This window comes from Oryzias latipes, chromosome 4 (genome assembly GCF_002234675.1).
Source record: "Oryzias latipes chromosome 4, ASM223467v1".
NCBI lineage: Eukaryota > Metazoa > Chordata > Actinopteri > Beloniformes > Adrianichthyidae > Oryzias > Oryzias latipes.
In genome coordinates, this window is record NC_019862.2 from 9607364 (window position 1) to 9751542 (window position 144179).

The 144179-nt window shown below is 38.3% G+C and overlaps 1 protein-coding gene across 27 annotated transcripts; it reads right to left on the reverse strand.

Moving 5' to 3' along the window:
• Positions 1-12051: 12051 nt before the first annotated feature.
• Positions 12052-118689, reverse strand: adgrl2 (adhesion G protein-coupled receptor L2). Of its 27 annotated transcripts, none has more exons than XM_023954167.1 (28): positions 118041-118686; positions 96664-96848; positions 74070-74283; positions 60734-60843; positions 59211-59270; positions 51833-51847; positions 49956-50756; positions 37378-37674; positions 36607-36710; positions 35643-35828; positions 34684-34722; positions 32747-32930; positions 32015-32137; positions 31727-31932; positions 30900-31073; positions 29684-29896; positions 28752-28972; positions 28072-28138; positions 24050-24141; positions 22503-22547; positions 22241-22267; positions 21403-21571; positions 21100-21231; positions 18621-18717; positions 17309-17437; positions 16304-16321; positions 15237-15275; positions 14487-14631 (listed from the first exon to the last, which is right to left on the reverse strand). In XM_023954167.1, exons 2-27 carry the CDS (start codon positions 96737-96739, stop codon positions 15238-15240), a joined length of 3837 nt encoding a protein of 1278 aa, XP_023809935.1. In that variant the 5' UTR covers positions 96740-96848; positions 118041-118686; the 3' UTR covers positions 14487-14631; position 15237. The 27 variants fall into 27 exon arrangements, with proteins under 27 accessions (XP_023809919.1, XP_023809923.1, XP_023809928.1 ...); XM_023954166.1 differs by having other exon boundaries at positions 14555-14631; positions 16270-16321; positions 118041-118687; XM_023954151.1 differs by lacking the exon at positions 15237-15275 and having other exon boundaries at positions 12052-14631; positions 118041-118645.
• Between the last annotated feature and the right edge of the window lie 25490 nt (positions 118690-144179).

Genomic DNA, 144179 nt, shown 5'->3' on the forward strand with positions numbered 1-144179 from the left:
TGTGTTTGACAATTGGTGTTGTTATATCATATGCAACCAACAAGTGGCTTGTAAACCAGTTCATGCCTGGTATCAAGAACAAGAGCAGTATTGTGTTGCTGTATAATCACCTCACTTATTATTCAGTGTGGTGTGCCTACTGTTGATTAATGCCTCTGGGCAAATATGTACAGAAGTCCTTCCTAATCCTTGGTGTTGTTTTAATCAAGTGGACTTTTTTTAGTCCAGGATGCATTTTTTCCATAACTACTGTCCTTTGCTTATTCTATGTTGAATCGAGACCAAAAAAAAAGTTCAGGAGTCACGAAATGTACCCAACTGCCATTTTGCTTTGCAGCATCACCTATTACTTTGCTTTTTTACCCATTTCTTAGTGTTTCTTCCTCCAGGAAAACTGTGTAACTGGGAATCCTGGGAGCATTCCATCACGGACTGGTGACAGTGGGCACCACTGTCTGCCGTGACCTCCTGCCACAATCGACCAAGTGACCCAGTGTACTGTTAAGGGGAAAACAACATTTCATGCTACTGCTGCGAGGTCCCTGAGCAACAAGAGGCGAACCAGCAGTGTGACTGATGCCGGGTGACAAACACTTTGAACTTAGACAACAGGAAATGACTGCAGATAGTGCAGCTCAAGGCGCTGCACATCACATGTGGCACACTAAAATTGACTCGTCTATCTGGATGACACGTGTTGATATCGAGGCTCTGACTTCTTTTTGTTAGGTTTTTTTTTTTTTTTCAGTGGCCCCGGAAATCACATCAATACATCACTTAATGCAAAAGCATGTTAAAGATCACAATTAAAAAAGCAAAACAAATAATGATAAAAAACACAATAAATAAATTTGAGAAATCATAACAAAATTCCAGAATTTCCAGAAAACAAAATGAAATGTAGAAAAAATGAAACAAAATAAGAAACCAGAGAACGGTATGTACTATGGGACACCACTGATTGGATGATGATGTTTAAGTTTGCAAGAAGAAGGAACGCAGAAGGATGTTTTGGTCAAACTGTTGTATGGAGTTGCTTGGGAAATCACCAAACTTTTGCAGAGGCTGTGGCTTACGATTGGCTACTCAGCTTTGCTTGAGTCACTAATTATCATGTTTTTGGATTAAGGCACTTCATGCCAAATAACTTCCAGTTGAAATGGTGAACAAATGTCATCATCCAACCAGTGATGTCCCGTAACACCCACTTTCCTGGTTTCTTGCTTTATTTCATTTTTCACAATTTCATTTACATTTCTCGAAATTAATTTTGATATGATTTCTGTAATGTAATAATTTTTATTGTTGCTTTTTTAATAGTAGTTGATTGTACTTTTGTATTCCCGAATTTGTTGATGTGATTTGCACTTCTGGGCCACTGTAGTTTTTGCACATTGTTGTCTTCAAAGGTTCCTGTACCAAATGATGTCTCATTTGGACATATTTTTATACATTGACCCTGCAGTCAATGTATCTTTGTATTTAATCAGAGATATCAAGTTGTAAACACAACCATAAACTTTATAATAAATTTTTTCTTGTAGGTTTTATGACAAAATTACCATCTTTCAATCAGAAATGCAAGGATTGCATTGAGTCTGTGTAGGGAGCAGGGCTATGCAAAGACCTCTTAAACAGCAGGTGCTACAAAAAAGGCACCTATCATGGTGATACCAGTGTTAGACTATTCACAGTACAAACCATTGCAGTTTCTGTGTGAACTGCAAACATGTAAAACAGTTTGACTTACTTTACTCTACTTAAAAATAAATAAATAAATAAATAAATAAATAAATAAATAAAAAACAAGAACAAAAAGCTCCAGCAACTAATTTTGCTACCTGGGTTCTATGGTTATCTATGCTCAAAGAGCAGGTCAAATAATTTCCTGGTCCATCCAGAACACCACAGAAGCAGCAAACACTGACATGCAATGCAGGAATTAAAACAGATACATAAAGTGGCGATTCTACCTTGGTGCTACGTATCCCCTTTTAAATTCTGATCTAAGTTTGATTTGAATTTCTTTTTTTGTTTAGTGAAACTATAGCAATGCATCTCACCCCAGTTCTTGTTTGTTATTCTGGTCCTCAGATTGTCCCGCCTGCTCCAATTCCCACCTGCTGCTCATCAGTCTGTGAGTAGTTCAAAGGTGCTCGGAATTCTCGGTTGTTACTTCATAGTTAAAAAGAGCTACAAAAAGCAACAAGGCACAAATCATTACATGCATGCATGGCAAGAATTAATATCTGTATTCTTGTTTTTTAATTGCAAAATGAGAAAGCTTTTATTTTCTGTTGTTTTAATCAGATTTAATTTAACAGAAAATTTCCTACTGTCAAACACCTGAAAAATATATCAAATGGACTCATGTCTTTATCCATGTGTCATTTCCCTGTGAATAACATCATCATGTGGTAAAAAATGAGGCATGGATTTTATGATACTATCTGACAAAATTAAGACAAGTGCAGGTTAATGAAGCTCACTATGTCATTAGTTCTGTTGACATTTAAAAGATGATTATAGAAAAGATTGGCTTGCATCACTGTTTTGGAAAAAAGCTCTTCTTCCACTGGAACACCAGTTTAGCCTTTAAAACTTTATTAGCTTGCTATTATGTGATCAGAAGGCCAAAAAAAGCGCAAAAAAACCCCAAACCATTTTTCCCCAGTGTGACTCCACTCTCTCCTTCTGGCAAATGTGTTTCTGGCTACCTCGATGTAACCTCTTTGAAATTGGTTAAACCATCGGCATAAACATTTGTTTTCAAACTAGCTTGCCTCCAAGCTGCACTGAAACCAACAAAATTTGAGGCATGAAAAAAACTGTTGCTTGTGCCAGTGTCAGCTGGAGATCTAATTTCGCTCATCTGCCACTCACAGCTGTAAGCGACAATATCCAAGTGAGCCATAATACGGTTGCAAGTTGATATCACCTTCAAGCTGAAAAGACCTGATGTGCTCGAAAACAAAACAACCATTCTGCATCTGTTAGAATCCCCCGGCTCTAACGATGTTTTAAGTCCCCACAAGACAGGCAGCAAGATGAACATTGGTTTTAATGATTGCTCCACACTGTAAGCTTCTGATTTGAGCAGCAAAGTCAAGGCACATAGCCTGTGATTAAATTGATATTCCTCTCAGGACACATGCATCTACAGCCAGACTTCCCAGAAAGGGTTAAATTAATCAATGAGGTGGCAGTGCCAGTGTGTTCTCATGCAATCAACGTTGCTGAAATAAATTTAAATTAAAAGCCCATTTCCACAGCTTCTGCTCGAACAGTAATAGGCGCCATTCACAGAGCTGAGTGAGGATTGTACGATCATCACAAATAAGCTTAAGGCAATCTATCTTTCTGTATTAACAGAGAAATTATTCAGAAGGTGGAAGCATGCCAGTACTGGATCATCTGATCATTGAAATCTATTTTTGATTGTTGGAGATTTGAAACCCTAGCTCGGATGTCATTAATTGCTTGTCTTCCCTTTTTCAGTCAACATAATGCTTTTTCCCTTTCCTGTCTGCAACGTGATCCATTGTATCTGAGACGTAATTTTCTTGATTGACAAGACATCTTATTGTCATTGGTAAACCATCAGAAGTCATGCAGAAGTTTAAATAGGGAGCTATAAAGGACAATCAGGTCATTTTAAGCTTTTAAGCTGGTTTTGTAGCTTAAGCTACCAAAACCATAAAGTGAAAAGTTTTCAAGCCTCGCTTTAGGCATAAAACAAAATGTCTGCTCAATCATTACATTTTCAACCAGGGAGAAAAAACCAAGCAGGATACAAATATATGGATCCTGCAAGTCTTTTTTTTTTCGTTTTGTTTTGTTTTTTTGATGCAGCATAACTTTTCTATGAGTTGTACCTGATAAAAACTTGAGCTAAAGACTCACTCCAATGACAACTGGAAATTTGGTGTTTTTGTCGAATTGTTCTCATGATGGAGGACACATATGACTAAATTAAGCTGGAGTTAATCAGGAGTAGACTACACAATTACACTTGAAAAAGCTAATAGTTGTAAAATTGCTTGTTTTTTACTTTACCTGTAATGTTAGATCTGAGTTGTTAGGGGCTGTAAGGTAGCAGGACAGCGAGCGTGTAAACCTACAACTAAATGGTAAATTCCTAATGAACTCCTGTCACTCTGCAGATATTTTCTCATAGAAAACATTTTTTGATTTAGATTATACAATTTGAATAAAAAAGAACTCAAAACATTATCTAAAAGGACTTAAAAGAAATGTATCATTTACAAAAAAAGGAAAGTTTCACAATATTTTGCTGAATTAAAAGTACAATAACTTATTCCTATGCTGTATATTAGTATATTGTTTCATATCAGATTGGTTATTCTAATAACTTTCATGTCTGTATTTGCAAATTAATAAAATATACAATGTTTATTGCAAAGTTTAACACATTGGAAAGTATTTTTTTTTACCGTTTTTGAACTGTTTAGTACTATTTTGAAGTGCACATGTGAGACATTTTACTGTTCCCCTTTAAAAGAGAGAAATAGAGCACGTTTTGCATTTCAGTGTCTTTTATTGGACAAAGACAAACTACTATACAAATAGGACAATGACAACACAAAGGCAACGGAGGGGATATGACAGAGATCAGACACAAAAAATGTTCTTGGAGATACACCGCATGCTCTCACACAGTTACCAGGACCCTGTGGGACCACTTGCCCAGGATTAGCATGACAAGGTTCATCTGCAAAAAGCCCTTCTGAATCTTAATGAGAAACTACAATCCAAAGGAGACATTCATAATATATTTTTTATCTTCTTTTTATGGTCCACCCGCACATTTGCCACTAGCAAGGAAACTCGGAATCAATATTCAGTTCCAATGCACACTGATATTCAAGGTTATTACTGCAGCCCCTCTATTTATCAATGATGAAGACAGCACCAGGCTCAGAAAATGCACAACATATTTTGAATATAGATTTCAAAGGCAACACCTGTTTACAAATTTTTTACTATGTTGCTTGTTTTCATCATCTTTTTGTCATAACACCATGCTTCTGCTAATAAGTAATTTATGGAAATGGGCTTTTGCTTGTATTTTTTTCACCAGGTCTGGCATTTTATTGACCATCTTTACATGTGTCTCAGTGAAAAACGAGGCGTTCTGCAGAGAATGGGGAAATACTGAGATGCCTTGTCTGATGCTTTGGACATAAAAAGTGACCTTTTAATGCAGACGTTTTCATTCAGAGACTGAAGGTGGGTTTTTGTGTTGGCAAGTGTTGCAGTGCGGTTGCTGTAGTCAAAAAGACTCTCTTATGATGTGAGTCATATTCATTTTTGATGAAGACTTCAGGCATTTCTTTTCTAAAGTGGAGGGGTCTTCCAGTATACCACTTCTCTGAATGGAGATGAAAGTCTTCAGATAAAAAAGTGATCCTACAGCTATCATAAAAACACCAAACGCACAAAACACAGAGAACAGCTGATTTAAATAAAATAAAATTAAATTAAAATAGGGACTTCAATGTTTTTTTTTAGCTTAGTGAACTCAGTAAGCCTTTAATATTTTTATGCACTTACTAATGTCCTTAAAATTGCTAGCATTAGCAGCACATAATATGTTACCAGGGGAAGTAGGATGATGATTTAGGTAAACAAGACCCTAACAGAGAACTTAGATCTGCCAAACTCCTTTTTTTTCCTTTGTCATATTTGGAGGTAAAATATCATAGTTTATTCAAAATATTATACATTTATTTGTGAAAAGACTAGATTTAAAAGAAAACATAAAAAGAAAAAAAAATCACAAAAAATGTGCCTGCTCGTTTTAATGGTTGGTGTAAAAAAGGGTTCATTTGAAAAACAATAATAGAAACTGACTTATGATCTGGGTTTTAAACGTTATGGCAAAAGGTTGCATGTCTATCGCCTCTGACCTCTGATACTGTGTACAAACTGGGCATTTGACATGCGTTCAAGAATTTCTTGCTCCAGAATTTTCTGTAATTGCGATGTATGAAAGACTTTGTGCCATATAATTTACGGTAGGGCACAAACTGCAATTATTAATTTATCCATCATGATGCATTTTCAAACGGCTGGCACTTCCAGGAATTAAAAAAAAAACAGTACCTATACATCACTACCAAATCAGGTCAAAGTTCAACTGGTTTAACTTTTAATGCACGTTCAATAATCTCACGTTATTTATGTATAGTCTGAAAAGAAACACAAAAACCTGCGTAGCGATGCGTGAACATAGGAACATAAGTCAAACATATATGAGCATTTACATAGACTTTTCAATGAAAGTGGTCGCTTGAATGGGTGTTGCCGGGGATGGTGTGAACTTAGAAGAAGTGAACGTTACATGAAAATGTTGCCCTTCTTGCAATTTATTGGCAAATGTAGTACAGTGTCAACCATTCAAAAAAACGTGGCACACTAACCTTTTCAACATTTTTAAAATTTTCTATTGTTTTTAATGAAAATGTATTTAAGAATGATATTAAGTAAACCATACATGTCTTGTTTTTTTAAATCATGACTAGAAATGTTGATGCTGACAGAATACAGAGTGCAGCAGATGGTTTTTACAAGAGACTCTGCCTGCATACGTAATGCAGGTACATATGTTGGCCTGTAAAAGCCTGTTCACAACAAGAGCTCCTGCCGTTGCTGCTGGAGGTGTCCCCTTCACCGAGCGTCGATAAGAATTGCTGATGAGATGGAGTCTGTAAAGGCCCTAAGTGAAAGAAGATGAGGATGGATGGTCACTAATCGCTAAAAAACAGTGCTGTAAGTCACACCATGATATAGGAAAGTGTTGTTATTTAACCATGGCAGCCAGATGATTTTATATTCCTAAGCATTATGCTTGACAATCTACGTTAATAATGAATGTGACATTGCGATTTTAGTATGATGCTAGCTAAATAAGTCAGTAAGTCAGACCTGTTCCCGGTCCACGTTGGACTCCGGCAGGGCTGCCCTTTATCACCGGTTCTGTTCATAGTTTTTATGGACAGAATTTCTAGGCGCAGCCAGGGGCCGGAGGGGATCTGGTTTGGGGACCACAGGATTTCCTCTCTGCTTTTTGCAGATGATGTTGTCCTGTTGGCTTCATCGAGCCAGGACCTCCAGTGTGCATTGGGGCGGTTTGCGGCCGAGTGTGAAGCGGCTGGGATGAGGGTCAGCGCCGCTAAATCCGAGGCCATGGTTCTTGACCGGAGAAATGTAGCTTGCCATCTCTCGGTGGGTGGAGTATCCTTACCACAGGTGGAGGACTTTAAATATCTGGGGGTCTTGTTCACGAGTGCGGGAAGACCGGAGCGTGAGATTGACAGGTGGATCGGAGCGGCGTCCGTAGTTATGCGGTCGCTGTATCGGTCCGTTGTGGTGAGCCAAAAAGCAAAGCTCTCAATTTACCGGTCGATCTTCGTTCCAATACTCACCTATGGTCATGAGCTATGGGTCATGACCGAAAGAACGAGGTCCCGAATACAAGCGGCTGAAATGAGCTTCCTCCGTAGGGTGGCGGGGCGCTCCCTTAGAGATAGGGTGAGAAGCTCAGCCACCTGCGGAGAGCTCGGAGTAGAACCGCTTCTCCCCCCACATTGAAAGGAGCCAGTTGAGGTGGCTCGGGCATCTAGTCCGGATGCTTCCTAGAAGCCTCCCTGGAGAGGTGTTTCGGGCATGTCCCACTGGGCGGAGGCCCCAGGGAAGACCCAGGACACGCTGGAGAGACTACGTCTCTCGGCTGGCCTGGGAACGCCTCGGGGTTCCCCCAGAGGAGCTAGAGGAAATGGCTGGGGCAAAGGAAGTCTGGGCATCTCTGCTTAGACTGCTGCCCCCGTGACCCGGTCCCGGATAAACGGAGGAAGATGGATGGATGGATGCTAGCTAAATATTTACAGGGGTAGTACTTGTTATAGTAATATTTTTTACATAATAATAAAGTAATTCATCTTTGTCATGTGCTTTATTGATACTTTACGATTCTTAATTCTGTCCGATAAAAGCTAGGAATCGGATATTGATAAATCATGTAATAAAATGGTTACAGTATAACGGGGTGGGATTATATAAGTTCGCTTCCTTCCACTCCCTTTCAAGCAATATTTATTAATATGTCTATTTATCCTAAGTTTGATTAGTTACTGTATGAATGTATAACTGATGATTGTATTGCTTTTTTGTATTATTTCTATTTCTATTTAATTGCTTGAAATAAACCATTTCAAATAAAAAAAATATAACTTTTGTCATCACTTGTTTCACCATTTCCTCGTGGTTTCTTTCCCTTTTTAGCCCTTTACTTTTCATTGTGGTGTTTTGTCTGATGTGCGATTTGGTCAAAGGGTGGTACATATAAAGTTGAATTCCTGCTTTTTTGACCTTTAGTTTCAAACTGTCTTTTTATTATGGCACTCATGCAAAACATTGCGATCACTCAGAACTTAAAGGTTATGGCACACTGCCGCTTCGCACACTTTGCGCATTTTCCAAAAGTGTTTCTTGCGTTCGTTATTTGTCAGTGTGCGCGGATGTCCGTCGAGGGTTTCGGCCGATGGGTCTTCTCATGAATTTGGTTTTTAGCTGTTCAAAATTTTCAGTCAGTTGAGAATTATGCAGTTTATGTTTATATTATGTAGTTTAAATGAAATTATTACATAAATCATATGCAATTGTACGTGATTTTTGCGAAATGCTTATGCAAATGTTTGGCTTTCCACGACCGCTTTATACATTTCTACCAGACTTGACACACAAATCACTGATAAATTGCATTTAAACAGCGCAAAAATCACACATGGTTCATGACCTACGTTGCTCTACATGTTCTTTGCGCGATGCATCTGTAAAGATTTCAGATAAAGACCACAACTCTTCTCACTTTTCCCACTTAAAACCCTTGTGCTATCTTAGATGACCCCACCCTTACATTGACGTGTTCTCCCTACCATGACAAAGGTGGATAAAGGTGGAAAGAATTCATGTAATCCATGGACACCAGTGAAGATCACAAATCATTGAAGAAAAAAGGTTCGTTGCACTGTCTAGTGGGTCTAGATGACCCAACTCCCAATGTTAAAGTGCCTAGGATAGCACAAGGGTTACACGTATAACCAATTTTCATCTATGCAATTTGCGCAAAATGTATGTTGTGGCTGTGTCACATTGTCCTAATGTGACGATTGTTCAGAAAAAGTAGGGATGTGCATGACACAAGTGCAGTTTTAACAGCTTAAAAACAAATTTTGTCCAAAAAATGATTTGATCTGTACTGTCAAAAGTGATATGAGTAGTGGATGTGAAACACCTTTTTCTTTTTTTTTTAAAAAAACCTCTCACAATAAAATAACTAACTTATAATTATTAAAGAAAAACATTAAATTTCCAGTTTTACTTGCAACTAAAGAGGAAAAAACATGTGATATATCATGGACGCCGTGTAGACCAAAAAACAATACTTTTTGATGCACCTTTATTCATAGGTGAAAGGACTACTAAGCATAATAAATGGCTTCAATAGCATAAATGCATGAAACATGAGCGTCCATATCGATTAACCTTGGTGGGTAGATTAAGATCCAGCCCCTCCCCACAAGTGTTTTTGGCTTGTTTTATCCTGATTACAAAGGTTTCTGATAGGCCTCAACTTCAAACTTCCCCATCTGAATTGGCTGTTCCTTCTGGAGGTGAATGGGAACTGTATCCTGGCAAGGACTGGTTTATTTCACCTTTTTTCTTCCTGCGCCAGTCACTCTCATCATTTTTTTAATTTAAAACCCTGCATCTAGTAATTTCATAATTATGGGAGGGGATTATAATGAAGGCAGCTGCGCTGCAGGTTAATTGGATTTTTCACCTCAACCGGACCAGATCTAAGTTTCCCATGGGCCACAAATTTGTATATTTGAAGTTGGGGACAGGACAAAAGAGGCAGGAGGAGGAGAAGAGTGAGCGGTAAAAAAGGTCCCCTTTAACTTCAAAAGCTGGAAAGTTACTTTTGTGCTGCCAGTTACTGTTTGTGGTCTTTGAGGGTTTTCTTTTGCCGGTGCAAAATCACTTTCATTCATGTTGAAGGATCTATAATTCTATGATCGCCAATGCTTTCTGCTCACGGTTTTCCTTCTGCAAAAGCTAATGATAAATGCAGCGAATTCTGAAAGATTGGAAAGGAAAATTCTTTAACTGAACATGAAAAAAAGATGAAAGTGGACCTAAAAAGACAGTTTTCTTGAAGAAATACGGAGGATTTTCTTTTCTTACTGATTTTTTTTTTCTTGTAGAGATGCATAATTAAATTTTTAGTGAAGCTGTGACTTTTGGGAAGGAAAAAGAAAGAGCACAATTATTGTTTAATTTGACAAGCATGAATAAATCAAACAAATCTTTTTGTGGCAAAACTACAATCAAATTAGCAAAAGTACTCTTTGTTGTAGACATTTAATAAATTTATCATTTAATTGTTCTGTTAATTAAAATTTCATAAATAGCAGGTTTTTCTCACTGTGTGGACAAAAAGAAATATTTCTAGAATTTCAGGAGTTTTTGTCTTTATCTCCCCATGTTTAGTCTGTAATTAGTCTCATACTTGTGTTTGGTCAGGAGTGCATCGGTCTTAATCAGTTTCCCCGTTCTGCTGACGGCGCTTTCTTCCTTGTTTTCAGGGCCGAGCAGCTCTGTGGGAAGAACCAAGCTCTCTGCCCCTCATCTACAATCCTACATCTTAATCAATGTTTAACGAGGGGCTATCCTCTCCCTCAGCAAAACACAGAGGATATAAGGGGAGCACGTGCTCGTGATGAGGCCACACGCAAAGTCTGAAGGTGCTGAGGCCGAACTCCGTCTCGCAGATGAATAGTCACAGATCATATTTCCCTGCCCCCAAAATGAAAATAAACCTGCTTACCCGCAAAGTTTACCAGTGTCTAAGGTCAGAGTGTGAAGATAAACAAAGACTGAGGAGGTGAGGTAAGAGGGGAAATTACTTTTTGGTTTTTTTGCAGATTGAAAACAAGAGTGTGCAACTCTAATTGTGGGCTTTCTTGTTTGCTGTTTTTGGAAATTTCTGTGCTGAAGAGCTTTTTTTTCACTTTCAGGAGAACCAAACAAGCTGCTTCTGAGTAAGTCATGCAAAAAAAACAAAGTTGTTGAAAGCAAGGCCACGTTTTTGTTATGTGCTAAAGAGAAACACCAAATCGATCTTTTTTTTTCCTGAGGAAAGCCTTTTTAACCGGAAAACTTGATTATGAAAAAATAAAGCAAAACAATCGAATACTTCTGTCTCAAATTCTTCATCACCTATTAGTATTTTTAATTTATATTGTAAATGTTAATCTTTATGTCTCAGGGAAAATAACTACTCTTTATAAAAATAGATCGTGGTTTACTTTGCAAGACGATTTTTTTTTCTCTTCTCATTGTCATGCACGTCCTTATCTGTGCCATTTCAACTGGCAAAAATAAAATAAAATAAACAAAAACCCAAATGCTCTAAACTGACATTCAAGGTCTCTGTATGGGAAAAAAAAGATCACAAAAATAGAAGTGATCCATTTGACAATTTGAAGATAATTGCACAAAATGCCACATAATTGTTGCAAAAGTTAAACAACACACTGCACTATGTGCTCTAACATAAAGTGCATTCCTGCCACATTCTGAGTCATTTCCTTCAATGCCAAATGATAAACAGTGCAATTTCTACTCACCCTGCTGTGAGCTGTCAGTCTGCCTCGACTGCCGTTATGTCAAAATGCTTTGTAAATTAGCATAACCTGAGGCGTAAAGCACACAGGAACTGAGTGTGGGCTTGAGCAGCAGCAGACATTAATTAGAGCAAATATGTGTCATAGCCAGGAATATTATGTATTATATCTTCCTACAACTGCAGCCATGTGTAACATTGACCACTTGTTAGGCCCCAGACTGTTCTCCACTCCCACGCAGCATTGCAGCCAATATCTCACTGCAGGATTTCCACTGTGTCAGGCCCTTTAATTGTTCCCAATCTAGTGCTCACTCAATAATGTACTAAGTGGACAATTCTTTCAACCAGTGTCATTTTTGAGCCTTTATTAGTGTAACAACCACACAGAGGAACATTTACAATGCAACTCTCCTACCTGAGTTTGTCATCTTTGAATCACATGGACATGATTTGGCTTCTCTAACACACGGTGGCATGAGCTCACTCTACTCTGCAGCGATTGAAGAAAACAAAAAATAAAGCAAATAAATCCTCCAGGAACATAATCAACTGACCTTTCAAGGTGCTCGGGGCGTACTTGTAACCTGAGTCGAAAGTGTCATTTTTTTGTCCATAGCAAAATAATCAAACCTCATTTTCTAAAATTGTAGCAAAAACACAAACCATTAAAAAGCAACTGGCATTTGACAAAAAATCTCACATTTATTGTATTTGTTAAACAAGTGTTGAACTTTACATCAGTCTTAAGTGATGAGCCCCTTATGTTTACATAGAAAACATGAGCTACAGTACAGCATGTTTACCAGTGCTGGAAAATATTCACACATTTCCCATTGATTTCTGGGAAAGATTTTTAATAAATAAAATATCCAAACCCGAGCGGAAGAACAACAGTTATGATAAAAACTTTATCCTCAAAACTCTCGCCCAACACTACGTATGACTTTTAAAAATATCTGTTTGGATTAGGATTACACAAAAAAACTGTGCAATGCATAAAATGATCTTAATTGGGTTTTGTTTTAATCCCACTCTACTAAAGTAATGCCACTTTGGCAAAGTAATACAAACATTACAATGAGCAATATCAACCAAACTCATGAAGCAAAAAACACTGTTCACAAGTGGAAAATGTGAAGATGATTCCTTGTTGTTGGCTGACTCCTCTCTTTTAAAAGCCTTTATGTTCAAACGTACAACCATGAATGAAGTGTTGGAATCATAAACACACTGTATAGCATATGTGCAACTTCTACACAATAGGCTCTGAAATGTTAAAATTTTGCAATTAAAAGGTTTCTTTATATTTATGGTTTGCCATGGATTTTTATTTTACACTAGCAATACAACAAAATATATATTTGAGCAGTTTTCCTTGACAACAGTTCAAGTTACAGCTGAGAAAATATAAGGCCAGGGGCTTGATTGCTAGTGGTTTTACAATCCAAACTTCATCGTAATGGGGAGTGGCCACAAACTCATACTCATTTTCCAACTGTTTGATCCGGAGCATTTCACAAACATGTCCGTGCTCTGGTCCAGGGATGGAGGTTCATCTACAGTAAAAAAAAACATGTTGGGGAATGTATGTACAACCTTTTGACAGGAAAACTGCTGATAGGATGTAGCTAGAAATGTTGCTCTTTTACTTCTCCTCTTTTTTTTATTCTTTTTTATTTTTTAGATATTTTTTGTTATTTTTTTCCATTTTCTTATCTTAAAAGTTTTCTCAATTCTTCAACAGCAGCAGCACATTTAAATACATTGTTGGCTTGTCTCTTAAAATTGAAATCTGACTCTGCATTTTATGTACAGTCTCTTTAAAACTTTGCACCGTCATTGCTGTGCTCCGAGTCTATGGGATTGTTGGGAAGAGAGAAAGACTGGAGTGATTTAGTGGAGAAAGAAGGTTGCGGATGGAAGGGTGGGGAGGGAGTTTGCCAATGGAGAGCGTGCGTGACGGGGCTTCTAAGTTCTCCTTAAAATAAAAACAAACACCTCCCCTTTTCCCTTCACAAGTTTCTCCTCCAGGATCCAGGTCTGTGTGAAGGGTGGGGTGGTTTGGGGATGATTACAATACGTTTAAAGGCTGGTCACTAATTGCATCTGTCCTTCCCGTACGTCACCTTCTGTGATGCAGTCTTCTTTTGTGACGGGGATAATGTAGCCATCATGGTTCTCCTGTCCTATTTGATAATAGGCTTGGAGTTGGTGGCCAGCCCCTAAGTTCGGCATGCTCTTATAATAAACGTCCTCACTCTCGCTCTCCTTTGTGGGGGACAAATCCTCCACAACATCGGGGCTGCTCTCTGGACACGGAGAGTCTCTCAGATTAGGCATACTAGTATACAAGGAGTCTCTGTTTGGGGACTCCAGATTATCATCAGGGTTGGTGGGCGTCAGCTGGCTGACGAAGGTGTCCACTTCCCCGTCGGTCTTCACTTTCTTCTGGGGTGCGTACAGAAGCGAGTGAGTCCGCTGGGGGATGAGAGGCGCCTCCAGGTCCTGCTGGTTGTGCAGCTCCAGGCCCACTGCGTCACTCACGTGCACCAAAGACGAAGCGTCAGCCACAATGGAGGGGCCTTCACTGCCGCGGCCACCTACCACCGTCACCTTGGGTGGAGCCCGCTCCGTGTGGTGGTGATGGTGGTACTGCGGAGGCTGCTGGTGGCGGAGGGGGTGACGTAAACTGGAGGGCTGTTGCTGACTTTTGTTACAGGCACGCAGGTTGTTGTGCACAAGCTCAGATATGATCATTTTCTCAAAGGCAGCATCATCCAGACTGAGGCCGCAGTCCACCACCTGCACACTCTCATCAAAGTCCCCATTACGAAGTGAGTAGCTATTGTTAAAGTTACCATTTAGCGGTAGTGTATCCATTGCACTTGTATCCCTCACTGCGTTGTTCATTGAGTGTCCTGGAGAGAAAAGGAAAATGTGAGGTGATTTTAGTCAACAAACTTAAAAAAAATAAAGAAAACACGATTTTAATGCTGTTTAGGATGCAGTTTCATATGGAAAACTAAAAAGTGAATAAAGCCATGCCACAAATCTGTTAGTTGGGCATAATCGTCAACATACACTGGCATATGCATGCATTATTAGCCAAAGGAAATCATTTTACTTTCTCAAATTTTAACCTTCTTGCTCATAAACTGTTGTGAAAAAAGCAAGACATTATGCAATTAGGTCTGCCACGAAAGTGACAAAGCACCTAAAAGGATCCCAAACAACATTAAGAAACAAATCAAAACAGTAATCACAACACACCGGGCAACGGGAGATGTCCACAATTACACAGCCACAACACTTACAGGTTTCTAGCTACTATTAAGTTGGATGTGCTGAAGTGTAGGAAGATGAGGAAATAAAAAAAAAAGTAGACAGAGAAGGGAAAGTAGATTTCTATTAGCACGGGTCAGCCATCTTTGTTTTTACTACAAGGGGAGCCCACAAGCAGCACTTCATCATCATCATCATCATCATACACAGCAGATGAAAAGAGTCACTTTAGACAACTCACATCATGTTTGTCTGCTCAGGCTATCTGGTCTAAGAGCAGCTGATGTACAAAAGAAAGTAAAATGATTTATTGTAACATGAAAAATCACTCCAAAACAAAGAAAAATGTAAAGAAAAAGTCGTCACTGCAACGTTTAAGAGCAAGGGTTCAGCAAATGAAACAAACAAGCATTAAACCGCTTTTACTTTCATGAATGAAATGTCAACAGTTATTTTTGTGGGTTCTCTCCTCTCTTTTTTTGCTTTTTCTTTTTGGAGTTGACTTTGTGTCAGTACACTTGCTGTCCATTAGTTGGCAGCTTGTGTACCCAAAGCTAGCAAAGGTCAGAGCTTGCCCACAGCCCGGCACTTGGCATCCATCACAGTAACAGTTCCCAGTGAGACTCCGGTCACTAGCAGAACAGCTCAAGAAAACACAGCCGCTGCAGAGGTCAGGTGCAGTCATGTTAGGAATTTCTCAAAGCATGGAGGTCATGGAAGGAAACAGCAAGATATACTTTCCTTTTTTTTTTTTTTCTAAAGCTAAGAGAAGAAATAAAAGCACAATAAATGAGCCATTTTACAGAACCTATAAGAAAAGAAGAAAAGTTTAGGGGAAAATAAGTGAGAAAAATTGAGCAGCTGCTGCCACGACTTCCATTTGTTAATGCTTCCCAAGAGCAATTGAGCGTTCAGACAAATGTTGTCTGGGAGGATGTGACAGAAATACCACTGGACACAGAGACTGCTGAGTGCCTAATGCGGACAGATGTTACGAGACAAGCACAAAAAAAAGATGAATGCTGCTTTCTAACAGATTCAGAGCCAATAAACAAATTAGAAAAAAAACAACAACAACAAAAAGCAGAGCAGAGGTCTTTTGTTATAATCAATTCACCAATCAAATATATTGTTTTGCTTCGGATTAAAGTTTCATTCTCGTGAATCAATTTGTGAACCACTTGCTCACTGAGTGTGTGTTAATGGCCTAAAGTAAACCAGGTGACAGTGCCAGGGATTGGGTTTTTTAAATAAGCATGCTGAAAAAAATTTACATTTGATAGGCAAAGTTAAGTTTTACTCCCATACTTGTCTCTCTGTAGGTCACTAGAGGAAAGCACAAGGGAAAAGCACAAAACACAGAAAAGATGCTAATTCAGTTTCAAACAACAGACAAATGCAACCACAGTGTGACCTCAACAAATGCTTAAATGTCATTTGTGAACACAATACTGTTATATAAAAGATAAAATATAATAGAAAATTATTTATCTGCATTTGAACAATTTAAATCAACTTAGAAATGTTTTTTTTAAAGACCCACTCTGATAATAATTGTGCTTTTGGGGCTTTTAACATTTTCTGGACATTTTTTGTGATGATTGAGGGTATAAATTATGAAGCTTAGGCTTAAAATCGCATTTCTGAGTTGAACTTTATTCAAATCGTTGTGAACACGGAGCGGACGATGAAATATGTTAAAAAAAAATCTGATTTATGACAAAGAAAATAAGCTGGGCGTATGTGGAGCCTCCTGCTCTGCCAACGGCCCCGCCCACAACTCAGAGGCGAACTTCTAATAAACTACTTTTTTTAAATTTATTTTTAAATTAGACCTAAGATGATCTGAGTGGGTCTTTCACACGTTAAAGAAAAATGCTTCCAATAAAAGCCAAAATATTTTTTATATTTTTTAATAAGTCTAAAAGAAATACATCTTCATGATTGTAGAGTTTATACTACAGCGTTGAGTCTCCACCACTCTTTACATTAGGACACTTTCTATCTCTTTGCCATCGTTAAAATAATGGTCCATCAAGACAAATATGTGAATACAGAGTCTGTTTTGAGGTGAACCACATAATCTCTCCTGAAAAATGTGTGTGAGAACACACACATTTTGCAGTGCACACGGTCTTTAAGGAGCACACGCTAAGTGCTGCAGCAGGGGGAGGGTAATTCAAATGGAAAGGTGACGGTGCAGATCTTCGTGCATTTCATTTGGCCTGCTGAAAACTTGAATGAAGAAGGGACAGGGAGAAACAAAAAGTGAAGAAAAGACATACAACAGGTGAAAGAAATAAACAAGCACACCTGGAGAGTTAAACACTGGAGCTGTGGGGGTGTTACACACGACTGTCTCAGCCAGTAAGGTGTTATAAGGGTTGTTAGTGCCTTGTGGTCGCAGAAGAGGATTTGTTAGTAGGTAATTCCCCGTCATTCCTGGAGTGGTAAGACAGAGGATAATCAGTTAATTTTGGCAGTTGACTAAAAATTGTATTAAGAAATTAAATAAAAGTATTTAGAAACTTTTAAGGTTTTAAGTATATAAAAAAAACAATAAAAAAGCAACTACAGAGAAGCAGGAGAGATTTTTTTGCACAAAGCCTGATCTGTATCATTTTTCTCTTTTTTCTCTCACAGTGTGTTTTAAGGATCTAAAGTATTTCCACTGCCATTTATCACCTGTGTTAAATGCCATCTGTCATATTGAGAAGTCTCCAGGGATGTTTTTAATGACATGGAAGTGCTTCAAGGAGATAGAGCCTTCCTTCAGTGCACTAACTCTCCAGGGTAACTACTGCACCCTGGAGTGATCAATATCCAACCTTTGCATTAACATCCCTAAGAGAAGGTGTTTCAGGATAAAAACCTAGGTCGTAGCTGATGTTCAAAAAGGAAAAATGTACTTCAAAAGGCCTTGATGTAAGGTTCTGTCAGTAAGAGGAGACACATCGCCGTGGAGACAAAAGTCAGAGGAGGCGAGGTTAAGCTACCTTGGTGGAAACCCACTTTCCCCTCTCATGCTTGGAAAGCCATTTCAGAAGCAACTGAGAGCCTAACATCTCACTAAGCACTCCGGGTCAGCCAGAGTTGAACATCATCTTCTCATCATCATATTTGTGCTCAAACTAAATAATAAATGACTCCCCCCCCCATCTATCCTGCAGAAATCCTCCTGAAGAGGTCAACAAATATGCCAACTAATAAATGGTCTTTTGCTGGATGATAGGAAATTACTTTCCTTGTTTTAGTTTTGTTTGGGTGTCCCCCCGAGTCTTGGTTTGGACTTTAGGTTGCTAGCACTTTCAAAAAAAGCGGGGAGGACACCAGACAGGGAACAACTTGGTTCCAATTTTAAACTGATGTTAGCAGCCAGACTGACTGCACCATGTCTGAGTAAGGACTTCTGCAACTCAGAGCAGACAGAACACACTAAAGGCCTCAGTCATCTCTGTTTATTTTTTTTATCAACCACTGTCTTCTGCCCTTCTGAGATGAAGGCATTTATTACTAGTGATCGGACCATGTATGGTGGTGAGATCATTCAAGCTTGAAGGTGGCATTTCTAGCTAGATGGTGACATGTGTGTACAGGTGTGCAGGATAATGAGGTGTGAACTGACCTTGGTTAAGGGTGGAGGTGCTGTTGATGTCACCTGAGATAAAGGAGGACTCAGACTGCTTTCTTACGGTGTCATTCCACATTCTCCTGATACGACTCTGTCAGGTCAACAAGGGACAGCCGTTAGGACTTTGAACAAGCCCGTGCACCTTACAGATCAACTTTCACTGAATTCATCTAAAAATCTGCCTCACCTAACTATAAATGTTTAGCAAGGATGGGGCAATCCTAATTTTAACATTCCCTGATTATATATACAGTATATATATATATATATATATATATATATACAGTATATATATATATATATATATATATATATATATATATATATATATCACTGGCCTTTACCTCCACCTTTTTGGACAAAGCTAAAGCTTAAAGGGATGTATTTCTAAAATCACTGCACATTCAATTAGAAATATTAGCCTATAATAAGAAAAGATTAATGCAAATGTACATTTTTGCAACTGAGGCTTTTTCTGCAGTAATCTCCTGCAATGCTCTTAAAATAGTCCAATACTGTGTCCTGTGCACATGGTGTTAGTGAAAAAAAAAGGATAAGAGGGAGTGCTAAAAAGGGTAGAACAGAAAAAAGGGATTCATGCAGCAGGAGCTGGTTGTTAAATATGGAACTATCTTGTTGGGTTTGTGATGCCTAATGCAGCTTTTTTTGTACAGTAATGTACAGTACATATTTAAAAAAATATCTTATATCATTAAAAAAAATCAGACGCTCCTAAGTTTTTCACTCTTTATAACAGAATCACCTCAAATGAACTGAAATGTTTTTTCCACTAAAGCAAAAAACAGGTATTGCAAATAAATATACTGTTGGACTTTTCATTCAATTTTCTGTCAAAGGCCTTTTGGCAACAATTGAAGCCTCGAATCCTCTCCAGAGATTCTTCCTCAAGCTTGGCTCACCTGTTCTTTGAAACTGTCACTCATTCTTCGCAGCAAACAGGGAAGCCAAAATTAGATGAGAAGCATCTAATCTGCCAGCTGCAGCTCTGCAGAGATCATTTATTGTTCCGGTTGAGTCATTTGAATTTATTAAGTTCTGCTGTGGACAATCCTAATTTTTCATTTACTCAGCATTTTCCAACATCTGCTTTTTTTTCGATCATCATAAGTCATCTCTTAGCCACTGTCAACTGAAATCATTCCCTTGACATGATCTCACTGTTACCGGGTTTGAACCGCTTTAACCAGTTAATGTTTACTGTCGGGTTTCCTCCTTTCCTCTCCTTGTTTCTGCGTGAAATTGCTGCACTGATTTTTGCACCTCTGTTATGTTCGTCCATCTGAAAAAACGCAGCCGTGGACCTCATTTATCATGGCCACTGGTCTGGTCACTTTTTTGACCGAGGTCTTTTGTCCAACATAACTCAATTTGGCTGAATGGCCAGATCCTGGAACTCTGACTTTTTGTTTAAGAATGATGTTGTGTTTTTGGTTTCTTTAATTGCTGAAAAAAACAGCTATCATTATTCTTTAAAGCCTTCCTTGAATCTGGACAAAGTTCCCTAAAATCCAATGTTACCTCTCCACCTTTGGCTGTTTATATACTGCAAACAGTCTTATTAGGCATATTTGTCAAATTTTAAGTCAAATTTTTAAAGTGATATAATTTGCATTAAATGCCACATTTTAATGACATTGAATGATATATTTTTAATTAATATTATTAAATTAATAAATAATCAATTTTTAACTTTATATCCAAATAAAACAAATGCTTATTTTTAATTATCGGTACAAATGAGGCTGCATTTAGATTTTTTTGTACTTTTGGATGGTATTTTCTGTTATATTTTTTATTTTCTGTTGTTTTGGGCTGTGTTTCTTTTTCTATGCCATTTTTTTCCAGATCTGTGCCTAATTGTCCGGAGCACCTGATTGGGCGAGAATCTCCAGGGCAGCATTTAAATACTGAGCATCTTCTGTTGGAACACCCTGACCCCAGCTGGCAGCAACAGAGCTGATGTTTTCTCTGTTTACACAAGCTTTGGGCCTAAAAAAATGTGGCTTTTTTGTGTAAATAGTTGCTTTTTTGCCCCTCTACATTCATTCCTGGGGTCTTTGTGAGAGTTTTTGAGTCGTTACAGCACTTAAATCGTTTTTCCTGCCTTTATGAGGCAAATCAAGACAAATCAACTTTCCTTAGAAACCAGTAGACATTTTGCCACATTTAGGATTTTACTAAGCATTGCCATTTATCCAAAACTTTAAAGTAGCACACTTTTAATAGTCAAGTTATAGATAAATCCTGTGTGACAAACTGAGAAAAATTACTTTTAATTTGGGAAATCTGTTGAAAGGTGTAAACTTGAGCGGGTCTGAACATTTTTCATCAATGGAGTTTATTTTTTACTATCCAAATCATCAAAATGTAGAGGGTCATAGAGGTTGAAATGATCTTCTTTCAACATATCTGTATTGTTTGAGCGAATGTAGGTCTGCAGCTGCTGTACTACCTGTGTACCAGAAGAGTAGCGTGCACTGGTCCGCGTGGCTGAAGTCTTAGCGGAGCCATGCGAGCTCTCTGTGGCAGTCAGCCCGCCACAGCAGTACGTGTGGCGGAAGCTCTTACTGTACTCTTTGCGAACCTGCAAGGACACAGACACAGGCTGTTTCATTCAAAAGCAGTAGTCTTTGATCATCCATATAGTGACGTGTGGAGAAAATCAGAAAGCCAGATTATTGAATTCCTTTAGTGTAATCATCAAGGGAACTCTGGGAAGGCCAAGTTTGACCAATGAAGACTAAAACATGCTTACTTTTTTCTGGAGAAGGCAGTGGAAAATAAAGATAAACATCCCTTGGAAGGTGTTGAATATGGTGAAGAGGTATGCCATGACTATGGAGGCCTCACTGATGAAGAAGAGACCAAAGGACCACGTGAGACCCAGCAGGCACAGCAGGGCAAAAGCCCCCATGACCCAGGACCTGCAAGAAAGAAAATACAAAGAAAAACAAAAGCTTCAGTAGACAATCTTTAACATTAAACTCAAATACGACTCCAATTTTAGTTCTAGGTGAACAAAAGTGAGAACTAAAATATGTTATCACACTAACAATCAGTTAAAAAATCCCCCTCATTTCTTGCACAGTTTAGGCCAACAAAGTGTTTGCCTTTGGACGGATAGGAAGAAAACAAAACTTAAATTGTTTTAATTTTCTTTGCAGTAATGTACACATTCCTATGTTAAAGTGTAGTGCGCAGAAAAATTAGCACAGAATAATAAAAGAATCCAACTTTAAAAGGAGTTCACATTGACCCCCATTGTGTGCCTTTGTGTCAAAACAAAAACAAAAAAATTGCAGATGTAAAAATGTGAAGGAAATACTGTCTAAAAGTCCCATGGAACCATAACAAACCAACAGCGGTCAAATCTCAGTGCACAAGTGCACAAAAACACAACTAGAACCACAACACAGCACTAATTACAATAGTGAAAGTGACCAGCCACAAGGACAGAGCACGAAAAGCTTTGAAGCAGCATTTTGTGAGAGGATGAACGAGCAAAAGAAAGAAAAGGACAGAAAGATTTCAAAAGAAAAAAAGGAGAGTGGGGAGAGTCAGCTGAAGAGAAACTCTAGGCGAAATGTTCTTACTTGATAAACCGTTTATTATCTTCATAACTAGAAAGCATGACAAGCAGGAAAAAGAAACACAATTAGATCAGAGGGAAGGACAGCGTGTGTTAGTTGGCACTTAAGACTGAATTGATTCAAGGGAAATGATGTGTTTCGCTGTTAATGATTCATAAACATGAAGCAAAACATTTAGTAAAAGAACCTCATCTGTGGTTGATCTAGCATTTTTTTGGTGCTGTTGTGTGGGTAAATTTATTTGAGGTGCATGATAAAAGCTTACCCAGGCAAATCTGTGTTATAGTAGCCATCACAAACGCGATAATTACTGGTGTGGATTGCAGAACAGAGAGAGACGGAGGACGAGGATGAGAGGAGAAAAGAGAGGAGAGGGTGCGCGTTAGCTTTGCCTTCACATGCAGCATGCAATGACCGTTGCGCTCCGCTGAGTGAACCCAGGCACAAAACCACACAAAGAAAATGAGCACAAAAAGACCTGCTTTTTATACACGGTGGGGTTTGTCAGTATAAACAAACTTAAATTAAACAATTTATAACACCCAAGTAGAAAATGTAAACCAATGCCAAAGCCACTTAATGTGGTCTGCTGTGGTTTCTGTAAAAGTGCTCCAACACAAACAAGGCATCTAAATAAGTCATTGATTCTTTTGCATGTTTCCTGTCTTACCATAGTGTATTATTGCACATTAAAAAAAAAATGATATAAACTAATGTTTGTGCAAAAAACAATGACCTTTATCCTCAAAAATATATTTAAAAATTCCTGCAGAAAATTAAATTGGGCATTTTTACAGAAAGACTGAAGAAAAAAACAGAAGAAGACTTTTTCTTATGATGAGTTAATTATAATAATGCCGTTTTTAGGCGAAATCATAAAACCTGTGTGGTTTTCTAGGGCATAATTTCTGCAGAGGGGCAGGATTTCATCAGATACTTGCCATTGAGTTGTGAGCGGGACTGTTGGAGGGAGTAAGCCTGCCCTCATTTCCCATTAACCCTTTGTTTACACTCTCTCCTGTTAGCTTAAACCCCCTCGCAATCCCAACCTAACATTACAGTGGCAGGGCTATTAAGCAGGTCGGCCAATGATCAACGGGTCGGCGGTTTCAATCCCCGCTCCCCCAGCCAACCGTTGTTGTGTCCTTGGACAAGACACTTTTGCCTCCCTGCCTCCAGCGTTTCTCTGGTACTTTTTACAAACTGCATTTTTTTGTCTACTTCTGGTTCACAACAACTTGTATACAGAAATACTCGGAAATGCCGAATATTGATGAATGAATATTAATTTTCTTTATATAATGTCCACTATCATGAGAAAAATGCTACAAGAGCATGTCAAAAACACATTTTTCATTGGAGTGGGTCTTTAAAAAATGGCAAAAAGTTTTCACTTCAGAAGTAAGGTCAGTTCAGGAGAGAGGTGTTATCTTCCATAATAAATAATTCCTGTTTATTTTCTATCTTCTTTCTGAATTACAAGCAGTGATGTATTAAAAATCTGTCTGCCACATCCCTGAAGTAAACAGGTGTGATAGCAGTCCAGCTGTACGCTTTCCTACTATAACATTGTTTTCAAGCTGAAGTTTGGAGAATAACAATGTCACAAAGGTTATTTTTGAAAAGAACAATAACACAAAAATGCCTTCAAGCAACATTGTGACTCAAAATCTGCAAATAGTTAAAACTATACATTTGTACATATGTATTTCCTTAAAGGTTGGGAAGTCAAAAACCAAACCCAGAGGAGTAAAATAAATGTTTATGCATTATCAAAGTGGCAGAATAAAAGGTTTGTAATGCCTCACTTACTTAATATTCTCCAGTCGGCTAGAGTCTGGTTTCAGGGTGGTAGAGTGCTTCACCATTTTGTACATTGTGATCACCAGGAAGATGAGATTGAGCTGTCAAAACAGAGTAATGGCAGCATTAATTCATGAAGATGTAAGGCTTGAGATATAACAGAAAGAAAGAAAAAACTGTTAATTTGTCTGTAAGTATTAAAAGCGGAGAGCCTTCAACTCTCTGCGTGTCCGCAGACTAATCCAATAAACATCTATCGTCCCTGCTAGAATCAGACAGGCCGACTGGCGCCAAATTTAGTGTCATTCTATATCAATAAGAGCATGGAAATGCATTAAAATCCATCACTGTGGAGAAAAAAAAGAGCTCACAGCAGCAGCAGTCGAGCAACGTCAGTGGGGGGAAGGAAAGTAGCAGAAAAAGAAACAAGAGAGGCTCTTGTTGTACAAAACAAATGCATATCATTTTGTGCACGTAGTGAAATATTATAAGGCGGAACCAGCAGCAAAAAGCTGGAGGGAACCTGGCATGTTTTGTTCGACTCTCCTGTGTGTGCTGATGAAAAGAGTGAGACAGAAAAGGAGAAAGGCCGCGCTTTCTTGCTTGTTTTAAAGTATTAAATCTTAAGGGAGAGGGCGGCACATATCAGGCTGAGACAAGGATACGATGTGCAGCGTCTCTGAGAACATTTCTTTGGTACCTTGAAAATCAATAGTTTGATTTAGAGACACAAAAGGCGAGATGGTCCAGCAAGGGGCCCCTTCGAATAATTTACTTCAAAAACATTTATTCTAGGGCAAAGTAGTCCTCCACACAGCATGTACAAGCACTCGTGGCAGATGCAACAAACTGTGTTTGTCCTGCCACCCAGCCATGTATAAATAATGCCAAGGAATGTCTGAGCAAATAATTGAGACGTGTGTCTCCAATGGAGCGTATCAAAGAACCAAATAAAAGAGTGGAGCACCAGACACAACATACGAATAAACACATTTGCAAGGAAAAAAAGCCTCGTCTCTTTTTGGTCGAAGTGGTGAGTTTCGATGCCATTGTATTATTTTTAGAAGATCAGAAAAAGGGGAAAAAAAATGGCGATGAATTGGCGATATGAGGGACCTTTGTGAGCTGGACACAGTCATTCACTCTTGAGCAGAAATGTCTCGGTGTTTGGGTACACGGAGTTATCAAAAGACCGCCTGTGATCAATACATCACCCCTCCACATGCAATCAACTCATGGAGCCGTACACAATAAGTCAAGCTCTGAAAGAAAGGGGGGGGGGGGGTAACTGCAGGGGAAGAAAGAAAGAAAGAAAGAAAAAAAAGGTGAGAGGTTGGGGGAACAAAAAATAAAGTAAAAAAAATAAAACAGATGCCTTTTTTTGTATCATATAAACCATGTTTTATTTCACAGCTATCAGCTATTATTTCTTTCAGCCGTCTGCATGAGTCAGACTGTGCTGGTGATTGCAGGGAGGGGGGGGTGGGGGGTGGGGCAAGGACTTTTGAAGACCCCTTTCACACATGGAGTGCTGACATAGATCCAATGAGACAGAGGAGAGGGACACAGTACTTTAAAGTAATCCAACAGCATGGCACATGTTCCCACCCCCACTGACATGCTTTCGCGGGCCTTCCCGGGGGATCCCTCTTGCTGGAGCAGAGCTGCCTTGCTTCCATACTTCACTCTGTCTCTGAATCATCACTGCAAGCCATGCAGAAGCACCTCGCCTCACTGGGACTGAGGAGAAAGCTTTTTCTGAAGTGGACTGTGTGTGTACACACTGAACTCCAAATGAACTGAGGGGGATAAAATATTAAAGGTGCAGATGGAGCTGTCCAGATGACAAGAACTGCTCGCGATGTGTCATGATCCAAAAGGCCTTGTGTTGAAGCTATCTCAAGCATACTAATGTCTCCCCTCACCACTCATTACTTCCGTGTTCCCCTTTCATGGAGCTAATACCTCCTGTGCCCAGAGACATGCAACTCTGCCTTAGAACATGGATCCAAATGCCTGTAGTGCTGCTGTTTTGAGGCTTTGAAGCAATAAAAACACGAATGGCCTTGAAAAAAAAAACACTCTTACTTGATTTAGATGCGTTTTAGCTTCCAAACAGCCAAAACTTCACACTTGTCTCATATTTGTTTGCACTTTCTTGCTTGTGTGCCTTGTCTCATTGACAAGGACAAAGCCAATTTGTCGAGAAACCAGGGTCATGGATGTTGTAGACAAACCTTGCTCCAGCACGCTCCCCTGAGATGCCCCTTTCTACAGTGCTTTGTCTTTTTGAGACAGTTGTTGCACAGAACCAGAGGAGCAATGGCCTATGCCTGAGCTGGAGCAACAAAACCTCATTCCTGTCACACATTAGCTCTGTAACAATACATTAGCTCCTCACAGGGTCATGATTCTATCTCTCCGGTCATCACCGCTGGGATCCCGATCATCATTTCCACAGCAAACATATTTTTCATGCAAATTACAATGCGAGTAACACTCGATTGGAAAACAATGAGGGCCCAATTTAGGAAAAGGAAACATATTCCTGTGTGGCTGACAGAGCATTTGCTGAGACAGGAAGAAATGTATGTTTTGCTTTAATGCAATGCTGGCCTTTCTTCAATTATAACCTCTTGCATTCAAAGCGGTGGAGGGAGGGGAAAAAAGGAAGGAAACAACAAAGGCGCCTTTCAGCCTTTGCTCAAAGATATTTCAGTCCAATGTAGACCTTTGACAGGTCTTCTGTGCGCATCCTTATCCATCTTTAAAAACTACTTGGAGAGGCTTGTTTTGCTTTGAGGAAACTGTGAAATGCAGTTCAGTGAGAGGATTCCTCTTTTATTTATTTGACCGTCGCACAAAGAGCTGCTCTGTGCTGAAAGCTCTGACCAGTCCTCCCATGTGCAGGCACTTGGTTGAATTTAGCACGACTGCCACCGTCTCCTTAGCATGTTATTCGGTGTTCAACACAGGTCACTTCGTCTGTAGATACTGTACAAGCCATTAGACTGGATAACCAACACGGGGCTGAACAAATGCCACCCAACCTCTCTGCATGGAAGCAAGAACCTCCCCATCCATCCATTTTCACCGGAGCAAACAGTGTGATCGTCTGTCAGGATACATATGACAGATGCCATGTGCTATTTCCTTTTTTCTCGTGCAAAGTCGAACTCCCCAAGGTCTCATTCTTCTGAGCCTTGCTGATGGAATAGGAGATAATAATGTCATGACCACTAAATAATTGCATGCCTTTATAGGACGTATGTCAATATGATATGCTATAGTCCTTCACCTTAGACAGCCCTTGACTAAACATAGAGGTGCATTTGCTTTTGCTCTCCCTGACAATCCCATCTGCTATTTACAAAAAGCAGAAAAACGATCAGGCAAAAAGATGCAGAGGAAGGTGAAAGGAGTAATAAACCTCGACATTGTAAGTCCGCTTCCAAAAACACACACTGGCCCAGTTTGGAATTTTCTTTTTTTTTTTCCCTGTCCTGGAAAAAACATAAGAGTAAATTCTATTTTTTAAATTTTTTCGTATTTGTGAAATGCAAATTTTTTTTATCAAATATTAGTATATGATGTCTTCAAATTTGTTTTACGTGGAAACTGGATGTGTTCATTCTGAATAATAAATCCTGCTAACTTTTCTATGTACAGTGTTTACCTTCTAAAATTAACCTGCAATAGGTGAAATCTACATAATAGGATTACAGATTTTTAGGCTGTAAAATCCCTTTCTACACCCGTTAAGCACTTTCCTCTCTTGTTTCATTTTGAAAAAGGAAAACAAGGATCTGATTGTGTTTAAAGATGTATGTAAATTTGGCAAACTGAACAGATTCCTGGGCACGGAGGACATTGGTTGATAAGGTTAAGGTGACCACAATTTAGCGAAGGGCCACTGTATTAGTATTATTGTGTGTACTTATTTTTTATCTTCCTGCATCTCTTTTAAAAATGTCATCCAAACTTCTATGCACTCTGTCAGTCTCAATATTGAAAGCAGAAACAAAACTTACCATGATTATAAAGGTGACGGGTCCGATAAAACTCCATATGAAATGATTGTCCACTCTTAGCCAGCAGCTACAAAGAGAAGAGAAATGTGAGCTTTCAACAAAGCTTAAAACAAAGTCACATTTATACTAATATTTCTGCTCATAATTATAGAAATACCTCTGCTTACTGATGATATCTAGTGTGTGGCTGATTACTTTTGAGTCTAACCTGGAAGGTTTTTTATCTTGGCTAAACATTAATTCATCTTCACAAAAACGGAGGAAAGGTCTGAAGCAGTCTCTCATAATAAACAAGTCTTAAATGTGATTTGACCATTAATCTGTGTGAAAGGCTTTTTTCTGCACAGTGCACTTCTCTTTAAGAGAGCATTTACAAACAAGAGGTCACAGGAGGGTCCTTCAGCAGACAGGCATTAATGTAGCTGCGCCCTCCGGTGAAGCCACAGTATTGAGGCTGTCAGCCTCTTTCATTGACATAAAAAATTGAACAGCTGCCCATCCCTGGCAAAAATCGCTCAAATGTTTTGGTGTGGGTCTCCTGGGACCAGCATAGGGTGCAGGAAGAGATGATGAGTTGATTGCATCTCAAAGTCAGCCACACATAGACACAGCAGGTAAGCCGGCGCAGCGTTTCGCTCAGCATGTCAGCCAGGCATTTTGGAGAAGAGAGCTTTATTTACGCTTTCTCGGTCCCGTAGCTCCTATAGTCTATAGCTGCAGAGACGCCAACCACGATGGCAGGGAAGAGGTAGCCCGACACATAGTAGTACTTTTTCCGTGAGTATTCGCTCTCAAACACTTCCACAAGCATGAGGTACAGCTGGACTCCTTCAAGACACATCCAGGAGAAGGAAGCCAGGAAAAAGAAATGGAGGATCCCTGCTATAATGGCGCATCCGATCTGTGACAAAATAGACATTGATTTCAGCAAAATGAAGCTAGGAATCATACAAATAGCATTTACTGAAACATGACAGCATATCGAACAAAGACTTTTTTTTATAGTGCACACAAAATATATAGTAATTTTTTTCTATAATCCAGTAAAAAGATGACATTCTCCATTTTTGCTTCTCCCATTCAACAGAATGTATATCAAAGAGAGTGATAAAAACCCCAATGAATATTCATTCTCCACATGGGTTCTGACTTAGCACGCATCTACTTTTTCCATTAGAACAGCAGAAATTAAAATGTCATGTGTAATGTGAGGTTAGAGGAAGCCGATGCAAACACAGAGCTCTGCTCTGAAAGGTTTGAATCCAGGCTGACTGTGGAAAAAAAAAGGTTTTGTATTTTTCTAAAATTGAAGGAAAAATATGGATAAAAAAAGAGGTTTTAAAACGGTATGTTCGCCATGGCAACGGAGACTTTAAGTGAAAGAGAAAAAAAAGGCCTGTCAAATGCTAGACATGTCTCCTTAGTAATCTGCAATAATGGCGCTGTCCCGCACATGTCATGTCAGGGACAAGCAGGGAAGGTTACAAACAAACAACTCTTAAAGCGTATCCATTTTTCACTGAAAGGCACTTTTGTTTTGCTTAGAGAGCTGACAGAGTGTGGAAAGAATGCATCAAAATCAAATCTATAAACTAAAATCCGTCCTGCTTACCCTGTGTTCCGTCATATCGATCCCAATTAGGAATATTAACTCTGCAATGAAGAGATTTAAGCACAGGTTCTTGTGGATGGTGTTGCGGTCGCTCTGCAGGCCCCGAAAGAAGCAGAAGGTGAAGATGCAGATGCTGAGGCAGACGAGGGACACCACGATGCCGACGCGAGTGATGACTGACAGGAGAAGCTCGTGATGCTCCCTAATGTTGGCCTGGAACAAAAACAAAAACTTGCATTAAAAAGTGTTACTTTAGCGCTTTTACACTGCAAACTATTTGATACTTGCAAAACCTTGCTTTTAGACATTCCAAATATTTTACCAGGTTTTAAGATGTTTTAACTTATTTTTGTCCCACAGCTGTCCAAACAAAATCCTTTTGCCCCATTCTCTTGACAAAAGAAAAACTTGACCTAAAACTTGAGTTTAGACTAAAATTGCAATAGATTTTTGGTTCAATTTTAAGGATAAATAAACTACAATCAGGTACTCTGTATAAAAACTAAAAAATTACAAACCTTGTGGTTAGAACCAGCAAACAAATACGTTTATTGGTTTTATTGGTTGTACAACATTCACGATTAAGACATTCTATTTAACATGCTTGTGTGGAAGTTCCACGTTTTCAGATTCTGATATCTTAAGATTTGTTGTTTAGTAGAAATGACTTGCTGTGTGGACACATAATTTTACAACTTTCTAACGATTTTCTTTTTAAGATGAGTGTTCTTTTCCTTATTTTTAGGCTACCTGTTTTTGCACAAATTTGGCTAACACTAAATTACACAGAATGATTTACCTGATGCGTGAATTTAATATCAGATGAGATAGCAAAACGCCTCATTCCCACAGCAACATATGTCATAAATTTGGAGAAAACAAAAGTATACTCTTAAGTGTCACTCTGTCTTTAGTACTTCACCCACTAACTCCGTGTCTCTTTCTTCTAGAGGTTGAGTAATTTTAAAATGAAATTCTTTGCATCAGTGTTCTCTCCTGCCAACATTTTGACTGTAATTGCCACTGACTTAAAAAAAAAGCAGGAAAACTATAAAGGGAGATGAATTTATGGATTTGATAAATCAATTTTGCATTTCTTAGGTACAGATTAATTTTGTATTGATCAATCCCTTTTTAAAGCCCAGCCTTAATCACTGCTATTCAGAAAAAACTATGATATCTGAACCCAAAACGATCTAGAAAAGATGGGACATACTGAGATTTCACGGTGTGCCATGAGGACGGCGAAGTTGGTGAGGTGACTGCAGGAGCAGGTGGTGTGCGTTTTGTTGTAGTTCAGGAGTTTGCAGCCTTGGGTGGACCAGTAGCCTGTCATACTCCTTTCGGAGTAATTCCAAAAAGAGCAATTGGCATTGAAGTAGTGCTCCATCTGCAGATAACAAGAGATATGGTTAAGTGTCCAAATAATTGACTTCCTGAAATTGAAGCACATGTAGAACATGAGGCCATTTACCCCCTACTCATACAAAGCACTTTTCTACACTGATATGGATGAGGATTTTTCACTTCACAGCTCTCATGAAGCAATTCATATGTTGTATCTCATTTGGCACGTGCTTGCCAAATCTAGCGAAGCATAGTTGAGTATATGAGGCCTTAATAACAGAGAAGCGTAATTGTTTGATGGCATGTCTGTGGAACGGCACAATTCCTCTGATAAAGAACGGAGTCATCCACAGTCCTCTGGGAACTCCAGTGACAACTTTAAAAGACAGAAGATAATTGGTGCTCCAGCAATTTCTTCCTAGATTGTGAGGCTAATCTAGGAGTTAATATCCCCACTATGAAAGAAAATGTGTTTCATTTGTATTCCAGTGTTGATTAAAGAATTAGTTTTCATTAAGAATTCACTTAAGTCCTAAAGACTTATTTAATTTGATGTTCAGTGACTTAAATAAACTGCTGACTGACCTAGCCAGACATTTACTTTTCAGAGCTGTGGATCTCTGTCTCTCCAGGTTCCCTCCCACATATTTTCTTTTTTTTTCTCTTTTACATGACCCTTCCTGTGGGGAGACTCACGTCAATGTGCTCCAAGGTGAAAATCACCGGCTCGTTAATGAATACACGGCTCGACTCTTTGTTGATCGAAGCTGCAATGATGTCAGAGTTGACAGCCACAGACACGTTGCGACCATACGCCTCATTTGCCATCTTGATGGTGGCGTTTTCCGTACTGAGGAACTGGCTTAGGTTTTTGTAAAGCACAAAAACCAACTTGGCAATCCCTGCAAAGTGGAAGACGGCATCAGAATGAGGCAGAATGCATGTCTCTTTTCAGGATTTACTTTCACTTCTTTTTTAACTTACCATTTCGGCTGTTGAGCTTAACAGTGTTGGCAGAGAGCTGGATTGAGATTCCATTCTTGCTTGATTGTGGAAATTTAAAGTCCTGGACTGGACCATCCGTGCTGAGAACGTACACATCCAGGACTGCCGTGAGGACGGGAGCAGATAACGGTTTGAGAAAAAAGAAACACATATGACAAAAAGCAGAAAAAGGACAATGTTACATTTTTGCAGGAAATAGGAAAATATTTTCTGAGTTTCAGAAAAAATTAATAAAGATATGCCAATCATGAAATAGTTTCTTTTGTTCAATGTAAATCGCTAAACTGCAAAGATGAAACAAAAGGAAAACTGTTGTGTATCAATTAAAGACCCATAAAGAGAGTAAAAGATTGAATAAACAGTTTTTTTGACTCCACAGCAGGCTAATGTTCACATTAATGTATAGAGTTACAAGGTCTAGATGCATACATTAATAAAGTAAGCATGCACAATCAGAGAATCCAGTCTATTTAATTGTCCCATATTCATCACTTTGTCAGTAAGTGACTCGTTAAACCTAATGCGTGTTGTTTTTCTTTTCCCTCGGGGTCTAAACGTTTATGATGAAAACAGCATTGGTTTTTCACGAAGCGGCCTTGCTTTCCTATCACAGAAATGACTCTTTCAATGAACGGAAAGTAATCAAATTAACTGAGCTTGCATTGATCTCAAAGTCTTGTCATTTCCTCTTTCTGACTCAGCTTTACTTACTTATATTATCTGCAGGGACCTTGACAATGGCGGGTTCCATGAGGTTGTCAGCGAGGACAAAGGCCCCTTCCTCCAGTGTATCCAGTAACATGGTGGCAGCGTGAGTCTGCTCAGTGCTGTTCATGTCCTGCCAGGACTTTAGGGCCTCCGGTCGCAAAAGGTTGTCCACCGTGTCCACAATGGCCTGCATCAAAAACCCAAGACAGACGAACCAACAACAGCAACAAAAGAGATGGAAGATTACACAATAATATTTATGATAACGGTTAGATCCCAGATATACAGATCATGCAGACAGTCAATGAATGAAAACTGGTGTTGAAGCTTACGTCTAGGGGATTTAAACAAAAGGTGATGGGTTATTTTTATTTAATTTTTTATAAAGTACCAGACGTAAACTGTACATGAATGTTTTCTATATGCTGTGGACCTTGAAGGTAGACCCGACGAGTGGGGAAGAAAGTGAACATTAGCAGCGACGGGGATTCAGTTTCTTTTTCAAGGACGTTGCATCGAGGCAGACACTTTGCTGTGCATTGAGCCCATCAGGCCTGTCTGATAACAGGATATTAAGAGATGTCCTGATGAAAGAACCAAAGGCTGTTCTCAATTAACATTCTCTAATTGCACCACTCAATGTACAACTCTATGACCAGTTTTACAGCCCCCCCCCCAAAAAATAAAGCTTTAAAAATGTCAGGGAAATTTGAATAATATATTACACCATAGCCTTTCTAGCAAACATTAAAACGAGCCAAAGCCCCCAGAGCATGACTTTGGGGGTCGGGTACATTCGGGGATAATGTCAGGAAATAATGTGTCTAATCAACCAGTCAATGCTGGTGACTTTTGGTGGAAGGCATGAGGGGGAGTGCAGCTAATGTGAGGTTGTGTCAAGCACGGCAGATGTCAGATACTGCTGACTCACCAAACCCTGCCCTCGTGCTGTCATTAGCTCAATAAATGTTGTGATTTACATTGATGCAGCTTCACTGCACATCATTACAATCAAAAATAAGGGAAGGCATGGACGCTCATAGTTGTTAGATAATTTGTTACTTATTTGTTTCATTCTCCTGCTTTGTTTAGAAGAACGCATTTTTGGACGGGCTAATTAACTCGATCCATTTTAACACCCTCCCAAAGGAGAGATTTAGGTTGTGTGGGATGCACTGGGAACAGGTGAAGGACGGTGATGTCCCCGACACAAGAGGGAGATTTGAGGACAAAATACTCTATTGTGTGAAGCTCCGCCCACAATAAGATAGGAAGGAAAAAAAGCACTTTTTTTTCCATTGCCACTCATTCAGTTTTTCAAACGCAGCTTTAGATTCAAAGACAACTGTGTTCTTTTTTTTCCTTGCATGCAGTAAAGGATCAAGTGTGTTCCCTTAATAAGAACAATGTCCTAATGAAACACATCTGAGCTTGTGCAATTGAAAGGCGTCTGATGTTGTGCTGAGCAAAAGCAAAACCTTTGCAACAAAGCAGCAAATCCCAGATCAAACGAATAATGAGAGGGATGTAAGAACAGGATGTTTGCTCGAGTTGTGTTGTTAGGCATCCAGGCGTGCACTCTTGAGCAAACACAATAAACACACAACAGGAAATGCAGAACAAATGACAAAATGAACCATAATGCGCCTGTGATTGCACAGAAAAAACAACTGAGATATGAAAAAGAAAAAAAAAAGAAAAAGCTCCCCTCACTAATCGGAGGTGACTTCTCTTTGACTTGGAGAGCAAACGGGTATGGCTGTGTGTCAAAAAGCTGCTCAGAAAAAAATAAAAATAAAATAACACAGGAAGCACAAGGAGGAAAGAATACATGACAGTGCATTAGATACATGCTGCTGGGGTGTAGCTGGGCACATACAACTGTGTAAGGATAGAGGGGACAGCAGCAAGCAGAGCGGGCAGAAGCATTGCTTCAGTACCTTCATGTATGCTCTGCATGTCCTTTCTCTCTTTTGAAGCTTTTTATCAGAAAAGGAGGAGAAAACAAAACAGAGACAAGTAATTTGCACATGTTTGTAAGTGTGCATGAAAACATGCACATCCAGGACTGCTGTGAGCAGTTTTATAAACGATCCGATCCCCAAATATATTTTGCTGCTGATCTGCTTCAGTAGAAGTCTCAGAATAGAGTCATTAAAAACAAAAATTAAAGGCACAGTCCAATCATCTTATGATCAATTTTAAAAGCTTTTCCAGTGGTATTTTAAACATAATGTTGGAATTTGTAACCGAAATAACAAAACCTGTGTCGGTTTCTAGGACAGAGCTTTTACAGAGCGGCAAGAGTTTATCAGAAATTTGCCAGCGAGTTGTGTTGGCGCAAAGTAAGCACCAACTGTGCTCATCGCTTTGATTATACTCTGTCCCGCTAGCTTACGAAGCCCTAAAAAACCAGACCTAACATTACAGGTGCAACAAAATGATGAGCTTGGACCTGCCGATTGTGTTTTCTACGTCACATATACGATTATTTTCAAACTGCATTTTTTTGTTTGTTATTGATTCACCAGGAGTTGAATAAAGAAATACTACAAAACACAGATTTAATTTTAATTTTCTTGATATAGTTCCTCCATTATGAAAAAAATGCCAAAAGAACATGTTAAAAACACCAACAACACAATGTCCATTGGAGTGGGTCTTTAATACATTTTATATTATTTTCTATTTAATGAGTCATAGTATGAGCTCACCAATCTCTTGGTCACTGACTTCATGTAAAAATAATGTCAAAAAGACACCAGTTGAAAGTCTCAAGATGAAAAAAAAGCAGCTTCCCTTAAACTAACTTATTGGATTCATTTTTTATCAAAGGTTTTCTGTATAGGTACACTTTTAATAATTTTCCCTTCAAATGCTTTCTGGCATTTGCAATTACCTTGTTGAAGCTCCGTCCAGCAGAATCCTTCTCGCTGGGTCTGAGCTCCTGCAGCTGGGCATCCAGGATGTCTACCAGCTGCTCCATCAGACGCACCGAAGAGCTGACGTCGCCAGCATAAATGGGCCCTTTGGTGTGCTTGGCTAACTCGTTGGCTAAGTTCGCAGCATTTTCTCCATTGCGGATCTGATTAAGGACATTTAAGAGAACCTTTATTGATCACATGACAGGGAAATTATTGAATGATAAGATAGTAAAAAAATAGAAAAGAGACACACTTTAAAAAAGGTGTCATATCTATTTTCTGATGTCTACCGGTCACGCTGCATCAGCCTCTGTTCAATCCACTGCCCTCTGGCAAACATTACTGGTTCTTCATGACAAAAACCACTAGACTGAGAAAAAGCTTTTTCGCACAAGCAGTTGCTTTATTGAACGCCCACTTTGACACCATAGCCAAACGGAAATTTGACTCCTCCTTTTTTTCATATTTATTTTTATATGTTTGCTCATAGTCTTTTAATTTTTATTTTTATGTTGCATCTTTGCACACTAATCTCTTTTTTTCCCTTGTACCTCCCAGTCTGAAGCTGCTCTAATTGTGTAGCAATTCACTACTGTAATGACAATAAAAATGATTCTGATTCTTCCGATTCTTTAACAAAATACAACAAACTAATAAAGGAAGACAAACGTGAATGTTACTTTTTTTGCCCGCTCCTGATTCACCACAATTTGCATAAAGAAATACTAAAATATGCAGTCTTAATCTAAATTTTCATTAAACATGTCCTTCATTATAAAAAAAGTGCTTCAAGAACAAGGTAAAACCACCAAAAACCAGATTTTCATAGGAGTGGAATTAATTTTAGAGCTGACACTTTTTGTGTCCCTCCCATAAGTTTAAATCTAAGGTGTTCCACTTCTATGATGTGAAAGTAAGCAATGTTCAAATGCAACAAACCTTCTGGGCCACTTGGTTGACCCAGTGAGAGGTACAGTTGCTGAGATCAGGGCCCTTTGGGTGCCAATCCCCCGTAGAAAGGACACATAAATAAGAAGCTGTGCCTAAAACAGAGAAAAATGAAAACTTAGATTTGATTCTTTCAAATCTGTCTTTTTTTTTGTCTCACTCATAAAATCATTTATAAGACAGGAAAAGACAAGACCAAACTAAAGTGTAGGCAAGCAATAAACAACATGCAAATTCATCAAAATGTGATACGTGGAAAATCAAAACCGTGTGAATAGAAATATCAGCCAAAACAGATCTTCTTTTGTTTCTTCAGTCTGACCGTTGCCCGCAATTTACCTTAAAATTGCTGAATTCTGTTAACACCAATCAGGTTAATTTAGATGGCGTTGCTTATGGAAATATATTTTTGACACCGTGTGCCTGCTTTTGCGGTTAAGACGCAACAGGTTTTTTTTCCCTCTTCTCTCAATAAGCTCAGTGTCTGATGAAGTTTGATCACGGTAAGGGTGCACTCGTAAATGTCCGCATCCCTAACTCGCATCATTATCAAAAATGACATTGCTAAAATCAGCGACATCATAAATTGTCTTCATTGATTGTTTGATATAAGTGCTTTTTGCTGATGATAAAAATAAATAAGTGTCAATCAGATCAAACAAATGAAGGCATTGTGTCTTTAGATGCTTCAGCTCACATTAAGCAGGGGAAGTACCCCACCCCAACCTCCCACCCTCTGAGCTGAGGGGAAGTCTTGTTTACCCCGTGTTCCCTTAGGACAAGGTCGCTCCACAAGCATGCCCCTTTGGGTCTGAGGCCACATTATTTCTCGTTTCTCTGTTGCCTTGCAGAAGCGCTCCGGTAAAGGGAAGGACTCCGGCACAGGAGGCGAAGTCGTTTGTGGAATCAAGGGAGGCGGCCTCTGCGCTCCCCTGCTGCCCTCTTTCAGCACTGTTGTGGTGGTTGTGTTGGCCACACCCCAGTGCGGTGTGGTTGTTGTAGAGGTGGTTGTTGTTCTCTGCGACTGAAGAGATGTGGTTACTTCTGACAGCGGCGGTGCTGCGTAGACAAAAAAAGGTTAAGAGGCGTCATTGTTTAGTGGAGCAGCTTGGGGTGGAGAAGTTCAGTGTTGCCATGATTCCTGTGAAAATGCAAAGGAAAAACACCAACCAGAAAGTTCTTTGACCTGTGGTTTTACAGGGAGGTCAGCTCATTAGTGTCCCACTCAATCGTGTATATAATGTTTAATTCTCGTTCGGAATACTTTAACAGCGTTTGGAAGTTTGATCCTCTGATAGTTGGATGCCGTGTACCACTGACCCCTTACAATCTTTCGTAACACTAAGATACTTATTTCAAAGAGCCCGGTTGGCTAAATTGCTGTTAAGTGCTTGTGCAACAAGCATATTTACTTTCTCTTTGACTAAAGATTATCCAAGCCACTCAGTCTGAAGCGAACAACACAATAATTACACTAACATCCTCATGTCTGGCAATCATTCTTGCCTGGGAGATTCTGTGGCATGGCTGATTAAATTCCACTGGAGCAACAGCAGACCTGTATGGATAGCCATGGTGCCTGCACATTTATTCAACGGTTGTTTCTCCCAACAACTCATACCCTGATAAAACAGGTATGCTGTAACTCATGCAACGCCCGGGGTAAAAACAATATGTCTCGGTCTCAAGAAAAAGGAGAAAAAGTGCACTCCTTACATTTAACATGAGCCACTAAGGAAAAGCTAGAGGACCATGTTTTATGAGATACATGAGAGGAGTGTGAGTAATACTGTTATTACATTTTAGAAAGTCAAACATAAGGGAGTTTCAGAGAAAAAAATCATGATAAATGCAAACTTTTCTTTTTAAATAAATCCACTCCACACCAGCAAATGTTAAAAAGTAACTCACCCTGGGAAAAAAAGAGAGGAAAACTGTGAGGTGAATTTAACAGGATAAGCTACATCAATCAAAGTAGCTCTGATTGGAATGTGATGTGCATACTGAATCTAATCGTGTTTGAGTACTCTGATTTCCTCCATTAGGCTGCCTGTAGAGCATGCAGAGAATGTGAAGAGGTGCCGTTACACTGCTTGAGTAAAACACAGTTATTCTCAGCAGTACAGCCTGCGGGAAGAAGAAAAAGACACAGAGTGCTACAGAGGTAGAACGACAAGCGGGACTCAGAGATAGATGCAGGACAAAGCACATGCGGGAGGTGGTGAAAAATCGGAAAGACGATGACAAGGAGACTTAAAAACAGCGGGACCCATCTGAAGAGTGAGAGGACAGTTTCTGTCTTCAGGTGGACTGGAAGAGATGCAGACAGACCCCAGGCAACAACGCCTCCATCTCTGTTTCCTCCATTGGATAATAGGTCTGGCTGATAGCAAACCCACAACCCTCCCCAACACACCCGCACAACTGTTACTATCAGTGTAGGCCCCACGGTGTGGATGAAAGGCTTCAGCACAGTTGAGCTAAAGAGAAATCGCCTTTGAGGCTGGCTGCTACCTGTGGCGAATTAGGCTCTATTGACCAGAGGAGATGACTCTGTGTGCTCCCTCCTGTTGTGGGCAAAAAGAATTACACACACACACACACACACATACAACATGACAGTGTACACAGCTGACTGTCTGTTGTGACAATGGGCTGAAGGCAGATTTGGCTGGCTGGCTGCATCCTTCTTTCCTGTCATCTCTACCCTACTTGCTTCTTTAAACGTAACAGTTTTCTTCAGCAGCAGCCCGTCACGGCAGCCGAGACCCAACCTCTGCTCGTTCAGCTGCTTGGGTGAAATGCCTATCCCGCAATAATAGCCTTCTAATCCTTCATCTTGTTTAACTAACTGAGGAGATTCCAAAAGGTTGAAGACAGATCATTTAAGTCAGCTCCCTTACCACGATTCAAAGGTCAGTGTTAAGTGCCTTCATTAAAAAAAAAGAGAAGAAAAATAGCTGTGAAGAATGTCAGGTACATGGAGAAAGCTGGAAATAGGCGAAAAAGCAGCCAAATTCCACTGAAAGCTTGGCAAAGTGCGTTCAAGCGACCACTTTCCATAGATAGTCTATTCAAACACTAAAATATGCACATTTCAGGCTTCTGCGTCCAAATATTCAAACATCGCTACGCAAGTTTCTACGACCTTTTCTGGACTATATATACAAAACATATGGCCATTGGAGTTCGGCCAATCAGGGACTTGTATCTGGTAGTGGCATCCCTTTTCATTTACAAAACTGCCAACTGTTTGAAAATTGTTCATGGAGGAGAAATGAATTATTACCATTTGTGGCGATGGAATTATGAGAACAAGTCTTTCATAAATCGGAATAGAGCTCTGAAAGAAAAAGCCTGGAGCAAGATTTGCGAGATTTACACCGCTTGCTGGATGGGCACATTCTTTTAGGGAACTCATGTTCCCATGTGCGCTTTTAGCATATATTTGACAGCACATCACAATTAAGAATTAAGATTCTAATACAATTAAGAGCTCAAAAAAGTTGATTTTGCATGATAAAGGCCCTTTAAATGATCTGTTGCAAATTAGCACATGTGGCATGAAGGGGTTAAAGTATTGAGAATGATAGTTTATGTCCTCTCGGCAGGATTCCCAAACTACTGTGGGACCTTTTACACGTCTCCTAAGTGTGAAGGATAAGATTGCAGGCTCCACAGAGGTGGTGTCGAGGGGTTGAGGGTTAGAATTCAGACAGAGGTAAAATGAAAACAAATTGCTGTTCAGCAACATGATTTAAGATAAAGCGCTCACAACTACAGCCAATAAATCAGAGGCATGTGCTATGAAAAAGGACATTCCTTTGGCATTTCAGCTAACAACTGCATCTTTTTCCCACCTTCATTCAACAGGGCTTCAGTCACGCCTGGCTGATATGATGAGTTTAGTGTTCTGTTTGCAACAGGAACAGTCTGGGAAAACACAAAGCTGTGCTAGCAGTGACACAAATTCCTCGTCTGGACCTGAATGCAGACTGGACCAATGCAGCTGTACCTGAAATAGCCCAATTAATGAGATCAGACCACATTAAATAAAAAGGGATAAAATAATCCTGTTGGGGGCTTCAATGACATGTTTATGATGCAAAGTAATCCTCTTTTCTGTGTGAAAAAGAGGCTAATGTGAATGTAGGCTACAGTTCTCAATTGAAATGTGCTCATAAACAAAGCTGCCTCTCTGACCGCTGCTGTTCTTATGTGGAATGTCAATCCATAATCCTGCCACCAACAAAATAATACGATTACCTTTATGCAACAGCTTGTTTTGATTTAATCCAACGAAAGCTGGGCAGAATTGACTTGTGAGTATTAAAGTGAAGACTCCCCTCAGGTTGTTCTTTCTTCACATAAAAGTCTAGATGGATTCTTCCAAGCAGAGGGGCATTGATTTGCTGTTACTGACCAATTTTCACTTTTAATTTCTGCTTTAAGAACAACATATTTGTTTCAGCAAAATTAGGGAACTTGTGTGACACTATCAAATACTTCTCTTTGTTAACTTGCCTTTGATTGATAAAAGGAGTAAGATCCACGTTTGGATTGTGCTGCAGGAAGCAGAACACGAGACTTGATTATAATATCTTTGGCGTACTCAGCCCAAGGGGAAACTTCAATTATCTGTCACAGAGTGTGAGTGCAAAGACCGATATTCTCCACAGCGTTGGTGATAGACAGGACAGACTTATTCATATAACCTCCATGTGTGATTCAACACCCACTCTCTGTTGCGTTTCTCAGTTTTTTTAACCACGGGAATTTTAGGTTTGGGATCCTTGACAAGCACATGGGGGACAAGAAGCAAGGCTCATCAGGTGTAGGGAAGGCACATGCAGATGTGTACAGGAGCAAACCAGGAACACATAAACCCAACAAACATCCTCACATGAAGTCAAGATGAGACTGCACCAGGACTGAGTCTTCGTGTCAGGGTGACAAATGGAAACCGACAGCAAGCGTCTCTGTTATATTATGCTTAATGGCTTCACTTTCGGTAGACATTGCACGGCTGTTCATCGGGATAATGTTTCACACACATTATAAGGTGCTGTTTATTTTGCGATGGAGGAGGAAATGATGGTGGGGGACACACACATTTGGGATTTGCTTCAGACAATTTAACGCATAAAAAGTTAAAAGAATCATTTGATTTCCCACATGCCCTCCTCTCTCCTCGGCTCTTTCGTGGAATAATCTCATGATGATGATGTGAGACGAGGCTTCTTCTGAGATTTACCTCTTTGTTCACATCTCTGTGGGAGAATTACTTTGTGCAAAGGTAACGACTAGTGTCTTTTGTACCCCGAAATGTGGCCTCTTAGTGGTAATCACATGATAATGAAGGAGGAATAGCAAAAGTTAACGAGCCAAGGTCTGTTTCTGCCTTACAAAGGTGTTTGGCCTTTTGTAGGAAGACCTCGAGAAATCCCGTGAAGTGAAAATAAATGAGTAGACAATCGCTTTCTAGGCATTTGATATAGATCATGGGTTAATTGAGTTAAGGTGTTGAACTGCTGGAAAAAGAGAATTATTCTCTCTGCTAATGCTACTGAATTACTTATGTGTCATGCAAAGATCTACTGTAATTCTATCCTTTCCAGATGCAGCCTTGTATCTAAGTTCATATGGAAATTGAGCTGTTTTTGAATATGCAGTCTTGTGATGATTCAATACATTTGTGATACATTTCAATATCCACCAATTATGACAATGACACAAAGGAAATTGGATTATACGTCTTTCACTCTGTGCTGCCTTTTGCAGGGAACACAATGTATGATTGCTTGCGTGCCAGCAATAAATGCGAAGAAAGCTGAGTGAAAAGTCTTATAATTTCCCATGAGCCACATGCTTTTGAAGTGCATTCAGTGTACACCTTTATGTTAGGAAACAAAACCTAATAGCTGGATTATGTTATTTACTGCTGTCTCCAGTATTTCGCTCCCTTGCCATACAAATGCATGGATTCACATGGACTGGGAAAGGCAGGTGACACAACCACAGGTGTAAGTATAAACACATGTACACATTTATGTACAACTCTACGTGCAAAAGGATCCTTGAGCACAGGAAACAGCAACAGCAGCTGCCACCCTACTGCCCGCTTTATTTTCTTTTTCCTACTTGCAGCTTTTTTTATGCTGTACGTGCCTCAAATTTCAAGTGTTAACTCCAAGCGTGCCAGGCAGACTGAAATGTCGTGCTGTGCAGACATGAGGGTAGTCACTCACAGCTCATGTTTGAGAGTTCTCAAATGTATGAAATGTACATGCATACTCAATTTACACACAAAAGTGCAACTAAGTAGCATAAACACTCACCCACGTGTGCACGGAGGAACACAGACACTCAGAGACTCAATAATTAAGATCAGTGAAATAAATTTCGCTGAAAGGCTTGAAGAAGGCTTTTGTGATGCTGGACTAACAATTCTTTTAATTTAACTTATTTCACAGTCTGGTTGTTATCAAACAAGAGAACTCTGGACCTGCTGGCTCCAAGTCTGAATATATTCAAACCTTTTGTTTTATGCAAGCAAACTCTAAATGACATTTTTTTTAATCCTAACATCAGGTTTTCTGCTGCCAACATGCTTCGATGTACTCAGTGGAGATTATTTAGCCACAGTCAATACAGTAGTGTAATTGAAGCTTTCAGGCATTCCAATAAAAATGATAACTGTCTTGGGATCATGAGAAAACATTGTGTGAATTGGTCTTTCCTATCTGGTTCTGACAACTGGCTGCAATGTCTTACACTGAGAGAACAGCAAAGATCACGGTCAGATTTCACAAGAAACATGGGACCAGCTGACCTCATTCACTGAATAACCTTTGGTTGCTCAAGAACTGGATGCTAGGGATTCATGCTAGAACTTGATCATAAACACTTTGAGACAAAGTCTCTTTTTATCTTTTATGAACCCTGGTAAATTCCTCTTTTATATCATCACAGAGAATCAGACCAGAAGGATCTTGATAGTGATTTCAGAATGTGGGAGTATAGTACATAGAAACTGGCAAACAGAGTGGTCTTACTTCCCATAACATCCTACCAAAGCAAAAAATGTCTCCAAGCTTAAACTAAATGGCTCCTGGAGGATATTTATAAATAGTATAACAGCAAATTTTACTTTTGATAAGATAAATCTTTTCCAATTTTTTGAATATTTAAAAATTGTTTTTTTTTCTACTTATGTCAGTAAGTGATAAGCCAGTAAAAAGATGTAAATAAATTTCCCATCTAAATGTTTCAGAGCAAATTCAAACTCCAAGATGAAAAGTTGAAATGGGAAAAAGTTTTAATTCTTACAAACAAAAAAAGGGGTTTTCTGAGGGTAAGAAAAAAATGTTATCAGCAGAACAGTTCCAGCCCTTTTTTTGGAAGTTACAACTAAGCAGAGCGATTATGAAGTTTCATGTCCGTGATGACCATCCAAGTCCAAATGTGTTTTTAGTTTCCCACGAGGCAAAGCTCAAAATTTAATTAAATCTAGTCATTTAGAGTGCAATGCTCCCACCAGGCATTATTTAAGCAGTCTAGCCTTGGCTTTAGCATGAATCCAGGACAGGAAATTAAGGGAGCATTTATTAATAAATAACTTCTTAAATAGAAAATCCAAAAAAAAAAAAAACAGGGTATAAAGATATTTAAATACAACATACAGCAGTATGTTGCAGGTATAGAGTTAAAAAGATGTCCATTACCAGGTTTTACAGTTTGAAGTTCTACATTTTTAGCACCATCTGTGTTCTTGTACCAAGGCTGAGGTCATAATTCATTTGATGATCTGTGTATGCATGCACACATAAAAAATGTGCTTTATCAAAGTCTACCTGTTTTATGGAATCAGGTTAGCAGTAGTGTGTAGAGTAAAAGCAGTGTTTTAAGCACGAACACAGCAATGCACAACGATCTGAAACTCAGAAGGTTTTGCCATGGCAAAAATAAGTTGTTTTCATCAGCTACCTCCTAGTGTGACTGCAAGCATTATCTGGCTGTAATGTTGGCAAAAATGGTAAAATCTGCATTTTCCTTTAATGTTTTTATTATTATTTATTCGGTAGATGATTTCCAGCCAAATCAACTTATAAAAGGCAAACATTACAAAAAAAATCAGTTTTTAAGTAAAGTAGTGCCAAAATATTTTCTGCCTAAAAAAAAAAAGTCAAAAGTTGATTGTTATCTTCACTTTAAATGCATTACAAGATAAATAACTGGTCCGCTTTTAGCATTTCTTGTGTATTGATAGTGAAGCATGTATTCTTGTAAAACAAAACTTCAGATAAATATAAGGTCTCCTAAAAAAAGATTGACATGGGTTTAAAAAAAAAATACTCTGACGCCAATTTTAAATCACTTTAAAGCCAAACGTATCACTGTTATTTCTAAATATTAAAATAAAAGAATGCTTTATATATTTTGTTAAAGCATGTATTTGGAACTGTTAAAGCAAAAAGAAATGTGAAATGATCTCATGGTCAATCAAAAATTTACAATAATTTTAATAAGCTTTTACTAAAATTGTTATAGAGCAAATAAAAGTGGAGAATCTTGCCATTATTTATTTCTGAAGGAGTTTTGTGGTCGTTGATTTTGTTTCTTTTACCTTTGTCTCAATGTTTTTTAACGTTTTAAAGAAGTTGCAGTATTATTTTTGAGGCTGTAGTATTTTCTGTGTTTTGCTGGTTTGTTTTAAAGCACAAAAAACAAGATCATGAATGCAAATATTTAGAGGAGACATTTCGCCTAAAGTTCATATGATGGGCTGTTCTTACGCTGTATATGCTGTAAAATATCAGATTCTTTAGCCAACATGGTCACTAATATAAGCTGTTATTAATGCATTTTAAAAAATCAGGCTTTCTTGGTAAAATTTGGATTTATATGGATTATAACAGTCATAAATAACCAAGTTTGATGTGGAGGCTTTTTGTGAGAGGTCCCTTTGTGATGGACTTATAATGGACAGAGTCGTAGCTTAAGTCAACCACCAAGTAAGTGTTAGAAGAGTCAGGTATGAATCATTTTGGTGCTTATTAGCGAACTGTATATTCATAAGACTGTAAGAGATAGAGCCCTCTTGAGTTGCTGCTTATGCATATGAGTCGCATGCAACTGTAGGAGCCGAACATTTTTGCATTGCAAAGCACTTTCAGAAAATACAAACTATGGGGTGTTTGACCACATGCAGAGTTTTGTAAGCTAATTGGCGGATCATGTTAGACAACTGTAGCTCATAATTTTTTACAAATTGACTCGTTTTCTGTGTTGTATACCCATTGGCAAATTTGTTTGTTCTTCCTGATTGAAATTTGAGCAATACAAAGACGCTCTTGATTTGTGTGGTTGTTAACTCAGGTTGTGCAGCACCGACAGCTTTGGTCCAAAGGGCTGTTTTGTAAATAAATAAAATGCATACAAGGTTCATATTGTCTTATTAAGGTAGCCTCAGAGACTTTTTGTGCATGGTTTTGGTCAAAAATAAATTTTGGTGATGCTTACTAAGTGATTTGAGGGTGAAAGAATTGTCTAGAAGTGGGCCCTTGGTGAGATTCGTCTGGAAATACCTAATTTAAGTCACTCTATTCGTTTTCCCAACAACATGCAACAAAAAAATGTGTCTTTTTATGAGCTCTTGTATGGCAAAAGGAAAACACGCACAAAGCCATGGTTAAATGAGTGGATTATGGGGCTGCTAGTCAAAGCCAACAGAAGGGACTTAGTGACCCATTTAATGCCCACTTTCAAAGGAGCTGCAGTGCTGGATGCAGCCCATCCACTCTTGTATAATCCTACATGAGATGATCTTGCCTCTACATGAGAAATGTTATTGGAGTTGACGGGAACCCAACTGTCTGTCAGACACTCTTTTGACTTCACTTTGATGTTTTTTTTTACATTTAATGTTGAAACAAATCAAGTAATTTACAGTACTTGTCTGGGCACTTAGGAAAAACAGAGGAGCAAAAGCGGCTCTGTGCATTGGAAATACGTACATCAATGTCTCTCTCAACAATTACACTGCTTACTCATTCTGTGCAGGCTTTCAAATGTACTTGGGGAAAATGTGAAAGAAAAACAGCTTCTTTCAGGAAAAGTAATGAATGAACCGTGAACAATCCTCCATAACAAGTGATGTGATCTTTGAAAGGTTTCATTAGTTGGGCCTTGGTAATGAAAGCAGTGTTTAACCTTAAAAACCACAAGACGTTTAGGAAACAATCGTTGCAAAGTTTGATGATTTTTGATAGATTTTTCTTAAACTAAGCCATGCTTTATTTGCTCTTGGTTATTTTAATATTTCCTGCTACTTTCTTCAAATCTGCTGCTTTGTGTTAAATATTTACCCCGAGTATATTTAAGAGCTTGGCTTTCAGCTCATCACTGCCAGATCCTCTAGTCTTCACACCCTTATGTTCTGGTTTCATTTTTACATTTAGGCGTACGGTTTGTTCTTTGTCATGCATAGATTCTTTCTCAAACTAAGTTCCCATCACATGTCTGCTGTATTTGGGTCCTCAAACTACAAATTATGGACAAATGTTAAGGTCATTATTTTACAATTAAAGGTATTTCATGGTGTTGTTGCAAATACTTAAAGACCCACTCTGATTGTCTTTTCATTAACTGTAAAAGTGTTCTTTTAAATATAATTATGATTTTTAAGCCAAATAAAAAAACCTGTGTCGTTTTCTAGAACATAATTTCTGCAGGGTGGCAGGAGTTCATTAGAAATATGCCTGTGTTGTGGCCGGGACTGTTGGCTTAGAGCAATTCTGCCCTCGTACTGACAGGTCTCTGTTCACATGCTTACGGCCCTTCACACTCCAAGTCATTAAGGGTGCAACAAAAATGGGAAGCAATATCGGAGCTATCCAGACGCATAGTTTTAAACCAGATGCCAGCTCAGACGAGGAAAACAAAGACAAACATGGATCTCCTTGTCTGCATGTGGATGCATCAGAATGGAGCAGAGCAGGGAGCTCGCGGCCCACCCAGCATATTTTCTATGTAACAAATAGTCTCTTGTAACCCTTGTGCTATCCTAGGCACTTTGACATTGGGAGTTGGGTCATCTAGACCCACTAGACAGTGGGCTAAACCTTTTTTCTTCAATGATTTGTGAACCTCACTGGTGTCCATGGATGAACATGAAATCTTTCCACCTTTATCCACCTTTGTCATGGTAGGGAGAACACGTCAATGTGAGGGTGGGGTCATCTAAGATAGCACAAGGGTTAAACGGTTGGGGTTAGGATTTTCCGTCTGCTTCGGATTCCTGATTTAAACAAAGAAATACAGAAATGCAAGTTTGAGCCTAACTTTCTTGATATGTGTCCTACATCATCAGTAAAATGCCACAAAAACATGTTAGAAACGTAATTTATATTGGAGTGGATCTTTAAAACCTGTTTTGTTATTAAAAAAAGCAGCTTTAATTTAAATACATGCAATTATGGCTGTATATTTAAACTTGTTTACTTGAAAAGTCTAAAAGGGACATCAATAACGCTCTTTGTGCACACTGAGTGTTTCTAAATGTGTGACCTTAGCCTTTGCCTTTAGTTTGTAAGACTAAAATGTTTTTCCTTTTTTATCATCACTCCAAAACCATTCAGCTTTTACCAAAAGAGAAGGCATGTTGATAGTTTGTTTCAGTGCTCGGTGAAGCATCTAAAGAAACTGGCATCAAGATATCAGAGAGAGGGCGTTCTGTGACAGCCGAAAAAACTGCCATCATTTATGTGTCAACATCAGCCAAGTGGGAGGACAAGTTTATTGACATCCTGATGATCATCCTGGACCATTTTCCCTTTCTCTCATCGACTTAAGCTCCACATACATTAGTCAGCAGCAGGGCCAGACTCTTGTCTCATTTGTCAAGAAAAGAGAAGAGATTTCTTGTTGACGTTAAAATAAGTGTTTGCTCCAAAGACCAAATTCAGTATGTCAGGTAGTTTGTGATTGAAAACAAATAGGAAAGGAAGTTGAATGCTGGTATTTACTTACTGAGCAGAAAATATTCTATGTTCTTGAGCACAATGTTCACAAATAATTAGATTATAGAGCTTTTTCAATGGAAATCCTTCAAACTTATCGGACTTTGCTATCTATGATCAGTGCCCTTTAAAAAAAACGAACAAGTCAATTAAGTGTAATTGCTTGTACATGGAAGAATCCATATTTCCAGAGTTAAAAAATAGAGCTGTCTTAGTTCTATTATGATCTATTTGGAATAAGGGAAAAATGTCAAACATTGCTTTTCTCTATCTTTTATTTTGAAAATAAACAGCTTGATTTTTACTATCTCTATGCTCGTCTGTTAACATTGAAAGTACTAATAACTTAGATGTTGCACTAAGTCTAATAAATTTTACTTCTGCTTAGAAACCTGGATATTTTCATCACAACAACTAGCCTTTTTCTGCTCATACTAATGCAATTCCAGTAGCTGAACCCAATTTAGATGCCTTAGCCCATGTATTATCGATACCAAAGCGAACAATCCAACACATTAATAACTATTGAGCTCCAGGATAATCTGTGGAAAAGTTGCTTGACCTCTGTGGCTCATCCCTGACTGTGCTGAGAATTAGTTAGGACTTAGAACTCTTGGTGTAGAGAGGGATTAGAATAATTAGAGTTATTATATTCTCAGTGCAAGGGCTATTGCAGGTCTAGGCCAGGCTCTGCGTTACCTCTTGAGTGTTAAATTAAAAAAATGCAGCTGACATGACCCCGAATGATTGATCTTCCTACCATTTGTATGTGGTACCTTTTTCTGAGTGAAAACCTAGAATCCTCTGGTTTTAGCAGATGAAGTTTAGAGTTGGAGCATCAGTCGGGGGATGATTAAACTTCACCCCAGGTCAAACTTTGCACCTATCCAAGAATGTATGTTTCCAGACACAAGATTATATTTGTCTGTCTCCCTGTCTTCCCACACTAGAAAAAAAGACAGTGGCCCCCTGGAGCCTCTGTGCAAGGTACTGAGAGAAAGCAAAAATGGTAAACCTCCTCAAATCCCCTAGTTACTGATCCCTTCTGTTGCAGCAAATGGCTTTGAAGTGTTGTTTACCAAAGAGCCTGTGCTTACTTCACCCCACAAGATGCTTTCCAGCACTCAAAAACTTCCCATAACATATCTACCACATATTAGATTCTAAATTAAAAATCACTCAGCTGTGACACCTGACACAAAGATGGAGAATACCAAAGGAATAGCAAAGTGAACTTGACAGCAACTAAAATTACCTTTTGGGCAAAGAAGAAAAAAAGTGAGAATATTGTCTGCATGGGAATTGCATGTCCAATCTTACCATGAGCTGGATCTGGTGGGCCAAACTCCAAGTTGTATCTCAGAATGTAGAAGTTATTCCAAACATAGAGCTGGTTATCTCTGGGATTATAATCCACAGCTGCAATGTACTGGTACTGGTTGGGAAAGTGGATATCAACATATTCCCCGTGGTTTTGTTTGGTGTTGTAAATATAATCGATCAGGCTCTTGCTGACCTCGCTTTCATTGTCTTCATAGGTGGAGCGGACCACATAGAGTACTCCACAAACCATGAAGGCATTGGAGGCTGAGCGTTTGTCATAGGTGGTCTCCCATGTGGCTTCAAATCGGAGTGTGTAGGGGTTCAGTTGGCTGATCACCATCATGCCGTTGTTCTGCTCTGTGGCGTAGATCACCCAAAGCCCATTCTCATCCACTGCCAGGTCAATGTCTGTTTTACCTCCCCACTTGTACGGTGAAGTGTCATGATAGTTGGCATTATTGATGATCGCTTCACCGCTTTTAATTCGAGTTCGGAGGTCAAACTTCACAATGTTGCGGGTGCGCTCCTTGTTGAAAAACACAGCACCGTCATAGACTACAAATCCCGTCCCATCCACACGGTGTGGTAGTTTATAGGTGATCGTTTGTCGAGAATTCTGGAAATCATCCAGGGAGGAATACTCAATTAGAGTGTCTGTTCTGTAAGGAGTCCAAGGCATGAAGTAGATCTTGTCGCCAGCTTGCAATGGGTCTTTACACCAGGCCCCAGCTTGTTGCTCCGCTTCAAACAGAAAGGAAGGATCACCGACAGCTTTCAGAGTCCCGGGACAAAGAAAAACTAGTAATGGGAGAAGAGTAGAATGAGAAACAGACAAGATTAAAATGTGATGTATGAAACATAAAAAAAATGTATTACAGATAAAATCCCTAGCGTCTTCATTTTGTTTTATAGGTTGTCCAATAAAAGTGAGGACAAACACATATTACTGAGTGGCCAAAACACAACTTTCAAATACAGCCAATATTTACAAGCTGAGTAAGAATTTTGTTTTGTGCATAGAAAGATAATGAATCAATCAAGTATGTGACGTAGACTGAAAAAAAGAAAAGGAAATTGGTACCTCAGACATAAACTGTTGAATAGAAAACAAAGGAAGGATAACATAATAAAAAACAAAACTTATAGTATTGGTCCTGTAAACAAATGAAAATAAACAAATAAATAATAATGCAGCCAACTAAAGTCACTTGGCAACAGACGGGAGAGGTTATGAGAGAGGAGTCAGAGAAATCGGCAAAATGTGTCTCGGTTGTGTTAGATGTGTCTCGGTTACAGCACCGTTCTAGAGTTTTATACCAGAGGAACTTGTCATTATGGAGGGGTGCAAATGTTACAACCATTAGCATTTAAGAGTTCTTTCTTGAGGTGTTTTGGTTGTTGCTTTGAGGTATAGGAGGCATAAGAACCAACACAGACAAGAGAAGCAAGTGGTCAGATGAGAATAATGGAAAGAAGAGGGGTGGAGATAGTGATAGTAGAAAAGACAGTTGAAAGAAATAGCTTGAAACGAGGGCCAAGAAACATTGTTACCATGGCATGCTATGGGAAAGGGTTTGAAAGCCAGGCAATATGAGATTCTGCTGAGTAGCAAAAGCATCAAGGGAGAATGAGAAGAGGATGTCCCTATGGACTGCAGCCAATACACCCCCATTTAGATCGTTTGGCTGCTTGTGCTGTCTTTTTTATGGCCAGTCTTGCTTCCCTTGTAGATCTGGCTGCTAATGTGACATTTGGGGTGTTCGGAAAGGAAACGTCTGCAATGTGTTTGTAGAGGCCACCATGGGAAAATAGGTAATTTACAACCAGATGCCACAAAACAAGGAGCTAGGGTTTGGATCGTGTCTGTTATTTACCTTTTTGCTCCACTTCTATTTTAAGCGTTGGACGAGAGAATGAAAGGGGGTCCAAGGGAAAAAAAAGAGATTAATATGAATTAACTGTCATCGCTATGATCACAAATGCAGCAACATGTTATGAAACATGAAAAAAGACGGGTACACCTAATAAAGCAAGAAAGTCGGGAGAAAGATGACAGAACTGTTAAGGTCCTGTAGTTGAAAAGTGGTTAGATAGCACATGAAACATGGTCTGCTCACAATCATGGTGATGATTATTCGTAGAAATCTGACTGTCAACATTGGTTTGTATCACAGTGATGGATGGATTTTGTTCTCTAACAACACATTAATGTGCAAACTTATTGATTGAATTTGTTTTTTTGTTAAACTTCTTCAAATAAAATACATTTTTAATGATATATGCCAGCAATTTAGGTAGAACACAGCAATTCATCCTATAAAAATCTAACATAAAGATATATTTTAAAGGCTGCTGGTTAATTGCTTGTTTTTCTGGGTTTCAAAGTCTTCATAGCCCATAACTATGATTACCATACCACTAATTTCGAATTTACAAATTTTTCATTTTAGAAACCCAGAGTAATTTAGAACCTTTTAGTAGCTTTTTATGATCCATCCACCACCACAAACCAGAAAAAAAACATTTTTATTCTTTCTTTTTAAAATAAAGTAGGATAAAGACAGGTGACAAATCAAAGAGAAAACAAATTACTAACAAAAAAGATCAAAACAGGTGTGCCACATGCGGCAGATTAGTAATTAAGATTTAATAACACTATAAGGTATTTCTGGAAGATGTTGAGCGGTCTGCTGATGCTAAATACATGTTAAAATGATAGGAAAAAACATCTACAATATGTGGCCTGAAGTTATTTTCATTAATCACAATGATTGTTCCCTCAGAAGATTGACTATCATATTTATCTGCATTTAGATTAATTTATATAAGCGGCGTCTTATTGGGAATTTGTCTTTAGCAAATATCTAAAGCTGGAGCACAAGAAACCATCTACAAACAGGTATGCACTGGGGAGGTGCCTAAGACTACACAGGCAGTTCAATGTCAATAAATTCTGGACGTTTTAATCAGTTATCTACTTTTTTTTCTTCGAATGCCCATTAGCAATTACCCACTAGGTAGCCCCCCACACACGGGGCCCCCCTAGCGCCTTTACTGCACAGCTGTTTATAAATCTAATGTACTTCGGCTGCATTTTTAGTTACAAAAACAAATATGGGAATGCAGTGCCAGTTTCAAAAAGAGCAAAAAAAAAACTCCCTTTGTGTAAATATGTCGAATTTAAACTGTTGCTTAAGCAGCATTTGGCAAACCGACCGACAACGTTTGCCCACAGACACTGTGATCTTTTAATCTTATTGATTCATTTGTGCTGACACAATTGCTCTTTTGTGCAAGTGTCCAAACTTCTTTTTGTCTTTTAACATACTCCAGGAACATTGATAAGAATTTTTTATTTGTAATCAATTTAATGAAATGTTTCCCTTTTGTTTTTTTATTAAGAGGAAATGCATGCCTGAATAATTGACCCCCTATATGGAAGGTCATCCATTTAGGAGGATGACAAACTGTTCATAATAAGTTCCACAGTAGAAATAAATAACATAGATTTATACTGAGCGCATTTGTTTCATTCATTATGGTTATTGTGTTCTGCAGAGACAAACTCTGTGGTGCACACTGGCACATTAGGTGTAATTGCCTAATAGATTTATGTTGTTGGAATTCTATGACTGACCAGCTGGCCTTTTGTCCCTGGTCAAAATGCACTGATTTCATTTTTTTTTCTGTGCATGTCCTCACACATTTGTGTAATGATGTCGACAGTAAATCTCACCAAATTAAGTGCTAATCTCGTATTACTGTACAATTTATGTAAGGTTATTCTACAAATTAAAAAAACAAACAGATTAAAAAAATGTCCTTGATTTGAGCTCATATGGGAAACAGCAGAAACCTAATCCTACCACCTCTGTGAAAAGTGAACAGTTCGGCTTATTTCATAGCTGCTAACATCGCACCCTTCATTGTGAATCACATGTTGCAGCTCATGAGATTTCAGCCTAAAACTGATTTAGAAGGTGTGCTTTAAGCATTTTATCCTTCCTATTAGACATACATGTTAACCTTTGCAGACTGTGAAGTGTTTGAACACAAGACCAATGATTACTTTTGCCTTGAAGGAATGTAAAAAATGCCAAAAAGATTTCAACTTTTTCAGGAGGTGAACAGCAGAACAGAAATACTACATAAAAGTCCAGCCCCCTAAGAAGCAGTGATTAAAAAAAGTATTACTGGACTCTTTGTTTAGAATTCTGTCACCAGTCCAACATCTTGGTTGTTTTTTTCCTTTAATTTGACACCTGTCTTTTTTCTGTCTATCACTTTCTGACAACAGCACAAACAAAAATATCTTCTATAATGATGTAACCCATTAAAAAGACAAAAAAAAAGAAAGTTAAAAGGTTATTGGAAGGTGCATGAATGAAACTTTTGTTGACAGATACCCAAACTCTCTGTGGTAGCCATAGATAAATCACATGACTTTAAATCATTTCTTGAGTTCTTTCAGCAGGCTTCCATTACAAGTCTGCTGGAAAGTAACCAGAATAAACAGCATCAATTTGACCATTGCCCTTAAATTTCCAAGAATATTTTGTTTGCCTTTTTGTCAATGGCATATCTGAGAAAAATCAGACATGCGGGTCTGGTCTGGTCATGTTACGGTCAATTTTGGTCTGTACAAACAGACTACACTGCTACACTGTTTACCAAAAGAGCTAAGATGTACTGGAACACAATGTACACTTAAATATTTGAAGGTTTCAAACCAAAGGTACTATTGGCCAATGGTTGAAACAAGTTTAAAAATAGCAACAAAGAAAACTAGTTTTGGATTAGAACTGCATGACAAAAGTCAACAAAACCAAAAAATAAATTCATTTCAAACAATATGACTTTTCAATACGACTTAAAATGCACACAAATGCAAGAATTAGCTACAACATTTGCTGAACTGATGATCAGTGTTTTTGCTTTGGACACTAACCATTCTGCAGCAGCAAACTTTGGCTCTACTCCCAATTTAAACCTTTCAACAATACAACCCCTCCCCAGCCCTGATGCAGTAGAAGCCTCTCCCATAATACAACTCATTCCAATCGCGAAAGCTACTTTGGAATAATTTGGGATAATCAGAGAGCCCTAAATTGATCAGGCTGCTGACTTCTGAAGATTCTGGGCAACTGGGGATCAAGTCTGATCCACTAACACAACATCCCAATCTAATGAGCAACTACAAACTAACCTAATTCCCCAAATTTAATGTAAAAATTTGTGTTTGATGTTGTAGCTAATTGGTGCATATATACGTTTAAAGGTCAGTTTGAAGCCCAGGTTAGACATTAATCAGATTAAGACAATTTAATAGGAGCCTTTTTGGCAGCTGAGCAGCACATTTGATAATATGACCCTGCAAAAGTCAAAGGAACATTAACCTCAAATTGTGCATATTATATTTTCACTTGATTAAAACAGAGTTGGGATAAGAAAAAAATATTAATCATAATCAAACCAACCTTTACTAAGTAATTTCTTGTATTTTCTCTAGACTAAAAAATACTTTCAGTTCATTTTTAAAGTATGAATTTAAAATGACATTAGAGAAAGTTTCACCCTTGTTCAGGTTATTCTGATCCCAGAGGGAGAAACGTGAAATACAACTAGTCTGCATGTATGACTATGGTTCAGGTTTATTCAAATCTACAATAACGCTTTATTGGTTGGCTCCATGTATGAACACGTTTAAAGCCTCTGACGAACAGATACGTTTGGATTACTTTAGAGGAGCCTAAACATAGACAAGACAGGCCTGAGCAAAGAGACATGAACCTGAGTATGTTTTAAAGAAAAATTTGAGACCAACCACTTTTTTTTTAGAATGTTTTTTGGAAATTTCTTTGATGAGTTTGATTACAAAGGCATGCTTGCAACAATTATTTTTACAGTTAAAAATATTAAAGTACAAAAGGCAATGTCACACAGCAACTACATACATTTTGTGCATATTGCACAGATGAAAATTGGTCATACATTAATGTACGTGGAAAAAGTAAAAAAAGTTGTGGCCTTTATGGGAAGTTTTCACAGCTGTTTTATGAATGAACCACGTTAAAACCACAGAAGAAGTACAAATAAACCACGCAAAGTACACGTAAATCAATATAGAACATGAATTGCGTGGTTATTGCAGTGTTTATAGGAAATTTATAGGTCATTTTAACATGATATGTGCACCGTATACGCAAAATAAGGTATACATCGTGGTACATGTCAGTTAAATTTAAGTGAACACATGTGGAACGGTCGTGGAAAGCCACAAATCTGCATATGCATCTTGCAGAAATCACAAACAATTAAGTAAGATTTACATTATAATATAAACTACGGTACATAAAATGTGCATAGACTGCCTAATTCTCTACTGATCAAACATTTTTAACAGCTCAAAACCGAATTCACGTAATGACACATGAGCCAAAACCCTCCACAGACATCTGCGCACGTTGAAGAATAAAAAACATAAGAAGCACATATGAGTTACGGGTGCAAAATATATGTAGCGGCTGTGTGACAGCCTTTTACTATAGAAATAATTATAAATGTTGAATAAAGAATGTTTGCTGCATTAACGGTTTTTCTCTGTTAAAAGCTCTGCAGCTGCAGTTGTTCATCAACTCGCAGTGTCGCTATGTCCGAATTCCCACCCTAATTCCCAACTAAATAAAAAACTGTAGTGTGATGGACCATCTAGTGCCCTGGATTTTAAAGCAATTTGCTCACTGCTTTTGTTATTTAAATATGACATCATAGAGTGTGAGTGTTTTACAATGACTATTTATGAATCCACTGTGTTCTGATTATAAAAGTGTTGATGGTTTTATTAAAAAAATTCATTTAAATGCATTTTTTTTTGCCAATCTAGTGAGCATCGATGCACACTGGTTTTTTGCAGAGACTTCTGGGTGATTTCTAGGGCACTTGATTTTGGAATTGTAGACTCGAACAGCCCTGCAAAATGGCAAATGCACTATATAGTGCACTATGTAGTGAGTAGTGAGGAGGCATTTGGACATAGCCACAATTTAACCTGCAAAAGCAAAAAATTGTTGCCATTGTCCAGTATTTAAGTTGATACATGAAAATGAGATAAAGTTAACAGTTCTCGTTTTAAATGGAAAAAAAATAAATCATCTAATTAAACTACATCATGTTGTACTAATGGAATAGAAAAGGAGTAGATTCAGTATTTAGGCAGTGATACTGGGCCCTAATTTTAAAATGAGTAAACAAATCTGAAGGCATTAAAAGAACAAATAATACCTTTTTTAATTTAATTAAATCCTTAAAATTTACGGTAGTCAGAATAACGTCATTTGAGTTATATGATTTCAGCTGTGTAGCACTTGATTACAAATGAAAATGGCAATCTCATAGCTCAGACTATATGCACAATTTTAGATCTCTTCAGAGTTTTCTCTGATTTCTATCAGCCAATCTATAGGGTCAGAATAAAACCACAGGATAAGCAATTCTCCGGCTCACAGTAGAAAAAAATAATTAATTTCTGACAGAACTACAGTCTGATCAAGGCTTCAGTGAGGAAAAAAAATAGGAGTACAAAATAATTCATGGCAATCCATGGATTAATAAACCTGCAGTCTGAAGAGGAAATTCAAATGTGCTGGACCTAACTAAAAGATCAAACGTAAGTAGGAAACAAAAAAAGTTTATATAAAGTTCTCAGAAGCTCCCTCAACCAGATAAAACAGGAATACAATGAAACATGGAGTGAGGAAAATCTGGAAAGAAAATGAGAACACAGAGGAGAACCTGATGGTGGTAGAAATGCATAGCAATCAGTGTGATCAGAAATCAGTCATTGAATGAAGAGAGTGAGTCAGATACCCAAGGAAAGTTCCTGCAGATTGCACAAGAGGAAGGGAAGACAGTTGGTTAGTTTTTTAATACATCAATAATAATGAATAAAGAAAGAAATGAATCCACTCCACATTAACCCACAGATGTTAAACTATGAGCAACCAAAGGTAAAGACATTTTATCCAGTATTCACAATTAAATTCCTTCAAAAATCGATTTGAAAAATCTAATGTTGGATCTTAGATGCATTATTGCTAACAAAGGGAGACTGAGACAAGCATTTATTAAAAAATAGAATTAAAGCAAATAGATATAGGAGGAAGAAAATAAGAATAAACTCAACACACGGGGAGAACCAAACGCTAATGATAGAGACAATTTCCATAATCTGGCCATCGCTATACTCACATGATTAAAATGAAAGCATCAGCAATAAGGACATTATGTTCTCTGGAATGACTCTATGGTGGTTGAAATAAAAAAACAGAATAAGTTTTCCTCCTTGGTTTAAAATAGCATAGAGAGAGCAATCTTAATAAAGAAACATCTCCACGTTTTACATTGACTGATTCAAGCAATTACTAGAGCCAATTCAAAGGGTGACTTAGTGCCAACTAAAGGCCCAAATTTACATCCTTGGCTCAAGAGTGAAGATAATGCTGCTAATGAGGGCAGTTCATGACAAGAACTAAATTATAAACCCAAAGGGAAGAAATTGGTTGAAACGCAGGCAATTTGTAGCAAAGGCTTTTTTTTGAACATACGAAAAAATATAAAAAATCCAAACTGCTTGGAGAAAAATATAAAGAGTTTAGATAGTAGAATTAATCAGTGAATAAATTAATTATAGGAGCAATACACAAACAAAAAAGCTGCTGGTTGGATATCTTTGGGATGGAAAGGTTTTGAGGAGAAGTAGTTATTGGTCAAAATGAGGACACAGTCTGTGCTCCGTTTGCTGATCAGCTTAATGAGGATTTTATGCGTTGTCTTGCAAAACATCCTCTCAAGTCTTGTGTCGCAGCAAATCCAGGGGATCCTAAGCCCCTGGACCACTGAAACGCTTTAATCACAAATCTTACTATTTGGCAAATGATTTCCTGCATTCAAATACATGAAAACTGGAGAAATCTAAAACGTCATAAGAAAACTGTAGTAATAGTTTGTTCTGCTGTGGAAAAGTTAATATTTCTTGATGGTTTCTCCTCTCTGCATTCCCCTACAAATCAATGATTAGTTTTTAGATTACATTTTGGGTGCAAGGAGTAAGGATTGGCAAGAGGAAAGCAGCAAAGGGGATCTGGCAGGTAAATAAAAGCAAATACTTTAATGGTTCACGATAGGGCTTGAGTAGGAAAGGGTGGACTGGGCTGGTGTGGACTGAACCAGACTGGGAGAACACCAAGCACTTACCAGGGCAGTTGCGATAGGACAGATTCTGTGATCTTGGTCCTAATCTGGTAGGGCAAGGACCTTAAGAAGCAAAAAGATCACGCTACAGACATGTGTAAAACTAATTCGAATGAAATGAAGACCCAACTGCATGAACGTCTTTAGAAACACCTAATAAGAAGGAGCCCTTAGGGGTTCATTTAGTTTTCGCACCACTACAATAACCATTTGCACGATCCACGATAGATGCAAACAACTATCATAGGTGTAGTTAGACTTGAGTGCAGCCTGAAGCTAATCTCTCTAACAAGGTTGGGAATAACAACATGTGATCAATATTTAAATTAATGATAAAGCAACAAAAAATAGCAATAAAAAAAAGAAAAATAAGAAGCAGTTTAGAGTGGAAATTTTGGGGTGGAGGATTTGTCTTCATTCAATATTTTGAACTCAGATGGCCAATTTTACTTATTCCATCTTTAATTACATGTCCTCAAAGCCTTAGAGAGGTTAACCTTTAAGTTCTAATGAGTTTTGACATCTAATGATCTTCATTGTACGAGTCAACACTAAGGAGAGCAGCTCGTCAGGTATAGTTGTAATGAAAAATGCTAAGTTTAGAGAGTTTTGCAGAATAAATGTTCATACTTTTGGCTAATTATCTTCTTTCAGCAGCCTAAACGCAAACACGTAAAAGGACATCACTGCACAAAGCCCTCATACGGATTGCTGCAAAACACTATGACCCTACCTCTCCAACACTAATTATTTCAGTTCCACCTGATTAGTGATTCTGGCAATTCATCTAACTCTTTGTCATTAATCAATATGTAAAGGTTACAAGGGGAATTTCCAGCACAAATTGCAAATGAACATGACAGTTTAAAAGACAATGGGGAATATTTAATATAAAGGGCAACTTGAAGATTATTTGGGAGCTGAATGGCGATGAATATTTTAGAACAGACAAAAAGCCAACACTATATCTTTAGATGAAATATGGCCTTGTTGACTCATGAGAGACGCCGTTCTGTTCCGTCACATAATGGAACATCTGCAAACATATTTCAACACCTGCTGCACGGTTGTATATTAAGCCATCAAGGTGAGCTCCTCTTTCAGAGACTTCTCTGCACGAGGCAAGAGGAATTAAGTCCTGCTTGCTATCACAGAGAGTCAGCATGACTTCATCTGCCCTTCCTCTTTTCTGCTACCTCATAACCAGGCTTGCCCATCCACTGGAAACACGTTGAGCACATCAATAATGAGGGGAGTGCAGAGGAAGACCAAAGGCTTTTACAGGTCATATTTCATAGAAAGTTCACTGCTTGACATATATTGAAGAAGAGACAGAGGAACGGGGTGCTGGGAGGTGTTGCAGACAAAAAGAGCACGATGTCTGGATGAGGCAGAAGAGAAATGGGACAGGATATGATATAGCAGAGAATAGACAGACTAGAGAGGAAGAGAAAAACTAAGAATTGGACAGTGGAGGAAAAGGCAGAAGAGGGGCTTTCATTTCATGACAGAAGGATCATACTTACTGTAGGGCACACACTCATACTGGACCTCCAGGTACTTGTACGTCCCTGGGCAGGGGTCAGGGAAGACGTCTGAACCCGTGATTACGATGCACTGGGTCCTATTGTTGCATCTGAAAAAGATCGAGGAAAAAAAGCAAAGAAGTTGTCATTGAAAAACTCTTTTGAACAAAAAAAGGAACAAATTGAAAGCCTAAAAGAATGAATCACCATTAACATCCTTGCAGTAAAGACATCAAACTAATGTTGTAATTTTTCAACAAAGACATCATTGTCCAGAAAAAATAAATAAATTGTGACCTGCATTTATGTGGAAAAGCTCTTTCATCTGTTAATAGCAAACCTCAGTGCTTTCATTTACGACTTTCTGTTGGATCTCCACTGTGTGTAATGTTTTAGAGCCCCCCCCCATTGCGTTCAATCTTTCTTGAATGGGAGCTTGTACATTTTGAGTCTGAATATCTTCAGATTGACATTGGTCAACACTGTACTGGGAAAATACACTTGCACAATACATCTGTATGTTACTAGACTTCAGCACTTCACATTGGTATTTTTAACAGTTAGAGTGACTTTCTGTAAGTTTCACACATGACAATTGTGTTTTTGGTGTTTTTAACATGTTCTTGTGGCATTTTTCTCATAATGGAGGATATATTGTTGTATAATTGTATATTGTTGTATAATTGTATAATTGTTGTGAGTCAAAAGCAGAAGATGTAAAAAATACACTGGGCGGGCGACAAGTTCTCTGTTTCGAGCAATCAGCAACAGGGAGGGGAAGTGGCAATGATCTTAGTGCGTCTTAGGTTTCATTTGAAGCAAATTTCAAATGAACAATGTAAAAGAAAACAACAAAAGTGTTCTGATTTTGGCTGAAAATATCATAATTATAATTGAAAGATCACTGGGAACACTTTCAGAATAAATCAAAAGATGATCTGTGTGCGTGATTAAGGTTAACCCTGTTCTAAATTTTGTTTTTTTGAAGTAGCCTTTTTAAGTTTATTCTTAAAAGGCCTCCAATGATCTTAAGCTATGTCAAGTGGCCACTTTCAAGGAAAAGTTTATTCAAATATGCGTTTTATGCGTTAAATGTGCGTTTGGGCTTCCGCGTTCAAAACCCTCGCATTCACAAGTAGCTACGCACATTTGTTTGGCCTCTACGTGCAAAACATCAGGTAGCGATGTATGCATGACATCCCCTTTTATTTCATGAAGTACCAACTGTTTAAAAATTGATCATTAAGGAGAAAATAATTTCAGTTTGTGCCCAGACAGAATTACATGACACCTAGTCTTTCAAATATCAGAAAAGAGCTCATAAATAAAAAAGCCTGAAGCAAGACTCACAAGATTTGAACCGCTTTGTTATTCTGCACCAAGCCTCTTCCAGCTGCAGGTGGTGGACATAGGCTAGTAAACAGTAGCAATGGACCCTCCTTGCTTGTCCAGTGTGAACACCATGCGCTACACGTGTGTTCAAGAGTGCGTGTTTGCCGCATTCAAGAACACGTGTCACATGCCTGATTTGAACGTAGCTTTAGACAATCGAGAGATGTTGAAGGACACTTTTGGGCTGCACCAAAATCATGATAATTACATCAACACCCCAAAGCTCCTTTTTTTATCAAGGGAAATTATTTTTCTAATGGCACTGACAGAAGCCAGATCAATAACTTTGTTCTGCTGATTTAGTTGAGCCCAATTGGGACATATCTTGTAGAAAAAAAAAAAAAAAAAGAAGAAAAAAAAAAAAAACAACAAACAAAATATTGCCAAGATTTTGTATAACATTAACAATGTATCACTGGATAGACACACGTTTGTGTTCAGAGAGTATCTTAAGTGGGGCGTGTCACTCCTTTAATGACCTCCATGTGTGATAACAGATGAAAACATCCATATTCTGGAGTTGTTCTGGTGGAGGTGAATTACTATTCAGAAATTAAAACACATGCTTCATGCTGGGATCATAATGTGGCGCCTGTTTTGTGACTCATATTTCATGAATCTGCAGCACTTTCCACATATTAAATGGTCACTTTGATGGCTCTTTCTGCTGTGCTCAGGCATAAGCATATCATAAGGGAGCAATATAAATTATATCGCTTTATCTACCAAATTCCACTGAGACCAGGAAATGAATCCTTAGTTTTTTGTCAGGCATATAAAAAAGAATAATACCGAAAAATAAAATTAGTGACACTAATGAGACACAGACCTGCCATCATTATTCTGGCAAATGCATCAAAAACAGAACAAAGCAAAAAATAGCTCATATTTCTTTTGAAACATTGTTGACATAAGTGTTGATAGCTCTGCATGATATATTGCCCTAATTTTAGAGCAGAAAAATATGGGTGCCCTGATCTGTGCGAGTGTGTTACTCTGATTTCTGTCTCATCTGTGAAATCTCAGGCACCTCCTGAGACCAATTGAAAAACCCCTAATGACTTTTCCTAGCCGTCATTTTAGGAAGAAAGCGTGTAATTGAAATTCTACCCATAAAAAGTTCGGCATCTGCCTTGCTAAGGCATAGGTCTCAAAGTGCACACTAATTAAATACATTTAAAATATGATATCTCTGATTTCCTTTTGATAGTCTGAGGCTATATAGTAATTAATCATCTACATAATGAATATTAAGTCAAAGGAAGCTTTTTTTTCACTTTTTTTCATCTTGACAGAATGAGACAATCAACGTCTATAAAAACTGCAACAGTCCAATGGGAGTAGGCGAAGACGGGAGAAGCAAAAATATACATATTTTGTCTCGAAATGCAAGTGAGAGAATAATAAACCTTTGGGGAAAAGTAACTTAAGGGTTTTTTTTACGGTGGCCTTGAGGTGCAAGACACGCTTACATTTAAGATACAGCAACAGCAAATGCCAGTACAAATGAACAAATCACGAAACACAACAGCAAATCATGAAACGCAACAGCAAATACTGAAACACAACAGCAAATACTGAAACACAACAGCAAATACTGAAACACAACAGCAAATCACGAAACACAACTGCAAATCACGCAACACAACTGCAAATCACGCAACACAACAGCAAATACTGAAACACAACTGCAAATCACGAAACACAACAGCAAATACTGAAACACAACAGCAAATCACGAAACACACCAGCAAATCACGAAACACAACAGCAAATCACGAAACACAACAGCAAACCACAGAACAAATGACAGAGTCCTGGAACACAAAAGCAATTTTGGGTGAAAACTAAGAAATACTGAATTACAAAAACAATCTCGATACAAATGAACAAATCCAGAAACACAACAAGGAAAGCGGAGAAACAGCGTCTAACTGAAACGGAACGTCCTGAATCCCGGAAGTGACGTAATATAAAACTAATTGTGTATTATTTTTTACATTTCCTTATTACTGTCTTTTTTATGTGGACATTTTCAATAAATGAAACAGTCCAAAAGCATTTCTTCAATTGTATTACTACAATAAAAATTACAACAACGTTTAACAAGGTAAAGTTTTTGCTTTTCTGGTATTAAGAGTATTCCCTCTCCGTTAAGACCACTCTAGCAAGAATGCTTCAGGACTGTTCATGTATTTAAAATGTCCACATAAAGAAAACAGTAATAACATTTAAAAAATCATACACAATTAGTTTTATATAACGTCCATTTCTGTTAGAAGCCATGTCTCCGCTTTCATTGTTGTGTTTCTGGTTTTGGTCATTTGTAACGGGGTTATCTTTTAGTAATTCGGTAATTGTTTTAGGACTGTAATTTTCATGATTTGCTGTTGTGTTTCAGTATTTGCTGTTGTGTTTCGTGATTTGCTGTTGTGTTTCAGTATTTGCTGTTGTGTTTCAGTATTTGCTGTTGTGTTTCATGATTTGTTGTTGTGTTTCAGTATTTGCTGTTGTGTTTCGTGTTTGCTGTTGTGTTTCATGATTTGCTGTTGTGTTTCCGTATTTGCTGTTGTGTTTCAGTATTTGCTGTTGTGTTTCATGATTTGCTGTTGTGTTTCAGTATTTGCTGTTGTGTTTCGTGTTTGCTGTTGTGTTTCATGATTTGCTGTTGTGTTTCCGTATTTGCTGTTGTGTTTCAGTATTTGCTGTTGTGTTTCGGGATTTGCTGTTGTGTTTCGTGATTTGCTGTTGTGTTTCAGTATTTGCTGTTGTGTTTCCGTATTTGCTGTTGTGTTTCCGTATTTGCTGTTGTGTTTCCGTATTTGCTGTTGTGTTTCCGTATTTGCTGTTGTTTTTCCGTATTTGCTGTTGTGTTTCAGTATTTGCTGTTGTGTTTCGTGATTTGCTGTTGTGTTTCATGATTTGCTGTTGTGTTTCATGATTTGCTGTTGTGTTTCAGTATTTGCTGTTGTGTTTCATGATTTGCTGTTGTGTTTCAGTATTTGCTGTTGTGTTTCGTGATTTGCTGTTGTGTTTCAGTATTTGCTGTTGTTTTTCGTGATTTGTTCATTTGTACTGGGATTTGCTGTTGCTGAATCTTAAATGTAAGCGTGTCTTGCACCTCTCGGCCACCGTAGTTTTTTGAGGCACCATATAGGAGATTTTTAGCAGAGGCATCATCTGTTTGATGTTACTGTTTTAACTTGTATTAAAGGGTTTAAACACAGATGTCCATGCAAAAAGAATTGAACTCACATTGAAGTAAACAACAATTTCACATGAAGCTGCAAAATAAAATGGAGAAAGAATTGTTTCCTAAAAAGATAAGAAACCTACTAAGGAAGTAAGCTAAAATAACAGCCCCCCCCCCCTCGGTCATGTTAATCACACTGAAGTATTGTAAACGTAATCACATCACTTCTCTGACCTTTTGGAAAAAGCAGACATTGGTACAATTAGAGTATTGGAGACAATGCTGTCGAGATTTGATGCAAATCTTTTTTTAAATAAGTACCCCTGTCTAACAGTGGGATGGGCTGTAATAGGTTGCCAATAAGGTAAACTGATAGCAAACCAAATATTTACATGCAATTTAACCTTTTTTTCACTGCCATGATTAACAGCTTCAATAGAACTTTATTGGAAATGTGTTAATAAAAAAATAAAACAACAGAACGTGTGTAAATACTATTTTGAATGCAAGCCATAGTAAACTAGGTTTATTTTCCACCACTTTTAGTAACCAATAAATATATTAGCAGAAGTGATCTGAATTTTCTTTTTCTAAAACACACATACTTCAATGTTATAATATTATACCCGTGTCTTATTTTGTTTAGTCCTTGCAGTGTTTTTGTACTGGTGTTGCACTTTGGTTATTTATTGATTGTGTATTTGTTTGATAAATGGGAGCTTTTCACACTTAGTAAAAAAACTAAGGTAATTGTTGATGCTCTAAATGGAATTTCGTTGCTCATAAATGACAATGATAAATAAAAAAATCTTGAATCATGGAATAAAAAAACAGGTTTTATGAAAATCCATAAGACCTATCATGTTGTTCGAAGTATAGGCCGTGTTTTCTTTTTCATAGTTTGGCCAGGGGTGCGACTTGTACTCAGAAGTGACTTATTAGTAATTTCTTTTTAAAATGTTGGATCATATATTAATTATTTTCCCAATAACAACCAATTGCCCCTAAGCATTTTTCCACTAACAACCACTAAATGACACTGTGGGTGTGTGAATCTGTATTTGCTGACAGCAAATCAGAAGAAATGCCTCCCAAAACAAACATGGAGGAAAATATGATCATTCTCCACATAAACTATTTTTTAACTGTCTTCCATGTATTAAAAATGAGGTATGCAGTCAATGCTTCCATGTGCGATGAGGCTAAAAACTTGATGTTAGCTTCTCCCACACACTATGGGAGTGTCTAGTTTATGAACAAATCTTTGGATAAGCAGATGTGAATTATATACATGAATTAGTGTAAACGGAGGATTACGCCAGACAAGGTGGATGTGTTCAGTAGCAATGCACTTTTCTCCAAAAAGTATGACATATATTCCAGAGCGACTTATATGCGGGTTTTTTTCTTCCTTATTACGCATTTTTGGCTCCAGCAACTTATACTCCAGAAAATACAGTACTCTGCATGTTTGGTCACAATCATTTGAAATTAAAACAGTAATTGTTGAGAAGTGAATATTTTTTACATTATTTTATTTATTTATTTTATACTTTATTTCATTATTTAATTTAATTATTTAATTTAATGTGTTAAAATGTCTCTGTCTAATAGGTAATGGCTGTTTTTGTATTTTGTTCCAAAGTCGTTTTTTTGGGAAAAAAGGTTTACCTTTTTGCCATGTTTTCATTTAGTTCCATGTCAGGAAGAGCATGTGAAGTAAGGTGATTGCTTTTCATTTTTTATTTTATACACTTTTTAAGCACTGTGCAGTAATAAAGGAGCTTTACATAAGAATTTGTAAATAGTGTTTTCTGAGATTGTTTGTGTGTAATTCGACAGATGCATTTATTTTAAAGAACCTGCAGTTTTTAAACAGGTATTAAAAATTTTACTATTTTTGCAGGAAGGATAAACTTTGGAGGAACATGAAATTGGAACTCAGCATGTTGAGCAGTTTAAAAATAGATGTAGACAGATGGTCTTTAAGAAGTACAAGGAAAAGGAGTTATTTTTATAACTGGTTAAAAAAACAAATAATAAAGAATGAAGATAGATAAGAAGCAATATTTACATAGACAGTGTGAATATAAAATTTATTATTATGCTGCAATTATCAAAGAACAGGAAAAAAAGGGCAGTAAAAAATAGGAATTGTTCTCTCCATTGTGTCTTCTCAAAAACAAGTCTTTTTTTATTTGTAATTGAAAAGGTTTTTTTCTTTTTCATATTTTTTGTCACTTTTTAATGCAATCAAATCAAATTGTCATTGTATTTGATCATTTGTCTGATTAAAAAAATAAGAAAAAAATCAAATGGCTAGCTATGAATAAAGTTCGTAGTATTTAATAGGTTTTAGCAACAATGATTAGTATTTGCAATACATTGCATTTAAGTAAGAAAAAATAAAAATAAAGTGGTTTTAATATTTAAAATCTGAGCTATAATTTAAATGTGATATAGAAGAAAAATGTGAATCTGAGGATAAAATGTATCTTCAAAAATGTTGTTTTTTGGTTCAAAAAGCCTGAACTTTTATAACTAAGGAAAATACATAATACACAATCAACATTTTGTAATTTATATACTGGCTGAACCGTCTAATTTATGAGTGGAATGTATTTTAAAAAACTGAACTTTCTCTGCGACCATCACAAAGTACAGGGCAACATTTCAGAAAATAAAACAAAGCAAAAAAGTAATTAGAAAAAAAAACAATGGAAAAGCAAAAGTAGTGTCTGCAAGGATGAAGCGAAAAAGAGACATGAGTGAGGGGAAAGCATTACAGAAAAAGGCACAGTCTACTTCCTGGTGCTCTCAGTTTGAATTTCAATCAAATTAGCGTCTCTTAAACTCAAAGTGACCCGTCTAGCCCCATTTCATCTGAAATGCTGATGAGGTTCAATGCACAATTAGCAAGGCAGACATCTCTCTCAAGAGACAAGCCTGTTGATAAAAATTGAAAAATTAAATCATTTTCAGGGACACAGAATGGCAGCAAGAGAAACACTCTGATGTGAGTAGGGCGCACGGCACACAGCCTCACACTCGCACTTTAATATGCCCTATGCTCATTCTATAAGTATAATCACCTCCAGTATCAGTATATTTAGACCATTATCTAAGGGGGTGGCCCAATAATGTTTCAGGAAATAGGTCATTAGAAATTAACCATTAGCATCCTGCTTTCGACTCCAAGTCTGACCTAATATCCGGGCAAAGTCATGGCTGAAATGTGTAATTACTGTCATATGGTTGTATTTATCCTATATTTATTTGAGCTGCCAATAGTGCTTAAATAGGGGGAATCCAGTCTCTTAAAGAGTCAGGCCGAAGGTTGGCTGACTCACATCCGTCCACCTCAGCTATTGATTTTTTAACCAGAAGAAGTATATCGTCATGCCACTGAGGTCAATGGAAATGTTATTGTGACAGTCTTGCCAGCTGAAATGTGACCTTTACTAGACAACATAATACAAAGCCAAAGTGCCCACGTATAAAGACAAGGACAAAGCAGACGCCAGTAGCAATGTCCCGCAGTGGCCAAGACTGACGCCACATCTCAATATAAAGTCAAAATTCAAATTGATTTGGACCTAATGTTAGACATTCAAAGATACATATTTTTAAATGCAGCAGCACAGGAGACAGGAAAGGTCATTTTGTCAAACTACAGTGAACGTATAGACTAACATTTTTAGATTTACTTCACTGGTTATTGTCCTGAAGCTATGCCATTGCATTAGAACTCAATATCCTCCCTTCTTGAAAAGTTTCGCCACTCAACCAAGTGGCGTCATCAGGCTGATGAAGAGCTTTTTTGCTTTTATAGTCAATATACATGTGATTTATGTTGATTTTGTCCCACAAAAAGTACCAAGCTATTCCTTTCAGTTCACCAAATTACACTGAATGCATAGGTGCTGCATTTATTTCACTTTTAATTAACATTAATGTCTTTTCGGTCAGCAGAACCCCCCTCTGACGCTTGATACTCCTTTAATACTGACTGGGGGAAGAGCAGTTTTCTGCTCGGTGAACTTTTGCTCATCCCGTTGAAATGCCCAGGCTGAATTGTGTCTTTATAAAATCTTAATCTTACTTTCTTTAAATACACACTAACAGTTGTACAGATGTACAGAGAGCAGTGAGAGGCAGAGTGCTGTCAGGCAGTAAAAAATTGAACTCCTTGGAGATCCTTGCAAGCGGTACTGTCACTGATATAAATAGTGTGAGTGCAGTTCTTTTATCTCCAGAACAGCCCGGCGTGTGGTGGCATGGGCCTCCAAAACAATGATCCCAAATAATATACAATTAAATGAAACTTAACAACATTGGTAAAACTGTGGCTTCTGGAAGTCAGGTTTGTCACTTACTAGAAAAAAAATGTACAACTCAACCTGACTTCTAGGCATATGTTTAGAAATTAATCTTTTGTTTTAGAGCGCTATTGCCATTGATTGTTTTTGTCAATGATATGCTCCCCTGGAAAAAAAATGTGGTTCATAGGAATACCAAGGACCATGTTATGTTACAGCAATCAATAGTTTTTGTTATCAAATACTCACAATGAAGCTCATTAGTCAAAGAAAAATCAATAGTTGTAAGCCACTTTTCATATTGTATATCTTAATATGTCCTTCTTGGTGAAAATCATTTATCAAGATGCGTCACTCATCTCCACAGCTCCAACTAAAATTAAAAAAAAAAGGCCATGTGGTCAAATTTAAATGACTCACAAACAAGCACCAGATGCTTGCACAACTGAATGTGTTCAAAAAGCAATATGTAAATGCATTAAAATCACAGTTTTGTTGGAGAATATGATATATGTGTTTTGAGAATGTGTTTGCAGTCATTAGCATAAGTGCAATGATGAAATGCAATCGTTATAACTGAAAATCCTCGAAAGAAAGAAAAATCACAGCGCTGACTATTATGGTCAATTCATTAATTCTTTCAAACTGTAGTGCCATGCAGTTTCACATCTGCAAGGGAGGTGTCCGCATTAAAAATTCCTGTACAGATTATGAACCACTTGAGTCGACTAATTGCTTGCAGCTGAATGTTCTAATTGAGCCACAACAGTCCTAAGGTTATTTTCATAAAATCATTGTGCTCATGAATATAATATGCTATTCAGATAGAAAAACAAGATGGAGTGCCAACAGAATCAATCAAACTCGGCAAAACCGTAATCCCATTCTCCACACTTTAGGGCTATGGGCATTTTAGAATGTTTCAAAGTGAACTCTGTTCACAACACAAGTAGAAGTGGAATTTGGGTCTTTCGTTTAGTCCCAAAAATGAGTACATCAAAGGACTTGTTGCAACAAAAATCATTGTCCTTGCAATTTTTAGACACAAGTTTAAAGTGAAGTGCTAAAATGTTACAATAAACACCCAGATTTTTGAAAAAGAATAACTATAAAAAAAACAGGGAAAAAGAGAAATAACAGCATAAATTTGAAAAAAATTTAACAAATTGGAATTGGCAGGCTTTTACCCACTACACACTTGATTTGAATGATTAACAAAGCATAATTGAAATCTATAGCATCTTACTTCATTCATATGCAATTTTGTTTTACAAAAATCTCCTTTATGACATTGGAAAAAAAGAAAAAAAAGTAACTAACTTTTTTTGGGGGAAAATAAATATAAACCACATTTTGAAGATTTTATTCTGTTTGTTTTTAATTTTCGCTTCCTTTATTCAGACTGCACAAACAGAGCTTGAACACCTAACAGAGGGATCTTATCACAGGCTTTTCCCTATAAATATTCCTACTTCTCTCTTATCTTAAATTACACTAGAACTACACAGAAATCTAACATTTTGAACTGCTAGGTGTCTGAATTAGTGAACTGAATTAGTCCTCTGCAGACAAGCTTTTGAAAGACACCGGATTGGAGTCAGTGTTTGTGATTCTGAGGGACATTTTTTGCATGAACAAGGCTAAGCGCAGTATAATACTGTGGGCCAAAAGCACAGCATGGCTGCGCAGTAGCCTTTCAAGGCAGACAATGTGCGTCAGCTATCTGACTTCATCAAATAGGACTTGACAATGGCCCCACTGAATACAAGGGATGTACTCTTTTTATTCCTTTTTTTCCCAAGGTGGCCTGCAAGAGTAGCTGATGGTCTCACACCAGCCAATATCTCTCTCTGTGGCAGTCATATGTCATTCCTTCTTTCGCACTTTGGCTCAGATGGCATCCTTGGGTGACAACTGGTCTCATATATTAAGTCTCACATAGCATGTAGTGTTATTGGTGGAACCCTGCTACGTTTCAATGAGCGGGGACAAATCCATGCACGTCTTTGGCTCGTCTTTATTGCTAAAACATACTTGTGTGAATGTTAGAAAATTTTAAGGTCAGAAATTAGTTACTGGTCAAAAGTTTATAGTTTACAGGACCTTTTTTTTACTAAGTAAGAAAAAATTACAAAACCTTTACCTAAACACGGAGAGAAGATAAAAAACCTTTTTGACTAAAAAAACTCTTACTAAAAACTCTTGACTAAAAAAAATTTTTTTAGTATAAAGTTATATTGTGGAACCAAAGAATTGTCAAAATCTGGCAATGATGTATTCTAATCCCTTTGTCAGGATTTATGGTCAATCAATAAGCTTTAGGCTCATGGTAGAGCTACAGAGTCCTGAAGCAAATTAAAACAAGAACAAAATTTAGGCTTTAAACTCCTTTTGGTCAAATAAAGAAACTATAACGTTAAAATTCATTTACATTGTGTTTAAGTCAGTTTTACCTTCTAAGTTACTTCTTGTGCATACACGTAAATAATAGTTTAAAAATAATTGAAAGGGATCATTGACAGTATATGAGAATTGGACTGAATGAGTGCGATGTCACCCACTTGGCTCCAAAAAAAATAAAGTCGCCATTCTTTTTTTGGAGCCAGACAACGTCAATAAGCAGTGATTGGTCCGAGTCGCTCTGAGTCATTGATATGACAACCAATCTCACCAATCAGGAGAGATTGTTGGAAGTCCACATCCCTACCACTTGAAAGCAGGTCTTGAAGTAATATGTCTATCAAATGCTTCAAGGTGGGGGAAAGCAGGTGCCACCCACTTGTTTTGAGTGATCTGATTTGCCTTTGTATAACTTTGTATAATCATGAAAAAAATTTAGGATTAGCATGCAGCAGAGCAAGAATGGTTATTCTGGCAATTATAATGACCATTTATTTCTCAATAGAAGTCTATGGGATTTTGGCGGGTACTTCCTCTTTGGAACGCCAGGGGGGAGGGATCACTCAATCCAGTTCTTATATAGAGTCAGTGGAATGAACAAATAAATAAACCTCAAAAATTGAAAAGTTTGCATTGAATCTTACATGTTCTCTAATAGTGGGAAGCATAGTTTTAAAATGTAATGATGAATAAAACACCGAATACATGCCCCAAAATGAATTTAGCTTTGCATTTCATTACTTAATCATGGTAATACCTACTCATTGAACTGCAATCACTAAATGTCGTATGAATGTGTTGATCCCATGCTGCTTGTTAAACCGACCTGATCTGGTGATTTCTTCTTTTCAGTCTGGCTGATAGTTTAATCATATAGTCTCTCTTTATAAGCAAAAGGTTACCATTTGTCTTTGAGGAGCAATGCCTATAAGGTTACATTAACATAAAAAGTTCAGTTTCTTTAGAGAAAACGAAACAAATATGGATAAATATTCACTTTTCTTTATGTCTTAATAACTCAACTTTTCAGGAGGGAAAGGAAAACCACACAAAGCTTGAAGTAACACTGAGTTTTCAGGCACTTATCACACTCACCTTGATGTTTAAAAATCCCAACTGATTTAAGCAAACAATGAAACAAAAATAAATAAATCCTTTACTTAAACAACGCATTTGTGGTCCACATATTGTCTATATAAACTGTAACTACATCTGATAACTTTAATTTTTTTAAATACATTTTTGTTTTTCTGTATATCTATATGTATTCCAATACTCTTCAAATGTATATTCAAGTGCTACAATTCAATATACTGATTTGTAAAAAAAATAAATAAATAAAAAAGGTCATCTAATGGGAACAGCAGCCCATCTTACATTTTCTCTCTTCTTTTATTCATGTATGCAGACAGATTGACTTTCCAGCAGATTTTGCTGAAAGCAAGTAGTTTCATTTCACTAATACATGCAAACTATAAAGCAAACAGTGATAGACTAATGTAAGCACTCTGAATGCAGATTGTACATTTGTAAGGCTTTTCAGAAAGCCTGAAAAATAACAATAGACAAAGGAATTACCTTTGCAAGCCAGATCAGATCAGCATTATGCCAATCCTCTCATGAGTGTAACTTTGTTTTTGGGGGGAAAAAGAAAGCCCATTTGTGTTGTGATCATACTTAAAATATCTTAACAAACTTGCAGTGTTTTTTAATGTTTAATATCTACTATCAGTATACAAGATCTTGAAATTAAGATGCTGTTTTTTAGTATCAGATGAATCATTGTTAATAATTAACATTTTTGGAGGGATTTTAGTGCTGAGAAGTTACTGCTGTGCTTTTCATTTCACACATACCTTTGCTACGTTGGACTGAAAACTTTGAAAACGTTTGTTGCAAAAAATCTCATTTGATTTTCTTTTACAAATGTTTATCAACCAGAGAAAAGGATGATCATCAGCAAAACGTGCCCTGGTTACTTTCAAGTGGTGGTGATTGGTTAGACAACTTACAGGCATGTGTGCAAATTTACCTTTGTGACATGATTTTATAAGCATCTGGAAGATAGCAGTTGATGTTCTCCATCTGGAAAGGGTCTGCATCACAGATCTTATCGTCTGTTCGGCCGTAGTTTGCACTTTCGATCATAATGACATCACTTCCTGGACACCGCAGATCGATGGGGTAACCCTCACAGGACAGTTCTCTCCGCACTAAGCCGAATGGCAGGGCAGCTCGACTGAACCCTAAGAGAAGAGAAGGAGAAAAAAGTTGTATCAGTTAGAGCTGAATGGAGATGTGATGCTGCAATGACTCAAAGTGGAAAGCAGTGAAAAGTGGAGGACAGAAACTGTGGGAACTGAATTTAGAAAAGGGATTAAAATTCCATTTGTGTTCTCTCTCATTTTGTCTTAAAAATGAACAAATAAAAATAAAACAATCTTCATTTGTCACTAAAAAATGAAACCCTGGTTAGGACTGCTTTTCAGATATACTCATAGACACTAAATATGTCACATCTAAACCGCACCAGGGGGCTAATGGTGTTACTATGTCATCCTTGTGCCTTAACTGCTCCTGAAAAAAATCAATATTTGTCATTAAAGGCTGTTTGTTGGCCTAAATGTCTGGAGCCTTGAACCATCTGTAAAAGGACACTGACATGGGTTGGAAAATAAAAAAAACGAACCTTCAACATTGCAGCACAGAAATCTATACCTCATTCAAGGCTTTTGTCAAAAATACTCTTTTTACTGTTACCCAGTTTTATGTTTGATTTCAATATGAAAATGCAGAGTGTACCGCTAGAGATTTATGGTTTTCCTGCATTGCCCATTTTTCTGTACAAAAATAAAAAAAAGATCAACAAACATGACAACACAAGTGTAATTTAATCCACTTTGCAGGGTTGACAATTGCAGGTTGGACTAAGCGATGCTTACACAGTTTGTGTGTTTTTCAGTGTGTGTGTCATTGGCGTAGAAATGAGATCGATACTGTGCCTCTACAAAGATTAACAATGCCAAAGTCATTTCAAACTAAAAGAAACTACATGGATAACACCGATTTGATTTCAACTGTGTCCTTTGTCAAAAGGAGCTCTCCTCAACCACGTGTCAAATATTAAAGAAGTGTGGCAGGGAGCTAAAAAAAAAATCAAAACACTTCCAGCTGCTCCTCCATCCTCTTCTTTGTCTAATAACTACTGTCTCCCTGCATGACTTTGTCATCTCTTTGAACCCCTATATAACAACGTTGCTACCTATAACTTGGTTGATGGCTGTTGTTTCCTAGGGCTCTGTCTCTATTAATGAGCCTTAGTTCATTTACGAGAAGAGAAAAACACCATCACTGCATGTCAGTCTCTAATTTGTTTGCTTCTTGGACAAGCTGGCGTGATCCATATGTGCAGTTGCTTAAAATCACAGAGCCCTTTGTCTCTCCCTCTTTTCATAAGTCATTCTTTGTTCTTAGTGTAGCAGCGGTTTACTTACAGAAACTGACTAAATTGACCAAGAAAGGCTGAGTTCATTTCACCCCATTGAATGCTTCATCAATTTACTACCAATACAATTATCTTTGTCTGATTAAATGCTAAGCTACAGTGGCAGGGGATTGGCATTCTGCATTGTGCTTCCTTCCAAGCAATGCTGCTGTGGTATTTTACAAAGGGAGATAAATGTCAGTTAGTATTGCTTGATGCGTCATCTTTGCACCAATCAGGTAAAGCCCAACTTCTAAGTGGCTCGGTGAGGAGCTCAGCGCAAACAAAGGATCTGTCTATTTGGAGCAGGACACCTGCTCTGGTGTGCCTACCCTCTATTGTTGGTGAGAAGATGATCATCAAGGTACTTTCTACTTGACAGGAAAGTTTCTCATGTGACCAACTGACATAAAAGTAGAGCCTTTCAAGTATGATGTATTTCCCTTTTTTTAAAACCCTGCTCTCTATGGAATCAAATAGACAGGTGATCAAGAATTTATCAGCGTTTGGGGGGGAGAAATAAAGTGAATGAAAACAAGACTTAAATCAATTAATAAATGTATTTTAACAGCAATCTTGTTTGTCCAAAGATGAAAGAAACTCAGATATGTAATGGAGGAAGATTTGTGGGTTTTCTCGCACCAATCCTGTTGTTAAAAGAAATATCAAACATTAGAAATTACAAACCTCATGCTGTTTGACCTAAAATGTGCAATACTCATTCAAATTAGTGAACATTTAAAAGTTAAATCATTAAACACAATCTTATTGTCTGCTAAATGGGTAAGAAGGAACTTGATCCAGGTTGGCCTTGCTAAAGAGGTCAAACAGAAAAGACTTAGACGGATCATCTGGTTAGCAGTTACTAGCTGAAAGAGATTAACTTGAAGGGCCATAGTTTGTGGCTGGAAGTGATCTGTTTTTCTGGCTGTACCTTAAGACCACTGAGCCTGATCTCAGAGTCCACAGCCAAACCCACTGATGCTCTGTTTCCCAGGAACACTGTAAAAACACCTAAATCACTCAGTGGAGTCTCTCTAGTTTTTGCTTTTGGTTCTTTGATTTAAAGCTGTCTCTGTACTTAAAGAGAAAAACAGACACTGCAGGAATGATGATCTAAATGCACTCTTAAAAATAAGAGGAAATCTTAGCTGAAATAAACTAGTCACCTCTCAAAACATGGTAATTAAGGGCCCTGTAAAATGGGACATTTTTACAATCAATGTTTTTGACCACAAGTACAATTTTCCCTTCTCCAAAAGCACTTTATTATCAGCCAGATGGCTACGTGCATCAGCCACCAAAAGCATGGTTGTAAACAATTTGTGAAAGGCTAGCCACATTGATTAGACCCAGAGCTGAACTAGTTTCTCACAGTAATGTCAGGTGTTATTTCTGCTCCAGGGAGATGAGCGAAACAAATTAGTGTGAGAGCATCCAGTTGAAAAGTTTCCTTTGAATAACTTTTGTTTTTAATGATTTTAACTACAGAATATTTTTTTTAAACTCATTTTTTAGTTAATGTCTGAGCTAAAAGTAATCACATAAATGCTTTTTGTGATATGAATTCCCACATATACCTTTGCCAAATCCATTTAAAAAAAAATCCTTGTGTCACTATTTTAAATTAATCTGTTATTCAACACTGATAATGTGACGTAACTAAATTGACATCAATCCTTCATTGCAGCAACAACACAATAGAGTAATCACACTTAATCGGACATAAACAAATCCAATGCTACTGTCCCACTTAACTGAATAATTTTATTATTCAAATGAGCCAGAAAAGTAATCATTACTTTGTTCATGATATCATTAGTGTAATTGTTCAGCGACTGAATGACATGAAATTTATTTACTTCCCATACGGTGCCTGTAAAGCAGGTCAGGAATATAAATGTTGAAACACTGACAAAGTAAAGCTCTAAACACTGCTTCACAGATTGATGCAGGTGAGATTATTCCTTCAAACGTTTATCATGAGGGTGTTACGTCTCAGCCATTTTGACCTACTTTTAAAACGTGTGTACATTTTAGATACACTTTTACCATTCACATTTAAAATATTAAAAAAAAAATGTTTTTAGGGAGTTTCTTTTTATCTGCAGTGTACCAAAAATGTTTGAACATTTATGGGAATTCATCTGTTTGTATTTTAATGAATACTTGTAACCCTTGTGCTATCTTAGGCACTTTAACATTGGGAGTTGGGTCATTTAGACCCACTAGACAGTGCGCTGAACCTTTTTTCTTCAATGATTTGTGAACCTCACTGGTGTCCATGGTTTACATGAAATCTTTCCACCTTTATCCCCCTTTGTCATGGTAGGGAGAACACGTCAATGTGAAGGTGGGGTCATCTAAGATAGCACAAGGGTTAAGAAGCTGAACACAATCTTCAAAACACATCTTTGCATTAAAACTCTGCAGTAATATATCCAAATTTCTTTTGAAGTAATAAAACAGGCATCTTTCCAAACATTTAAACATCATTGCGAAATACTTTATTTAAAAGGTAGGAAGCAAAGTATGGACTATAGACATGACGAAAATACATATAACCTTCATGTTAAATATAATGACGATTTCTAGTCAGGTCACTTTTATGGTTTGGATAAAACTATTTTCAGTCAATCCATTTGGTAATGTCAGTCAAATCCATGTCAGCCAAAATTACAGCTGCAACACAGTATTATCTGGGTTCATTTGGTAAACAGTAAATAAACTAAACATTTTTTTCTTTTATTGGATTGCAAACCTTAAAAAAATTAGACTTTAAAAAACAACATTAAAAAGTGAGGTTTGCTTTTTAAGCCAACCATGAACAGCTTAGGGTTTCACTAGAATAATTGGAAAGTGTTCAAATATTTTGTTTAGTATTGTTTGATGTGTTTTTCAATGAAACTCTATATGCAACGGTTCCCATGTTGGTACCTGTTGCTTGGTGAATTTTATTCTTAATTGCAGCAGTTCATAAACCATTTGAAGATTAACAACTGTGAGATCCCCCCCAACACACATCATGCACATATTGTAAGGTGGACCCATTATGCACTGTCTCTTTGGTGCTGTAATGATTTAATTCATTTTTATTCCCACAGATGAGCCAAATCAATTGGAAAGTGACCATCTGGTAGGATATGAATGTCACTGAAGCAGAGGTAATGAGCAACATGCCTTTCTATTTCACAGAAATGAGGAGTCATTAGAATGGTATTCGTTCTGTCATGTAGCCAGACATTACATGGTCAAACCTACAGGGACATACATGCAGATACTAAGGAGATGAAGAATATCTACGTAATGCATGCACAATTAGTAAAACAGCTGTACGTTTAATCATAACACCAATTTTTGTCTGCCAAATGAAACCGCTCTGGTCCTTCTTTAGACTCTTGCAGCTTAAACATCAGGAGGACTGCTTTTCTTTTAACCCAATTTTGCATCCTGTAAATGGTTTTCATATTAAAATGACCCTTTGTAATCAGAGTTACAAATGCTTCCACAGTCCATCCAGGGGCAAAGCAGAGGGCGATCAAAAGGCCTATTCAGGCACTAACGCTGCCATCATTGTGCCCAAAGCACAAAAGAGGTCTCTAGATTATTTTGATGTGAAACCAGATAATTTCTGTGGAGAGCCAAAGAGAGGTGTGACAGGGACGCTCCCGATGCTTGTCGTCTACCGTTAACACAGCCCTTTGATTTTCTGCACTGAACTAAACAGCTGATTGTAAATGAGCAAGCATCTCTGCTGGCCTACCATTATTTTGCACTTCTGGGATGACAAGCTAGCTTTCTGGGGGGACAGTGGTTGAATAAAAAGTGTGGCCTATAGCATTAGCTTTGAGCAAGAAGGGGACACAGCTTGAGTTTTTCCAGGTTTGTCACCCCCTACTACATCACAAATGTAAATCTATGTTAAAAGCAAAGTACGTTTGAAAGGAGAAAAATCTTTAATTTGAGACCCTTCCCACAGAGCTGATTCCATAATCCACAGATATCCTTTACAACAGCACGCATTCTTAGGAAGTCAGTTCTTTGCAGGGGAGCAGACGAAAGAAAATATTGCACATATCCAGCAAGCAGCGGGGTATGAGCTGCACTGCAAGAACTGTAAAAAAAGAATTATACTGTGGCTTTTCAGATATTAACAAGGTTTTAAATGTGCGCACATTGACTTTAACCCAAGACTGTGTTCCAGTTTTTCCGCTTTGCATGCTAAAATCAAACTCAGCATGCTGGACACAACTGCAAGCATACAGCAACTCTACAATATAAGCAGCTTTTCTTCTTTTTATTTTGAAAAACTGAAAGGAAATAGAAAAATGATGGGACACGTTCCCTAAAAAACATGTTTTAATCCTTTTTTCTGGAGCTAAAGCTCCAGCGTTGAACAGCGCTACAACTACTGTAACTCTTTAACCTTCAATGCAAATTCCAGCGGATTCTGAGGCAGAAAAAAGCATCCTTGTGGTGATATGCAACACTTTACAGTAGTTACATGCTTGCACAATTGAGGTAAATCAGATGATTCTGTTGCAGAGAAAAGCAGCTTTATGCTGTTATGCAACACTTTACGTTTGTAATGTGTTGTATATCGGTGCAAAGCTGATATGAAAAGCAGCTTGTCTCTAAGTCTGAATCAGTGGATTCACTTTGATCAAAGAAAATGTCAAAGAGTTATACTTCGTTCAACCCGGGAATGTGTTGCACGTTTGAGAAGGCCTTGTACACACTTTTAGCATATGGTGTTCACACTGGGCTACTGATACAAGCACATACTCACATTTAGGAGAGGCTTGATGCTAAATGTCAAAGTGGTGCAAATCTTGCTCCAGGCTTCATCTTTCACCGCTCTATTCTGATATATGAAAGACTTGATGTCATAAAATTCCAGTCCGGCACAAACATTTATTTATTTATTTCTCCTCGTGATCAATTTTCAAATAGTTGGCACTTCTGTGATTAAAAAAGGACGCTTCACCTACATCACTACCAAATCTGATCCTCAGATTGGTCAACGTTTGACCAGTTTAACTTTCAATGCGAAATCAACGGCCGTGTATTTTATTTATAGACCCCGGATATAGACTTAAAAACATGTAGCAACGCATGAAGGCAAGTTTTGAACGTGGTGGCCGGAAATGTGCATCTATGCACGATTAATTAGGCGTTTCATTGGACGTGGGCGCTTTAACACTTGTTGCCGAGGCCGGTATGAACGTAGCAGTGGGATTTGTCAAAAGGCATGTGTTACTCAGTGTCCTTGGCCACATCTCTAGTGTTAAAGGGTTAACTCATTTTCATCCAATAATTAAAAAATTCAAGGAGTAAAATTGACAAAATGGAAAAAAAAAAAGTTTTATTATTATTTATACACATTAGACTAACGTGTATTGGTAACTAACTAGAGTAAAGCTGAACAAAGTTGCCTTTTGCTATTATGATCAAAATATTTGAATTCATAAGTCATTCTATGTGGTGACAAAAACACGTAAAACACTTTCTTTAACCAGACTGAGGCAGATGACAAAACAGAAATTGGAAGAAGAGGCAAAGAGCAGAGAGGGAATGAGCATTCCAGTCTCATTTGTATTCTCCACCATTCAGTTCACTCCAGTTCATTTACATCTCTGCTACTTCCATAGCAACAGCAGGGGGGCTATCAAGAGCATCTTTGATATAGGTACATGACTCTGAAAAAGATCTTGTCATTTCATTTGGAGTAGATGCCATTTTTGTTACGGTGGGCCCCTTTAAACAGAAATTTTATCCTGTCAAACAAATTTACCATGCCACCAACTTTCTTTTTGCTTCCTCATCTACCAGTCCGCGCAGACACATGAGCCTGCACAGCAAATGTCATAAATGTAAAGTAATGAAATATGAACCCTTAGGACTTAATTTAACTATGTGAGCCCGTAAAGAGTCAAGGTGGGAAGTGTTCCTACCAGGCCAAATGAAAGAGTAGTGCACAGCCTCATCAAATTCCACGTGCACTTGTATGTAAATCAACCTTTCGGCCTAATTAAGCGCTGTGGGGCTCATCAAGGTCATAAATCCGCTTCTTTCATAATACATTATTGACTTCACATCATCTGCACATGTTTGGCTGACTGCACTCAAACAAGCACACAGTGTCATCTCACCCTCTAATATCGAATAGCCCTGAGGCCAAGCGTCATTGGTGGGGGAGGTAGAAATAAAGAGGGAGAGCTTTTTAGGTCACAATAAAGCAAAAAAAATGTCTGGTTGTCTGGTTGATGTAATGGGTCCAGTGACCGACCAGCAGTTACTGAAGCTTCATGGTCACAGATTTTGAACTTCCCATGTTAAAGTTCCCATGGCAAGGTCAGCCTCCTTTTACTATGACATTGTCAAAGTTGGATTAGTTTGCTTTGAAAAATGAAAAAAACATCTTTAGGATTCATCTAAATTCAGGAGAAATTCAAACTCTGAGGATACAGTCTGCTCCAATGTTACCGCGTACTTCAGACAGTGCAATATAAAAGTGAGCTGACAGTGCGATAAATCTGCAGACGGATCCCATGAGCCTTTGCAGTGAGAAATGATACAGGACAGTCCCTGATATGAATCACAATGCCTCATAGCAACAGCAGTGTCTTCTAACTTCACTAAACAGTCTTATTAGCTGAATCTCACACTTTATAAATAGATCAGAAGTGCAAACTTAAAACGAAGTTTGAGGGTTGCTCCTCAGAGGACCTCTCCATTCTACTTATTTTGTGTTTCTCAGCTCTGGTGTATATCACTTTCACACATGCTGTTAAAGATAATGAAAACAATGAGCTGAGATTCATCGTGTAGCCTCAACTTCCTTCTATGCTCCAGCGAAGCATTTGATATTCCTCAATTCAATAAAGAAGAATTCCCCCAGTGGGTCACCAACGGCAGCACACACACAAATGAGAAGTGTCCATCTGCTTGGTTTGCATTCACAGAGTGCACTTCCTCAAGTAGCTCACAGCAGTGGCTCCCTCTTTCCAAGCCTTTGCTCTCATGTGTATGCATTTGTGCCGCATTATTCAGCGAGTGCTTCCACTGACCCACACCTGGCATTTAAATTCCCTGACCAACAGGGTAGTCATGCCCTGATGACATGACTGCTGCTGCTACAGCTGAATTCTTTATGCAGCTCTTATTCAGCTTCAACCACACACTTGTCGCCTTCCAGGATGGGCAGGTTGTCATTTGACACAATGCTGTTGCAGCTAAACACACAGAAAAAAGCATTCAAAGTTATCTGTGCCTTCAGGTACAAGTCCCATTCCCATCATCTTTTAATCTGTTGTAAAAGCGTTCCCAGTGGTCTTTTATTTATGCTGTATTTAGCCAAAATCCAAACACCTGTGTTGTTCTCTAGGAAATTGGATGTCTGAATTCCTTCACTAAAGACTACTTGGTGCACTATATAGTGAGTTTTCTATTTTGTGGCGCTGTCCGAATCTTCAATTCCAAAATCAAGTGTCCTAAAAAATTCTCTGAAACCTCTGCGATAAAACAGTTTGTATCGATGCTCACTAGATTGGCGAAAATTGTGTTTAAACAATTTTTGCCAACAAAAAAGTGTGTTTAAATTTGTTTTTTTTAAACCATCATCATCAAAACACAGTGGATTCACAAATAGTTATTGTAAAATGCTCTTTGATTAGATTGTCACTTTGTGAAATTGGTCATATTTGCAGTTTCAAAAAAGAAAAAGAAAAAAAGTAGTGTGCATGGTGTCCAAATAGTTTTTGAAATCCAGGGGGCTTATTGATCCCGCACTATAAAGTTCTTAGTAATTAGGGAGTAGGGAGGGAATTCAGACACTGCCATAGTTTCTGCAGAGCAGCTGTAATTCTTTAGATATTCTCCTCTAAGTTGTTGATGTGGCGAGCTAGTCGTCATTTCCCATCATCCATTTCTTTGCAATCTCTCCAACTTACAGACCCTCACAACCCCAACTTAGAATTTGGGGTGCAACTAAAATGGCGAGCAGTTTTGGAGCTATCCAGACCTACAGTTTTAAGCTAGACGACAGCTCAGATGAGGAAAACGAAGAAGAACGTGGATCTATCCATCTGCAAGTGCATGTATCAGAATGGAGCAGAGCAGGGAGCTTGTGGCCTGACAATTGTAGCTTATACGTAACAACTACAAGCTTGCTTTAAATTCACAACAAATTGAATAAAGAAATACTCAGTTTTAATCATAATTTACTTTATATAAGTTCTCCATCATGAGAACAATGCTACAAGAACATGTTAAAAAAAAACAAAAAACACAATTTTCATTGGAATGGAGGTATAAATCATAATCCGAAGAGTCCATTATGATTTTCTTTAACAAACATGAGAGCCTGTCCCACACCACCTTTTTCCCCAAAAGTTTCAGATTTCTCATTCAACGATTTGAAAAATGCCTCCTAATGTTTTCACTCCACCATCTGTCTGGTACGCTCACATGTCACGGCTGCAGCACTTTGTGGTTCTCGCTTCAGGATTTCTCAGATGTTTTTCAAGCTTATCTGGATTAAATATTATTACTGTAATAATATTCTGAATATATTTTAAAGAGGACGTGGGGGGGGGGGTGTAAAAGTGTCTAGTGTCTATGTGTGTTGGAAATCACTGAACAAGAAGTGACTTGGTAGAGCAGCTCAGATGAACCGTACCAATGTAATACAAGACACACTGAAGTATTAAAGGAAGCTCATTTGAAATGACTTTTTAAAACTGATATTGATTAGTCCTATTTTGTCCCATCGTTTACTGAAGAATAGCCCTTAAAAGCAGAAGCTTGAGGCCTTGACATACAAAAGCACTCAGGGGTCATTATGACTCACAAGGTCAACAGCTTAGCCACATGGGGTCAAGTCGTAGTGCCAAAGCACAAATAGCTTGAGATAGCATATGTTAACTTTAAAGGCAAGTGAACCAACATGTCAGGACTCTTTATTGAGAAAAGCCAAAAATGTGCATTTAGCAGAAATGACCAACATATTTTTGTAGCTTCTGCAGGAGTGAATTATAGCGGAGGCTCTCTTTTAAATGGAGAAACCTAAAACATCTAGAAAAAAAAACATTAAATGCACCAGTTAAACTCTGCAAGTTAACAAGCTTCATAAAATTAGAATTTAGAGTTCCCTGAAAGGGTCCCGGTTTTAAAGTCTTTGTATTTATGAGTGTAGTTTCACCGGCCCTCATTTAAAGGATTCCTCTGAGGATTTATGGTTTCTCTGGATCAGGAGTGAAAGTAAGAGGACAAAAAGGATTCCACTAAGGGCAAGAAAAAAAAACGTAATGTCTGTCTCTTGACAGTGAAGTGTAAAATCAGGGAAATCATAAGCCTTTGAGTAAATCATGCTTACTTAACTCTATCATTACATGTCCTGCAGTCAGTTTTCTTTGCATGTGATCCAAACCATGGTCACGCTTCCGTCTGAGCAAGGCGTCCTCACAATGGAAACCTGATTATAAGCCCGTCGAAACACCTGCAGATTGTTGTTGTTTACATGAGATCTTTTGGCTGTTATGAAAAAAGGGGGCGTCTCATAAATCACAGTTCCAATTTGCTTCGGTGTATACATAATCGCCCACTTTCCAAATCAGAAGATACCTTTTTGATTAAATTTTATTTATAAATATTAAATCTAAATTCCCTTTCAGGCAGTGGCTATTAGTCTCCTTGCTAAAGAAACCAGAGAACATATCATTTTCGAGCTGTTGGCATCTTTGCGACCTAAACGCTTTATGTATTTTTCCCTTCAAAATCAGATATTACAGAATCAAAGCTTTAATTGCCCTTTGACCGGCCGAGATGCTTCATTTATCAGGCGTGATGTGTCCAAACTGTTTGCTGTTTGAAATACCATATAGACTGGATAATCAAAAGCATTCTCCTCATCTGCCACTTCCAGACAACACTTAATCAGTAGGCTTCTCGTAACGTCTGTCTGCAGTCCTTGATCTCCACCACACAGGCTCTACCAGCAGGAAAATAAAAAAGAACTACGGAGACTGCACCCTTTCTCTTGTGGTGTCATGCGTTTCGCTTTAGGTCTCCACAAAATGTGCCCGCTTGTATTCTGTACATATACCAGAGTATTTAACATCAGATCCGGCAGTAAACAAGAAAAATGGCACCAAAAACTTTTGAAAGGGAAGCCATGTTTGTGACAGACTGTGTATGCATTAATGTTCACATGCTGCTAGTCACATCAGTCTTGGACAGATCAGGGACAGTCAACAAAAAGACAAAAAGAAATCCCCCCCTGGATAACAAGATCTTTGGTTTTAGATCACTACACCAGGAACTGATAAGGCATTTTTATCTTCTCAGACTTGGGATTCAAAAGAGATATGTGATGGACTGTCAAAGCATGCTTGTAGATTGTTGGGATACATTTGTTCAGGCCCAGATGAGTCTACTAGAGCGAAAACAAAGTGAGACAAAGCTTGACGGCAAGTTATGACAGAGATATGGGTATATGACTAATCTCGGGAACCTTATCTAACCCAAAAAAGTTGTTGTTGGACCTGCATGGACTACCCACCATGATGAGCCGTGAAAATGGTGTGGGAAAGTGGTGCAATATTAACCCTTCAACACCAGAGCTTTAGCTTCATCGTTGACGTCCGTTGAACTTCCGTAACTCTTCAACTATTTTTCTCAATTAACATAAACTAGCTTATTCAGCTGTGCGATAATATGCATCACTTTAAAGTAGTAATATAAAAAGCAGTAGTTGCACATTAACACAAAGCAGCTTTTTTTTCTCTACTTCAGAATTCAATAGAATTACATAATAGAATAAACGGTCAATGAATTAGCGTAGTTCGAAGAGTGTTTGTTATTGCGTGCTGCTGGCGACAGCCCCACTATTATGGGGTCAAAGATCGTGTTTTTGGTGTTTTTAACATGTTCTTGTGGCATTTTTCCGATGATGGAGGACATCTATGAAGATAATTGAGCTCCTGGTTCCATTTCTGAGTATTCCTTTAGTAAAGCCATTGTGACTCAGGAGCAGACCAAAAAATGCCATTGGAAAAATCTTATAGCTGTGACGTAGAAGGTACAATCACTCCCCTCCATTCTGATGCATCCATTTGCAGACAAATACATTTATGTTAGTCTCTGTTTTCCTCGCCTGAGCTGGCATCTGGCTCAAAGCTGTACGTCTGGATGGCTCTAATATTTCCCACCATTTTTGTAGCGCTGGCAATCTTTTGGTTGGGGGTTGTACACTAATGGGAGAGACGGATGGATGATGGGAGATGAGGTATGCTTACTTGGCCTAAAACAACATAATCACAATTAAAAGACCACTTTTGAAACAGCTGAAAACATTTTTGGAGTGGGAATTTTTAGTCTCTGTGACGCTGAACTACTTTGTCAACAAACAAATCGCCAAACTAAATTAAAGATAATGTTCAAGTTTTGGCCTATGTGGGGCAGTAAGGTAATCACAAAAACACTTTTGAAAAGTCCCAGAATTAACTTGCAGAGAGCTAAATTCTTGTCAAGAACAAACATTTTGCATCAGCCTTAAGTGACCCATTAAATCAGAAGCATTTAAACAAGACAATGTATGTTCTGTTTGAACAACTGAGAAAGTCTCATGATCAAGAGCCTAGTGCGGCTTACGGATAGAAACTGCAAACAACTTAAATGCATCTCAAGGTTAAATCTGCATAAATAATCATTAGAAAGAACGCTGATGCAGCAAGGCAAACCCAGACACCTAACATAGGCCGCTAAAAGGCTGGTAAAAACCTATGATTAAGGCTGTGAATTCATGATTAGAAGGTCTAAACATTTTGGGTTACTAAAACAAGCAGCAGCCAGGTTAAGACAGTTTCTGTTTGGGTGGGAGGAGGAAGGTGGCAAGATGTCAGAGCTCCGCTATGCTCTTGCATGACAAACACCAACCTGGAGCCAGCTGTGACAAAGCCCTAATCCAGAAAATCCCTCCTTCCTTTGCAGAAAATCCTAATGAGGATTTGAAGTACTCGGCAGGGAGGAGACCCGGGGGTTGTGGTTACACCTTGCCACTGCTTGCTCTCCCAGTCATTGTCTCCTTATCTCCTTATTGGCCAAGCCTGGCTGGCGATGAAAGAGACATGACAGCATGGTGGGCCTGCGTACACAGACCCTGCGCCTGCCTGGCTCCACGGGGAATCTAGATTGTGCAGTCTGCCACAAACAACCAGAACAAGATCAAGCAAGGAGGTAGAAAGACAAAACTAAGTGAAGTTGTTTAAGTCACGCAAGACTAAACAAAAACCCCTGAGCCAAAGAGTTTTACTGATGCTCTGAATAAACAAGATATTTTAAAGTCAGATAGGCTGTCCTGTAAAATAATTATCCAAGAAACTACCTATATCCAATAACACATTAGCAAAACACAAGAGTTTTAAGTATTATAAATACTAAATGATGTGATCAAGCTAAGAAAGGTGATTAGAACTTTATTAAACGTACACAGACAAAATCTTGACATAAATAAGGACATAAAGGAATAAAATAGAGCAGTAAAAGCATTAATTACTTTTTATATGCAAAGGTTATCCAGTTAATCAAAATCTTGTTATCGGTGACATATACGGCATCTTTACCTCCAAAGAGTCAGCTTGTAGTATTTCTAATTGAATTTTCCTGTTAGATAATGGCTTTGTCGCCAGTCTATACTGCTATGACTATGCAACAGTGGGAAAAAGGGAGGGTAAAGCCATTCTAAAATGAAAAAGAAAAGTAGCTGCACATCTTCCTAACCCCATCTTGGTGTGCAGAGACAGCCTCAAACTTAACTCGAGCATCAGAGGGAGGAGCTGGATCCCATTCTTGCAGCTTCTGGCTCACCTTAAGCTGTGGATTTTTTAAAACCTGTAATTTTATTTCAGAACACCTTGATTTTCAGTTTTACTTCTTTGACTTTGAGATGAAGGTTTAAACCTTGTGCCTTTCCCTTTTGCACGATACATTGAGAGAACTTGCAAAGGTGCCCTTTCCTGGTGCCTTTGAGAAAACTCAAGTAGTTCAAACATTTCAAGCTATGAGGGGAAACAATAGTTTCAGGGTATGTGCAAAGTCTGTGTCTCTGACTTGTTCATACAGGTTTTGTACTAGAAGGTAACTTTTACATGATAGCACAGCTTCTACATAGGTTTTAAAGAAACAAATGTTGGACGTTTCTTTTATTTAACTTACAGAGATAGCTTGTTTTAAATTTGCAGACATTTACTAATTGAGTTTTTTTTGCCTTTACAGATTTTAAATTTTATATTTTAGTGTTAAACAAATTTTCAACAATTACATTTTAATGTAACATTTCATTTTAGGTCATACCTTTATTCTATTCTGTACACCACAAAAGTTGTGGTGATGCTACATTTGCTAAAAAAAGGTTTGGGTGTTTAATTGATAGAAATAAAGTGGGATGAAGCTAACTTAAGTGAATACATTCATGCCTGAATTGATTTCCAATTATTTAAAATAATATTCTTCAGCGTTCAAGGAGATGCTAGATTTAGTGGAGTCCTGGATTAGATGATACATTACAAATTTGCGGTGTACGGAGTGAAGAGGTTAATCACAATTAACTGGTTTAATTGTATCACACCAGATCTTTTGCATTTCCTTCTACAATATAAATAATATGCCTAATTGAATAAATGGTTCTTATTACTGTCATGTCAGTTTACTTTAATATTCCAAATGTTAAATGTTGCCTGATTGTTTAGTTGCTGCTTAATTTCTTCAATTTTGGCTTATTCTTAGTTGAAAAAACTTTATTATTGAAGTGAAATGTTGATGGACTACCTACTTTGTATAGGAATAAAGGCATTTTTGCACTAAGGCTCCTGACACAGAGTCCTTGCTCTGCTCTCACTCTGTCTGCCAGAAATTCCAACAATCTTTGGGGAAGCTTTTGAAGAGAGCGCACGGCTAACCTAGATTTGAATTGTTATTCTATCGTTGATACATGCAAATCCCTGAAATCCCACCAGACTAGACTAAATTATTTCGGTAGACATGCAAGCTGATTTAATCATGTCTTGTAAATCATCACTTCTTTTCTTTTTTTTTTTTTGTACATAAATACAGTTCTTGTAAAATCACACTTCCACCTTATTTCTGGAGGGTTACTATGGTGACGTCCAGAGGGGCATTACTTGGAAAAAAATAAAACAAAATCCTGACGATAATCACAGCTAATATAGTAAAGAATCGTAGATGCATAAATAGCAAATAAGTCAGTAGACAGACATCTGGACCTTTTCCAGTTAGCTCTAACTATTGAGGTGTTCCGTAGTTGGATAATTTAAATCAAAAGTGCTCCATTGACTGTCATGAATCATTTTTCACAATGTATTCTTATTTATTATCATTTGTATTATCAATTTAGGATTGATAACTTGACTTTTTATTAAAACACTCAACAACAAACAACATTATTAAAAGAGTCTGTCAAAGAGTTCACTGAAAATGTAGATTGTTTTTTGTGAAAAGCGATAGAAAGAAAGACTTGGTCCTCTTTTATGTTACAGATTTTAAAAATGCTTTAAAATGAAATAATATTCCAAACTTTCTCCTTCTTTTAAACATCACTTTGTAAACATTAATGGGATTTTTCTTGGCTAATGGTAAAACTCTGAAGGGGAAGATCAGAAGGCTCTTGCAGTCTTTGTCAGTTTATGTGACAGAATACATAGAATTTGGGGGTTTTCCCTGACCCTTTTTTATTGTTCTTCTTGTAAATTGGGTACAACTCCTGTGATAGACATCCCAGAGTTTAGGTCATCCTTGATCTACAGTTTGAGAAATGTGGGTTTAATAGTGTTCAAATACTTGCATTACATGACACAACATGGACTGATTACCAGCTAAGCATGCAACAAGAAGTATGAGCTTGACACAAGGATAAATAAGAACCAGGCCAAGTGGGTGTCTAGTATAAATCCAACTTAAATGGCACTGCAATAGTCGACTACTTCCTTTGTATATTTAAGTGACTCCACGGTAAAAGTTTGAAAAAATGTATCCATGGATCATCACAAAAAATATTAATGTGCTATAAATTGTCTCTGTTTTTCTGGATTTGTCTTTATCGAAAAATGAGATAAAAACCACTGGACTAAACAGGTTGAATACTTTTTTCTGTATATTGACTAAAAAGGAAGAATTAAGGAATGCTATCGTATTGGAATTTGAGACAAGCAAAGTTTTAATCATAAATTAATGAGATGCTTACTCATTTTTAAACATTTGAATTTGAATTTTAGTTTTAATACTTCGAAATCTATCATCCATTTTTTATTAGGTTCTTTTGTTTTACCATCCATTTTTTGTTCTCTCACTTTCCTTAATCTTCATTTACAATTTCTAATAATAACATATCTTTAAAACCATTTTTTGTGGCAATGCTTACTATCTATCTTTTTGATGCAATACCATTTTTTTCTTTACCAATATTTTTCATTGTTATGAAAGTCAATTCCGAGTAATAATCTTTGTTATTTTAACAGTTTTTCTGTTTTTTTTAAACAAAGGTAAGACATGTAGAGACAAAATAAATATGTATACATCCAAAAAGAAAGCAAAGACGGGGTCAAAATGATGTAATAGAACTTCTAAAAAAACAAAAAAACAGCCAAAGTTCCACTAAACTGTGCAATGTTCCAAAGGGTTAAAGGAGTAATACAATAATGTGTCACACCTCTTGCTGTTGTAAAAATGTCTAAGCAAAATTTATATTTAAAACCTTCATGTAAAGTTTGAATAAAAATTACAGTAATAGTAGGGTTTAGTGTCATTTATACCTTATTGGAAACAGGGATGTCATTGACAAACTGTCAGGTGAGTTCAGAAACTACTTAGGCTTAATGACTTACCATTTTTACTTCTTGCAAATAAATAAAGGATACAACGTCTATCCAGCTTAAGAAAGGTTATTGGATTAGCGTTTAAGGCATTTTAAAAGTTATATCCATATAAATCTTTCACTTGGGTCTTGTACCGAATCGGACAACAGTGTAGCCTTCTCCAGTAAATCCTTTAGGCTCTCAGTGTGGTTAAGGACTGGACAGTGTGGCGGCCAGACCTTGTGTGAAAATGATGTCTCATGCTCCCTGAACCACTCTTTCACAATTTGAGTTCAATGAATCCTGGCACTGTCATTTTGATGTATGGCCATGCCATCAGGGGAGAAAAAAATCTATTGATGTAAGAAGCTGGTCAGTCTGTATATTCAGGCAGTCAACTGACCTAACTTGTTGGAGGCTCAAACATATTAATCACTGCAGCTCTTGTCTGAAGGGAAGTTCTCTCCTGTTTTTTTTCCAGGTAGAAAAAGTTCCTTTTTGTCCCTAAGGCGATAGTTGTGCTTACGTGGTCGATAACAAGAGTATTTCTGTTCATGGTGTAATTTGGGCGATGTGCTTTTCAGCTCAGTCATTCCACACTAAACCATTAAACCGATGGTCCCAATTTTCCTAATAGGATCATAACTAGGGCTGTAATGAGTATCCGAAATTCAGGATATTTGCAATCTGTTCCCAAAAAAAGGAGTACAAATATTTGCATTGTCTGAGATTGCTGATTCGTGATCTTTCTGAATCTAATGGAGTGTAGTAAAGAGACACTTCAGCCTATGTAATTATTGCTCTAAAATGGAGAATAATGTTTCATTTTAAGTACATAAACTAAACAAACTACTGTTACCGGCAGTATATAATCCTTCAAAGTAAAGTTCTCATTTAAAGGAATCGAGTGCTTTTTGTAGATTAAAAAAAAGAAAAGAAAAAGTTCAGTTAACAAAAGCAAGTTCTGAAATAAACAAAAACAAATTTGTTTTATATATACATAAAAAACTTAACAAATAGATAGGGATAAAAAATGCTGTCAACTTTTCGGCATATCCCGTCAGGGGTCGCCACACCGAATCAGTTTTCACTGATCCCCACATTTAGTCTGGCAGGGAGTTTTTTATGCTGGATGCCCTTATTGACTCAACCCTGTGTTTTATCCAGGCTGGGGACCAGCACAAGGAGACTCAGACTCGGGGCCCCACTGTGGCTTCATAGTTAGGCAGTAGCGTAAAGGGTCTTGCCTAAGGACCCACACTGGATGAAGCTCATCGCGGCCCCTGGGGAACAAACCTTGGTTTCTCATCAAATGCACATTGAGTAGGGTTGGGCGATGTCCCTTAAATTGGCAGTTGACGATGTTTACAGTAAAACAGCAGGATGGAGAATGATATCGTCCGGGGGGGGGGGTATTTTTAATTTTTCATTATCATATAATTATTATTCGTTATTTTACTTTATTACTTTATTTATTTTATTTCCCAACTAATGAATTATCCACGATGAAAAATAATCTCCAGTATAAACTGAGGGAAGGGAATTTAACAAAAACAAAAAACAAAAAAAAAAGAAAAGAAGTAGTCCGCTCCTGCACTTGATTAGTCAAGTGGACCGAGCGACTGTGTCTCTGAGCAGAGCAGCCGGACTTATATCTTTGTGTTTGAGGGAAGGGGGGATGCTTTGTTAACGTGTGCGCTATCGCTGTGTGCGATCCGTCCCGCAGCTCTAGGTGAACGAGCTACCGAAAACTCAGGAGAACCGGCTTTCCTGGTAAAAGTTTGTGTCCGGGCAGAGCTCAGACCGCCAGCTCACACAGCGGCTGCAGTGTGTGAGCTTTTCAAAGCAGAAATGTCACTCAGTCCTTAGAAACCGTTCAAACAATCACGTGGATTTGTGTTTCCAGTCGTGTCCCGACTGATGTTATTGATGTTATTCCCACATATTAACTTGCAGCCAAGCTGCAGATTGCAGCATTTTCCGCATGGATTTTATGTTCATCAAAGGCTAAATGTTGTTGTTAGCCTCTCCTAACCCTGGCTTCTTCCGGCTCCGTTCTTCCACAAAAAAACACTGACAACACAGATTAAAATTAAAATGTTTAGCGAACCGGCGCTTCATAATAACCGTAACAATAATAAAAGCACATTTAGAAGATCATCTCGTATATTACCGAGCTGCCAGATATCTATGTATGTTGCAGCTCGGCTTGTTTACAGCAGGACTAATTTCCTCTACTGGTATTTCAAACACTACTGCGCATGTGCAAATGATTTATTCCGACCGAAAGTGTGACCCATGTGAACTTTTGTTATAATCGGGAAAAGTTTTCAGGGCCCATGTACACGGTTGAATTCTAATCCGACCATTGATCCGATCAAGATATTTTGCACATGAAACCACGGCTTATGGTGTCGACTCGCAGCGTGGTGGGGGCGTGGCATCACGATGGTTTCTCTCCATCGTGATGGCTGACTAACATCACGATGGACGATGATATCATCAAACCAAAAAAATATGATGAATATTAATTTACGACTATTTAGAAAATCTTCTGATCAATTTCTCTATAGATTAAAAATTAATTATATAAAAATAGGAAGGCTGTGTCTGTATTTACTATCTTCTTGTACTAAAGTAAAACTACGAGGAAAGTGTTAAGAATATTTTCAGAGTTTGTTGTAAGATGATACAAAGCAACAGTGATCTTTATGTTTCGTTTACTGCTGAAGTGGAGTTGACAGAAAAACCAGTTTGACATTGTTTAAAAGGACAAATATCACTATTTCTTTCAAAATCTGTTTATCTGTTATGAGTTGTTGATTCTGGTCTATTTTTCTAAATAAAAATATAAATGATGGTGATTAAATACATGTTAGTTTAATGTTTATTCATCCAGTAAAAAGACCCACATATAACAACAATTTATATACATATTTAGATTAAGCAGTAAGAGTTGTGGTTTAATCGGTGATACATTGATCTCGATTGGTGAAGTGATGTCACTACCTAAGTAAAGATCCAAACCCCTTATCATAACTAAACCATCTGCATCTTTCATGTGCTTATAAAATAATTTGAGGAAAACAAATGCTGTCAACTTACTGCTATGACATGTATTCTTTATAATACTGACAGACACATAATAGTAGGGTATAACTTGGTTAATTCCGCATCATTAGTTTTAAAAGCTCTCTGCCTCAGGGTAACTTTGGAGTCAACAACACCATGCTCTATAAATATAGCATAATTAAAATAATAACCCAAATCGATTTCAGGAACTAATGCTACTGACTGCTTGAATTACTGATGCAAACAAGCAATTTTCCAGAGTTAAGAAAAACAAACCAAAAAAAAGAGATGAAAGCCTTGGAAATGCGGGGATCACTGCTGCGCAAATAAAGTGACACAGATGTGGATCTAAGTCATGTGAGTACAGTCAAATGTGGAGGCTGCAGGGAGAAAAACAAAAATGGGGCACACTCCAACGGTAGGCATCACTTCTTTTAGATGCAAAAAGGAAAGCAAAACAAAGAATTTTCAACTATTTTAAGCATTTTCCCAAACCCATTTAATTCAATTATAAAAATGCATTAAAAAGATATTAGGGCTAGCTGCAGTTTAATGAAGCATGTTTACTTGGGGATATTGTTTGTAATGAACTGTTTCTGGGCTGATCTGTTTGGCTAACAGGAAAAAAAAAAAGAAATGTAAAGTCAAGAGTCTAATAACACTAACTAACAAGAGAAAAGGTGAATAACCAATGTCATAACAGTAAGTTTGCTCATATTTTTGCTGTGCTTTTTCTGTGCTTTGCCTGATTTGCATCAGGACTTTCCTGCTGTACAGTCAGGGTAGCTAGCAGACTTTACGGGGGGTGCCAAAAGGTCTTAGCAGGATGGTGTGAGCAGATGGCTCATATGCAGATGGATTTAACAAAGGAAGCAAAAGTTTTATCATTTTTTTGTAATGTCTCATCTGTAAAAACACATTTTTGAAATATTTTTAATTATGCACAGCATCAACAGAACTCGAGCAGTTCTGCAGGCTCAATCTTTCTTCAAAGTATAAAATTCGAAATGCAGTGCAGTAAAAGTAGATAAGCTCGCAAGATCGTCTGTGTAAAGAGCTAAAGGCGACAGTGATTGTAACTTTGCAGCAAAAAACGTTCACACAAATGTGGTGCTTAACTGTTTTTTGTGGTAAAAATCATGAAAAGTCAGGGCTTTACATTAAGGGGAATGTTGGCACCCCTATAGCTCCACCCCTGCTACTGTACTATGCTGGTTACTCTCTGTTTGCCCAAGGGCAGTCTAGCTACATGTGAATAATCTCTGAACTGCATGGACACTCATTACACACAACCCCTTAGGTAGATGTACTTTAGACATCAACTTGGGGTATGCAGTGTGTTCACTTGCATTGCACCTTGCAAACACAGTTAGCTGAATTCAGTGTCAGGTAAACACCAGAGGCAATGCTACATGGAATTGGAACCCTCTGAGGTGGATTCTATCTTTCACACTCCCGTAATAAATGTATTTCTACATAGGCGAGTCATATATACATCTTTATAAATCATCTGAAACCTGTAAAATACTAATAGCATTTTTTAACAAAAGATCTATGGTTCAATTCTGTATTAATGAGCTTGAAAAGTGAACCTAGCTGAGGGTCAAAGGTTTTAGGAAAAAGTTATATTATATAGACCAAGTTCTAAGCCCATTTTAAATACAATCATCAAACCCTCTAATCTGGCAACTCAACACAAATTTACATGGAATGCAGTTTATGCAACGTGAAATGAAAACATCAATCTGAAGGCATTAAAAAAGCAAAAAATGATTTGATCAAAAATAAATGAAGCGTGATTAAAATACATTCAAGCTCTGCATATTTCAAAGTCTAAAATCTGTGTGTGCCCACTCTGACATACAACATTTAAAGTGGGGAATTTGCAAACCGATCCAGCCCCAATACCACCGGGAACGACTAAAGCTTTCAAGCAGAAAATCTCACAAATCACAATTTACCAACTAATGAAACCTCTCAAGATTATCCTCTATCCGCCTGTGCCCACTGTCCCCAAAACTGCTCTGCTTTTATGAGCAGTGCCTACACACAAAGGAGCAGATTTGGTTTGGGCAACAATATTCCTGCTAATGCTGTATTTGTGAAGGGAAAAAAAAGACATGAAAAAGTAAGATTTTCTGTTTTAAGTGAGTCTATTCAGAAAAGGAAGCAAACGCACATAATTTCAGGTTCATGCTTACCTTGTGTGGAGTGTACTTGAGCCAGAGTGATGAGAAACCAGCAGAAGGTGTGTAGTTTCCACAGGGAGCATGCCATGGTGCCTGCTATTGATGAGTAGTGACAGGTTTGTGTTGTGACTAACAGGTTCTGATTAGAAAAGTCCAACCCAACTGGTCTCAGAGGCGCTCATCATTGATCCCTTCACCTGTGAAGCAGACCAAAAAAAAAAAGGTTTACTTCAGCTTGTAGTGTGTTATTTCATAGAGCAAATCACCTCGTAACACCTCAGTCAAAAGGCGCTTGATGCTGCATATACATTCCACTGCAAAGACGTGACAAAGCTTAAGCTGCGAAATGCTGCAAAACCACAGAAGCCACTAAAATAAACCCTGAGGGTCAATAATCCTGAAGAGGGAAATCCCTTAATGGCAGATAAATGCTAACCATTTCAATGCTATTTTAAAACAGATGTGGCCCATCCTGTCCATCTACTCGTTAGCCTTAGATGAGTAATGCTGCTAATGCGGTTCTGCTTTCTCCTCTTGTTATAAAGAGAATGTTTATACCTCATTAAATAGATGCAGTGGGCTTTTATTTTTTTATTTACCCATTTAACTAAATAATATCAAAGCAGTGGCTTTAAAATAATGGCGATCAATTGGTCTTAAAAAGGTTGAGACAGGTCATTTAGAACCATGCTATTTTAACAAAACATGCTAAATTAATTCTCTGCTGACTGACCAACTTAATGTCAACAACAAATGATGCATAAACAGTGTCGTCAACGTCTCTATAAGGAAAGTCCTTACTGGACGTCCAACTTCACAAATAATGAACCTTGAATGAGAACTTTCATCAACATAAGTTGGTATTAATGTTTTCAAAAAATTTGAGGTAAAAAAAACAGCTCGATAAAAAAATAAAAGTACAACAAAATGTTTTCGTTTTTAGAATAATATTGTTGCTTTCAGCATAGTTTTTTATAATCCTAAAGAATAAATGTTGTTTTTTTTTCTGCAAATTGGGGATCTCTGTCTAACATTTATGCATTTGAATGTTTGTAAGTTTGAGGCAAATCTACTATCAGACTTGGAAAATACCATTTGGACTGAGGTACGACGAGTTATAAGAAAAAATGTGGGTTGAACTTTAGGAAACTAAAAAAACAGGGAATGGATTTGCCATTGATTATTGTTTCCTTCTTTATTTGTATACATATGTATTTGCACTTGAATCTGTAAAACATAATACCTAATATCCAACCTCCCAAATATCTCTCTCTGAGTCACACTGGTTGAAGTTTTGGCTAAAGATGTCCAGGATCTATTTTAGGTCAGAGAATAGGATCTTTCAAAATGATCCAAAATCCACTCTGAATCATATCGACAACCAAAGGTTATGATATGAATCAAACTGTACTTGTTACTGCTCTATTACAAACTCACAGAAACAAAAGTTTATGTTGGAGACGAAGATGAGGGACACATTTAAATGCAGCATGCATTTCATCAGAGGCCTTTTGAGCTTTTCATTTTAAAAAGTAAAAATGGTAAATCCTTTAAGTCACATTCCCCAAGTCTCCTAAATACTAAAGGACACCAGATTTTTTTTAAGTGCCACGTTTTTATTATACAAATATTTAAATTATCGATTTTTTGTGTCAAATCTCATCAATCAGACACAATGATTATTAAGTTGTTCAATTAACAGCTCCTTATTTACTTTAGATCAAAATATGTTTTTCATTTCAATATGTCCCAACACACTGAGCTAATATTTAAATTTAATATAGTGATGGGATTATCTTCAGAGTTTTACGGGTGTAAAGCGACAGTGCTTGATTTTGATTGATACCCTGTGTCATTTCACCTCCCCCATGCCCAAACCAAACAAATAAACTGCCAAACAAATGGTCAGTTGTCTATGTTGTGACAAACCACAAACTACCTTATCTCTGCAGCGTCTTTCCTCTGCCCTCCCCCTTTTACACGTCTCCAGATTCCTCCTTCTCCACCTCATCCATACCCGTCTTTGTAGCACTAGTTTGTTTTGCTCTCTTTTGCTACAAAAGCAAATGCCCCCCGACTCACCCACCCCCCGCACATCATGGCTACAGTGGTGGAGCTGTGTAGGGTGAAACCTAATGCCTACCTGCGCGCCCAGGCATGCGTTTCACTCTTCTAACGGCTCCCTTTTGTCTGTGTGTTTACACTGCTGGGTTGAGCTCAGTCCTCTCACTCCCATGAACCATTAGCACATTCACCATGGGATATGGCATCACTCCGGCAACAAGGCACACAGGACCCCATTAGAAACTGTTTTCTTTGTTCTTTTTTAGCACATTCAAAAACAACATTCCAGTTTTTTTTTCTTTTTTTGTGTCTGCAGCCTGCAATTGTTAGTTAAGATTCAGTCCAGTGAATGTTATCCATCATAGTGGGAGCTAACAAGAAAACTCAACTGAGGAGACGGTGAAAAAGGATTGTTTGTCGCATACAGTCAAACCGCACAAATCAGACTCAGCTGTCTGCTCCAAGTGGTAGGTCAACCAGCGCCCAGAAGGTCTTTGATCTGTTCTGGGTTTTTAGACAATGCCATAATTCATCCCGAGAAATAACGTGCAGGGTGCACACATTAGCCGACAAAGTTTTAATTAAACCCACCATAATCAGCTCATCTAGTATGACATTACTCCTCACCTGAGACCTCCAATTTTAGAGCCATTTAGGAGAGGTTAACAGGAGCAGAACACACACAGGCCCGCTGTATTTAGTTCCAATGAAGTAAAATGCAGCTGTGGGGGCTTAACGAGAGAAAGTCCACCGCAGAGACAAAACATTTTGGATTCTGTGGAGATGTGGAACAAAACGGGTTCTGATCAGTCGACACTTTTGTATTTGATACCAAAAAATAAAATGCCCAAACAGGCTTTTTCTCTGAAGAGAACTGGGGAAAACAAACGTTTAACCCAAAACTAAAAAAAAAAAAAACGCTACGATCACTTTTTTTTCTTATTTTTCTATAGTTTTCTTCTTTTCTGCCTTTCTTTATACAGCTCTAACATTATTAAAAAAATAATTTTTCTTCATACCATATAGAAGTTATGTTGGTCAAGGAAACCAAATATAAAATCAGCCGGCTCTTGCTGCACAAAATCCTCCATGTGTTTTTTTATTTTTTTGTGCCCATTTTTTCAATTGCCCATACTTTTATCAGTTCAACTAAAAATCACCAGAGGCAGGTTAAATAAGAAAACTATTTCATGATGACTCCGATGTTAAATAATCTAATTTACCAACAAAACGAACCAGCAATCAGGAATATTGGTTCATTTATGACAACTATTGTTTTTGTATGTATCTCTGATGGGGGTGTGTTGCCATGGATGACGCCAAGAGAGCTTTAGATTTTACCATGAGCCTCACAATTGCTGTTTTCAGTAGTTGCAAAAGAGGGCGGAGTAAACTTTGGTCAAACTGCCCATCCCACCTCATATTTGCTCTACAGATTCCAAGGGATGACATCAGACATCATCAATCCTTCCAAGATTTCAGGATGTTATGGTTGGGCCAATAAAACCAATTCCCACACATTTTTCCTAAACTGGAACTTTGTCCTGTCACTGCAACTTTGCCTCAACTTTGGCCAATTGCTCTCAATTTAACAAATTACACCAGTCAAACTTTTCTTGCCATCAGGTTTACAGTAGAGACTCAAACACACATTGTCCATCTAACTAATCTAACATATTGCCACATAACAATCTTACTTTTCCTTCTTCCTTGTGACGGTGATGCAAGCAAAAAAAAAAAAAGGTACAGCGACTAAGCAGTATGCAAATATTCTTCATTAAAGTGCAAGTAAACAGTTTTTTTTTTCCTTGCAACGTTGTGTGCGAGCACAAACCAAATTTAGCGATTAATGCGCACCTTTAAACCGTGAAACACACGCGTAGAATGGCAGAAACTTGTGCACAAGTATGCAGTTGGGCTGAATTTACCCTAAGTGTCAAGGTTCTATAAGATGAAGTATGAGCTTGTTGAATATTATCAGATATAAAGGACAAGGTTTTTTACTGCCACACCGAGTCAACTTGACAGAAGACCTAATGATCTGTTGATAAAGACATGAAAACAAAAGCACTAAATACACAATTTATACAATTATAATGTATTGGAAAATATTGATTAACTGAAATGGATACATATGTTTAGACCAAGTGATCTTTCTGTCTGAAAAAACTGTTTCTAAATAATGACAAATTCAAATTCAGACCTCTAATACTTTAGAAGAAATACAAGTTATGATTAAATATTTGTAGTAACTACAATAAATAAACAAAATTAATACCCATGACTAAAAACTACATTTCACTAAAAATTAAACTAAAATATACTTTTTAAACTAGGTTAATTTTAAAGTTTTTCTTTTAAATGACATTAAACATATAAGAAAAACAAATTACAATTTAAGGTAACACCTTTAGCTTCTCAAACTAAAATTTGACTTTCAACATGAATACAATGTTGGTCATTTTTGAATCAAATTTACTAAGAATTTTGCAATCATAACGTTGTAGTTTTAGAGTTGCCCTTGCATAAACACCTGTATGGAAAAAAACAACATTGCTTTGTTCTATAATATAACATTTTCAATAAGGATTTTAGTCAATGCCTTCTTTTGGTGTTCCATAGAGTTGCACTTCAACATAATGGCAATAAAATAATAATGTGTATGCAGCCTTTAATTGAAGATATTAAAATAAAATCACAACTTTTTTCTGTAGAAAAATTGCAGCAACTTTAGCCGTTTTGTGCCTTAAGAATCATAAAAAATGCCCACAATATCCCGAAGGGACTGGATTATGCATCCAGTATAGGTCTAATTTATATATATATATATATATATATATATATATATATATATATATATATATATATATATATATATATATATATATATATATATATATATATATAATTTGATTAATTTTTTTTCAAGCAGTAATTTTAGCAAATACAATAAAAATTTCACACAGATTTATCAAACTCATTACAGAAATGATGAAATGAATAAAAACATACAAAAAAAGACACACTTAAGTCACATTTGCTTAATTAAATATAGTGATCAAAACTAAAGTCAAGTAGAGCTTTATTTATACATATATATATATATATATATACATATATATATATATATATACATACATATATATATATATATATATACATACATATATATATATACATACATATATATATATATATATATATTCATACAGACCGTTAAAGTATTCAAAGGAACATTTATTTCACAATTTGCTTTGAAGAGGATTTTCTTTTTATCAATAGCTCTGCATCTTTTTTTTAAAGAATGCTCCACTTTGCAGCTGCTTCACTCTTCTGCGCTTTCATAGATTTAAAACTGATACTATTGGATGGATGTGCCAGGTGCAGTTTTAGAAACCCTATGTTTGCAACCTTGACACAAGTAAACAAAACTAGATTTGGTCTTCAAAATTTTGTAATTAGTCCATGGTCTCACTTTGGTTGTAGCTGAATTATTGAAGTGCTCACAAGCAAAGTGAGTGAGTTTGCCCACCTTAATGTGATCGCATCTCTTCAGTTATTTCTTAAGGTTAATCTTCAGAGTGAAAACCTGCCTAATCAACACTACAAATATATATATATATATATATATATATATATATATATATATATACTTTTTTTTTGGGGGGGGGGGGGGAGGATACATGCCTGCTATGATGAATTAACATGATTAATGATTAGTCTTCCTCCTTTGTCATTAATACACAATACAGAGGCAGGGCCAATCTGTGTTTCATGTGTCAGAATGTGCAGAAAAAAAGACTAGATTCCCTTTAGTTTTGTAGTTTTGCTTGAAGGCAGCAGGGACCCCCTGCCACGTGAAACACGCTGGATGCAGATTCCTCGTACATGTTGATGGGTGTTCTGTAAATCGATGATAACAGGCCTATACTTTAATATATTTTGTTTCATGCTGTGAGTGTTTAACATGCTGAGACACCAAAGGCTCAGACTGGAGGAAGACTGCCTTTCTCCTCATTAAACGAGCTGAGGTCTCCCCTCGCAGTTGGGGGTTTCTCTTTTGTCTCTCTGTCTTTTAACGGAAACTGCCAGCAACACCACCTTTGCTGTTTTCTTGCACAGTCTTAGGCTTGGGTGCATTGAGTGCCTCCAATGCACATGTTGCTGTGTCTGGCATTAAAGTGTACGGCCTAAAAGTATTATTGCCAAAACAGGTGCGCACGGTTTAATGAACAAAACGGTGTCAGCGTTTTAGGATTTTTAAAAGCACAGGTTGATAAAATGTCAGCTTACATCCCACCGCTATGGCTAAATATGAAGTCACTGCAGACAGATGTTTAAGTACTCTGAGAAATGGGGAAGCCACAGGGGCGTAGGCCCACAGGCTTTAAACATATGTGCACTCCGTGTACTCAGTATGCTTTATATTCAACAACTGGGTGTCATAATTGAGAATGAGGGAGCAGTTGGTCTTCTTCTGGAAAAGAAAAGGCTTAGTAACTTGCAGGAAGGCGGTTATTAGAGGGGAGGGGAAGGGGAGGAGGGTCGATTCAGGACAGTTTGAAATTTAAATGCTGTGGTAGTCTGAAAACAAGAGGCAGATGTGAAAAGAATGTCAAGTTTCTTAGACAGAGCTCCCGGTTGTCCCCCTCTTTGCAGTTTGAGGAGCCACAAGAGAATAAGAGAAGAGTTGAGCTTTTCTATGAAACAAGGTCTGAGACAATAGAGGAGAGGAAAGAATAAAAGACTTAAGTAGGGGGAAGGGGGTTCAATCTTCAATAAAAGACTGACAGCTTGCAAGTCTTGCTTGACCCCTGAATTAGCCCCCAAGCTTTCAACAAACCAAAAACGGAGTTGGGATGTTAATTTTCACAGAACATCACAAGGATGCAAAAGAAAGGAGGTATATTCACTGAAATGTAAATCAGAGCCAACACAGGTGGAATAGAGAAACTCATTTACATTTTACATGCATCTGTTGGACTTTCCAAGCTGCTGTCTCATACATGAAGTTATAGAAAGGGTCTGTTATTTCTGATTCTTATTTCTCTTTAAAAAAAAAAAAACTTGGGGCAATGGACTTCGCCATAAAATAGTCAGTCTCAACTGTGAATAAAATATATTTTCAAACTCAATTGGGTTCCTGCTTTGACAATGTTGAAAATGTACAATTTGCAAGGGCAAATGAAAAAACTCAAACTCTACTGTGGCAAGAGCAGGTCAGTGATCATCTGAGCCCAGAGCCCCACAGAGTCACATATATGCGGGGCAGAAAGGAATCAGATGCTGACTCCTCTGCTGAGGGATTGATTGAAGCAGCACAGGGCCAGCGGATATGAGTGACAAGCACCCAAACTCTGTGTGACTGCTGGTGCCCAAAACACAGGCCTGACCCTGACGGGAGCCGGGCCAGTAAAATACCAGGTCAAACATGTTCACTGTGCAACATGGCTGCTCAGTGGGGGGCAGAGCTGATGCACGAGGTCACCAAGGGACAATGGCTGGAGCCCTATTGACAAAGCAAAAGAGGGCCAACTGTAAAAATATGCTTTGTTGTTTTTGTTTTAATTAATTAAAAATCTTAAAATTAATATCAAAGTACTATTATTATAATCTCTTTTTTTTATATAAATTAAAAGCGTTCCCAGTAGTCTATATTATGGTTATGCCATTTATAGCTAAATCAGAAACCTGTTGTTTTCTAGGACACAGTTTCTGCAGAGCGGCAGGAGTTCATTAAAAATTCATTCAGGTATGGGTGGAACTTCCCCTCCTCATTACTGAGGGCTCTCTGTTTACAGCTCTCCCACTGGCTTATAGGCCCTCCCACCCCCAACCTAACATTACAGGTGCAACAAAAATAGCGAGTAATATTGGAGCAGTTTTGAGCAACTCGGATGAGGTAAATGAAGACTACATGGATCTTGTCATCTACAGGAGGATTCATCAGAATGAAGCGAACCAGGAAGCATGTGGCTCGTCCAGTGTACGTCACCAATATGATCTTTTTTTTTTTGCGACTGCATTTTTTTGTCTGCTCCTGATTCACAATGATTTGAATAAAGAAATACTAACTACCAATACTAATTAATTATAAGATTAATTTTCTTTATTTAGGTTCTCCATCCTCAGAAAAATGTCACAAGAACATGTTAAAAACACCAAAAACACGAAAAAAAAATATAAAAATAATACACTTCTGAGTTGGCAAATCCCAATGTATGGATTTAATAAATGACTTTTCTGATTTCTTTGAACGAAAAGGCACCGGTCAAAGCATGTGACATAAGCGTGGTGGTTGTCATCCTCATCGCTCTTAGTGTTTCCTCAATTCATCATTTTTATGAGCCACTCAATTAATCGATCAGAGTACTCCCTACTGGTCAGAAAGTATGGATACAGAACAAAGCAATCACAAGCTAAAACACTCCACCACATCAATACATCCACAGGAACAAAACTGCACGCCCTACCATGAACAATATTTGTTAAAAGACACAAGACAGTATGGTTTTTTTTTAAAAAAAGTCCCACTTATCATTGAGTATTCTCTCAAATATTTGTCAAGTTTGTCCAGATTCAGGCTATTCTTCTGGACACAGCAATCACCCAAACCTCCACAACATATTTAATTGGCAGAAATTCTATTAGAGGTGAAAAATACACCTGTCCGTCTGCGTCAATTATAGCCAGAAGATTTTTTTTCACAGTAACAAAGTTTTAATACATACACTTTTCTGTTCTAATGTTGATGTTTAACCAACAAGTGAAGTGGATTATCTCAAATGAAATTTGAAAATGCCATTTCCACTTGCCGATAACACAAAACTATCCCTTTCAGGACAGCTGCGATAAGAAAAATTCAGCCAAGAGTGTTTAACGGTGTCGTCTCCAAATGTTCCTCCGCTTAGGAATTAATAGGCTGACATTAATACAGCAAGATAAATGGGCAGGTCAGAAATGGGAACCCTGCCATTATATGGGCATCTCATGGTGATAGTACCTGCCAATCAAGTCCAATAAGTCCTTGCCACACCATGATTCACCTTGAAACACTTGAAGCAAATGTAATATGTTGTGCATTACTTTCTGTTCAGAAACTAAATCCAATTATTGTGGACCTAAAAATACTTTGAAGAAATGATACGCATAAAACACATTGGGAGACTACAAAAGGTGCGTTTGTTGTGTGATCCAGATAGCTGTGGCGATATTATTATAAACAAACCATGGATTAAAACCCGACTGAGCTCGACATTTTGCCAAGTCGTTTTTCCAAACTCATCTTGTCAATTTCAGCTCATGTCCATCACTGCTTTGTTGCTGCAGAATTATAAAAAAAAAAAAAAAAAAACTGCAACACAACTGCCTTAGGATGAGGGAGGCTGCGTCCAGCCATGATGTCGTGCCTGGAAAAGCTTAAGCAGTAAAAAATAAATAAACAAACAGAAGCAGAAAACTCGGCCATCAGGGTCACAACGACTTAAAAAGAAGATTTATGTGACTCATGTGTGTCACAGTGTATCTACTTTCTATAAACATATTTATAACTTTGCTGATTTTGAAGCACGCTAACAATCTGCTGCGTTTTAACCAGATCTCCACCAACAATCTGACTTTCTTCTCTTTAAAAATGAGCAGCTGAGTGGTTAAAAATCCAGCTCCATCCTCTCTATTAGGGACTTTGCCATCAATAATGCACTGTGATCATAAGGCGTTATTAAACAGGATGATTAATTTTTCAGGTGGTGGGAAGCAACACAAAACATATCGAAGGTAATGGAGACGATGACTTGTCAGCGTTATACTGAAAAGGAAGGGAAAGACACTCATCTATCGTTTACTTTAGCGAATAAAGTTTTTTGAGACAAACACTTTATTAACGCATCAAAAAAAAACTTTGGCAAGTTAAATCTACAAAATATTGTGTCACAGCTTTGTTTTATTCAGAAACTTTTTTTTCCAAACTGCTTCCTTCCATTCATGGAGTTATAAAAAAAATTTTTTTCAGTACATGTCTTCGTATTTTTGATGCTTCATGATAGGTTGAAATGAAAAAGACAGAAAGAACTCTCCTCTTTTGAATAACACGCCTTTCATAGTTGTTATTTGTTTCCTAATCTTTCTTATCTTTGCAACAAGCAAACACTTATTCTTTTATGCAAAACAGAAACATTTCAGTGAGTGCGTTCTAAAATTTCGAAACTGGTGCTAATTCAGATTAGAGGTGCTTCCTGTAAAAATATCAACCTTGTCCCAATGTCTTATTGAGGCTTTCATCCTTTGTGTCGCCCAAGGGAAGGACAAGCACCGCCAAAATAAAAGAGAAAGAGCGTTTGCAGAAGTCACTAAAGCAAAAAGCGGCACAAGGACCTTGACCTTACTGCTAAAGCCATCCTGTACAAATAATTTCAGACCCGGTACTCTACTTTCACTTATCTATCCCAGCGCTGCTGTATCTATTTTCAATCTAAAAGATGGCAAGAATGCCTTTGTCAGACAGGGGAAGCAGCGTGTGTCAAGCTAAAACAAGGTATAGCACTGTGTCTTGTCAGGAAGCACAGACAAAAGAAGGTGGGTGTAGTCTTTCCTGAATGCAATCACTTGTCAGCCCTAAACCTTCCCTCAGTATAGCCTTGACAGGTAATGGTGCCGGTTAAATCCGATGAAGGTATAGTTGGCCTTTTTTCTTCCCCAAAGACACAGAAAATGCATAAAGTGCAGTTTGCTCCAGCTCAGGAATGAATGCTTTGCGTTCTTTGCTGCACAATAACTGGGAATATCTTTTCAACAAAAATGAAAAGAGTGGGAAGAACGGAAAACAGCTAATACTGCTTGTATGCACAGCGGTAACACAAGAGTGAGTAATTGAAGTTGCTCTGAAAATTCAGGCTTCTTCATTAGATTTCCTTGTGCAGTCCTGGTGTCACCACTCCCCGCCCGATCCCCACCCTCAGCTGTGACAGAGACAGGACAGTTTTGGGGGGCTGAGCCCTCTCCACAGCACTCATTTGCATAAGATCAGCACTCTGAGGGGGATTGTGATGCAAACAAGCTGAGATTGGTTCATTCCAAGCCCCAATTTTAATAACCGAGGTGCAATAGGCGCTCACTGCTCTGTGCTCACTGCTCAAAGGATCAGCCCACTTTGGGACCGAGAGGGAGAGCAGAATCGACAAATATGGGATAAAAATCAAATGATCTGGGATGAGACTTTCTATAAAAATGCTTTACATTCTGTAGTTAAGGCTAGCCCTGCTTTATTTTTCCTAAATTTAAACACACAACAGAACAGAAGACAGATAATAAAATGGAAAATGTTCTTTATTTGTAAAAAATATCTTTTTACTAAGAGTGTCTCAACACTCCCGGATGACCGTGATTCTGGCTTTACTTGGGTGAAAAAAATATGTAAATGTAGCCGTGGCTTATGTTATCGTCCCCTGCCACCCACAGTAGGACAGGCAGATACAACAATCACAGCGTCCGCACCTTGTGTATGTAGAATATGTGTTTGCTCTTTTGTGATAACGGAAAAAGAAGGAAGAAAACAAACAGGCCATTCTTTTGTTGTTGTTGGTTTTTTTTTTTGAATAACTGGACCAAAGTCCGGAAATCTAAAGACACAAGGAGAGAAAGCAGGCAGACTTTCAAGCGAACGGTGATAAAACATTCACCAGGAAATTATCTCTGTCATAAGACCCTCCTGTTTTGAATACCAAACGGATTCATATTCCCAAACATATTCTAAGAGGCTGACCAATTTTGTGCTCGGCTCAACAATAGCCGACTGCGGCTTAGCTTGCACCTTTGAACCACTGAGCTTGGAAGTAGCATGAAGAAGATCTTAATCTGGTAATCTACTACAGTGTAATTGCTCCAGTTTAAATTACACAAAATAACAACAAGGGGATGAGACTTGATGCGAGTATGAAGTGAGCTAGGAGTACAAAGTCTCGTACTAGAAAAGAGGGTAAAGCTTTGACAAGTCCCCTTGCTGGAGAGAAAATTATTCTCCACAGAGCAACAACAACAAGCATTAACAGATGTTGTTCCTCAACACGAATCACCATTTAGAAGAGAAATTACCTGAGCTGTGTGGAATTGGCTGTTAGATTATATCATAAAGTAAGTTTCCAGTGAAGCAATCAGCAGCGATTGTCTCTGTGAATGATGCTCAGAGAAAACCAGGCAAATTTAGAAAACCGCCGTGCATTCGCACAAACTGCAGGCCTCTTTTAAAGTACACCACAAGCCTAAAGTGAAACACTTCACAAGACATGGAATTTGCAACATCGCCCTCTGCAGAACAGGCAATTAAACATGAAGAAAAAGAAAAAAGGAAGTGTGGCACTAAAAACAAGAAACAGAGGCAGCTAGTTAAGCGTGACGTGACAGGGCAGGTGCAGCAGAACTTTTCTCACTGGGGACGCCATTAATGTGGATCTCGGCACTGTGAAAATAAAATGGACTTAGTGAGCACATAATGATTTAAAAGGTGAAAAAGAAATATATAAATATTTAAACAACCCCGTCTCGGATCGCACTTTACTAGAACACAACTGAGCCCAGAAATAAAAAAGTGTGACTTAAATCCCCCAGTTAAAAGCAGCTACATGCCCTGACTTCAAAGGCAATTGATGTATGTTACTGATAAATATTCAATAAAGCTCTGTGAATGTTTTTCCTCCTATCCTTCTACGCTTTACATCTTAAATATATCTACATCTTTGGAGTTTTTACTGCACGGTCAGCTTGTAGGAACCGTGTTATGAAGGCTCAATTCTGTCTTGGTGGGAAATGTTACTTTTTAGGAAGCAAGCACGGCATTGTGGGTAGGACTTGAGAAAGATGTAGTGGACCTGAGTCCTGACTGCCCACCCTCACTTTGCTGCACTGTGGACTGGACTTCATTATACACAAGAGCTCACAAGCCTTTTCAGGTGAGGGAATAAAGGGCCCCTTTTTTTTTGGCCCTTTGTGGTAAAGAGTAAACTGAGTAGGTGTTGCAGCTGTTAGCGACAGTCACTGCCTCACGCTGATTAGCATGGCAGCTAAGACTCCGCGATGTCGTCGGGTAGATGCTCGAGAGGCAAATATGTAAGTAAAATGAGCATTGTCAGGGAAGGGCTGCAGGTGATCACAGAGGAGAAACTTTTCCATCCTCTAGGCCTGTTTCTGCCTCTCAGAGTTGCAGGTCCGTGCTCACCCCCCGGGCCGGGCTGATGGTAATGGCTGCACGGTTCACATCCTGTCAGATCACTCCAGATTCATTTGTAATCAGCCCCGCCAGACGAATGATGGAGACTCTGCATTTTCAAAGGACAAAGCCTGTTTATGCCCCCCCACATTTAACTGTCCACTTCACACTTGTTCAGCTCTGCATAGATATTATCACTACAATGTTCATTTGGAAGCGTATGCCTCACCTTGTCTCCTGCTGTGTAACCTGAGAGCAAAAAGTAAACATTAAAAGCACAATTTGTGAAATTTCACTGCATTGGTTTTAGGTAAAGGCAAATAATTTATAATGAAGGGTTTTTATAATAAATTAAAGCTTTTTATATTTTTATACAATACTTTAATTCCATGTTATACATTTTTTTTTTACTTTTATTGACACATTTTGCTTATACTAATGCATTTATTGAATCTGAAAGAAAACAGATGGAAGCTAAAAATAATTGAGTCTGTCCAAAATTGTAATATTTTATCAAACACACAATTTCTAAAATGCATTTAAATTATTTTTTCTGTTTAAAAATTTTATATTATACTTTAAATCTCAGGATTTTCTTTTGTCAGTTTTTTTGTTTTGTTTTGGTTTTGCAGAAAAATGCTTTCATCCCAACAAAAAATATTTAAAAAATAACTTTCTTAGCTTTGATTTTTATTTTTTTATTTTTTTTTTTTTGCTTTAATGCTTTGCAATTTCATAGGATCTTCATCCGGATAAAGATTATTTTCTGCTTTGAAAACATTAAAATTTAAGCTTAAATTTTCAGAATTGACCTTTTCCGACACATCCAGGAAGAGTGGAATTTACCTTCTTTGATTTTTAATGCAAAAAAATACCCAAAGCTTTTTTCCTGAAATTATTCCTAAATATTCAAGTCATGATGCCATGAATATCAAATATATCTCGCGGCTATTTGTTTCTCCACATTTTGCTCACAGCAATAACACATCAGATGTGAAGTAGAAGCTGCAGCTCTCACACTCGTCTCAATTACTCGAACTGTTTTTTTCAGGGCTGACTTGCCGAATCAGACAAGCAGGACGATCTAATTGATAAAGCAGAGTATGTGTGATTTACAGCAGAATTCACACCAGCAGAGCTGCCTCACACCTTGTATAGAAAGAGCCATGAGGAAATATTATGGAAGCCTGTGTGTGTATTTTTCCTTAGCTGTTGTCAAGGAGGTGCACAGCACTGTCAATATTAAATATCCCTTGTGTTTTTTTTTTAAAATATGTTAATAATTTGATGTCTCCATCCAAAAGCAGATGAACACATACCAAGGACCAACTTAACTGCAGTATTTTAGGATTTTCCTCACCCTTTCCCCACGGCGGATGAGGAGGCGTTGGATCCAGCAGGCAGAAGTGAATGCCAGCCTTGGCACAGCTGTACAAGCCAAGCTGTAAAAGGAAGTCACCAGCCACTGTCGCTCAATCTGTGTTAATCCCACTCTATCTGCAAGCACGTCAGCCCCACTTCTCATGTCCCTGCATCTTTTTTTCACACTCCTATGTTCAATTTGGCAGGGAAGTGGACTTGTTGCATCACATCTTCTGGCTTAAAAATTCCTTCAACCCATTTTCCCTCAGATAAATCTTTATTATTTCATTTTTTTTAGCTTGTCCATGCGATATTGAAACAATAGTTGACATGTTTTATGCTTTAAATTCTCTTTCCATCAATTAATGAGTGGGAAAAACAAGGTTTACTTTTTTGTTGACCCCAAATGTATGAGACTGGGAAGCTTTTAATACTCCAGAATCTCTTCTTAGCTGATCAGATCTTCTTTTGAATGGCCTCAATACAAACCAGGACTTTGCGTTAAGGAAAAAAAGAGTAAGCTGCAATTTTCTTGTGTTCGTTCATTAGTCCAAAAAAAAAAAAGACAGAAAGTAATCAGACAGAAAAAAGGTGGACAAATGTTGTGTTTTAGTGAGCCAATACTCTTTAGCCCAATAGGTTGTGAGGGCAGGGCCTCAAAGAAAACCAAATCCAGGCCCCTTGGGGCAGAATTTTTATTCCTCACATCCAATCTTGTTCTCCGCTTTCAAATGTTTTCCCAAAGAAGCTTCACTTCGGTTGACCCAAGCAGAGGGGGGAGTGGGGCCGCTCTGTGGGCGACAGAGAGGGAGGCTCTGTACTAAGACAGTAGCAGGTGCAGCTGTGACAGTTGCCGTGTTGTTGCTAGCCCCACGCTGTAGTCAAGATGAGGTTCACAGATGTAGCCACTCACTGCAGCAGTATATTGGCTGCCTGGAACAATGCATCTCTGTCAAGAACAACCCTTCCTGAGGCCATTTTAGTCTGAGAGTTCTCTGCATGAAACGAGGCGTAGAAAAAGTTCATCCTGACACGCAAGGTCAACTCCGTTCCACAGAAACACAACTCTTCGTCCTTTGTAAAACACACAACCCTAACGGACGTTGTTTTACTACGGGATATTTGCAACAAAAGCAACGTGTGAATATTATCAACATTAATTTCATGTTTTGTTGCTATTTGTGGCTTTTTGGGTTTTGGTAGAGAAAAGCAACTAAATGTTTTCCATTCACTCAGAATTAAAGTAGGCAACAAAGTCCAATCCAACATTTTGTTTAGTTGAATGTCGGAATAGTGGAGAACTGAGATAGCATCACTATTGTTTTCCAGTAAAGCACACAGCCTCTGCTTGTTCAATTACTGGAAGGAGCCTCAATGAGGTCGGTTAAATCATTTGCAGAGACATTATCTACACAGAGAGAAAAGACTGAGAAGGAGGAGGCGGCGTTGGGGGGTGGAACTTTAGTTTGGAGAGGGTATAAAAGTATTGTTGTGGACCACACATGAAGGATACTGAGAGGACGAAAGCAGAAGGATTCATAATTCCCTACAGGAAATTTATAGCCGTTAACTCGGTTTCAATGCTAAAAATCACATAATAGTTTTTTTCCACTTATGCAGGTGATGATGGATTTATATGTAAATATCTTGAAATCACACATAATTTATAAGTAAACATTCCGCAGGCTTTCCGTTTCCTGACATATAGCAACCACCCAAAACACGAAACCTCCTTACAATCCCTCATCTGTCAGCAGGAGCAACCATTAAAATATAATTTCATTATCTTTTTTTTCCCCTCAACCTCAGCTTTGTTTGATGTCTCCTGGCATGGTAGCAATTGAGCAGACAATTATTTTGTTGATCAGCTTAGTTTTTAGCAACTTACCATGCCTGTGATATTCCTCTGAAATTCCCAGACCAGACGCTTCACTCCATCTGACTTGGCAACTACATAACGAGAACAAAGCTTTCACTCTCCCTAACTAAATACTGTACAGTAAAATATCATTTTCTGAAGCCCAAGACCTGCAAAGCAACCAAAGACGAAAGAAAAGGCCAATAAAGTGGTGCAAATATGTCTAAATTTAGAAAGTATTTGTTGCCTGAAAAATGAAATTTGTACACTTACTGGTCACACTTTTTTGCTGGCTTTATTGTTTGGTGCTTTTATTCAGTTAAATCAATGTTATACTTTAAAATGAAATCAAATTTTATGCTAAACACAGAGATATCATTTTTTATTGTATATAAATTTTAAATGAACATCAAATTAACGCGTTTAGCCGAGAAAAAATAGAAAAACCATCAATCTTTTGAGGCTTTCTGTCATTCATTTCTAACATTTATAGAACATGCAGTTGTTTTACTTTAAAAGTAATGTCTTAACTGCTCACAAAAAATAATTAGAAAATAATGTTTAATCAATTTAAAAAAAAGAGCAATTTAAAGCAATTTTTACCTTATTCAGACTCGTACATCTGGAAAAAAGTCAAAAAGCCAGACTAAAAATATTGATTAATGTCCACATCCTGATATGGAAAACCAAAAAGATAATAATAAAAAAAAAAACTTTTCCAAGTCCAACAGAGTCACAATTGTCAAAAAAAACACCAGCTTACATGGGAGAGATATATTAGTCTGCCATGTTTACTTGCGCACCATCCCGAAATAACAGTCCTGTCTTGCTGGAAAAGGGGTTTTTAAGTGTGAATGTGCCTCGCTCTCCTATAATCCAGCCGAGACATTACTGCTTCCCCTGGCAGACGTCCGCAGATCCCCCCTGTCTCCCAGCCAGGCCTTGCTCTCTGCTGCTATGGCAGAGCTGCAATAACTGCTGTTTGCTCAGAGCCTTGCCTCCCAGGTTCTCCTCTGTCATGCAGAAACGCAATATTTTCCCAAATAGCGTTGCAGCTGTGCACAGATAAGTACGAGTCCTGTTCAGATGGCACTAAGAATGGTGCAGTGAGTGTGTGTGTTCATGTTTTTTTTTTCTTAGTGTGGGTGTGTGTGTGATTTTCCCTAAAGTGAATTATAATATGAATGAAAAAAATAAAAATCAAGTGAGTGTGGAAAAAAAAGCGACAGTGTAAACAAATTAAATTATATATTTTGTTTTACAAATTATCTCAAAAAATCTTTGATTGATTGTGACGAAAACTCATTAAATTGCAAAAAAATGCAATAACATTTTTTTCTATGAATAATTAAGAAAAGAAAAAAAAACGTGATTTTTTTTCCCCACTAAACTTCACAGACCTGAACACACACTGCTGAACCAACACAGCAAAGCCCAAGTGTTTTCAACGCAAAATTAAAAAAAAGTGTGCAGCAATAATAAACCAGGTCAAAACGTTACACTCTTATATACTTTAAGAGCTGAGGTCAGAAGAATTTTATGACCCACTTTTCACCTTGTGCTTTCTTTTTTTGTTCCATGTGCCTTTTCAAAAAAAAACACAGGATGAGTGAAGCACTCAGAAAGCCATGCCAGATAAGCTCAGAAAGACTGCCACTTAACCAGTGCTCAGAAACCCCACATGCCAGCTACCGGCTAATAGCCGTGTTGTTTCTTGTCACCACAGTTTGAATTGAGCCTTGCTTTGCAGCGCCATGTCCTTGCAGAGTAATGTTCTGCGAGGAAATTATTTAGGCAAGCAGAAAGTTTCACCTGCCATTTCAGGGGGCACCGGCTCTCCCGTTGCACCAAAGGCCTTTGGCAAGTGGAAACAAATGTTTCACAAAATGGCAGGGAGGGGGACACACGGGCGCACAGCGTTTTACTGATTGCCAATCGTAAAATAAAATCAGCCATGAAAGGGGAAGGTATTCCGGCCCACCAAAGGCCAGCGCTTTGCATCACATTTGCCAATGGTTTCTTTTACAGCCATGTTTATTTCCTTTAATGGTAAGCAGTTATGCGCACAGTATGGCGCCATGTAGCTGGTTTCACAACAAAAAAAGACTGCATCTGCAAACACGAACGCACCATTTACGTACCCAAAAAGCACTGGGGTGTAAATTTAAATGCTTTAAGACCCCACAATCTTCCACTGCTGGAACATTCAAAACATCTATCATTTCTAAGATATTTTTTTTTTCACTAACTGAAACACCCTTTGACAGATTGCAACCAGAAAATAGTTCCGTGCATACCGCCTGCTGACACTGGGGTGCTCACATTTGACAAAAGCATGATTTTGGAGTTTAGAAAAATGCACACCAGTCATTTAGTGACACTATGCCAAAAAACAAAATCCATTCAGAGCAAATCCTTGAAATTATCCACATTGACTTACACAAACAGGAGGATTGAATGCACGCGTGCAAAAAAGAGGAAGTGACACAAAAAATGAAGTGAGCAAATCTTGCATCTGGTCAGTATGTTTGAGCTCATGTTGAATTTAATCAATAACAAATTACCTTAATAAAGCCGGCCTGAGCTGCCTGGCTTGTTGTTATAATTAATCTGGAAAGACCATGACAATCGGCTTCATGCACGAGTCAAATATTCACAGGCCGAGTGAAATCTCAGCTGCTTTTGTGAGCAGAGAATGAGGTAAAAGTCTGTCATCTCAAAACATTTCTGTGCGTTTCTACCTACTGACCCAATCACATTAACTGGATTTGTAGTCTCAAGTTCTGCACGGGTGCAATATATAAAAAGTTGAGAAGAGGGCAATATAAAGCGCTGTCCGTCTCAAGCCCATACGGACGTGCAACTGGGCTCTATCGATTTGCAAACAGAGATGTGGGAGAACCAGGGAAGCATCTGGTTCTCTGGAAGATCAAGAGCAGCTGCAGTTTTTCGAAACCAGACGCAACTCTGTGAAAACAGGACTGGACACTGAGAAAAAGAGTCTCTTCTACCCAGAAGACTTAATAAAGGCGAGTTTAAGATATCAGGCAGTAACACATGCATGGAGACTGTTCGCGCCTTTCAACTGCTATATTGGCTGAAAATAGGGTGCTGTGCCAGATGCTAACAAATGAAGCAAAATCAAAGTTTGGCTTCTGTTTTCATAAAAACGCACATTTATTCAAATTTGATGTACTTGTCCTTGCTGCCAATGTTTTTGGCTTTTATTGTAATAATTTTCAAAAGAGTGTACCGCTATTTGCTGCGAGAAAGTTTGACAAACAAATGCAACCATTAAAGATGTCCTATGGACCTATTAGAAATTAGGACAGTAAGGAGGAGGGGGGGGGGGGGGTCACTCTCAGCAGCCAACTCAATCAATCTGAAGTCTCTCAGCCAAAACCAGTTCTAAAAAATACCACTTCCCCTTTTGTGTACAGATTCAGGCACTCACTTTGATATGTTAATACATCTCCTCCTAACAGCTGGAATATACACTCAGATTAATACAAATCTTTTCTTTTTTTTTTTTTTGGGGGGGGGGGCATACACATGAAAATTGAGTTCCGTAATAAATGAAAAGCAAAGCTTCCGCATCCTGATACATTCTGATAAGAAACCCAGTTCAACTAAAACCAAGTGGCTCATCTTTGTGTGGAACTGAACCATCAAACATTTGATTTGTGTGATGGGAGATCTAAACCAGTATATAATAAGACTACCAGCTGTTTGGTGGGTTTTTGAGCATAACCATGCATACCCAGGTCCTTTTCAAATGTGTTTGGAGCAGGAAAAGCTACAACTAAAAGTCGGAGCTTACGCTGAGATTGTAACCCTGCCTTTAAAAGTTAATAAACCAGTTTTCCGGCGCTTTGAAAAGGCGCACCCATCAGTGCAGGATCCACTGCGCCTCTGTGAGATCAGAAAACACAGAAGTGGAGGAAAACGGGAGGCTTTTGAGGTCTGGAGCTAAATTTATCCCAATTCACAGATCGATCACTAATGATTGCTGCTCTGCTCCGGGCTCCCATGCATCACTGGCTGGCAAGAAGGCACGCACCGCACCGCATGTGCGCGCTTGCTGCCTATTCTTATCGCACGCTGGACAAGAATCGACATAAATAATAAATCTAAAAATTCATTTTACTATGTTTGCCTCGAGCGGAAGTTTATTTGATTTCTTTTTTCTTTTTGTCAGAATTTTTTTCATAGATATTTACGTCACTTTACCACGCGTGCGTCCAGCTGCATCACGGGCAATCTGCAAGTAAAACTAATTAGAAGCGGGGTTTCAATGATTCCTTTTTTTTCTTTTTCTCTTTCTTCTGCTCAAATAGCCTAACCCCAATTATAATGGATTAGCCTGCGAAGGCTCTGAAGAATCACGCCGGCGTCGCGTCTCAGGTCACAGCTTCCCTGCATCGCTAAATCCCCTTTCAAACCAACAGCCATCAGTGGATTTAAACCCCTTCGGTGACCAGCACCGCCGTCCAAACTCCTCCTCAACTTTGGAGGTATAAATTCCAATTAAACGGTGCTTTCCATGTTTTGGTTCACCTTTGAGCGCACTGCGCCCCCACTTTGAGATACTTTCCTTTCAGACTGCTCGGCAGCTGAACAAATCAATCCACATCTGGTTACGTTTTGATTAACCTCCTTTCAGTGGAGCACGGCAGCTGCGCGCCCACAGATTTAAATCACAAGTTGTTGTTTAGTTTATTTCCCCTCTTTGGATGATTCAATCAACGTCATTATAATCTGTTTGAATTTGAAAGAAAAGTTGCAAACAAAAGTTGATTTAAAATATATATAAGTATGATATTTGAAATAAAAATCCCTGTTTAAACTTAAAGTAAACACTTTTAGACAACAGACGGGTGATGGAAAGAAGGAGCCAACCCTTACCTTTCTTGAAAATCAGTTGAGGTGGAGAAGAAAAAAAAAAGAAGTCAAAAATGAAAAGTAAAAATGACAGTCGGATGGGGACTCCTCTGCAGAGCTCCTGCAGGTCTGAGGCATGCTCCCCTTGTGTGGGACCGAAAGAGCTTCTCAGGCGGCAGATCCCCCTCTCAGCCCGAGCGTCCCCCCGCGCCGGACACACACTTCCATGGCACGCAGCAAGGTGTTGCTCTGCGCTCAGTACGCACTCATCAGCAGCTCGTGCGCCTCTGCGGAGCTCATCTGCTCTCGGCGCTCCCGTGCTGTCAATCCAGGTGCATACAAGCAAACAAACAGCTCGGGGAGCAGAAGAAATTTTTACCAAAAAAAAAAAAAAAAATTGGAAGAAATACAATGAGTGGCTGAGAGGGACAACAGTCTGTACTGAATGGAGGTGCGGAACACTTGAAGACGCTGCTCCTCTAAATCAGACTGTGGAGAGTGGGCAAGTTTCAGCGGCTCGCCTCTGGAAGAGATCCCGCACACAGTGATGAGAGTCTTGGTGGACGCAGCGCGGAGCGGGCTTCCAGCGAACAGCGCTGGTGCGGCGCAGAGGAGAGCGGGCTGTCGTCTGCTTGAGCAGTCTGCGCGCGGGCCTCCACCAAAACCCGACACGGATCTCCAAATCCACTGACTCGGAGTCGGGACTCACTATTCACATCAACTTGTTATCGTGTCTCAAAGCTCAGCTGAGCTCCCACTTTAAAGATCATCCACGCCATGTGTACATATAGAAAGTATGGCATCAATATTTACCCTCTTATTTTGGCCTTTTTTGCTGCTTTGAAATGCAGTACTGCTCTCCCTTTAGGGTTGAGAGGCTGACACTCTGTCACAGCCAACAAGCGCAGTCCATTCAGCCACTGACATAGGTCTCATTCTACTGTAATACAAGCTTCAAAGGCACCATGGCAGTAAAGACCAGTCATCCTTTTTTCTTCTTCTTCCCATCCTCTCTCAAAGTGGCTCTGCGGCTTATAAGACCGGTCAGTGTGAAAGCTGCTACTGATGTCTCAAGCCGAGCAGTTATTTTAACCCAGAAAGTCTTCTGATTTGTGAACGTATTTTCCCTTCAAGGTCCTTTTGCTATTTCTTTTTAATCATGTTTCTTTTGAGCATCAAGGGCGTTTTGTCAGGTCGCAGAGACTTTGACCTGTGTCCTCCTCATTGTCTCCATGTTATTTAAGATATGTATTCACTGTATACATAATGCACATTCATCTCCTTCTAATGGACCTTCCTTTTCAAATAAGAGTTTCTGTGATGGTTTTATTTTTTTATTAAGGCCTCAAAAATTCATCCATCCTGCTCATACAACCTCCGTCATGCCCAGTCGGGGCTAAGAGGGAGGAGCTGGAACCCAATCAGGTCACCAGTCTCTCATTGACCTCAGGAATTATTTTTTATTTTCCTTTCATATCAAAGCCTCCGTCTTATTATCAGAATATTCAGATATGTCCAAAACACGAAGGCCACAAATGCGGCATGTTTGCCTCTTCCCTTTGCAAACAGTTGGAACATGTTATGATTAAGTCAAGAAATTCTCTCCAAGCAGGATGTGGCTACACACATGGCTTCAATAGAAACTGTCTTTCAACCTCGGCGGGGAAAACGGGAGGTTGAGTCATGCTTGCCAGGTGAAGGTGAACACAGGAGAGAGGCAGTTTTGTGTTTTCATAAGCATAATTTTAAATAATAATATAGCCCCTTTTGCAAGGGACAAAAGAAGAGAAAACAGATGTAATAAAAGGTCACCCAGTGACAGGCATCCATATCTGGAGGAATGTTTATTTATAAGGCGAGACTCAAAACACATGTAGTTCCACAGCTGCAGGAGCCTCTGCAGCCTTTTAGGACAGATTCATTTGCATATGTTTCCTGAGATTGACATTAAGTGAAGACAGAGATCGTCTTAATTAGATGTGTTTACTTATTTGTCCGATTCAAAGTGCAGGACTCAAACTGTTGCTGCATATTCTTATTTTCCATACATTTATATACCAGCCTTATATCTCATGCAGCTTCCATCCACCCACTTAACCTTTGATTGTTCTCCTAACAACACTGCTGGGTTGTCTGCTAAAATATTTGCACATGATTGACATCTCAGGCACACATGACCAGTCACAAGGCTGCGACTGACCCAGACAAATCTGTGCCTTTTCTTCACAACAAACAAAGAATTGGCCAGGTTATGCTTCAGAGCACAAATAAGAAAGCAACATTCAGGCTCAGTCGCTCCTTTGTGTCAGAAAGTCTGTTGGACCGTCTTAATTATTTTGTGTTTTGTTTTGCAGAGGTTGACATGTCCCACAGTAAAAAAAAAAAAAAAAAAATTAAAAAGTTGTCTTTTTCTCTTTTACCTGATCAGGCCATGTCATCACAAAAAAACTGATTGAACTCTTAAAGTGTGACTCCAGTGATCTTTTGATATTTTAAAAGTGTTCCTAGTGGTCTTTTGATTATGATTGTTGTTGTTAAGGACAGAGTTTCTGCAGAGAGGCAGTAGTTACCCCCCCCCCCCCCCCCCCCCCCCGAGTTGTGGGCATGTAAACCTCCCAACACTCTCCATCATCCCTTTGTTTACTCACTCTCTGTTTACAGTCCCTCACAACCCAAAGTTGTCCAGCCGTACAGTTTTGAGCCACATTCCAGCCCGGACGTGGAAAACAAAGAAGTACATGGATCTTTTTGTCTGCAAGTGGATGCATTAGAATGGAGCAGAGCAAGGAGACTATAGTCTGCCAATAGTGGATTTTACGTCACATCTACAAGCTTTTTCAAACTGAATTTTTTTTGTCTGCTTCTGATTCACAACAATTTGAATAAAGAAACATTCAGAAACACAACATTAAGCTTATAGTCTCTATATGTCCTCCTTCATAAGAAAAATGCCACAAGAACATGTTAAAACACCAAAAACGTGATTTACATTGGAGTGGCTCTTGAAGTCCTCAGAGAGCTACCAGAACACCGCTAAGTGAATACTTTGATTCTATTGGAATACCAGTCAATAGCTGACTCAAAATTAATACTTATGACAGACCCTTATTTTCCTGACATGACCAAATTATTAATTTTTTCTACTGTGAACCTACAGACCCTAGATTTTATTCAGAGTGGAGATAAAGGAGATAAAGATAAGTCTGATCCCCTTTCTATTTACTTGTCACATTTCCTCCATCCATAAAAAGTTCAAAGTGAAACTTAATCATGTGGAATATGATGTGTCCCTTTCAGTTCATTTGCATGAACCAGTCCCAAATCAAGTGAGAGTCCTCCCAGCTCTCAGTATTTTTCCATCAACTTTGTGGAGCCAGCTATCATGGTCTCCTTGGATATGGAGCTCTTGGAGCGGCCTCGTAATCAAAGAGGGCTTTCCTGCACAGTGGAGGCTTGCTTAATATTTATATAGCCATGGGCAACCATGCAGCTAGAAGTTTTGGCTTCACTATTGCAGCACTTCATGGAGCTGCCTAGTTTCTGCAACCGTTAAACAAGACACTGATTATTTATGTCCCATGGAAAGCAACTTTACATTCTGTAATTGATCAGGATTTAAGTGTTTGGGTACATATTGAATTAGTATTAGATCAGCAACCAATTCAATGAGGAAATGACCGACATGCGTCGACATGTTTGTGATGAAACCTAGCAACAGAAATATGATGAAGTTCCACCGGAGAATCCCATCATTCCGCTCAAATTTCAGATTCTGAATCCCTCTGTCTGTTCTGCAAGGACTGCTATGGTTGGTCCCCCTTAACGAGCCGAAGTTATAATTGAGCGAGCAGACAGGAAGCAATTAAAAAGAAGTCAAACACATGAGGGGCTTTGAGTTAAAAGGGAGGTCCAGTGTGGACATACCGAGGTCTGGTTTGCACAACTGTCAAATAAGTTGACTTTTAAGGGGCCACACTACATAAACAAATCATTTCAAAACAAACCGTGTCATGTTGCAAATATTAAAGAATTTTAGCACCCCTTCAATGTTTTCTTTGATCAGAAATATTCCTTCATGTACAAAATAGCTCCGACTCTTTTTGAGGTTTGATGTATGAGTTACATGTTGGTTTAAATAAGCACAGGGGAGCAACATATATAGGTGAACAATTTCTATTCAAATGTTTTATACGGAGACTTGGCCAAGTGGAAACAGATGTGCGTCACTTGTGACCTATAAAAAATGATATATGGTCACGAGTAATACGGTTCAGCGGAGTTCCAGCACTTCCAATTTGCTTCACTTCGCCGTGCGGTACTTTCTGTGTTGTGCAAATGTGGACATATTTTTTAAACAAAAGCTTTGGTATTTTGCACCGTGAACCCCGTGTGTGCTCAGTAAACTTTCAAATGACTCAGACGACAGGAAAACACATTATTCCTGAATGTTACACATCTGAAAGCCAACACGTCTAACAATTAGAGGCTTCAAACTGATTTAGTGTGATTTATTAGGGGAAATGTCTGTATTTTTCTAAAACAAATTTTATTTTGTTTTAAATAGAGTTTTATTTATGTAAGAAATTACTAAATGGATTCTTCCGTTTGACAATATTTGGTTCCCTTAAATCTTGCTGTTGCTGTGCACACCTGATTTGCCAGCTTAAAACTTCACAATATTCAGGGAGGAAACCCTAGATAATGAAGAGAAAGTCAGCCTTAGAAAAGACAGTGCTATACGTGAAAAAGACCATAATAAAAATAAACTTTATTAACTCTGCACAGGATAATCTGTTGGCCGTAATGCCCTCCAGCATGAGCAGAAAATGCGTACAATTGTTCTCGTTAATGAAGATGAATACTGCGCCACAAAGACAGAAGAAAACATGTGACCTCATCAGTCCCTTCAGAGGTCAATAATCTTTTATAATAATTGGTTGAAATTTTAATTGAAGCAAAATATTACTTAGGCATTCATCATTGTAGACAGACATACCTCTCTTCAATTCAGATTAATTCTGCTAATTTAAAAGTAACTGCTTTGTGCTCATATAAAGGAACACAATTATAAGTTTTAAGCACATATAGCTTATTTCCATAAAACATTACAGTTCTAAATACAGAGGGTGCTCACCAAAGCATTAAAAAAGGCCAAATTTATGCTGGCTCTGTCTGTAGATGCTTAAACTTATTACCAAGTCAACAACTATTACAGAAGGTTTTTTTTGTTTGACAAAACTTGCCTATATTACCAACTAAATTGCTCTTGAAAGCTGATTGCTTTCTGGAGGTGTGTTTCAAGCTACACACTTCAGGAAACACAGACATTTTGCAAATGTGCAAGGTTGTATGTAAATCCAGCCAGAAACAAAAGCACTTCCTTTAATGCAAATTCTTTGATAAGTCTGGGGCGACACCCATTCACAATAATTTGACATGGCTGCCTATTAAGCCAAATTAGTCCAAATGAAATCCTAGCAAGCCAGTCAAATAGTTGGCTTGATTAGTGGTTTGTTCTTCGTGAATCCAATGGGTGAAAAGACAAGGGAAAGGAGGGGAAACTCTCATTTCTGAGGACAATGAGCTAAATTGTTCTGTCCCAGATTTTCAAGAGACACTTTGAAATCATGGTTAATTTCTCCTGCATGGTACATGTAAGGAGCAGTAATTGTTGTTTAACGTTTTCTTTCAAATTTGCAAAATAAAAAGCTCTTTGTGGAAATAGCTAAAACTTTAATTCTTGCATTCACGTGAAGTCTGCCAAAAATGAACAACTAATTTAAACTTTAAATTGGGATTTTATAAATTAGAAGGCACACAAGAAAAACTTTGAATTTGTGTGAACCAGAACGCAACAAAAAAAACTGTAATAAAAAGTTAAAAAAGAAAAAAAAAAGACCCGTGCATTTGTATTTTTAGCCTTTTGTGTCAAACTTCCAGGATCTCCTGGAGTTTTCCTGGAATTTCACTAATGTTTAAGCCACTCACTTTGACAGTCATTAAATGTTGCCCAAATGTTTGCTTAAGTGCTTTTAAAATAGTAAAGTTTACTGCTTTAACACAAAATTGTAGTATAAAAAAGTAACTTTGAATGAAGAAAAGAACGATAACTTTGCATATAAAGAGGGGGAAAAGGAGTCTGATAACAGCAGCTGATCAGAATTTGTATCTGTAAATAAATGTCTTTGAGGGAATAGAAAGAGAAAAGGGTCTTCTGATATCTAAAAGTAATCTAGAACTGCCACATTGACACACATTTAAAGACCAATTTTCCTCCCATTTATATCTAAAAAAATAGATGCACACTTATCCCTATAGAAAACACCTTTGCTGAAAGGAGACCAAAATAGTAGAAGGGAATTGGCTTTATTTTGTTTCCTCAAAAATCAGGCCCGTAGAAAAAAAAAAAAATTTCTTTAAGTTTGCAAATGAAATGGCTGAGTGCAGAGGAGGAAGAGTTTTCTCTTTAAGGGTCAGGGTGGAAGCGTTTGAAAGCGGAAACAGACAACCTCAGCTTTGTCTACATTAAATGACTGGCTTTTCCTAAAGATCCTTCAGGAGCCAACTCTTTTTTGCAGTGAAAAAAAAAATCAGTTTGCATGTTCTCTTTAAAAATATAGCCAGGGTTTTTGAACAACGCCAGACATTATGCACAAATGGGTATGCACTCCTATAATCGATAACTACATACTATATTAAGATTAAAGAAAACAGAACAAATTTGGACATTGCATTCATGATTTTTTCAACAAGCAAAGAGTAAATAAGCATTCCCCAATGTGTGTGTGTCCAATGTGTGTGAATAGAGCAGAACAAACAGGGGTCAACATGACAAGAGCAGCAAATATTCCACTGGCAAAAGGCAATAGAAAAATTGAAATGTGCAGTGAATCCCATCTATATTTCAAATGATGGGATAGTCTCGCTGCATGTTTAACCTAACACTGGGATGTCTGATTAACTGTGTTAATCATTTCCCATCTGCAATGGGCCCCTATCTCTGCCTTTTTGATTAAATTCTGACTAGTCTTGCATTGTTCATTATGTATACTTGTCAAATAATTGACTGCTTGCAGGCAAAAATGAATGTATGCCTTTCAATCTTGATGAGGAAGTGCTTTAATATCATGTCATTCACTTTGCACAGCATGTCCAAGAGACAAGCAGGAGGCGAGAGAAGGAAAAAACTCCTCAAAAGAACCTCAGGGGCGAAAGGTTATCATCAATTTGGCTCATTTGGTTTTCAACAAGCCCCTTTTCCCGGTGGTTCATGTCCAGGGTCAAACGGCGTGACTTTTGCTCCAACTAATTCAAAGAGTGTATGGACGACACATGACCGGAATTACTTAGCAGAGGGAGTTCTGATGATGACTGTATAAAACAAAAGGAGCAAAAAAGGACTTTTAATGCTGCTTTTACAGCATGCAAGCAATTAAAGCATCTCTGATTAATAAACGTACAAGATTTGAAGCTGCATCTTTCACGAAGGCAGTTCCTTAAAAAAAAACAGGGAACCTATTTCTGTCATGTACTTTTTTATATTCAAGCCTTCTCCTTTTTAATTACTTAACAACACAGGTAAATCAAATCATAGAGCTGACAGCTTTCACTAAGAACGCAGGCATGCCGTGATAATTGTACCTGACTCAAATAACAGCTTCATGCTGTGTGATTCCCGAGGTTAAGGGTGTGTGACTCCAGGTTCTTTAGCATCATCTGCACTCCTGACTCTTAATAAAGTCTTGTTTTTGTAGTCCCAAAGAAAATAGCAAACCACTTTGTATGCATATGCAGCAAGCTGACAGGCCCTCCTTTTCTCCTCAAGGATAAACTTCTACCAACCACCCGTCACGATTAGCCCCGTAACGCAACTGCCGAAGTCAAAATGCTGAATAAAAGACAGTAAGAAGGGTTTATAGTCGTGTAAGGCTGAGTTACAATCCTGTTATGAGCCTACATCGCCACATGGCCATGAATTCATTAAAAAAAAAAAAAAAAAACAAGCAAAAGCTCGTTTCCAGCAGTTTGAGTCAAATCGCTTCACTGTGAAAATAAAATGAATTTACTCACGTGGCTGCACAAGAAGTGTCTCATCACAGACTTTCACTACCATGACCCCCTATTGTTGTAACTGTGTTCATCCAAATCTACAAAAGAAGCTGAATTTAATTAAAAAAGTACTTGTGTATTTCATCTCAATAGCTATGGCAACATCCCAGTGTCCCTTGCCAGGCTGCAGAGTTGCACCACATTACATCTGATCTGGTGGATTTGCAGTTTTGTGCATTGAAAAGCCACAAAGTTCAGAAAACTTTAAACAACACTCCGGTGCTTTTGGCTCAACACTGAGCCACACATCACCGAGTCTATGAGTGTGTTTCTGCTGAAGAAACACGAAAGGAATAAACCTTGATATTTGATTTCACACTTGATACTTAATTCAGCATCAAGTCCCACTCCAATGAAAACTGTGTTTTTGGGGTTTTTAACATGTTCTTGTAGCATCTTTCTAATGATGGAGGACATTTACAAAGAAACTAAAAGGCCTATATCATGAAAAGTCATTCTTTTGAGCTTTTAAGTGTATTTTAATGTTATTGCCTGACGAAGAACAATCCCAAAGCAGTATTTTGCTCCATTCATGCATTTCTGAGCATTTCTCTAAAACACTGCTCTCTGAGCACCAATCCACAAAAACAGCTGGCTCCTCACATTGTGACATAACAATGTGGAAGAGTCAGCGCTGCCAGCACCGCCCTCAGGCTAACACAAACACCCACTTTCTCCGTGGAGCTAGCGGTGATCGGCAAAAACACTTTGATTTTATATGCACAAGATGCATTTCCATCTTTGGAAAAATTTGGATGAAATGGGCGGCACCCACAAGGAGCGAAAAGCGGTGCCTCAGAGATCGAGTCATCTTCCTTCCAAGTAGGAAAATGTGTATATGTATATATATATATATATATATATATATATATATATATATATATATATATATGTATGTATGTATGAAGAACTGGACAGCACTGGGCCCTGACATGATACATGGCTACTGGCTAAATAAATTCACCGCACTCCACGAGCGCCTGGCAGCACAAATGAACCAGCTGCTAAGAGATGGGACTCACCCTGAATGGCTAACGGAAGGGCGAACGATCCTGATCCAGAAGGATCCCTCAAAAGGTGCAGTCCCATCCAACTACCGGCCAATAACCTGTCTCTCCACAACATGGAAGTTCATGTCAGGCATTATTGCAACAAAGATAAATAGGCACATGGATCAATCCATGAGCAACACACAGATGGGCATTGGTAGAGACTCCAGAGGAGCCAAACACCAACTCCTGGTTGACAGAGCAGTCGCTCAAGACTGCAAGTCACGAAACACCAACCTGTGCACAGCCTGGATTGATTACAAGAAAGCCTATGACTCAATGCCACACACGTGGATCATTGAATGCTTGGAGCTGTACAACATCAACAGGACTCTAAGGCCGCATTTACACTGCATTGTTCAAGTGACCCAATTCCGATTTTTTCCTCTCATGTGGCACAGATCGGATATGACCGGTAAGTGTAAGCAGGAAAAAAGCGCACGGATTCCGATTTTCTCAGATCGGATACAGGCCTCATTCATATGTGGAAATAAATTGGATATGAATCAGATACGTGCATTTGCGTGTGCCATGTAAGCAGACAAATCGGATGTTCCCCAGTAAATGCGAGTCGTACGTCAGTGACGTCAACTCAGGACACCACCAACTGAGATCACATGACTTATTAAGGTGCTTTTGTGCGCTGATTTTGCTGTTCGAGGACAGCTGGAGCCCCATCAGTGTGTTACCTTTCAGCCTCGGGCTTCAGACTGTAGTCGGAAACCGCTGTTATTTCCGGTCCGGTCCTGGTCGGGACGCAAACAGTAACTAATCAAGCGGGACACCGTTGCTCTGAAACAGGCTAGAAGCCATTTATTACTTTGCTTGGATCAAACTGTTAGTACAGCACAACATCTACAAACACTTCCTCATTCAAAACTCAGAGAGAGCACATAAGCCGGCCGAGCAGCCCTCCTTTTTCCTCTCCCGCGCATCCCCTCTCCTGCCTCATCCAGGAGCACTCAAGGCAACGCCTCCTTCCGTCGCTGCGTTGCCTCCATGACAACCACAGTCACACAAAAGAAACAGAACACAAAGGGGAGGGTTTCGCCATGCTAAATGTTTGCCGTTTGGACCAACACGCATCTTCTACATGTTCTTTTATTACTGTTATGATTATTATTAAGGAAGGGGCCTGCTCGCACATCATTTTTTAAATCCGTGCGGTCAGTGCTCAGGTCCGCGGAAGGCGGAAATGCTGCTACGTTACGTAGTCCTCAGAACGTCTACGTTTGATAGTTTTAGCATTGTATAGTGTAAATGCAAAGATCGGATACGGGTCACTTTTAAAAGATGATGTAAGCGGGTCGTCAAAAAAATCGGATATAGTCAGAAAATCGGTTTTGAGCATCAAGACCTTCAGTGTAAATGCAGCCTAAGAGCCTTCATAGGAAATTTGATGAAGCTGTGGAAAACCACCCTTGAAGCCAATGGGAAGCCACTTGCACAAGTGTCCATCAAATGTGGGATATACCAAGTTGATGCTCTGTCCCCACTGCTGTTCTGCATAGGTCTGAACCCCCTCAGCCAAATAATCAACAAGACTGGCTATGGATACCGACTCAGAAATGGGGCCAACATCAGTCACTTCCTCTACATGGATGACATCAAGCTATATGCCAAGAGCGAGCGTGACATTGACTCCCTGATCCACACCACCAGGATCTACAGTGCTGACATTGGGATGTCATTCCGGCTCGAGAAATAAAGCCGGATGGTGACAAAGAGAGGCAAGGTAATCCACACAGGAGGGGTCTCAGTCCCATAAGGAACAATAGCAGACATTGAGGACAGTTACAAGTACCTTGGAATTCCGCAGGCAAATGGCAACCTGGAGCAGGCAACAAGGAAAGCTGCAACAGCTAAAAACCTCCAACGAGTAAGGCAAGTCCTGAGAAGCCAGCTAAATGACAAGAATAGGACCCGGGCAATAAACAGCTACGCACTGCCAGTTATCAGATACCCTGCAGGAATAATAAGATGGCCAAAGGAAGAGATACAGACCACGGATGTTAAGACATGAAAGCTCCTCACCATGCATAGAAGGTTCTATCCCAAATCCAGCACCCTGGGACTGTATGCTAGCCGCTAGAAAGGAAGCCGAGGCCTAGTGAGCGTGGAAGCCACTAGCCAGGATGAAACCTCCAAGATGCATGAGTACATCAAGCTCAAGGCCCCAACTGACAGTGTGCTCAGTGAATGTCTCAGGCAATGGAGAGCAGAGGATACAGTGCTGGAGGACAGATCGTCATGGGGGGACAAACCCATGCATGGGATGTACCACCGGACCATAACTGAAGTGGCTGATATCAAGAAGTCCTACCAATGGCTAGAAAGGGCTGGCCTATAGGACAGCACTGAAGCACTCATCCTGGCAGCTCAGGAACAAGCCCTGAGCACCAGAGCCATAGAGGCTCAGATCTACCACACCAGACAAGACCCAAGGTGTAGGCTGTGCAAAGATGTGCCTGAAACAATCCAGCACATAACTGCAGGGTGTAAGATGCTGGCATGTAGAGCATACATAGAACACCATAATCAAGTGGCTGGACTAATATACAGGAACATGTGTGCAGAATATGAACTGGAAACCCCAAGGTCAAAATGGGAAAAACCTGCGAAGGTGGTAGAGAATGAGAGGGCAAAGATCCTGTGGAACTTCCAGATCCAGACTGATAGGATGGTAATGGCGAACCAACCAGACATTGTAGTGGTGGACAAAGAACAGAGAAAAGCCTCAAAAGTAATGGCTGATTTTGATCATTTAATTTTCAATCAATTTTAATTTATTGTTACTTTTGAACGTTTCAAGTCATTTCACTGAGCATTGTGGACTTTCTTTCTTTCACTGAAGGGTACCAACAATTTTGTCCACCACTGTGAGTAAAGTAATCATTTACTTTTTTGAAGTAATTTACCCAGCACTGGCTGTGGGAGACTGTAAGCTAGAGGGAGAGAGTGCAAACAAAGTGATGACTGGACATGTTGGTAGGCCTACAGTTCCGTCCAGAACTCAGAGGTGAATTTCTATTGAACTACTGTCACTGTGCAGAAACTATGTCCTAAAACGACACAGGTTTATTTCATATAGGCTAAAAGCGGCATAATCATAATAAAAGACCACTGGGAATGCATTGAAAATAGATCAAAAGATGATTGGAGTGGGACTTTTTGGAGGTAAAACTGAGCTGAAATGAAAAAAAAAAATCTACATAAATTAATCTCATTGTGTGAGTTTTTTTTTTTTCTTGTGGGCAGTTCCTCCAAAATTACAGGGTGAACCTGGGGGTCACTGGTTTGTCTCTGTAAAAGTAAGCTGTTGGAATTGGTTTTAGGAGCTTTCCCACAATCTCTGTGAGGCAGCTAAAGCACAGCCACTGCTGCATTCTTGTGTGTCTTACCATTAAGACCCACTGAATACCTTGGCGACAATGGTCATGTGGTCAATAAGGAGGAAGCCGTGGAAGCAGCTCAGACTTGAGCAAAGGGTGAACACTGGAATGGTCTCATTAAGTCCCAGCTGTTGTGTTTGGAACAATGAGAGCAGCACTCGTCTCAAACATTCCCAGCACCCCAGCATTAGAGCCTCCGTTAAGGCTGTGTAATAGAGTGAGGGGGCGGGTGGGGCCATTCGTGCTTTACACTAGGCTAAGAATTAAACAAACTTTTAAGTTTTCTTGTCTCTGTGTCTAAACAAACAGGAGATATAATCTATAGGTCCAGATTATTGGGACTTGCCTTTGAGGAAAATACTTTAGTTTCATTGAGTCAGTATGTTTATACTAAAGGTTCAAGAGTGCAAATGATGATTGTTTTTAGTTCCTCACACCATTTGCTCAATCTAGTTATATGAAAAAGGTTCAAAATGCCACGCATGTCATCACAGTAAGAGGAAACCAGAAAAGCAAAGCAAGTGACCCTTGTCTGGTATGGAGGTCCTAAAATGATAACCATCCCTTTCCCAACAAAAAAGTCCCCTACTGCTGCAGCTTTGGTACTGTAATGCCTACACTATTGCAATTGATTGGATTAGAGAGACATCTTACTGTGAGATGGAGCCCAGGCTCACCACCAGTCCCATTTTTCATGTAAATGGCTCAACAGGTCATGGTGCCTGACACAATAGAGTGGATAGTACACTGTTGGAAGCTTCCTTTGTCTGTAAAATTAGAGTCTGTGACATCAGTTGGTGAGGATTTTTTTCCCTCTACTCTTTCTAACTTTTGTAAAAAAAAAAAAAAATCATTGAGAGCATGGGAAATAAGTCTCTGATTCATGCCATTCTATATTACACCGCCAGTGGTTTTTTTTGGACAAGCGATGCAGGGATATATTCTTTGTTTCGTTATTCCTTTCCGACCTGAGGTTGGCAGTGTTTGCTTTGGAGCTGCCAGTTGATGTTTTAGGATTTCAGAATCCGGCCCACCAGTAATCCAGGAAATTTTAACCTGAAGCAACAAAGTAGCTGCTTTTAGACTTCTGGCAACAATAACAGCTGAAAACACACATCTAAGTCAAAGCATAAGGTTAATGTACTGCAAATCTCATCTGTGTATATTGCAAAAAGATGAGACACGGGATGAAAACACTGCAAAAGAGGCTAGACAAACATGGAAAGTGAAGCACAGGAAGGGCCAGGGGGCTTAAGAGCAGGTCATAACATCTGAGAATTCACACCTTCTCACCTCTGAGGCCATGGACAATAAAACTGAGTTTCCATATGACAGAGGATCTGAAGTCCACTTAAATATTTATATGTGTTTACTGTAGGTGTCTGCAAGTACCTCGGGTTTCTTTTTTTTAAGCCAAGGTTTGTGAGATCAGACTGCACATCTTCACATGACCTCTTGTCACTCAAAGACCTCCTTCATAATAAAGTCCATCTGGATCATATCCCCACAAGTCAAAATAGTTTGTTGAAAATGTCATTAAACGCTGTTGTTTCATACGTAATTATCGCAGCAGAGCCCGGGCCTTGTGTGTCTGACTGCTTCAGTAAATCCTTGTTTGTGTTTATCTCTTTGAATTAGCTGGAACTTACTTTAAAAATTAAGTTGGATCTCTAAGGGTCCATTTTTTTAATCGTCCTAAATCCTCTCTAAAACAGGCCTTCATGCTTCGTCACATGCTGAAGCTTTTCTAAATCCTCACAAACTTGTAGTTTATGCAAAGTGAGGGACAATATGATAAGGCATCTCCTGAGAGGTGAGATTCAGCTGCCGTTTCTGTTAAGTGCAGTGGTGTGTATTGTTTAAGCTGATATTGGACCATCTCAAATTTGCCTCTTGGTGTCTGATAAGCCCGTGCTCCCTTCTGCAGACTCTCTAGACTCCTCTCACAAACTCGAATAACACACACACACAAACACACACGCACACACACAGGCATGCAGTTAAACACTCGCAAACAGCTGTTTGCCTCTTCTGGGAGACTGTGCATGCCAACTGTGCAGCCACTGAAATGAGCTGCTAATCCCTGTACAGGCTCCCAAGCATATTTCAATCCTCCAAGCCATCACCACTGGCTGAGTGTGTGCTATTAGTCTGTATTCATGTGTACATCGAAGTATGTGTCAATCTGTTTGAGGGCCAGCTGCATAAAGCTTTGTGTATGGAAATGTCAAAGTGAGAAATATTGTTGTTTCTGTCCTGCTTGACCTCAATGATAGTCATACATCCCCTCCTTGCTTTGCACACGGGGGCACAACCTCTGCAGAAAAGAATTTTTCCAAAACTGTTTCCACCTACTGTTGCTCCCTTTCAAAGGATCAAACTCATTATTTGTACTTAAGAAAGTCAAATAGCTGAGAGGGTTGGGGTTTGGCGGTAAGGTTATGGCCTCATAGCCTCTGTGGAGCGAATATGCAAAAAAACTCATCTTTAAGTAGTGATGGAAGATGTCTCCTCTTCACCATTTGTCTTTTAGCTTTCAAGGCAACGTTTAGTCATCAAGTTGGATAGATAAATAAAAAGTTTTGATACAGTGCTTTGCATGTACTTCTCTTGATTGATGTTGCATCCTGGTAAAAAGTGACCTTTTTTAAGTATTGTTTTTAGTGGTCTTATCCACCACTCATCATGCCTTAGATGTTTCCTTTTAGTCTTTTTTTCTGGAGAAAATGAGGTTAAAGTACACTTTAGCTTAGTTTTAATTACAGCTTAACAAAGATAGGAAATGGTTAATTTTGACTGCAACATAGATATTAACAGTAGTTAAACCCAGAGAATCAAATGCCATCCTTTGACAAGTTTAACTTGGCAGTGGTCAGTAAAACAACTATTTTCTATGTACATCATTGTAATTGTCTTCTCATTTGCAAAAGTTCTTAAAAAAAGAACAGAATTTCCTAGAAATAAAGTTCGTATCAAATGGGACTTACAAGGACTTATTTTGATTTTGATATGCAAAGCTGTTAAGACTGGAATACATTACATTTTATTGTGTGTCAGTTTGCCTAAGTACAGTGGCCTCGAAGTGCAAATCACTTCAACACATCACTAAATGCAAAAACATATGAAAGATCACAATGATCATTTAAATAACAAAAAAATAAATAACAAAAACTACATTTTAAAAAGCAAAATTTTAGTTACCAAAACATTAAAAAAAAATACAGAAAGCAAAATAATTCCCAGAACTAAAAAAAATGTAACAAAATGAAACAAAGTAAGAAACCAACAAAAAGAAAGGCAAACATCAAACACAAAACATCACTGACTGGATGATGACATTTGAGTTTTGAAGAAGGGAAAGGCAGAAGGATGTTTTACCCAAACTATAGTAAAGAGTCATTAGAGCAGTGAATAAAATTCCTCCATCATTCCTACTTCTACTGCTTAAAAAGGCAGAAAACATGTTAAATATGAACATTGTGTTTGTAGTGTACTTAAAACATACAGCTTACCTAAGGAGCAGAAGAAAAAAATGCTGTTTGAAAAAGAGTCTATTTGTAAAAAAAAGGAAATACACTAGGCGAGCCACAGGCTCCCTGCTTGGAACTCTTAGCAACGGGGAGGGGAAGAGGGGCGTGGTTGCTACGTGCCAACAGACCCACCCACAACTCTGAGACGCTCTCTAATGAACTCCTGACGCTCTGCAGAAACCAAGTCCTGGAAAGAGACACAGGTTGTTGTTGTTATTGGCTAAAAACAGCATCATCATAATTGAAAGACCACTGTGAATGCTTTTAGAATAGATCAAAGGATGATCAGAGTGGGTCTTTAAGATTCTTCTAGAGCTATTATAATTATACTTTATGTTCTTTGAGTGTGTCTGAAGGAATTGATGTGTGAATTTGTAAAAAAAAATGTTTTTTAACATTCTATCTGCTCTTTTACATGGTTAAATAGTACACACTTTTATCTGCATTATTTGTAACCCTTATCAACTAATGTGACATATTCTTTAAGTTTTTCTGAAGGTTTTTCGTCCCAACCCTCAAAAAATTGAACACGATTGACAATGAAACTCCCGATGCTATTTTAATTATTCTTGAATCTCCTTTTAGTTTTTGTGCATCACATGTTCAAAGGAAACCCAATTCTCGGGGTAAATAGGTTTAGTAGCAAAACATTGCATTTGTCAACATACAGCTGCTAAAAGTTTTTATATTTTCTTTAATAAATCAAAGCAAAACCTTAAAATGTGTAGATTCTTTTGTTATCTCCACCAAGGAGATAAAAAACTGTCAGAAAAGCTTTCAATTAATTTTTCCATTTTGAATTTCTGAGATGTCAGATTGTCTTCAGGCATAATAAGAGCAATTTTTCATAGCTACCTGTTCGTGGCACATTGTCCACCTATTCATCAGCAGGGGCCTCATTTATTAAACTTTGCGTAGGATTTGCGTCAGAAGTGGCGTACGGATGAAACATAGGACGTGCGTACGCACAGAAATATTCGGATTTATAAAACCGTGCGCACGCACATCCTACGGATTTTTGCCTTAATAAATCACAATCGATCCTAAATGTAGCGCAGCTTTTGCGACTTCGTGACACGCCCGTGGTTGCCCACGGTGGTTGCCCACGGTAGTAGTCCGTGAAACACCCAGAAGTTAATATTCATTGATTGCGAAATCATCGCAAACACAGAGAGGAAATCAAAAAAACGTAACTTCACTCAATGTGAAGTAGAAGTTATCGTTGGCGAGGTGGAAAAGAGGAGAAAAATTTTGTTTGGAGGGCACAGTGTGGGACTTGAAGTGGGACTGGCACGGCGTGGTTCCTCCGAGTGCTCCTCTGTAACGCCGGGCCCAAAAGCCCGCAGAGGTACAAGAGGACGGCTCGAGGAAGTCGGAACCGGCTCATAAGCCACTCGTCCTCGTTTGCCAGCAAGTCTTCTTGCTGTCTAAAGATGCGTTCACTCTGAATTTTCCATTTGCCACATCTTCTAAGAGCGCAAGATCAGCCATTGTGCGTCATTACGCATTGTGATGGGGCATTTTATTTCCATCCATTTAATTGCATCTGACAAGCTACAGATGTCGGGAATAACCGACGTGGAAATGGGAAATTGTTCAGCGCAAATCTAATTTCCTGTTGCTTTCTGAATGGTTGAGACATACGCCATACATTGTTTTATCAAAATTATAAATATACATGAATACCATAATTCCGTAGCTTATGAAGAAATGTTGAAAACAACTTTCCCCAGTGGACAATTGATCCATCCATCCATCCATCCATCCATCCATCCATCCATCCATCCATCTATCTATCTATCTATCTATCTATCTATCTATCTATCTATCTATCTATCTATCTATCTATCTATCTATCTATCTATCTATCTATCTATCTATCTATCTATCTATCTATCTATCTATCTATCTATCTATCTATCTATCTATCTATCCATCTATCCATCCATCCATCCATCCATTTGCACCTGTATCTGCTCCGCCAGACGGACACATTAACGAGAATATCAGTTTTGTACATTATTTCGTTCTGTTAACTATATTATTTATGAGGATGAATTGCACAACATGCCAATATTGCAGAACATATTTTCCTTTTCTTTCTGCAAATAAGTGTTCATTTGAATTTCTGTTGTAATTTTCGTTTGATTTTTTTTGTTTGTCTCACTGCTGATCGATTAAACGGGTGTTCGTGTAGGCTGTTAATTGTAAGACTTGCTTTGTGAAGTCTTTATGTTATTTCTGAGAGGCAGTATTGTCATTTTCACTTTCACGTGTTTCTTCCATCTGCCGACGGTGTCGCCGTTTCTCATTTCACCTGTTTTTGTGCGTACGCCTGGGTCAGAGCTTGCGTGAAGGACCGCACATTTTCCTGTCAAGTTTGCGTTTTATAAATATCAATTATTGCGTAGAGAGTGGCGTACGCCTTTCTTTTGTGCGTACGCAACGTTTATAAATGAGGCCCCAGGTCTCCAAATAAAATCCTTCCCTGTGATTTTTCATCTTTTTCATGTGTGTCCAGCCGGCCAGAGCACACACAGACCTTGCATTTTAAGTAAAAGAAGTGGTGTAATTATTTTTAATTCTTAGGGTCAAAGTAAAACATGGTTTTGTGTTTATAAAAACAAAATTATTTTTAACAAAAGACACAATTTGCTGGAGAATAAAGAAGTCAAGAGTGATCTCTTCATTCAGAGCAACCCTCATGAAAGCTGTTTGCAGACTGATGCATGACTAGCAATAGTGTGGAAAATTGTGTATTTAATCAGCAATTACCCTAATAACTGTGCTGACGTGCATTGTGATACAGAGTTTGACAGCTTGTGTAACAGGTAGAGGGACCTGAGGAGTACGAAGGTTTGCTGAAAGCCTGGCCAATGTCTGTGAGTCATGGCTTGTCAACAAACCCCTCTTGTTTCAGACATAACCAAGGTTCAGGTGGCTCCAATAACTCTTGTGCTATCTTAGGCACTTTAACATTGGGAGTTGGGTCATCTAGACCCCACTAGACAGTGCGCTGAATCTTTTTTCTTCAATGATTTGTGATCTTCACTGGTGTCCATGGATTACATGAAATCCTCTCCACCTTTAGCCACCATTGTCATGGTAGGGAAAACACGTCAATGGTCATCTGGACCCCATAGGATAGAACAAGGGATAAGTATTTTTTCCTTTAGTGAGTGTATCTCAGGTCACTCCCACCGACAGCTCATGTACTTCCTCTTTCACATATTTTCTGAAGCCTCCTAATCTGCTCATGACATCATCTAATTTGAAGACATTTGTTTCTGTGGCGCATGCTTAAGTACATATCAAACAGAAATAGTCTCAACCTCTGTTAACTGGAGTTTTCCTTGCCTTATAAGGAGAAGTAAAAGGCAGCGTGTTATTTAGAGTAGAGTATGGATGTTTACCAGCTTTAGACAGCTTGGCATTAACTCTCATGCGACTCCATGCTTGCACAACTCAACCGGTTGTCAAAACAAAGAACAAAAGCAACTCACCTACAGCACACATAGCAGCAGAGTAACTCCCTTCTAAGTTGGCGGTTGCCATTCAAGCTCCGATCTCCTAACAGAACTCTGGGAGTTTGAGGGTTCTGCCGCCTATCTGAGCTGCTTCTACATTTGCACTATCATGAAGACGTTTTTCTTCTGAGCCATTCTCACACTTATTTATTTATTTGCTAATTTTGGTAGCTTGGGGGATGGGATGCACCAAATTACCACTAGCATCACCATGTCCTTCAATTTCACATCTTCACTCGCTAAATTTTAGTTTTTTGAGGCATCACTGTCTTTTTTTGATTCTTGATGGTGCCCGGGATGATGACACCACTTCACTCTCTTGTTGTACTAGTTTGGATTTGGACATTCATTGTTCTCCACCTGCAGCATTGCATTGTTTTACTATGTCATTGCTATGATTAACGGTGAAAAAACCCCAATAAACAGATTATTTATAGGGGAAACCAGAGTAACCAGCCCATATGTGATTCCATTAAAATCATGTTGCTGTGAGGCGTTAATGTAAACCCAGTTTTAATACTCAAAAGAACAGATGCTGAAAGGCTATTTTTGGTTTTGTTTATAATTTATTATTTTAGTGACAGAGTCTTCTAAGATCAAATTGATTGAAAATGACTGACTTGCTTAGCTTATATAATTATAAGACATGGGCAAGACCAATTGTGGTTATGTCTGACTGTGTAGCCACAAGGGGGCCCAAGTCTGGGTTTCTCTGTCCAGGTCCCCAGCCTGGATAAAATAGAGTGCTGTGTCAGGAAGGCATCTGGTGTAAACATCAATATCAAATCACCTGTGCGAATCAGTGAATGCTAGTTTGCTGTGGAAGGAAATGCCGAAAGGTGAAAAACAAAATACTTTATGTAAACATATTTTAAAAATACATTTAATTATTTGATTCTACAAACACTTAGCTCAGTAATTGTAGTAAAAATACAATAGGAGCAGAAAATAGATTTCGTTTGAGGCGTTTTGTGCAGTGCCTTGTGTTCTTGCAACTTTGAAGAAAACTGCCATGGACAAAAACTCTGTTGTAATAAAAAAAGTCACTGCCACTTGCACTGTGCAAAAATGAAAAACAAAATCAGTAATACATAACTTTCATAATGGATACTTTACAATATTATTGATTATTCAAGAAATTTGACTGAAGATTTCTCGTCCAAATCTTTCTATACAAAAAAATCCAGCAGAATAAATAAATTCCAACTGTTTTTTATTTAACATTAAACGACTAAAAGCAAAATAATACAAAATGTTTTACATTTCCTTGACACATGAATGCAACAGCTTTAGTTTGACAGATTTTATTCATTAAATTGTATTTACTATCTATTTGTCTAAAAAGTCAAGGCCAACAAAATGGTCATAACAATAGGGGATATGTACATATTATTGTTTAAAACGCAAGAAAAAAACCATTTGAGATCAATGCTAAAGTGTTATGGGAAAGACACGTTTGCATTTATTGCTTGAAGGGCAGATGAATACAGAAACCATAAAGCATAGACTTTTTCTGTCATTATAAATTTATTAATTTACATTTATTACATTACATAATTTACATTACGAGTGTTTACCATTGTTTTGAGCTTCAAACCTGTTTTGCTTAGTGTGCCGATGCTTTGTAGAGCTATTTTTTTTTCTAGTAGTTTCATCTTCTATTGCATCTGATATTTACACTACAGGCTGGCAGGGACTAAAGTTTCAAAAGTAACGTCATCACATTCCTAATGTTTTTCTACTCTTTTGCTGATGGCTCATCTCATTTATGAAACTTAGACTACCAACTTGGGAGTCAATGTGGCATTTTTGCAATCTAGTCTGATCGAGTCCCAACATTTAAATAAGATCATGTCATGTTTACTTTCTTAAAGTGCTCAAGTTTGCAACGCCATTAAACCTGCTGTTTTTGACACAATTAATCTGTTGCTGGGGGTTTCCATGTTGTAAAAAAAGTCTGCGAGGAGTGAAAATTAGAGTTTGTTCTGCTTTGTGGAACAGTAGATTTCCAGTAGTCATACAATTTGAGTTGTTCATTCTTCAAACGAAACATCCGCCAGTTGGATTTGAATAATAATAATAATAATAATAAACTTTATTTGTATAGCACCTTTCCAGATAAAAATCACAAAGTGAACTGATCACATTGCTTACAACTCTCATGGTCTCCTTTCTTTTAAAGTTCTAGACACTCTTTCAGGATTCAAATAAAGAATATCATTAAATGGTAGCTTTTAGGTATGTCTTTGTTCTAGGCAAAGGTAATGTCCTTTTATGCTATGTGAGCTGCAGGCAAGGCTTAGCATGAAATGTGAATAAATATATAAAAACCTGTCAGATAAATTATTATGGTAATGAGAACCGTAATCCAAAATAATGGATGCGGTTTTATCAGCACATATACAACGTTTTTTTAAGGTCAATGCTTCCTTGCTGCAGTTTAGTTCCCCAAATACTTTAGAAAATATTATTTCAAATGTCTGCCTTAGACATTGGTTTTCAGAGAAATAAAATACAGTAAAAGTTTTGTTTTAGTTTGTGACTGTATGCTTCTTGTTCTGCTTGGAGAACTAACTTCTTTTGATAAAAAACTAAATTTTTAATATAAATGTTCAGTGAATGACTCAGTTGTGTCCTAGGCTGAAAACCAAAAGGAGTTTCAGAAAAGGAGGTGTTCATCATATTCTGCAGGACAGTGACTTTAAATTATATTCCACACAGCAGTGGCTGGAATGTGTTTACCAACTCACAAAAATGCATTTGAATGTCAAACAAAGAAATCCCTGACTCTTGGTTTCTAAGATGCAATGTGTTTTGCTTAAAATACAAGCAATCTTTTCAGTTGTGTGTTGCTGCTCACTGTGTACGTCTTCACATCTTTTTGGAAAGTAAAAATATGTTGGATGTTGTGTACATTGCTTAATGCTCATTGAATTTCTGTATTGAGTTCAGCCTGCTGAGTTGGACTCTATTCAGAAGTTGAAGCTGAAAAAACCAATACTGAACCAAGCTAATGTGTATTTCTATTGGTAAACCAATGCTTTGTGAAAGCCTTTGACTTGATTACATCATTCTTTATTCGGCATTTCATAAAAGGGGTCTGGATGCCTCCAGATGCCAAATCCCAAAACCCAATATGTTTGAGTTTCAGGCAGGCACAACCAAGAATAAAAGAATGAAGATTGGTCATTTATTTCAGAATGATTTCCTCAATAAATAAAATTGTTTGGAATAAAACAAACACGCCATGGCACGTTGATTCCTGTTACTGTCAGTTCTTGTGACTCATGTGCATGTACCTATGTGGGACGGAAGCTGTTGACCTCTGACTGGGCTTTAACAAACAAATGCAAATGACCTAATAATGACTGTTTGACTCTAAGTACTGATGGCTTCCACTCAATGACAGAATGATTGACAGCCTCTGCAGTGTTAAGAGTTAATTTGACATTGCCTCAAAAAGAGCTTGTTTTTATTGATTTTGATCTACAACTCAGGAAGTAGGTCATTACAATTCCGTCAAAAGCTGCTTCCAAGCCATTTTTGCAAGTCTCACTAACTTAAATTTATTCCAGTGAAGTTCATTCCAATAAAACCGTCAAGTCTGGAAATCATGATTGTTCCTCTTGTTCTGTCTGTTAATGGGGTACCAATCAATCGTTAATACCATGAATTTAAAAGACGGACTCTAGATAAAGTCAAAAAAGAGATAAAGCTTTCTTTCTTGGAAGTGTCTCTTTTATTTTATTTTTTATTTTTTATTTCAAAACACTCTAGAGTTTATTGATAACTAATCTGGATCTTGACAGATTTATTTACATCTTAGACTTGAATGAAATTGGTAAGACTTCTAAGCCTTCTGTGGCTAATGGTGTAGTAGTGCCCACAAAACTATTTAGGGGTGACAGATCAGAATTTAATAACTATGACAAAAAAGGAGCCTTATTAAATTAAATTATGATAATACACGTTTGAGATTTAAAAAAAAATATTTAGATTGTTTACAGTAACTTTGTTGCTAAAATTAAGTTTGACGAGGTAGTATTTGTTTGTCCTTGCTCTAGTTCAGGTAATGTCTGACCAATTTTCATTGGTCATTTTGGGATAACACAGACACTCACTAGCCACTTAATCAGGCTCACCAGTCTAAAGGCCCGTACACACCGGGACGAATATTCGCCAGGCGTTATTCGCCAGCGTTTTTCGCCACGTTTTTTGTGTTCACACCCAGGCGATTTTCGCTGACGGTGAGCCGAGCGAACATGCAATTTCATTCCCTGACATTAGATGGCGCTTAATGTAAACAGAAATACTCCTGTACACAAGGTGGCGCTGCGCAACTTTACGATTCTTAAAGTCGCTTTTCACTCAGAAGAAGAGAGCAAATATTTACGCGCTTGTCAGAATAATACAAAGAAAACATGAATATTTCAAGCATCAGTAGCTCCAACTGGTACTTGGTAAGGGGATATTTTAGAATGTCCGTCATTATTTCTTTGAGGCAGTGTAGACGCTACTTGGCGTCTATCTTCTTCGCTGGTATGTGTGCTCAGCAAGGCAGTTTTGTGTTTGAGCGCCCCCAAGTTGTGTTTTACTGTAACTTCAGAAGTTCCAGACACGTGTGCAAAAGCGCCATTCTCATTGGTCGAATAAATTTCGACGCGACGCGTCGAAAAAAAAAAACGAACCCGAGGCGTTGTTTTTTTTTGACGCTTTGGCGCGTGGCGTTTTTTCGCGTCGGTGTGCACACTCTCATTGGTGCCCTTTGTTTAGTCACGAGGTGTTAAATTCGTCCCGGTGTGAACAGGCCTTAACTGCTCGTTAACGCAATTTTCTTATTAGCCAATTACATGGCAGCACTTCAACAGATTTACGCATGTACACATGGTCAAAACGATCTGCTGCAGTTCAAACCGAACATCACAATGGAGAAAAAAAGGGGATTAAAGGGACTGTGAACATGGCATGGTTGTTGGTGCCAGATGGGCTGGTCTGAGTATTTCAGAAACTCCTGATCTACGAGGACTTTCACCCATAACCATCTCTAGGGTATACAAAGAATGGTCAGAAAAAGATAAAATATCCATTGAACAATTTGCACCATTGCACCGGAAATGGACAGTGGAAGATTGGAGAAATGTTGCCTGGTCTGATAAGTCTCCACATCTGCTGCAACATTCAGATGGTAGGGTCAGAATTTGGCATCAAAATTTAAAAGCATGAATCCATCTTATCTTGTATCAACGGTTCAGACTGGTGGTGATGGTGTAACGGTGTGGGGGATGTCTTCTTGGCACACTTTTGGCCCATACCAATTGAGCATGGTAACAAAACTACAGCCTACTTGAGTATTGTTGTTGACCAGGTCCATCCCTTTATGACCACATATTACCCACCTTCTGACAGCTACTTCCAGCAAGAAACATGCCGTGTCATAAAACTGAAATAATCTCAGACTGGTTTCTTGAATATAACAATGAGCTCACTGTACTCAAGAGGCATCCACAGTCACCAAGTCTCAACCCAATAGATCACCTTTGGGATGTGGTGGAACGGGAAATTAGCATCATGGATGTGCAGCCGACAAATCTGCTACAAGGCTATCAATATGAACCAAATTCTCTGACAAATGTTTCCAGTATCTTATTGAATCTACACCACCAAGGATTAAGTCCGTTTTGAAGGCAAAAAGGGGTCCAACCTGGTAATAGCAAGGTGTGCCTGATAAAATGGCTGGTGAGTGTACAAATAGTTGGTTTTATTTTATTTTTTCATTGTTTTTTAAGCCTTTCTATAAATAAAAGTACGTCTTTAGTCTATAGTATAAACCAAGTCAAAAAGCTTGTTTACATGCAGACCAAATATCCAATCAAATCTGTTTACTTGAATCACTAGATTTTAGAAGTGACATGTTTACAAGATAATATGTGGTCTTTTATCTGATAACAACAGTTATATGATGAGGTATCTGGCCAGTAAATACAGTTTTTCACTGAAAATCCATACATCCACTTTTATTGAATAACTTGCATAGTTTTATATCTTTGTATGTGTTGACAAAATAAAATAGACAAAAGTTACCAAGCTGAATTAGGAGACTCAGCAGCATGATTTCTCCAAGGCGGCAACAATTTCTTACTTATGAACAAATAAGAAAAACAGCAACATGACATTGTCTATTTTGTAGACATACATCATTTTCCATTTAGTAAAGCTAATTGTATGACCATCTGTGCAGTCACGTTTACAAGGAACAGGCTAACGGAGATTTTCAAGGAACGTGAGGTTAAAAATGCATGTGCCTGCCAGGGCACTTATGTCAATGTAGATGGAGTGGGACCATCGGGTGAACGAGGAGCTATGGCAGCAATAAGCCCAGCAAACAGAATGGAAGAGCTGGCAGAGCTAGTGAAAACCTTTGTCCAGTCTCAAGCAGCCAGGGACAAGAAGCTGGAAAAGGAATTCTCCTGCCAGGAACAAAGATGGAGAGGCATGCATGACCAATTCCAGCAGATCCAGCAACAGGTGACTGCAATGCAGGAGGAGGGGCGTGGTC

What these genes read in the sequence shown, in the direction of transcription:
- adgrl2 (XM_023954151.1), bottom strand. Translation starts at nt 96,739, where the DNA reads ATGGCATGCTCCCTGTGGAAACTACACACCTTCTGCTGGTTTCTCATC. An exon ending in TGGCACACCGTGAAATCTCA is followed by an intron (nt 29,897 to 30,899) that starts GTATGTCCCATC and finishes TTTTTGTTCCAG; the next exon opens with GCCAACATTAGGGAGCATCA. An exon ending in GATAATAAACGGTTTATCAA is followed by an intron (nt 21,572 to 22,240) that starts GTAAGAACATTT and finishes TCTTTCTTGCAG; the next exon opens with GTCCTGGGTCATGGGGGCTT.